We start from the raw sequence: 144179 nt of genomic DNA on the forward strand, positions 1-144179 counted from the left end.
GATTGTGGTCTCTATCGATATTGAAAAGGCTTTTGACTCGGTCGACTGGTCGTACATGCATAAAGTGCTGGAGCTGATGGGCTTCGGCCCTACGTTCCGGCTGTGGGTTAAACTACTATACTCCTCTCCTCGTACGGCCATTCGGCTGGGTCTGGCCAAATCTGAGTACTTTGGGGTGGGGCGGGGTACCCGGCAGGGTTGCCCCCTCTCTCCCTTTTTGTTTGCCCTCACGATTGAACCGGTGGCCACCGCTCTCAGGACCTCCAATGCCTTTGATGCCATTCAGGTGGGATCCATTAGGGAATGCGTGGCTCTGTATGCTGACGATATGCTGCTCTTCCTTAGGGACTCGGGTCCCTCCCTACGGGCGGTTTTACGCATCCTGGACACTTTCGGCTCCTACTCCGGGCTCCGGGTGAATTGGGGGAAATCTTCCGTCCTATCCCTTACTGGGGCGCCGGTGGCGGTCTCCCCTGCTGATCCTCCCCTATGTTGGGTGGACTCCTTCACGTACCTGGGGGTTAAAGTCACGCGGTGCCCGGGGGATTATTACTCCCTGAATCTCCTCCCGCTTGTGCCTAGGCTACAACAGCTGGTACAGGTGTGGAGGAGGCTCCCGCTCTCGTTGCTTGGGCGTATTGCCTTATTGAAGATGAAGTTTCTTCCCGTGGTATTGTATTTTTTGAGGCACTCCCCTACCTGGGTCCCTCGAGCCTTTTTTCGCAAGTTGGATGGCATCATCGGATCCTTTTTGTGGTCTCCTGGGCCCCCTAGGATAGGCCTGCGGGCCCTCCAGGAGCCCAAGGCCAGTGGTGGGCTTGCCCTTCCTGATTGGCATAAATATTACCTAGCTGGGCAGATGGTATTTGCGAGACGTTGGTTGCGGGCGGATGCGGAGGATTCGGCTACGGTTCTGGAGGCTGCACACCTGGGGTCCTATGAGAGTTTACGCCTGGCATTATTTCGAGGGGTGAGCACCGATCTGCCGTTGACCGACTCCATGAAGGCTACGATCAAGGCGTGGGGCCAGACGGTGAAGCTGGCGTGCCCTAGTTACCTTGGTTTCTCACCTTCTGCCCCCTTGTGGATGAATCCCAGACTTCCCCATTTTTACCACCTCCCGGACCCTGGGGTATGGGCTGCTGTTGGTATAAAGACGTTGGGGGACGTTACCACCGAGGGTGCACTGGTCCCCTTTGACACCTTACGTTCCCGACATGACTTACCCACGACTTATTTCTTCCGTTTCTTACAGCTGCGGCACGCTTTCCAGAGTCAGTTTGCAGATCTCCGGATCGAGCCAGTGCCGTCGGACCTGGAATTGATGTTGACTAACCCTGACCTTAGTAAAACACTGTCTACTGTCTACAAGGAACTGTTCCGCCTCACCCCTCCGGGGATTGTGCGCTGCAAGCAGCGCTGGACGGAGGATATTCCTGACTTGCAGGGGGACGACTGGGATGACCTGTGGACAGATCCCTTTAAACACCTGGTGGCGGCTAGAGATAAGTTCATCCAATTTAAATTTCTCCACAGAGTGTATTATACGCCTGCCCGCCTGGCCAGGATCTTTCCGTCGGTGTCCGCTGAGTGTTGGCGATGTTCGGCTGCCCCAGCGGATGCCCGACATGTATTTTGGGACTGTGCTCTGGTTCAGCGCTACTGGTCGGAGGTCGTCTCCTGCCTTGGAAGGGTGCTTATGACTCCGGTTCCGCTGACCCAGAGCGTCTGTCTCCTGGGCCTGGTGGAGGAGGTGGTCCCCTCGGTGGCTCATAGGACGCTGTTGATTATACTACTGTTTTATGCCAAGAAGGCCATCCTACTACACTGGAAAAAAGTGTCACCCCCTTCGATACCCTTCTGGAAGGGGCTGGTGAACGCTGTTTTACCTTTGTATAAGGCCACTTACGAGTCCCGTGGTTGTCTCCGGAAGTTCGAAAAGGTGTGGAAGGCATGGGTGGAATCCACCGAGACGGCGGGCTAATTGTGAATGGGAAGTGTCTGTATCTTATGGTTTATTTGGGCCCGCACTCTCACTGGTTCTTTTCTTTCAGTCAGGAAACCTCTGCTATTTCTGACCTGTAACTTTGTGTTCTGATCCAGTTGTCATGTATGTTTTTTTTTTTTTTTGTTGTCCTGTACCCCTGGGCCTGGGGGGGGCGGTCTGGACGGGTTATGCTGTCCCGGCCGCGCCCGGCCCCCTATGCTTTACTCGGTTCTATAGGTAAGCTGCCAGGGTTGGGAGGGTGGGAGGGGTGGGTTGGGAAGGGTTGTTGTGCCGTCCCGCCATGTTAGGGACTGGTGTTTGTCACTGTCTGTATTTTTTTTCTTGTTATAAAACAATAAAAAGAATTTTTCAAAAAAAAAAAAACATGGCACCTCATGGCAAAGAACTCTCTGAGGATCTGAAAAAAAGAATTGTTGCTCTAAATAAAGATGACCTAGGCTATAATAAGATTGGCAAGACCCTGAAACTAAGCTGCAGCATGGTGGCCAGGACCATACAGCTGTTTACCAGGACAGGTTCCACTCAGAACAGGCCTCGCCATGGTCAACCAAAGAAGTAGAGTGCACTTGCTCAGCCTCATATGCAGGGGTTGTCTTTGGGAAATAGACGTATGAGTGCTGCCAGCGTTGATGCAGAGGGTGAAGGGGTGGGGGTCCCCCTGTTGATCCTGTTGTTATTCTTTAGCTTCCTTTACCAGACCAATCTGTGCAGCAAAAGAGGACGTTAGAGGTTGAGACAGACTTTTTAACAATGACAGGGGTACTTACAATAATCAAGTTAAAACCTTTATCCCAAAAGGGAAAAATGGTTTCTGTAACTGCTCATATTGTTCTGCTAACACCACCCACTTTAGACAGCGCTGCTATCCAAGAGTGGACCGTTACCACAAAGGAACCACTCTAGAGTTGCTCGGATAGCTCAGATAGCTATTCAGAGAGCATTTAACAATCAGTGAGGAGGTGTTCTATTACCTGCTTTATCCCCTTGAACCCCACATTAGCACAGTGCAACAATGTGCATTGCATGTGTTTGGGGGGGTGCCCCGATTCAATTGAACAATAGTGTTCAGTGGACAGCACTGCCCACTAAACACGACAGCAGGGATAACTTTTGTCGCAACATGGCATATGTATTCCCTGCTCTGCTGCCTTTGCAACATAAGAAGGAGCGGTTGGGGCAGTAAAAACGTGGCTCAGCCATGTGGTTTCCCCTCCCCCACCAAAACACAAGTGTAAAGGAAGCTTAGACAGGAAGTGTGTTACAGCATTTTGTGGACTGTGGGCTGTTGAGTGTTGTCAGCCTCGCCCAGTGTCTTTTGCTAAACTACTCAATACTCCCACTCTCAGATTTCTACAACATCAAGGTCAAGGCATCAAGGCTTATCATTCTGTAGTTCAAGATAAGAACTAGGAATATGCTTTTTGAGATAATACAGGAATGCTGTCTAAGATGCAGAGTAGCTCTGAATTTCTGACAAGTTCAACTGTTTTGTTTTTTTTTTTGCACTTATCAAACAAACAGATACAACAAAATGTTTCCATTGGTTTATAAAACAGACCAGAGGAAGCAGGGTTTGCATACACTAGTTTGGCACCCCTGGCAACATGTATAGGTGCCTTTTGTAAACATTAAACATTCGATTATGATATAAATGAATAGCTAGATCAATATTTTCATTTTTGTTATTTTTAATATTATTGAAAAATGAAAGACAAACAAAATGTAAAAAAATGACCATTCGTTTTACAATAAAATTCTTGTACAGGCATACATATAAAATGCGTTTTTTTTTTCCCCCAGATTTCTCTCATAGACTTCATAAAACAAAGATTCTCGGCTGTCTGTTACAAAGTCACTGATAAAATGGTTATGTCATTATGTCATTCAATTACAGTAATACAGAGTTAAAATATATTGTACTTCTGCCATTTTATCTTAAAACCACTGCTATTCCTGCATATAGGGCGAGCTCTGCAGACATGACAGCTGAATGCGGTCCTCATGATGAAGTGATCAGACACAGTCACAGTTCATGTAAACTAGAACCTTCATGTTCGAAGAACAACCATTGTTATAAGACCTGCAAGACAGAGAAAAATGATAAGGTGCTTTGCTTTAGGAAACCAATCACTTTGAATAAGAAATACATTTAAGAAAACAAGGACAGTAAAAGCCTGTAGGTTAAGATGATCATACATTAATCAATCTGATTGTTCAAACTCCTTTAGATTTACCATCACTATGTATACATACAAAGGTTTACCTGTTTTGATTTAAATTAAATTAATTGTTTAGGTTGTCTCTGTTTACATAGCTTTGGTAAGCTTAAGGCTACATTCACACGCGTTTTTTACCGCGATTTTACCGCGATTTACAGGCGTTTTTTGTGCAGGCGTTTTTAGATTGAATAGAGACCAATGGAAAACGGCTGTAATCTGCCCAAAAAGAAGCTCATGTACTTTTTTGAGCGTTGGGCGTTTTGCTCACAGCGTCAAAACACTCAGATGTGAACAGGGGCCATTGAAATGAATAGGATTTGTCTTGTTGGGCGTTTTGAGAGCTGATCCTAGAGCAGAAAAACTCCCCAAAAACGCCCACATGTGAACGGAGCCTTCAGGAAATCGATTTATTTATTTATTGTTACTGAAGAATGTACAGCATTTGTTTAAGTGCCTGTGTGCATAGGCACATTACAATTATTGGGCTGTATGTTAGGTCCGTAAAAAAAAAAAAAAAGCTGTACTGAGCTTTTTCAAGCTGCAGTATGCAAGAGGCCTTAAGCAGGCCATAGACGATTCGAATTTCGTACGATTGATCGTTCGATAAACGAAAGCGGCACTCGTGCACATCATCGAGTGTACCATCAATGTGAGCCGAAAATCGTACGTCAAAACACTATTTTTTGTGCCTTTTAACCACATCTCTACCGGACACACTCCCTACTGTTCTGTGTTTTGTTAGGCAAAATCATACAACTCCCCCACTAATGATACGAAATTCGGCCGATTTTCGCAAAAAAACCCAACATGTTGGATATGTGAATTTTTGCTGTCGTACGAAAATCGAACGTTTTACATACCACACTAACGATACAAAAATCGTTCGATAACACTGCCATTTACGATTTTCGAACGAAATTCGAATCGTCTATGGCCTGCTTTAGTCTAGCTCAAGAGAGGCAGCCTTCCTTTTGAATGGTTGTAGCTTTTATTTCATTACCCCTAAAACATGATAAATATTGACTCTATGCAAATACACCAGCCTCTCTTGACCATGGGTTGGTGGCACCCTAGGGTTCCAACAGCGGTTTCTAGGAGTTGTTGAAACAGTGGTGACTGACCTCCTATCTAATGCTGCCTATATAGTTTTGGGGCTGATGTCACTCAGTAGAGCCAACAGCGTGGAACTAATGCAGCTTTTTTCTCATCTCTCAGATAATCACTGACAACAATGATAATGTTAGCTGTCTATAACCATTTCGCTGGTGGGGCCTTTTGTTTTGTTTTTTTTGTTAGATCACATCTTAGGCCTGAAGATTACTTAAAACCTCCAAAACATTATACATTTTCTGAAAGCAGATATCCTGAAGAATAAAATAATGACAGTTGGATGACATCTTCATTCACATGTAGAAGTGATTAAGTTGCTTTACAGCTGTCTGAATCACTTCTACTACACAGCTGGCAGACAGAAGGTAAAATGTAAACAGACTTTTGGCTGCCATAGTGGCTCGTAGTTTGTTTACATGCCAAGTGCTGCCACCAACATAATAGTTACAGTATGTCATCGAAAAGGTAACGATTGCCATTATTACAACTTCCTACCAATATAACAGCACATTCTTTCCACGGAAATCTCTCCTTCTTACAGTCAGTTCTTCCACTCTATAATCCTCTCCCTGCCTCATCTCACTAACTACCTAAGTTTAATTATTATTGCTGTGTATGCTTGTTTGTGCCTTTTTTTTTCTCAGAGATTGTCTTAACATTTTGCTAAAACCTTATGTATTAATACTGCTTGAACCTTGAAAAAGGGGTTACATATTCTGTACGTACCAATACTTACGGGACTCTTACGAGATCCCTGAATCGGAATGTTTTCGATATATACAAATTTGTCACTCTATGGAGTTTCTTACGAAACATCATGAATACCCATTATTGTCCACTGCTTTTAGGACCAGATGTCGAACCAACCCTACTACTCAGGTTCTGATCTCCTTGTTATATTCCTCTATATTGAACAATACTGGACCACAAATCCCTATGTACTGTGACAAATGGACAAAAGACCGTGGTTCCGTTCCACAGCCAGGCGACTGGCGTACAATGTGGAAGGCCCTGTTTAAATCTTCTCGTAATGTCCTGGCTCTTGAAAATTCTTTCAAAGATATGCATTGGTATTTTACCCCAGCTAGGATCACAAAATGCCTACATCATACCCGTCCAACTGCTTCCGAGGTTGCCCAGATTTGGGCGATATAAAACATATATGGTGGACCTATCCCAAGGTTCGGAGGTTATGGATTGGGGTATACACATTGGTCGATACAGTTCTCCATGTCAATTTACAGGGAGACCCATGGGAAGCACTTTTACATAAATCTATTGCAGATGTTACCCATCTTGAATACACCCTAATTACTCACATTTTTATGGAAACAAAGCAAGCTATAGCGTGGTCATGGAAAACACCACTTCTTTGCTTTGAAGAGGTTAAACGGTTCGCTCATTATCAAAGATTGACGTCAATCCTTGAGGACAAGTATGACAAATTCCAACGGACCTGGCAGCCCTAGATAGACCACTTCACACCTTCTCAAATGACCTCCATATTCTTAGAACTGTAAAGGTTCAATGTACAGCTTAAAAACCCCTGGGATGCCCGCCCCCCTCCCTTCACTATTTTCCTTCCCTTCCTCTCTCTATTTTTCTATCCTTCCTGCTTATTGCTTTTACGTGCTTCCTCCCCTCTTTGTTGAGCTCCTGTAGGCTCTGAATGAACAGAGTAGGCCGTGGCCGTCTATTTTTTTTGCGCCGGGCTCTCCTATCCCTCAATAAGCGATTGATGCCAGGAAGACCGGTGCAGCTTTCTCCGCTGGAACCTTTGCAACATAACTCATTTATCAATTTGAAGTGAGGAAAACACCCTCTAAAAGGCCTTGTTTATGGGTTCATCTTCCCTAAATCCATCTGGCCTTTTATACTCAAGGGACCTGTTGTTGGCCTCTTCCCAGGATCCTTGAGGGACAGGCTCCAACACAGCACACTAAAAACAGTGTGCCATCTCCAGCACTGAAAACACACATTTCTCCCGTCTGCCTATCCTGTTATCTCTATACCTTTTGTGATGAGTGATTAGCTCTCTTTTAATACACGGCTTTCCAGTCTATACAAGTGACTCTAGTGACACGAACAAAGCAATATCCATTAGAACCCTGAAGAAGGGTACCCTTGAAACGCTTTGGGTCTTTCTGGAACGTATGTGCTTTGTGTAGTCACTTTTTGTACATGACCTACTTTTGCTAGCCGTGATTTGTTTTAAGTTTGGTCTATTTATTGTATGCAATTGTTTGTATGCGATTTTTAATGTTTGTATAATAAAATCATTTTTTACTCTTAATCTATATAGTTTATACTGCTTTAGATGTTTAGGTTGCCTGCACATCCCACACCCTAGGGTAACTTTTTTTGTTTTTGTTTTTTTTTTTGTTTGTTACAATTTTTGGGATGATGGCCACCTACATCTAGGTACTCATGATATGGCAATTTGGTCTGTCATATCCCTCAATAATGTCACAGAATCTCTAGGACATCAGTGGTCTTATGCATGATATTGATTTGATTGCCTGGATGTTGTCCTTATGGCAAAAAATTGTGGGGGCTTCCGTGCTACAGAGTAATATGATCACTTATATCAAAGCAAAAAATGAATAAAAGCAGCCAGCATAAGTTTGTTGATTTAAAAAAAAATAAAATAAAAAGTCTGTATGCAGCGCTTCAATAGGTTAAATGCAGTCCATATTCTATGATGAATGAAAGAAGATGAGACACTGCATCAGCTTTAGTGTGAGTTTACAGCACACCACACCACACCACACCACAGTGACAATCCAATCTCCTTACCAGAAGAGGGATAAAGCAGGCATAAACAGGAATCTATGTAGCAACAGGTTTGATCAACAGGTGGACAACTCCACACTAATAACACCAAGACTGGAAAAGCTTGCCTCAATCCTCTTTTACCATACAGGATTGCAATAGGAACATCCAATACTTGGGATCACTTTGTTCACTTCCCCCATTTACAGGTACAGTGTCACCATAATAAAATGAAGCAATACATAGTGAAGCCCGTAATAAGCATGATGAATTTTATTAAAATTGTACATACAAATCATAAAAACAAGCAAAAATGAGTCAAATGCCGTGGCTCATAGCGTGCTTGTATCTCCAGGGACCCGTCAAATGTGTTTCGTCCAATAGGGCATGGTCAGAGGTGTCTGATGATACCCTATTGGACAAAATGCATTAAGTGGGTCCCTGGAGACACAAGCACGATATGAGCCACAGCATTTGACTAATTTATGCTTGTTTTTATGACCTTTTTGTATGTACAATTTTATTAAAGTTCTTTATGCTTATTACGGGATTCACTATGTATTGCTTCATAAAAAAGGGTAGCTGTGAATGGGAGAGTGAACATAGTGATCCCAAGTATTGGATATTCCTATTGGAAGAGGATTGTGGCAAGCTTTTCCAGTCTTGGTGATCGTCCACCTGTTGATGTAAGCTGTTGCCACATAGATTCCAGTTTATGCCTGCTTTATCCATTTTTTGGTAAGGAGATTGGATTGTCACTGTGGTGTGATGTGCTGTAAATTCACACTGAAGCTGGTGCAGGGTCTCATCTTCTTTCTTTGATCATAGAATATGTACTGCATTTCTCATGAACAAACAACTCTTATGTCTTATATGCTCAACTTTCTCTTACAAATTGATGTTCCGTACATCCTGCCTTATCCATGTCCTATTACAGTATAGGATTGTTGCCGCTCTCACTTTGCTTTTGGGCAGCAATATTTGTACAAAGTGCAGTGATATTTTATATTTACACTTCATTTCTGTACCACTTTTACTTCTCTTGTTATACTGAAAAATGTAAATAAAATCTCCGTAAAAGAAGGGGGTACACCCCAAGAGCTCCTGAAAATTTGGACGTTTGGTGTAAATAACAAAAGTATCATTAACATTACTCAATTGTTCTTGTCAGCAGCAGCAAAAGGGTTAAGAGTAGCATTCTTATGACAAACTACTAATGTAACAGAACATTCTTGCAATGACCACCAATGTAAGGAGGGCCTTTACTGATCACCAATGTACGGTGGTTCTTTGCTGACCACCAATATAATGGTCCCTTCTCCATTAACCACCAGATCAAGAGGGTGCTTCTCCACTGGCCACAAATAAAAAAAAAAAAATAACAAAAAAAGATTCCCATCACAACTGTAATGGCCCCTTCTCTACTAACCACCAATATAAGGGGGCCCTTCTCCACTGGCTGTCTATGAAATGGGGCCCTTCTCAGCTGACCACCAATAAAAAGGGGGCTCTTCTATCACTAACCAACAATGTAAGGGGATCCTGCTCCATTGACCACCAATGTAAAGTGGCCCTTCTCCACTGTATCAGTGTAAGGGGGGCTTTTTTCCACTGACCACCAATGTAAAAGGGCCCCTCTCAACAAGCATGAGAGAACACTACACACTTCAGTTTTTTTTTTTTTCATATACATTTCACAATTGTTACTGAAAATAATTGTTTGTATAGAGCAAAGGTTGTTAAAAATGATCAATCTTAGGATACTTGATGTATGTATGTCATATTCTTTTTAATCACTATTATATCAATGACTTACTGATCACCCTAAGCAGTAGATCTTTTTAGCATGGGTTCTCTAAGAGCTAAGCATTATTTTAGGGGTTCTGTTGGGAAAAAATGATTGATAAAAGGCAGGTCTACACAACCATTAATCTATAAATCTAAATACAGAAATATCCTGCTTCTTCTTTGGACCTATACTGTACATATAGAGAGAGCCAGATTTAACTGTCCTCATGAAAGACCCCAAAAATAATTTTCTTTGGGTGAGCAGCCTACAGGAAAGCAACCATCTAGATTTTCCTAAATCTATACAAAAATAGGATTTTTGACTGTAGATTCCTTTTCTTGAACTATGTTACAGGACTCAGGAAATGGTTAATTTGCAGAGCATTAAGATATGCTCTATCTCCTGGTTATTGGACTCTGGAAAACAGCAAAGCCTAAATTAGCCTTGCAAAACCCTTTAACTCCCAGCATTGCCTCAGTTTTACATGTGAGAATCTAAGCAGCGATTCCCTTCAATTAGCTGCAGGATGTAGCCCCTTTGTAAGCAACAGGAGGCTGCCAGCCCAGCTCCCGCTGGTAATTGTTGCCATTCACAGGTAATCGCTCATACAGTAATAACCTGTGAGTCTGCATCCAGGGTTGATCACTCGCAGGTGATTAATGCATGAGCGATTACATGACCGCGATTAGCTGCAGGAGCTAGCAGCCTCTCATTGCTTTCAACGGGGCTGTCTTCCACAGCTAATTGTTGGGAACCCCTGCTGGGGTTCTGTCATGTAATTGGTGTGGGGCCCATTCGCCAGTGTGAACCTGCTTCCTGTGATGTACTAAAAGAAAATAATTTAAATCAAAAATCCTATTTTTTTTTGTACGTCAGACACTGAATATGATGAATTCTCAGACCACTAGGATATTCCAAAGCAATCCCATGTGATGGGTGAGCAGTACAGCCAACAGGTCCAACCTATTGGTTGAGCCAGATGGACTTGTGTCTTTTTTCAACCTAACTATGTAACCAAAAAAACACCACAACATGGACCAAAAAGAGTGCTATTAGACAAGGCCCCTACAGGGCCACCTAGAGGACTTGTCAATCAAGCACATCTGTTGGAGTGAGCCTTTAAAGGAAAAGGGGAACCTTCCCCCTCAGGTCATGCACCTGAGTAATAGGTTGCTGAATTTACCTAGCAATTGTGGATCGACCGTCTCCCTTCCAGTCACCATGAGGCAACACAAACAGGGAATCAGATTGATGAATCAAGAATATGTAAACCATATGCACAACCCTAACCACATCCAAACAGTGGAAAGCAAAATCTTTAGCATGTTTAGGAGCCAGACAAAATATTGGCAACACAATATCTTAATTTAAATGTGAAGTTGGGGAGCCATCATGTAAAGGAACCATAAAAAATGGCTCCTTTACATGATAAGGCAAAAGTTAAGAAACCCTCCTAACAGAGGTAATAGCCATGAGAAAGGCAAGCTTACTGGAAAGAAGAGGGAGAGAAATGACAAAATAAGGTTCAAAGGAGCGGCCTTTGAAGGATCGAATAAACCAAAAAAGGATCCCACAGAGTCAACGGAGAACATACAGGTGGAACAATGTGAGTCACAAACTGGACAAAAGCTTTGACAAAGGAATGGAAACCCATCCCACAGAGTACTTTCTGGGGTGAAACTTCCTCCCTTCGCACCAAGCAAAGTATGCTTTCCAGGTGCAGTGGTAAACCTTGTAGGAAGATGTTTTTCCTGCCAGTGAGGGAGGCCAGAAAATCAACCCGAAAGCTTTCAGTCCTTCAGAACCTGGGCTTCAATAGCCAAAGCATTAAAGCCAGTGATCATAAACCAGGATAGAACACGGTTCCTAGAGAAAGAAAGTCTAGACAATCCAGTAGTGCCAACAAAGTCTGCTAGGAGTCTGCCTGTGTCCAAGTACCAGGCCCTCATTGGCCAATTTTGTGAGAATCACCGAGATGCACGTAAATTGGGTTGAACTGACGGCATGGAGTCACAAGGATATCCAATGCAAAGGTTCTAAGATCCTTGGTCTTAGACAAAAATCGGTCCAGTTTATGCTTGAATGTAGATGCCAGAAGATCTACATTGGGTATTCCCTACTGAATGACCAAAACAACTCCTGGTGCAGAGACCATTCTCCAGGATTCAGATGTTGATGGCTTAAGGAAGTCCGCTTGCCAATTTTTTAAACCTGTAATGTACACCATGGATAGGGCCAGAGCTTGATCTAATTCTCCCAGCCCAACCACACAGAAATGTAATGCTTTTGTAAATGGTTGTCTAGCTGAAAGATCTGGATGAAGGGCACCAAACATGCAAAACGACGCTTTGAAGATGGATTCAATTTTTATTTCTGCAGGGTCCTTAAACACCAGAACATAATCCCCAGGACTGTAAGCATTTTATACAGGTGAGTCAGTGTGGGGTCAAAAACATGGAATGTGCAATTTTTGTATAGCTTTTTGCTTCCTTCCATCGCATATTGTAGCGTGAACAATTTTTGGGGCACAAAAACCTTGCCCAGATGAGGCAAGTGCTTGTACAATTCCTTTTCAGTATGAGGGTGTAGTAGAAAGGATTTGGGCCAGAGGACACTGACAATGACAGTTCTTATGGACCACCTCACTGTGGCCTTTTGGGCTTGGGAAATGTTTAAAGATTAAGTCTTCTCCAGTGAAGTATTGTTTGCCTCAGAGGAACCCACTTTCTCAGACCTTCCTTCCTCGTCTTCCTTGTCTTCCAACCCTAAGAAGGGTGGAAGGGGGAATTCACAAAGCAGCTCCTGCAGGGACAGAGATCTGGAATGCTTACAACCCCCTGTCCTAAATCCTAATGGATATCTTCTAAGTGTTCCAACACAGTGGACAAAGCAGAAGAAAATTAATGCTTGGATATAAACCTGAGAAAGCAGCCCCTAAAGGAGTAAATGAAAAACTGGATGCTGATTGAGATCCAGAGCCAGTCTTTTGCCCCATGGAACAACTTGTAGAGGAGAAGACTGATACCAGCACTATGATGGGCTTAAGTCCCCCAAGTTTGCTCTCTTCCCGATTGAATTCCACCTGTGCTTTCAGAAGAGGTGTGCTACTTACAACCGGATACAGTGGGGAGTGTTAGCCTTTCATTGTCCTGCTACTGGGAGGTCTGAGGTTCCCAGGTGCTTCTTGTGCTTTGTGGGAATGTGTGGAACAAGGTCATTGTCTCAGATCCAAAGTGCCAAATTCCAAGATGGTGCCCACACATGCACAGTCTCACCCAGCTGATCACACATGCAAATCAGCCATGCAGGACAATGGCACCCTCTGTTTTCCACAGGCGCCCTAACCAATCACACACCTCCACTCCCTTTAGCAGCAGGTGATCCCTGGCAACCATGCCTGCTTCAACAGAGCCTGAAAGCAAGAACACAACGACGGTTCAATTATTTACAGTGTGAACGTCTCAGAGTGGCTTGGCCTTCCCTTTTTAGGTCAGGCATGATCGCAGAGTCTTCAGGGACTGAGCTGCACTGCGGCAGACCAAGGCCCTGGACTTGTATCGTAAAATATCAGCTAGCTCATGCATTGCAACTCCCTGCCAAGGGGGGTGCTTTCCGCAGGGTTCATTGTGTGTAGCAGTTTACAGGTTGTTCCTGTTCTTCTTCCATGGGTCTGCCAGGGTTTACAAGAGCACCAAGGGTTCAGTAGCTGAATGCAAATTTCCTTAAACTCTTATAGATCTAAACTGTATAACATAAGGGGAAGCTTTCTCACCAGAGACATCTAATGTCACTAGCAATGCTGGGAGTGAGAGGAATTATGAAGGGCTGAATTGTGCTTTGCTACTTGCCAGTGTCCAATCACCTGGTGGTACAATATAGCCCAATGGTCTAAGAATTAACCATTTTCTTTGTCCTGTTATTGTATAATTAAGAAAATATTTTTTTATTTCTCAGCATACATTGGTTCTCTTCCAGACATTCATCTTCAGTATCTGCATTAGTAAGTGAAACACAATAGTGTACATTTTTGGATTGTAAAATACAAACTCACCTCCTCCCTATCCCTTCCTAGCAGGGACCTCTTTCCATAAGTTCAAATGGTTAATAGGAGAGCATGCTGCATGCATCAAACTGCAGATGTGGAAGGACCAGAGGGAATAATAGCATTTCCAATTTAAGTTAATATGCTAAGTGTAGTATCTTTTATACTCATCTAAAGTACTCTATTACATTTCACTTATTTATACTGGGCTGCCGAAGGAGGTTACTGGGTTTTTAGATAAAGTTACACTTGTTCCTTAAGAAATGGCAAAAGGAACCAATAAGATTGCTGACAGAAATACTGTCAAGTACAGCATTGTATTATTTGATACATAAAAAGGTGAAAGGGGACGGTTTATCTCTTAGCATTCTTCTGAGATTCTGGTGCATTGTACTACCCATTTTCAGCCTTCAGGTGTCAGTGTCACTATTGTATTTTTTGCTAAGGGCTCCCTGCTGCTTAGAAAAGGCACTGCACTACAAATTAATTGATTGACCTCTGATTCCCAACAGTCAAAAATTAACTGTGGTGGTTTTGAGCAATCTTTACTGAAATTAAGAAATTTGCTAGGGAACAGGTACAATCTCAGTGTGCAACTCTATACTTAGTGTTTTACTTACCTGAACTGCAGCTCTATTGAGACCTTTACTGCATAACTTGCATGGCACAACTCAATCTTACTTCAAAAAAACTTCCCAGTTCTGCATTGCAAAAACACTGCACATGGGTGGCATGTAGTCATCAGACATTTAAAGGAGTGTTAGCAGGTTGTGGGGCTGTGGACAAACATTCCAATGAAGTCCATGTAGTTCAGGCCATCAATACAGGGGATGCAGTGTTGGGTTGGGAAGAATTTGAAGCTAAGCTGTGTGGTGCGAGACAAGCTAGAGCTGCTAGATAGTGAAGATAAAGCTAGCAGGACCCATTGCAAAACTGTGAAACAAAAATGCAACAGCAGAACAGTGGTTTTCATCATGGGATGTTCCCTCTTATGCTCTGATCAATACCCTTTACCTAAACCTTATTCTGTCCCTCACACTTGTAATGTACCCATGGGAATAAATATATGATGCAGTCTGTAACTAGCATTAACACAGCAGTTTTTGTTTAAATAAGTTCCCCCGTAATGTAGATTTGTTAGAGCAGTAACAACAACAGGTCTAAGCCACATGAATAAAGGCTGACCCTGTTGTAAGCAAGTATAATATGGTCTGTCTCTTTTCCCTTCTGTTTGGCAGCTTGACCTGTTACAGGAAGTTTATTACGCTCACAGTTACACTTTAACCTCCCCTACACTTGGACCCATTAACCATTAAGGTACAATGTGCCACTTTATCTCCTGCTGGTATTCAAACTCCCTAAGGCTCTAAAACCACATTTTTTATCTTATTTTATTTTTTCGGGGGTAATGGTAAGCGTAAACTTACAAAGACTCTATCCTTTATCCTCTTTCGTATACAAAATGTTTTGATTCTTCTCCTGCCCCACTTGGAAAGATGTCCCGTCACTTCCTTTCCCTGTAACGCCATCCTCAGCACAGGAAGAGAGATGAAATCTCTACAATGGGGAGACACACAACAAAAAAATGTTTGCCCTTTCCCACTACACCTACAGCAAAGCAAAAATGGTTTGGGAATAAACTGGGTTTGGTTTTAACTGAATCATCCACCCTAGCTTAACCTATAACTTATTATGTCGTTAATCCAATAACTCTTAAAAATAATAAAAGCACATAATTTTGCAAGTAAAAAAAAAAAGTGCATTACTATTTTTTACACAGGAGCCTGAAAAGTATTGCTCCCGTGATCAAAAAATCAAATGTGCAACATCAGGCTCCTGCATAGTCTCCCTCCAGCTTTTTGTCTGTACCTCCATACGGTTTTCAGTTAGAAAGGTGGAGGAAGATTCAATGGACAAATACACTGGGGTTGAGGAGGGGGCAGGTACTAGAACATGTTACACCCCTGCACTGTTTATGCTATATTTATATGCTATATTATACAATATATACTCCTAATCAAAGTGTTTATTGTCTCAACGATTGCTGGTTGTTAAGTACATGCTGAATTTTTTAAGAGATTCCTGCTTAGGGATAGTTTGTATGCAAAAAAACATATATAAGGAAAGGTTAGCCCTTCCACCATCTCATTTCTCTAGGTGCCCCAGGTCTTTCACAGTCATAGTAACACCTTGACTTAACCTCAACCTGATCTTTTCTATAATCTTAACCAATAAATTAACTTTGACTTAATCTCGCTCTCCTTAAAACAGCGTACTTACTACCCCATAGGCACTGATCGTGTTCTGTGCTGTATCTTTACACTCCCAAGGCTGAGATTTTACTTAGTAGTGATATTACTACCAAGATAAAATTGATTTTCCAGGGTGGCATCTCCAACCTATGTTTTACAAATGTTGTGTTTTTAGTGATCTACTGCTGCAGTGACATGCAGAACAAAGCTATATCAACTCTGTCCACCCAGGCACATAGGATATTATCCCGTTTGTGGTGATATGTGATATTATTTTAAAATGTGGAGCTGTTGAAATCGCTAAAATAGAACTAACAGGCATTTTACCTCCAATCCTTGCACTGGGAGAGCAACTAGTACATTGTAGACCATGTCCGATTTTTTTTTAAGATACATCGACCTCTTCCAAGACATAATGCTAAACAGCTTACATAGAATATGAGAAGCTCTTATTGCATCATAATGAAAGTTTAGTTTTTTTCCAGGTTAAGACCTGTACAGCTATGAGATGCTAAAAAGTAGTAGTCACACATGGGTCTATTTTTGCGTTGCATTCCCTAAACAGTAAGATTTTCTCACCAAAATAATTATTGTTTTCTTTAAATATTTCAAAGACATTATGTTATGTGGCCAGTTTAGATCAAATTATGCCGATTTCTACAGTATTTACGCAGTTAAAAGTTTCTAATATAGAGTTAAAGAATGGTGAAACTTGTCAGACTATTACTTAACCACAAAATGAAGGATTGTTAAACTAACTTCATAAGCAAGACCAAACAGGTCTTCAAATATCCTAATGCAATAGTTTAGTACAGCCACTGCCTGGCCTGTATCCTAGCATTGTAGGTTACACATAGATAATGTCAGAGATGATGCCAAGATTTGTCTTTAACTTTACATCTGAATGCCCTGTTCCCTGACCACAGTCTATTGTACTGAATGTTTTATTGGAAGATTAGCTACCTGACTAAATGGAACAGAATGTGGGGATTTGTACTAACAAAGAAAAACAAGTCAATAGCAAGTCTACCCACAACATCCTGACCGTAACTGAGCAAGACCTGAGACATGTGCTACTTATACAATATAGTCTACTGACTCCAGTTCTTTGCTTTGGCTTTGTCTGTGTGAAATATGTACAAAGTAAAAAGGTTTCATAAAGCGTGTAAAGATCCGGGGCGAATAAATTCAAATTGTGCATGCGATTCGAAGAAGTAGTGGCAGTCCAGACTGCATTTTTAGGGTGCATGGCAACCCAATTTTATTTAAAGGAACAGAAAGGTAAAAAAAACAGCAATTTCCCTCGCAGGGGCGTTCCACTATTACTATATTTTGTTAATTCAGCCTCCTGGCCTACTCACTTGCCACACGGCTGCTTCAGGCCTCACGCCTTGGTCTTAGGTCTGCCCTTCAGACCAACACAAGTGCCCTTCGGCTCCCTTGTAGCTTCCTTAGGATCAGCTTCTTGCTGTGCTGTCGCAGACTACATCTGCCTCCTGTAGATATGTACGCTCCAACTGCCACTTGCAGCCTCTCTCTTTCCCTCAGAGATGGCGGAAGCCCTCCTGACTCCCATACACAGACCTAGTGTCTGTAGGGTGGGGTCCTCCTGACTCCTGGGCCAGACCTCCTGTCTTCCCGGGTGCAGCTGTCTCCAACTGGGAGCCCTGAGTACTAACCCTGGGAAGAATATGAACCCAACCCACAGGTGTGCAATTAGCAGGCCTGTCTTTGCAAAAAATCAGGTGTAAATTACTAACACACAGTGAACCAGGGTTGCCTCTCTACAGTATTTTAACAGAAATAGGATGGAAGCGCACTCCTAGGTAAGTGCTAGAGTGAGTGTATATCGTTTTTGGTTTCTCTGCATTACAGGGAGACAGCTAGGCAAATTTATAAGCTTTCTGCTTAACAGAGAGCTGTGATTGTGTAGCAGAGGCTGCTCAGTGTGCTCTGGTGCTGCTCATTCTGTCTTGATGTTTCACACTGATCCAGTAGCAATGGAGTATACTGTATAGTGGGTAAAAACTTGCAGATGAGAGCATGGGATGTTAGTATAGCCCTGCCAATTAGAAGGGGATGTGCCCCAAGACATGCTGGGTGACTGTATGTATATTTGAAGAGCACATGGGCTGTGGGCCAGTCTTTCTCTACAGAGAGAGGTCCAGGAGGGGAAGAGGCTGCGGCCTCTCCCCAGCACAGGCTGCCATGCGGCCTCAGGTGGCCCTGAAACACTGAAGTTGAAACCCATGGTTCTCTTGCAAGCCGACTGAAGGAGGATGTCCACGGATCCTGTCTGGTATTAAGGAGGAAGGTGACTTGCGGCCAGGGCCTTGTGAGTACAGACCCCCCTAAAGGGATCCTAGAGACTGTTGTTGCTAAAATCCCCCTTAGTGCTAGGAGTCAGCATACTGGGTGTAAGCTAAAGGGGACACTACCTTCTACCACAAAGGGACTTGCTTAATTCTGTACAGCCTGCTGCATAGTGCAGCGACAGTCTGCTACACAGTTCTATTGAAGAAGTTGTCCTCACTTGTGAATAGTTCATTTAGAGCAGTGGTCCTCAACTCCGGTCCTCAGGGCCCACTAATGGGCCAGATTTTAAGTATTACCTTGGGGAGATGCAGACTAGAGTACCGCAATCACTGAGCAGCAAAATATATCACCTGGGATGTATTTCAGTTATCTTGCAAATCTGGCCTGTTAGTGGGCCATGTAGGCCAGGGTTGAGGACCACTGATTTAGAGTATCCTACTAAATCCCTTCTCCTATCCAAGTTCTCTAAATAAAATACAAAAAAACATCCCCTAGACTGGTTAGAGACAACGAGCGGAAGAGTGTGTGCACCTGGCTGTGTCAAAATAACCGGTAACTGGCTGTAGATTAATAATTTGGAGACCCGGGCACAATTATTTTAAGCGGCTTGTGCGAGGGTAACGCTACAATGATAATAGATTTCAGTGCAGTTACATGGTTCAAAGTGCAATTCCAACCAACATTTTTTTACTGAATAAAGTGAGGATGCTTAAGATCCTCCTCCAGGTTTTTAGTGGTCTTTGTGTCCTTTTTGTTGATATTTCCACTTACTTCCTAAACCATGATTACACAGGGAGACAGGATATCCCCAATCAGGATGCAGCCAGCAATAAAACAGTAATTTTTTAAAGTTTATTTATTGGTGTTCATTGAGGGACACATGATTTGGACAATCGGGTTATACTGTCACATACAGGAGGATTTAGACTCAAAATCTGGGCAAACAAAAAACATTACCAGTTGGTATAACCCTTCCCACTGCCATCATGTCTCAGTTTTGTAGAAAAGCAAAACTAGAAGCAAGATCATAGACTCCTGTGTCCTTCAATGAACTTTAAGAAATAGATTTTAGGGTTAATATATTTCTCATTTACTAAGAGATACAGGGTTCAGAGACAATTCTGTTGTCCAAAGGCTCAACTGAAGGGTAGGCAACAGTAACAAAAAAAAGCAAAACTTGGGGCTGCCTAAAGCTCAAAGAACAGATGAGCATCGCAGCCTATATAAATTGTAATGCTGAGCCAGCCATAGAAAAGGTTTTGTAAAGGACCTCCAAATGGGCACATCTTTCACAGAAATTGTTAGCAGTTTTTAAGATAGGATAATGCTAGGTCCACAGTAGGCTAACCCTTGTGTATTAAAAAACTGGCTCTGCTGGATGCAGGAGGGTTTCAGGCAAATTGAGAAGTGACCAGGTCACTGTAAGTGGACAGCAAAGACCAACCAAGTAAGATCCCAGGATCACTTTGGACAAGTAGTGGTAGCAGGAGGTGTTGCTAAAAGAAGAGAGCGTCATCGCTCAGTCTTTCCGCATTGGCCTTTTTTATGAAAAACAGTACAAATAGGGATAATTAAGGTAACCTCTGGAGCTTGTTTCATAAAGCCTTCTTACAAAGTGAGCCTTCAAAAACAGGGTAACACCAGAGGTTGTGCCAAGGCTCTGGATGCGGAAAGCGTTCCATGGTTAACTAACACAATACACTCAGGTCTAGAAAGCACCACGATGCAGATCCTGGTGCCCAAACAACACATTCCAGGCTAGCCCTGCAATTGCCCAGTTCAGTGAAGTCCAGGTATGCCTCCCAAGTATACTGCTAGCTGCGTATAAAGGTCAGATAAAGACCTTTAGGGAAATATTGTCTTTAAGAAAAAAGGGGAAAAAATTGCTGGAAAAAAATGGCTGGCCACCGATTTTTTTTTTTTTTTTTGCCAGTGTTTAAATACTCCTGCAGTATATCTCAATTGTCTCTCAAATATGAGTCCCTCAATGAGCGAGTAAGAAAATCTGACAGAGCTAACAATTCCCTGTTCTAATAAAAAACTGCTTCCACTTTAGGATGGTACTGCTGGACTCTATTCACACCTATTAGTTTTAGGTGTGTTGTGGGTGTGGTGCTTTGCAAAACGTGGGGCTTTCAGCAAACCATGTGTACATAGGGAGGAATGGTAATGCATGTAAGAAGGTGTCTATAACACTCAGAGCAATAACAATGCACTACATATGATAGAATAGAGCCTGCAGCTTATTATTTACCTTTTACAACCAAAGTATTCTTACCTAAAACATAGGCAGCTACTAATTTCTGATTCACACTTAAGTGGAGGTAGAGAGGCACCACAGATTCCATTTCCCCAATAGTGGGCATCATCAGTGCAGCGATGCAAACCATGCCGAGGAAGATCATCAACAAACTGGGCCCTGAGGAGGAGTTCCTGATATCTGAAACAGTAAGAATAAAACTATTCTATTGTTATGTGCAATTTTTTGTGGCTAGAGTTTAACACATTTCACTTATTTACAAAATTAAATGAAATTAAATATTATCTCTGCTGATAATAAAATTACAATTACAAGATGTGCCACAGAGTTTAATCATACTGATAGACCTGTATTAAGAGAAAGGACAGGTATGGTGGCCATAATCAGCATGCTTACACCCTGATCCTATGGGCCACTGCAATTCTTGGGTGAGAACTGGATTATTTATGGCTACTCTAGGAGGATTTAGAGTCGCCATGTCATAAGAAATGTATGGAGGCTGCCATTTCTGATCTCTTCTTTGAAAATTTCAGTTACCTGTTTGTCATGCTGATGCTTTGGATTCATTTTTTTATAACTAGGATCAAGCATAGGCATTTTGAATTCTGAAACTTTTTATGATGTTCTTTAAAAGCATGCTTGTTCTAGGTCTGTGACTGAAAAAGTATTGAAGCTAGGCAACTAGTATTTTTAACAGTTTCCCTACCGGCGCATTGTAAAATTACACCGGCAGGAATGCTTCCTCTGGGCGGACGTCATATGAAGGAGGAATTAGATGTGAAATTTATGCTCCTAGAACGCCTGAAGGTGCTTCTGGGATGTTGGGCCTCTGTATGTGGTCAGGCTGTGCAAAAGTCTCACACATGTGGTACCGCCATACTCAGGAGGAGTAGCAGAATGTATTTTGGGGTGTAATTTTTCCTAATTACATGCTATGTGTTAGAAATATCTTATAAATTAACAACTTTGTGTAAAAAAAACAAAAACAAAATAAGTTTTCATTTTCTTTCCACATTTTCCAAAAACTTGTGGAAAAAAAATTACATGTTCAAAAGACTTATTATGCCTCATAGAATATACGTTGGGGTGTTTGCTTTCCAAAATGGGGTCATTTTGTGGGTAATTACATTGTCCTGGTGCTCCAGGGCCTTCAAAAGTGTGTTAGGTCGTTTGGAAATTATATGTGTAATTTATGCTCATAGAACACCTGACGGTGCTCCTTGCATGTTGGGCCTCTGTATGTGGCCAGGCTGTGTAAAAGTCTCACACACGTGGTATTGCCATACTCAGGAGGAGTAGCAGAATGTATTTTGGGGTGTAATTTTTCCTAATTACATGCTATGTGTTAGAAATATCTTATAAATTAACAACTTTGTGTAAAAAACAAAAAAAACAAAATAAGTTTTCATTTTCTTTCCACATTTTCCAAAAACTTGTGGAAAAAAAATGACATGTTCAAAAGACTTATTATGCCTCATAGAATATACGTTGGGGTGTTTGCTTTCCAAAATGGGGTCATTTTGTGGGTAATTACATTGTCCTGGTGCTCCAGGGCCTTCAAAAGTGTGTTAGGTCGTTTGGAAATTATATGTGTAATTTATGCTCATAGAACACCTGACGGTGCTCCTTGCATGTTGGGCCTCTGTATGTGGCCAGGCTGTGTAAAAGTCTCACACACGTGGTATTGCCATACTCAGGAGGAGTAGCAGAATGTATTTTGGGGTGTAATTGCAAGTATGCATATACGGTGTGTGAGAAAGAACTTGTTATTATGACAATTTTGTGTTAAAAAAACGGAATTTTTGTAAAATCTTACCTGTAAAATTCCTTTCTCTGAGTCCTCCGACAGTCGCCGCCTCTTCATATTCGTCACATATGGGGTATTAGACTTTGCTCCGAAGGAGTAGCTAGGCAACAGAATATGTTAACAATAAAGCTTTAACATATCCCACCCTCAAGGGGTGGTCCCCTCAGTCAATACCCTCCTACTTCCTGCAACCATATCTCAGTTTTAGTGGAATAGCAGTAGAGTATACATTCAAACCCCAAAAGAGGGGCGGGGGCGGCGACTGTCGGAGGACTCAGAGAAAGGAATTTTACAGGTAAGATTTTACAAAAATTCCGTTTTCTCTTACGTCCTCCGACAGTCGCCGCCTCTTCATATTCGTCACATATGGGGACGTCCCAAAGCAGTGCAAACATGAGGGGTGGGAAACGCATCCGCGCCGAAAGGCAACGCAGTCTCCACATCAAAGAAAGGAACCTTACCAAAGGAAGGAAACCAGCTGGGCAACAGCAAAAATAAGTGCTCAACAGAAGCAACAACCCAGGAAAAGACAAAAAACCAGGGGATACAAAAAAACTATCCCAACAGCCAGGAGTCCCCAACAAGGGACCCTATGGAACAGCCGCACTAAGAACCTTGCGGCCAAAGGAAGCATCCGCCGATGCCTGAACATCTACTTTGTAGAATTTTGTGAAAGTGTGCACGGTCGACCAAGTCGCCGCCTTACACACCTGGGCTACAGAAGCCCCATGACGGCAGGCCCAAGACGTACTCAGAGATCTAGTAGAGTGCGCCTTCACAGGCACAGGGGGAACCTTCCCCTGCAAGGCATAGGCCTGTTCAATGGTCTGCCTGATCCATTTGGCGATGGTGGAGGCCGAAGCCGCCATGCCCTTCCGAGGACCCTCTGGAAGAACAAACAAGGAGTCCGTCTTACGAAAAGACTCAGTCGATTTAAGGTAAACCCTTATCGCCCGAACAACATCCAGAGAGTGCAATCTCACTTCCTTTGGATGTTTAGGCTTCGTGCACAACGAAGGTAAAACAATATCCTCGTTAAGATGGAATTCCGAAACTCGTTTCGGCAGAAAAGAAGGATTAGGTCGCAAGACCACCTTATCCAAATGAACAACCAGGTACGGAGACTTGCAGGACAAAGCCGCCAGTTCCGACACTCTGCGAGCCGAAGTGATCGCCACCAAAAAGGCGACCTTTTTTGGACAACATAGACAACGAGATCTCCCTGATCTGTTCAAAAGGAGCACGTTGTAACGCAGATAGAACGAGATTCAAGTCCCAAGGGGGCAAAGGATCCCTCCTAGGAGGAACCAGATGCCGCACACCCTGAATAAAAGTGCCAACCAAGGAGTTGGAAGCCACGGGACGTTGAAACAGAACGGCCAGCGCAGACACCTGACCCTTTATCGTAGCCAGCGCCAAACGCTGATCGACACCCGTCTGAAGGAAAGACAGCACACGGGAAACCGAGTACGTGCGGGGTGAAAACCCCCTGGACTCACACCAGGCAAAATAGGCCTTCCAAGTACGGTAATAAACCTTTCCCGAGGAAGACTTCCTCGCGTTGATCAAGGTATGAACAACCTCTGGAGAGAGACCCTTCTCCTTCAGGACCTCGGTCTCAACAGCCAGGCCGTCAAAGCCAGCGACTGTAAAGCAGGATGGTAAATCGGTCCTTGAGACAGTAGATCGTCCCGAAGAGGCAGACGCCAGGGGGCGTCGACCGCCAGATTCACGAGGTCTGCGTACCAGGACCGGCGAGGCCAGTCCGGTGCCACAAGAATCACCGTGCTGCGTTCCGAGTGTAACCTGCGAAGGAACCTGGACAGCAACTGAATCGGTGGAAACGCGTACATCAGCCTGTACTGATGCCACGGGGCCACTAACGCGTCCGACGCGTCTGCCCGAGGGTCGCGCGTCCTTGCCACGATGTAGTTGCGGCGAGACGCGAACAGGTCCACATCTGGAAGACCCCACTTCGCGCACAACATCTGGAAGACAGCCGGATGGAGAGACCATTCCCCCTGATCCAGGGTCTGGCGACTCAGATAGTCCGCCTGCCAGTTCTCCACTCCCGGAATGTGAACCGCCGTTATCGCCGGGACATGAGTCTCGGCCCAAGACAGAATGTCGGCCACTTCTCGAGCCGCTCGGGCACTCCTGGTGCCCCCTTGGTGGTTGATGTAGGCCACCGCCGTGGCATTGTCCGTCTGCACCCGAACCGGGCAGCCCTGCAGCCGGTCCGTCCAGCGATGAAGACAGAGCCTTATCGCACGCAATTCCAGAATGTTGATCGGGAGGGAAGACTCCCCCTCCGACCAGGTCCCCTGGGCGGACAGAACGCCCAGAACACCACCCCAGCCCGACAGGCTGGCATCCGTGGTGATTATCGTCCACGAGATCGGACGAAACGACTTGCCCCCGGACACCAACAGGGACTGGAGCCACCACAGAAGGTTTTCCCTGGTGCGATGACTCAACGAGATCTGAAGATCCAGAGATTGAGGTCGCCCGTCCCACTTGGACAAGATCTCCGCCTGGAGACCCCGCGTGTGAAACTGCGCGAAAGGAATCGCCTCGAAAGCCGAGACCATCAATCCCAGACATCTCATACACGTCCGCAGAGACGAGTTCGGAACGTCCCTGAGGGACCTGACTTCCTCCTGAAGAGTCCTGAGTTTGTCTTCCGGCAGGAAGACCTTCGCCTGCACCGAGTCCAGTATCATTCCCAGATAGGGAAGACGAACCGACGGACTCAGTGTCGACTTTGGAACATTTATCGTCCAAACGAACTCCTGCAGAGTTTGCATCGTGACAGACAGGTCCTTCTCCAGACCCTGACTGGTCGCAGACCGAATCAGAATGTCGTCCAGATACCCCAGGACAGAAATGCCCTGGGCCCTCAATAATGCCAGAACCGGTGCAAGCACCTTGGTGAAGACCCGCGGAGCCGAGGCGAGCCCAAAGGGCAACGCCACGAACTGGTAGTGATCCTCCGCAATGGCAAATCGAAGGTATCTCTGATGACCCTCGAATATGGGGATGTGAAGATACGCATCCTTCAAATCGATGGAGGCCATGAATTCCCCCGGAACCAGGGCAGCCACCACCGAGCGCAGGGATTCCATGCGGAACTTGCGAACCCGCACAGAGCGGTTCAGAGCTTTCAAGTCCAGAATCGGACGAACCTTGCCCTCCTTTCTGGGCACGGTGAACAGATTGGAATAAAACCCCCGAAATCTGTCCCGATGAGGCACCGGAACCACCACTCCCTGAGCCCTCAGGTCCCGCACCGCCAGGTGCAGATCCCGCAGGCGCTCTGGAGACAGTTGTAGATTTGAGGGAAAAAATCTGCTCTCCGGCCGAGAGAGAAACTCGATCTTGTAACCAGATCGAACGATTTCCAGAACCCATCTGTCCCGCACACGGGCCAACCAGGGCTGAAGAAAACCGAATAAGCGTCCCCCCACCCCAAAACTGGGTGAGGGCGCCCCTTCAGGCCGAACTGTTATGGGCCGCAGGTCCGGATTGGCCGGACTTCTGTTTCCCAGACCAGGGTTTCTTCTGAGAGCCCTGGCCTTTGAACGGTTTGCCCTTGTAGTGCGGCCGAAAGGCACGAAAGGACCCCTGAGGGGGCCGAAAATTCGCATGCTTCTTCCCAGAAGCCCCCTTAGCCTTGGGGAAATGGGGCAAGAGAGTGCTCTTACCCCCGGTGATCCCCTTAATCAACACATCCAGGGACTCCCCAAAAAGGCGAGACCCATCATAAGGCAGATTGGCTAAGGTTTTACGTGAAGATTGGTCCACCGACCAACATTTCAACCAAACCAGGCGGCGAGACAACACCGCCACGCTGTGCACACGTGCAGCCAACGGAATCAGGTCCAGGTCCGCATCACACAGATACATGACACCCTGGTGGATCTGATCCACCATGTCCAGGGTCGCCGCCGAGGCCGAATCGGCCACTAGGACGCGCCTAAGCATCTGCGTCCAACTTGCGATCGCCTGGGCCGCCATGAGAGAAGCAAATAGAGCCTTAAGCATAGAACCCGTAACAGAATAAGTATGACGGGCAAGAGACTCCAGTCTCCTATCCGTGGCATCACGGAAAACAGGGGATCCCTCTGCAGGAATCGCAGTGGCTTTGTTCAAAACCGCAATTGCATGATCCACTGGCGGAGGCACACACCACCGTTCATCAGTGGCAGGGGAGAAAGGATAACGCAGCTTGAATTTACTTGGTACCGCAAAAGGCTTGCGCAGATCGCGCCATTGATCCTTTACAGCGCGCTGAAAATCAGCATTGCAGGGAAAAACCTGCGGCGTCCTGCGTTTTCTCTGCGTCCCATAAGCCGCCAAGGCAGCGGGGGGACACACTTCGTCCTGCAAACGTAGCGTCTGCTTAATGGAAGCAATCAACTCATCCATGATTGCAAGCTCTTCAGGCGAGCCAGGGGGAGAATTATCAACCCCCTCAACCTCAGCCTCTACCTCAGACCCCACTAGATCAAGAGAGGAGCGGGACCCCGATAGGGGGGTCCCTGCCAGAACAGCCCCATCACCTTCACCCTCAGAATCGGAGGACAGAGCAACTCTGGGCCGTTTAGTAGATTGAGCAGCCACCAGCATTTGCACCTGGGCAGCAAGGCCAGCCACAATAGTGGCTAAATCCCCCCCTGGGGGGGAAACAGCGGTCCCCTGGCTTTCCACCAATACTGTGGGAAACTTGCCCTCCTGAGAATCCATTGCCCCTGTACGCCAGACAACCAAGGGTTAACTGCCCCCTTTCAGCAAGCGCGGCAAGCGCAGCCCACCGCACACACTCAGGCACAATGAGACCCCCACAGGGAATATACAGACTGAATACAGGCAATGGACAGCAGGAATAGAAGGATAAAACCTGAGGAGACCCCGCTGCTGCTGCTGCCTCGACCGGTGTTCCAGGAAAGAGGAAGTGATGCTGCCAGGGCGCTCTATGTAAGCCTATGGAGGCTACAAGAAAATGGCCGCCGTGCATGTAAACCATGCGGCCGGAGCGGGCGCCGGTAAAATGGCGTCGTTTGGCGCCGAAATCGCCGCTCCACAGTGCATAAAAACACACACAATTTCATCCCATTATATGGATACATGTTAGATCGCCGCAGCGATCGCTGTATATGCCCCAACATGCCATTAAAAACATGCCCCACAGCACACAGCTTCCCACACTGCCCAGCCTGACACACACAGTGTCATACAGCTCCCCCCCCCCCTTGCAGCCCACAGCATGCAGCCGAGAGATAGGGAGACAAGCAGTGTGATTTAAAGGCAGGTTACACAGTCCCAGACTGAGACCCCCCCCAGACAGACAGGTCCCCACATAGACACACTTACCTCATATGGCGTGGGGAACCCGCACAGGCGAACAAGCCGCTGCACATGAGGCAGGGAGAGTCGCAATTCAAGACGCACACAATGGCGGTTAAGAAACCGCACAGCGTCCGGTGAGGTAGCCACCTCACCAATCATCCCTGCACCGAACAGGGATGGGTCGTTCACCGTGCCAGGAGCGTTACCTGGCTGAACGCTCGATGGCAGACTGGGAAGCCACTGACCCACGATCTGCGATCAGGGGGATCAGCCCGAGACCCAGTCCGCATGATCCTCTTCGTCCGAAGAACTAACTAATGCTGACAAAAACAACAGCTAAGTAAAGGTAGAGAAAAAACTCAAATAAAATATTAAAAAGAAGAAAGAGTCTGGGACAAAAAGTCCCAGCACAGAGAGAGCCAGCCACTCCTGACAAGCTAGACATTAAAACTGAGATATGGTTGCAGGAAGTAGGAGGGTATTGACTGAGGGGACCACCCCTTGAGGGTGGGATATGTTAAAGCTTTATTGTTAACATATTCTGTTGCCTAGCTACTCCTTCGGAGCAAAGTCTAATACCCCATATGTGACGAATATGAAGAGGCGGCGACTGTCGGAGGACGTAAGAGAAAAATGTATTTCTTTGTTTTCCCAAGAATTGTGGGAAAAAATTACAACTTCAAAAAACTCACCATGCCTCTTACTAAATACCCTGAATGTGTACTTTCCAAAAAGGGGTCATTTGGGGGGTATTTGTATCATCCTGACATTTCAGGGCCTCAAGAAATGAGATAGGCCGTCGGTACATCAGGTGTGATTAGGTGTGATCAATTTTTAATGATTGGCACCATAGCTTGTAGACTCTATAACTTTCACACAGACTGAATAAGATCCACTAATTTGGGTTATTTTTACCAAAGATATATAGCAGTATAAATTTGGGCCCAAATTTATGAACAAAAGTTACTTATTTGCAAAATTTTATAATAGAAACTAAAACAAAATTTTTTTTTAAATTTTCGCTTTTTTCACTTATATCGCAAAAAATAAAAACCCCAGTGGTGATTAAATACCACCAAAAGAAAGCTCTATTTGTGTAAAAAAATTATAAAAAATGTGATTGGGTACAGCGTTGCATGAGTAAATATCATTGAAAGTGTGAGAGCGCTGAAAGCTAAAAATTGGTCTAGGCAGGAAGGGGGTGAAAGTGCCCTGTATTGAAGTGGTTAAAAGAGGACCAGCATTGGCAGCTCCCACATTTTTTAATTACAAAGTCACTTTTATAAGCCTTTCTGATATTGGAGAGCTTGTGCTACTTCACTTAAAACCAGTTTTAGCTTGAGCTACTTCACCTAAAACCAGAAACAATGACAGAAAAGAGCCAATTTAAAAAATAAAAACTGCAGCAAGAAGAATTGGACCCCTCATAATGAGTGCAGCAGGTGGGCCAACCCAGGAACTAAATCGTAGAGATCTCATAAATAGCATTCCCAGAAGATAACAAAATGCCAGGGCTTTAACTCTCCAGTATCTACCAAGAAGTTAAAATATTATTTTTGGGTGGACTGACCCTTTAACCACTTTACCGCTGAGTACTGGAATAGTACTGTGGCAAAGTGGCACGATCCCGTCTGACGACGTAGACCTATGTCGCCAGACTCCTCCCCTGTAGGCGGCGCTCGCGCGCCGCCGGAGGCGAGCTCCCGCTGTTTTCATTCACAGCGGGAGTCGGGCCAGGGGAGGAGCAGCGGCGATCGCCGCTGCTCTGCCCCGATCGTCGGGGATCTAGTGTGGAGATCCGCCCGCCTGTGTAAACACAAGCGGGCGGATCTCCTCAGTGACAGGGAGTGACAGATCGGAGTGTTCAGCATAGCTGGACATCCGATCTGTCCCTGTCTCACACAGTCACCTCCCCCCCCCACACGTCAGTAAGCACCAGGCATACATTAACCCCTCCCTCTCCAATAAAATTAACCCCTTCCCTGCCAGTGTCATTTTTACAGTAACAGTGCATATTTATAGCACTGATTACTGCAGTAATGTCACTGGTACCCCCAAAAGTGTCAAAAATGTCAGTCAAGGGTCCGATCTGTCCGCCGCAATGTCGCAGTCCCGCAAAAAAAAAAAATCGCAGATCGCCGCCATTACTCGTTAAAAAAAAAAACACAAAAATGACATAAATCTTTCCCTTTGTTAGTAAACGCAATAACTTTTGCGCAAACCAATCAAAATACGCTTATTGCGATTTTTTTTTACCAAACATGTGTGGCAGAAAACAAATTGGCCAAAAATTTTAAAAAAAATTGGTTTTTACATCTTTTTGGGGGGAATTTCATATAAAAATTTTTTAAAAATATTGTTATTTTTTCAAAATAAACGCTCTTTTTTTGTTTATAGCGCAAAAAGTAAAAATCGCACAGGTGATCAAATACCACCAAAAGAAAGCTCTGTTTGTGGGAAAAAAAGGACGTCAATTTCGTTTGGGTACGGCGTCGCACGACCGCGCAATTGTCAGTTAAAGTCGCACAGCGCCGAATCGCAAAAAGTGGCCCAGACGCAAGACAGCAAAATGCTCTAGTGGTAAAGTGGTTAAAAAGACATTCAGTTACACAGAGGAGTTTCTCAATACTAATGTAAAACAACCAGGAACAATGGGGTAATTTATTTATATGTGTCCTAAAACAGAAAATGGTTACCAACACGTACCGTAGTTTTCCTTTCCTGGCCAGTCCTCACGTCAGCACACCTGGGTTTGCTCCTCCTGCGAACCACCAGGACCACCCTTATCCTAGCTTATGAGAGAGCCCTCCCATTCCCTCTTGTTCTATTTTTAGCGGTGACAGGCCACTTAGGGAGGGTAGCAAGGTTGTGCTGACGTGAGGACTGGCCAGGAAAGGAAAATTACAATAAGTGTTGGTAACAATTTTCCGTTTTCCTGGCCAGCCCCACGTCAGCACACCTGGGATCTAACTTCGCTATGTAGGGCGGGATAATGCAATAAAAGAACAATCTGTTTCAATGCTTTACGAATAGACTTTATTTTGTCAAGGGTGCCGTCACTACTGCCATTCTAAATCTTGTTGTGTTGGTTATAGTTATTAAGTTATAGTGTCTGGCAAAGGTCTCGCGGGAGCTCCAGCTGGCTATTCTGCATATTTCCTCCACTGACACTTTGGCGAGTGCTGCCCATGAGGTCGCCACACCTCTAGTTGAGTGAGCATGTAATACCTGTGGAGGAGCTAGGTCCTGTTGCTTGTATGTCAGGGTAATTGTCCTGGTAATCTAAGTCGATATGAGTTTTGCTGATGCTGCCTCCCCTCTTTTAGGACCCGCTGGCAGGATAAATAGGCCATCCGAATTTCATATTTGTTGGGTACTTTGTGGCTACGTTGAGAACAAGCTGAACATATTCAGTGGCCTCGGGTCTAGCTCATCTGTCTGTTCTGGCGGCTGTGTGAAACTTGGTAGGATCGACTCCCAATTTATGTGGAACTCGGAGACTACCTTGGATATTAAGGCTGGTGAGGGCCGCAGGATAACCTTGTCTGCCAAAACAATACAAAATGGTTGTCTGCAAGATAGGGCTGCCAGTTCTGGGACCCTTCTGACTGATGTGATATCTGTAAGGAATGTTATCTTTGATGTTAGAAACCACAAGGGGCATGTCTCGGTGGGGACAAACGGAGGTTGAAGCAGGGCCCTTAGCACTATGCCCAAGTCCCAAGTTGGGAAGAGATTCCTCCTCGAAGGCCATATTCTCATTGTCGCCCTGAAGAATTGTCTTATTAAAGGATCTTCTGTCCACTTGTGATCTATGAATGCCCATAATGCAGACTTTGATTGTTTTTTAGGCCAAGCCCATTTCTAGAGCTGATTGCAAGAAGTCTAGCACACTCGATCTCTGGAGTTGACCGGGAAAAGCCCCGTTCTGTAGCAAAGATTACGAATCTCTTCCAAACTCTTGTATATGTAGTATTTGTTGAGGCTTTTCTTGCCCCCAATAGTGTGGTGATTACTTCCTTTGAGAGTCCCTGCTACCGTAATCTGGTAGATTCTAGAGCCAAGCCACTAGTAGTAGCCTCCCTGGATTCTGATGTGTCCACTGCCCCCCGTCTCAATAGGTCTTTCTTCAGGGGCAGAGCTATTGGCGGCGCTGCCGCCATCCGTTATAGCGATGGAAACCAGGGTCTTCGAGGCCAGAAGGGTAGTATGAGGATGGCATGGGTCTCCTCCTTTACAATTTTCAATAACGTCTTCAAAACTAGTGGAACCGGAGGGAAGATGTTCACTAGTGGAAATGTTCATGGAATTGAGAATGCATCTTGTGCTATCGCTTTGCCGCCCTTGAATCTCGTTACACATTTTGGCAGCTCTGCATGCTGCGATGTTGCCATTAGATCCACAGAGGGTGTCCCCCATTCTGAGAATGGTTCCAGGTAGCGTTTGTTGACCACCCATTCGCTGCTGGTGGGGAAATACCTACTCAGCTTATCCACAAGGTGGTTTTGTCTGCCTGAAATGTAGGCCACTGTCAAGGCTTTCAGACGTGTCTCAGCCCAGACAAAAATCCTGGTTGTCAATTGTATTAAATGGAGGCTTCTGGTTCTTCCCTGTTGGGCTATATAGGAGACTGCTGTCTAATGGTCCAACCTTAGTTGGACCTGGGCTCCTCAAATCAAGTCTTCGAAGGCATGTAGGGCCAGGAAGGCTACCTGCAGTTCCAGGAGATTGGGGTGTCTTGTCTCAATTGCTTGCCACATCCCCTCAATCTGCCTGCCGAGGCAGTGGGCCCCCCCACCCCAGAGACTGGCATCTGAAGTTATCGAGATCCACTCCCCGGGTTGAGGGGCATGCCTCGCGCCGGGTTGTCCTGTGAACTCCACCATACCAGGTTCTGGCGGATTCGAATTGGCAACCGAATCCTCTGATCTAGGGATGCGCCATCCCACTGGTGTAGGAACAATGTCTGAAAAGCTCTTGCATGGAACTTCACCCAAGTTACTGTGGGGGTTGCTGCCATAAACATTCCTAGGAGTGTCATGCAGTCTCTTGCTGACAGTGCAGAAGCACTCAGTATGGGTAGGAAGATTCGTCCCTCTCAAGTATCGAATATTAGGCCAAGGTACTGAGATGGTATTAATTGACTCTTTTGAGCATTCACCAGCCAACCAAAATTGGCGAGGGTCTGTAATACTTGATCGTGATGTTGCGTCACTTCTGTGATTGACTGGGCTACCACCAGAATGTCGTCCAAGTAATGGTAGATGCTTATCTTCCTTGGATGAATATTTGCGATGGTGGCTAATAGGACCTTGGAGAAGACTCTGGGAGCTGTGTTGATTCTGAAAGGCAAGCATTTCAATTGATAGCGGTCTTCTCCCAAAGTGAACCTCAGATACCTCTGGTGGTGTTTGTTGATGGGAATGTGCAGATATGCATCTGCGAGATCGAGTGATATCATCCAATCGTTTGGCTGTATCACTGATGTAATAGTATATATGGACTCCATCCTGAATCCCTGAGGGTCGATAAATAGGTTGAGTGATCTAAGGTCCAGGACTGGTCTGAGGTCTCCCGAAGCCTTGGGAACCAAAAATATTGGAGAATAAACGCCTCTTCCCCACTGTTGTGGCGGGACCGGTATGATTGCGTGTTTCTGACGCAATTCTTTTATGTATCCTATTAAATATTCTTGCTTCCTCTGGTCCTGAAGCCATCTTGTTTGGACGAATATGTTCAGTGGTTTCTCCCAAAAGACTATCTTGTAGCGCGTTTTTATCCTTGATCTCTGACTTTGTCCGTCCATACCCTCCAAAAGGCTGTCAGACTGGCCCCCACCTGGAGGGGTTGGACGGATGCACCATCAAAAAGACTTTTCGGCCTTCTTTGCTGTCTGCACTGCTCGTGAGTTTACACCCCTTAAAAAGGAGCTCTGCATTCCTCTCCATTGGCGCCTTGCTTATTCCCGACCAGGCCTATATGATCTTGCCTCCCACGCCCTTCTGAAATTGGTCTATCCTGGATGGAAGGATGGTTGTCTCTTCCTTGTTCTTTGCGGTAAGAGTCCCGTTTTGCCTCCCGTTACGTGCTTAATTGCTTCCTCTAAGGTCTTTCCAAAAAGCATCTTAATGTTAAACAGGATATTGCAAAGTGCCTTTTTCGATGCACTGTCAGCCACCCAGTGCCGCAGCCAAAGCGCTCTCTTCGCTGTTACAGAGTGCACCATAAGCCTCCCTAGCAGCTTTACAAGGTCTATGGAGGCCTCTGCAAGGAAGGCCGCTGTCAGATTGAATTCTTCCAATGCCATAACAATCCTTGCTCTCTCTCTACTCCAGAGTTTAGTGCTGTCTCCATGTTCGTGACCCATACCTTAACAGCCCTGGAGATGGAGGCCAATGCTATGGTCGGGCAGCAGGCTGCACCAGCAACTGAGTAGATTTTTTTAAGACCAGCATCCGCACGTCGATCCATTGGGTCCTTGAAGGTTGCAGAGTCCTCTAAAGGAAGAGATAACTGCCTTGCCAAAGGCTGAAGGGTTGCGTCCACCCCCGGCAGACTCTCCAAAAGACGGCATCCGCGGTCTTAAAAGGGTATAACTTAGAAAAACGATTTTGGGTATTCGTCTTCTTCTCTGGTTCCTCCCATTCTTCTTCCAATAATTTCTGTCATGAATGGAAATGCAGCTCCCTGCTTCTTCAGAGATGGGAAGTATCTTCTTACCTTTTCTGGTGGTTGGGAGTCTTGCTCCCATTCTATGACTTCGTTTACAGCCATAACATATGGTTCTATGAATTGAAAATCGAACATATGTTCCTCTAGTTCCTCTGATTCCGAACATGTCCCTGAGGAGATTTCCAGCACTGGCGGCGATCCCTTCTTGCACTCTGGGGTACTACTTGTTTTAAGCCTGCTTCTAGGCGTACTTGTACTAGCCACCAGGTGTATGCTATCAGCCACAGCTTCATGGATATAATCTTGAATTCTGTTTGCTTCTGCCTCCTTGTCTGTGGCCACGTCTTTAATGCACTCGGCACACAGGAGTTTTCCAGGAGCGGCAGGAGCCACACAGGTCCAACATAAGCCCTCCGCAGGTTGTCCTTTGGACTTCTTTGGCTCTATGACAGGAGGTTTACTGCAGCACGGCCTGCCCGGAGAATGAGGCGTATGGCTAGAGTGTGGTTCAGGTGGTTTTGAACTAGATCGTTGGCGGGTCTTTTCCGTATGCGAGTGTTTATTTTTAGGGCTCTTACTCCTTAAAAATAAACACCTTTTAAATATGGTGTACGCACTCTTTTCTCTTTCTAGTCTCTCGTAGCCCCCTCCTACCTTTCTGACGATCTTCATGCCTTCTGTGGTGGTGGCAAGCTCATACTAAAAAAGAGGAAAGTAATAAGCATATTTCCTCCGTTTCCCCTCACTGCAACTTTCCCTAACTTCTATACATATAGAGGCCATTGCGGCCTACAGTCTTATGTAGGGCGGTTGCTAGGCTATGCCTGCTGCCTGCTCCGCCCCCTCGTGACGTCAGCACCTGCCAACATAACATCCGAGGAGAGTGGCCGGCGCGTCCATAATAGCTGCAAGCAGGTGAAGGGAAATGAGCCTAGCCCTCCACAGCCTTTCCACCATACTTTTCAGCTCTTTAAGCCATCCATGCCCGTGGCCCCGGCACTCAGGGAGTCTAGGGTGTTAAGATATTTACCTCTATCATTTTGGACCTATCAATCCCAGAGATATTATTCCTTCGGTTCTTTTATGGCTTGTTTCAGGTGGCCTGGAGACCAAAAAAAAAGGAGAAGAGGGAATGGGAGGGCGCTCTCTTATAAGCTAGGATAAAGGTGGTCCTGAGGGTTTGCAGGAGGAGCAAACCCAGATGTGCTGACATGGAGCTGGAAAGTTAAATATATAAGGCAAATAACTTCACTGACCTGGCTGGCAAGGTGTCTGCTCAAAGAAGACACTATCTGCTAGATGCTCCTTGAACCTTTTTTCCTCCTCCTCTTTGTGCTGTTGCTCCTTAGCGGACGGAAGCAGCATTGCTATTACCTCTTTACGTCCCAGTGCTTTTCTCTGGCTTTGTTCGGACACCTGAAGGCGAAATTTGTCGATAACACCGAAGTGACTGGCTCGAACATCTTTGTGCCGGATAACACTAAAGCACAGAGGGAAAAATTATACACTGCATTTGGTTATGAGTATTAAGAGCATTTTCGTGGCAATCAGATTTTTTTTTGTGTTTTTTTATTAAGGATACAAAAACACAAACAAGACATAAAGACAATACAGTCCAATACAGCTCCAGGCCATATAACAAACAGTAAAACAGTTTGGCAGTTCCATAGACATTACTGTATGTCTATTAGGCCTAGAAATCGTGAGGGCCAAGATCATAAGTAAAAAAAAAAAAAAACTTGCTTTTTGGTGTTTTATCTAATCTTAGCATAAAATGGTTTTGCATAGAGCAGCCCCAATTCTCTTCTTCTTGGGTCCCCTGTAGGTGCTCCTGGCTCCCCTCCCCTCCCCTGCTGAGTCCCCCCCATAGCAAGCTGCTTGCTATGGGGCACTCATGTGGGCTTGCTCCTCAGCTGTGCTTTGTGTGTCTATTGACAAACACAGTGCCTCTCTGACCTGCCCCCACTCCCTCCTCACTAGCTGTGGTTGACTGATTCTGAACCTATAAAGATGTTGAGAGAGGGCAGTGATGCTGCTCTTGTGCACAACGCTGGATCAACATCAGGCTCAGGTAAGTATAAGGGGGGCTGGGTGGGGGAGCTGCACACAGTAGTTTTTTATTTTACATTAATGCTTTGTATGTATTAAGATAATAATGCCTTTAGAACCACTAGGTATGGTGGGCAAGTCTTCATACATCAGTATATTAGGCAGCCTTAAATTTTGTGATTTAGTTCCCCAAGTTAGGGAACACATTTTGTATGAGTTTAGCGCACCTTATCTCTACACCTTCACTATATATATTATTTTAGGTTTGCAGCTTCACCATACTATATCCTGCGCACTTTTCACATACACCATATTAGGCAGCCTATTTCCTTCTTATGTTTATGAGATGTGGAGGAACCAGTGACAGCTGTGGGGGGACCCTAAAAATCGTCACTTTCTGGAATGTCGGTTTCCCAATGAAGTTCGGGAGGCACTTTTATTGATCAGAGCAATGTTAAAATTACAGAAGCAGGCAAGATAAGTATTCTGTTTCTTCTTTTCTGGTATGTGTTTGCTCGAGAGTCTTTCATTATGTGCCAGGCTCACATTAAACAATTTGAGAATAGTACTTACATGTCAACACAACACTGTGGCTTCACTGCACCTGAAGCATCAACAACAGCGTACTTGTTTGGGGACGTACAGAGAACTGGAATAGAAAGAAGTGGTTTGATTCATTTAAAACAAATATTTGCATAAAGAAATGGCAGATTAAACAGTAAATATTTAGAAAAAAAAAAAATCACTATTTGTATTGAAAAAAAAAAAAATCGGACACATGTGAAGCACCAACAAAACAAATGACTTCCAAGTTCAATTAAAAACCTCTGACAGAGTCTGAAAAAAATGATGCCAAAAAAGTCAACATTAGCCAGTTACTGCAGGTGATACACAAGCTGATCACACTTGACCTTAATCTATAACCTGCCTTTCTTCCCATAAGAGGTTCACTCTTTTTTGCCTTAGGCTTAGAAACACAGCAACACTGAAGTAAACAATGCGTGCTTGAGTGAGCTAATCCACAGCGTTCTTCCTACTCTGACATCTTTGCATTCCATTAGGAGCATGTTCATTAGTCATGTGATGCTCATGCACGTGAGTGCAAAAATATTTACTGACTCAGTAAACAAATCTGTTCTTTCAGCCAATGAAATGTGTAAGGTGACCATACACAGCAAGATACTTGTGACAAATTTAAGCTTGTGCCCAACTTTCTAGCAAGAAGCCGATCATATAACATTTTACTTATTCTAATCTTCTGTAAAAAATGACCGTTGGAACCTGATTGCTAGAGGACCTATTTAAAGCCTAACAAACCCCAAAGGTACAATTTTTGCTAGTGTCCAGCGAAGCAAATAATCTGCTACCCACTAATACAGCAGTATTCGGTTCAACAGACCATTACGATGAGTGGAGTGTTACAGCGATGGATGTAATAACAATAACTGCTAATCCGCTGCTAATTTGTTTTTTTTAATCTAAAAAGAACTAAAAAATGGAATGTAAAAGGTATAGATATTAGATATACAAATTAGCAGTAATATAATATTTTATTGATTTGAATACATTATTTAACTAAAGGTGACATCTGCCATGGGAGTTACATTTAGTAAAATGATTAAAACCTTATCAATGCCCGTTTCTTGTCATTTGTATTCTAGCTAGAGATGAACGTTTAGCGTGACATTACACTCTGGTTTAAAACTAGTTCAAGTATGTATTCCTAAAGTGTTAGCTCACGTTTTCAGGAAAAATTAAAAGGTGAACTAACACCAGACACCTTTCCCACCCACCGGTCCCTGCTAAAAAGTTGAAATAACACTTTTAGCCTGGGTTCACAATACTGAGATGCAGGAACTAGCACAATTCTAGTAGTTCACACTGCCCTCTGCGAACCACTGTGGGTGTCAATACAAAGGTAACGACACCCCCAGATTGGTTCGCAGATCGCAGTGCAAACTGTGAATTTGGACAGGAATTGAATTGCATGAGTGAACACCCATACGATCCGATTCCAGTGCAGGAAAAAAAAAAGTTGCTGCAGCATTGTCGTGAGAATGGGATGCAAATTTACATCGCACAGACATCGCATGTGATCTGCACAGCAATACGGTGTGAATCACATTCTCTAAAGCCTAGTACACACGCAACGAATTTCCGCCGACCGGTCATCCGTCTTTTGTCCAGAGTGGTGTTTTGTTGGTTGGAATGTGCCTAGACTGCACACGAATTTTCCCGCACGACAAAATTCTACTTCAGAAGTGATGTCATGTGTTGGTTTGCTTTCTTTGTGTTCTTTCTTCTCTGAGCATGCCCAGTCTTGCTCATAAGATTTTTCCCTGTCGAAATCTGTACTGACTGCACGACAATCGGACGTGTTTTGACGGAGGAAAAAAATTTTAGAGCCTGCACACCAGATTTTTTTCGGTCGAAAAGTCGGAGTCGGTTGTCGGAAGCATCATACTAACACGCCGAAAATCGGCAGATCGGTCGTCTGACGAAAATTCCCGGCCAAATTTCAAATCATGTGTACGGGCCTTTAGTCTCCTTCAAATTCCTTTTTTTTTGTTGCTTCTGTGATCTGACTTCCTGCTAAAGGCTATGTTCGTTCTCCATGGTCCCACCATATACAGGAAGGTAGCCACCCACTCCTGCTCTCTCCCCAGATGAATTATGAATGATTCAATGTGTCGTGTGCATAGAGCACTTTGCATGACCCCAACAACTAACATGCACTGTTTGTTCCAAACAAAAGGAAGTGAGAGGTAGAAGGAGAGGTTTGAGAGCTCACAGAGGATGTTACAAGGAGTCAGAAAAACACAGTAAGAAATGATTTCATGAACAATAGATTACAGGTACGTTAAGTAGTGGATGTGTAATGATTATTTTTTAGAGAATAAATATACCATTTAGAGCCGGTTCACACTACTCCGACTTGGAACGCGACTTGTGTGCCCTCAAGTCGCCTCAAGTCTCTTGTCATTACAAATTCAATGTACATGAATGAGAGCCATCTTAATATGCACTACTGAAGTCACTCCGACTTCAGAAAAGGTTCCTGTACTACTTCAAGGCGACCGACTTGTGCACATAGACTTCAATGGGAGTCGCCTCTAAGTCGGATCCTTATCTATTTTCAAGCGACTGTGATCAGACTTTCCACGAAGAAGAAAAAGATTACCCAGGCATTCCCCACAGACAAAGTCGCCTATCTTACAAGTCTCTTACAAGTCTCTGCTAAAAAGTCGCTCCTTCATGGGGCGACTTTCTGGTAGCGGTAGTGTGAACCGGCTCTTAAGGTGCTTTTCCACTCCATGGAACCGAACGGTTCGGCTCGCTTTTGTGCTTTTTCACTGCTGGTACCGCATGGTACGGTGTTGGAACGGTTCGGTATGGTATGGTATGGCGGCGCTTTTCCACTGCATGGAACCGAACGGTACGGCTCTCAAAAACAGTACCACCTCGATTGTGGTTCCAAGAGGTACCATACCCGATACCATATTCCACAATCCTTTGCATGCAGTCACTACTAGCCACTGATTGGTCAGAGAATCGTTGTTATCCCACCCACTTAACTTTACTACCACTTTAGTGGAAAAGCAAACCATACCGTACCGTACCGAACTGTTCCAACACTGTACCATGCGGTACCAGCAGTGGAAAAGCAAACCGGGCCAAGCAGGGCCGAGTAGAGCCGAGCCGGTACTTGCAGTGGAAAAGTGCCATAAGTGTTGCTTTAAATCATCCACTGCATAAACTTTTTGGTAACAGCAAAGGACAAACGAGAAGCATTACTCAAAATAGACAACTCACCCTATGTTATGCCTACACTCCTGTCTGCCACAGCTACCACCACAATGAGCATTGGGACATGTAGTCCCAAAAGACCTTTGCAGTGATGCAACTCCTTGCCCACAGCCAAACCACAAGGAGGCTTGCAGTTCGGATCTTTAGACTCCTTTTTACCATAAGAAAAATATAAAAATAATATATAATACTAAAATGGACAACAGCTGCCCCCCCCCCCGTGTTTTTGCTAATCTGCTGTCTCTCCGTAGACTCTCTTGTCTAAATATGCGGTCTTCTCCTTTAGGAAATCATTGTACCCTCCTCTTCTTTAAACTGGGCACACTAGCATGAAGTCAAGCTGTATAAACTAATCCCATCTACTATAAAAAAAAACACACCACTCCTTTAACTAATTCCATACTGTGATGTTGAATCTTACAGTCATGATATATATGGAGGATAATGACATTTTTTGCACAGCATATCAGAGACTGCTGATCTCACTTACCTTTAAACTTTAAGGCAAACTCATAGGGGTTGTACAACGTTAACACTTGTTTGTGTGTTGACTGATCATCTGCGTAAAATATTAGTTCAGTCGGAAAGACAAACACAGGAAGGTTTCCTTCCACTAGTTCTGGCTGCCGTTTCTGCTGCTGCATTGGCACAGAATCCGTATTTCCTCCTCAGCTCCTTTTGTCTCCTGGACTTTCAAGTTTTCTTTTTTGGTGCTGGGAAGACCTCTAGTGCATCCTGTCAGTTCTGCAGGAGTAAGAGAAACATCAGGACTGCAATCTCTCTTATTTCACACAGCAGATGCCATGTCACTCTACCACTGCCAAAATGCTGGAACTCCGGTTACCACGACTAGGCTGATGAGCCATTCCAAGCAGTTTAACTGCTTCCTCGCTGTCTTCTCAGTATACTGCTTATTTCCTCTGTGATTTACCGAAAACACTCAGCTATTCTGAGTGACCACTGCCCATGAAGCTTTAAAGTGTAACTAAAGTCAAAACCTTTTTTTTCATTTTGGATGGAGTAAGAGAGGATTATGTGAAAAATTTGTAAGTGGTTCACTGCCTAGGATGTACAATATCCATTTAGTGATGTGTGGTGTGACTAGACAAATAAAAAATAAAATATAAAAAAGGACTGCTTCAGTTGTAAAGTGTACCAGTGCAAATACAACTAAGTTGTAAATAACAATCAATGGCGCTAGTCTTGTATGTATACAAATAACCACCTAAAATAACATATAAAATATCATATAAAGTGCTTAGCACGTCTTATATATCAAAAAACAAAGTGCAAAGTCCATAAATTGTTTTAAAAAATATATCAAATAAAATAATAGAAAAAAGTCCAGAATTATTTAAACGCCCATTGTGCAAGTGCTCTATAACATAAGTGACTTTGGTGCTTGATCCAATTTGTGTAAATGGTGCCCTACGTGAAATTGTACTCACCAGAATCTGTTGACCAACATCTCTGGTATGGTCAAAACCGCTTGTGAGACATGTCCCCTTTAAATCGTTGCCTATTTGTGCCGAGTCTGTCCGATACTGGAGATCCGATAATGCCACTCAGAGGGAAATGATAAGCTCTCTTCAAGTTGTTTCTGTAGAGGACAAATCAGGTGAAAACGCATAGAAACTTTGCCTGCGTCATCATGACATAAGGCGTCGAGCTGAGCCTCTTCCCAGTATGAGAGCATTACGGCGGGCCCCGCATTAAACCAGTGCTGTTGACAGCGGGTGCCAGGTTCTAACTGCCACCATTACAAGTGCGTGTAATGCTTACCTTCTTAAATAAATTTGCTTAAATGGTTTTACACTATGGCCTTCCTTATGCCTTATGTCATGATGATGCAGGCAAAGTTTCTATGCATTTTCACCTGATTTGTCCTCTACAGAAACCTCTTGAAGAGAGCTTATCATTTCCCTCTGAGTGGCATTATTGGATCTCCAGCATCGGAAACTCAGCACAAATAGTTTATGCTAGTTTATGCTAATTTAAAGAGGACATGCCCCATAAGTGGTTTTGACCATACTAGAGATGTTGGTCAACACATTCTGGTGAGTGTAATTTCATGTGGGACACCATATGTACAAATTGGATCAAGCACCAAAGTAACTTACAGAGCACTTGCACGTGCACAATGGGTGTTAAATGGGAGATTTTTTCTGATATTAATTTGATTTGATATATTAATAATAACAATTTATAGAATTTGTACTTTGTTTTTTTTATATATAAGAGCTGCTTAGCCCTTTTTGATATTTTATATATTGTATTTTAGGTGGTTATTGGTATACATACAAGACTAGCGCGGTTGATTATTTACATTTTTATATGAGAGAGTTATAACTCGTCAGTTTTTTGGGGGGGGGGTTTTGCCATCTGTGTCCCATTATGGAGATTTCTCTTCACTTCCTGTCCTATAGCCAAAACTAGAAGTGAGAGGAAATCCCTCCAACTTGAGGGAATCCCAGTGTTTCATCAGGGTCACCAGAACTAGTATCCCTTTGGAAGATTTCCCCTCTATTAGTGTTCTGATGTCAACCCACAATGTATGATTTTCTTTTACTTTCACTTTCAATGATAACCATATGCATGACAAATAGAGAGTGCAAATCTCCCTAATTGGGGGGGGGTCACAGAGAGCAATAAAAAACTGACAAGTTTCTAATCCTCCACTCCATCCAAAATGTAAAAAAAAATAAAATGTTTTGCCTTTAGTTATACTTTTGCAGTCTATTTTGGGAAATCCTCACTACATATTTGTGTGTTCCCATTCACAAAGCATACCTAAAAATAATTATTACGGTTTGGATGTTTCTTAGCAGAAGGTGTCATGGCTGACTGCAAGCATTTCTCAACACTTTTAGGGTAAGTCTGTCCCAATAGAATGGCCAAAGACAGGATGAGCTTCCTCTGTTTAACCACTTAAGCTCCAGAAGGTTTTATCCCCTTTATGACCTGGGCATTTTTTGCTATTCAGCACCGTGCCACTTCAACTGGCAATTTGCGTGGTCATGTAATACTGTATGAAATAAGTATTTAATAAAGTATATAAATTTAATAAGTATATAAAGTTTTTTTCACTAGGTGACATTTTGTTTTATTTATTTAACCTATCACACTGCACTTTTATTTGTGTTAATTACACAGAGGATATAACACTTGGTTACATATTTCATATTTGAGTTCTTAGCACCGCTTCTTATTCAAATTTTTTACTTACCAGCAGGTGGTGGTACAGAATTCTGTGACTGTAGCACATCCTCTCAAAGAGTAGAATTTTGTTAAAGAAAATTTTTCAATAAAAGTAGAATATCTCTTTACCAGTCAAGCAGAGCTCCTCATATGGAAGCACAGAAGGGTCATCACCCCTAACAGCTAGCAAATAGCAGCACCATATGCCCAAAAGACTGAAACCGGATTATAATTTAAATTATTTTTTAAAAGGGAATATATTTTTAAATTTCTGTCCCAGTAAAGTCTGGACACTTTGAAAGACCTTCTATTCAATTATTCATTGGTGAAGGAAGTGTGTAATGGCAGCCTCTATAGTTCTCTTATGGCAATTGTACTACTAAAAGAGTTATTTTTCAGCGTTAGGTATTCATTCAAGGGCAGGTTATATAGAGGAACTGGTTAAGCAGTTCTGTCACTAAAATGTATCTGTGTGATAAACATTAACTTCTGGGAGTGTCAAATTCCTGATCCCTTAATGCATACTATGGTTCCTTCTGCCAGCCCCTACATCAAAACAGGAGACAATAGTAGCAAAGGGGGTCAGTGGATCAAACCACTTAATGTAGGGGGGTAGGAGAAGAGTAACTTGCAGGATCTTAAGATTGGTGGTTCAGGTGGTTTCTCTTCGCTACTGCAGAGATCAGTGGTGCAGACAACAGGAGAAATTAGTATTAAATATCTTCTCTGTAGGGAGACCTTTATTGCACAGATTCCTTTTAGTGAGAGTCACTTAATGTTTGGGCGATAATAGGCTTGCAGCAGAAGGGGGTTACAAGTGCCTACAGTTTTAGGTTTGTTCTGGGCATTTAAATGCAACATACTGCATGCAGTACAACACAACTACTACTATGACTACTGAGACTTACAAAAGCAGATGGAAATAAACACATGAATAAGAAACAGATGTTTGTGACACTTCTACTCTTTGCCACATCTGTATTGTTCGGTCAATCTGCATGTCATGTTATGTCAGCTGTAATCTTCTGAGCTTCTGGAAAACAGCATTTTCTAAAGCAGATGCCTACATTGTTTTAGGCACATTCTGAAAATATCCTGGCAGTAAACCTAATTAAAATAATTCTGAGACAGGCTAGCAGTGAATAATTATCACCAGCAAATTACATTTAGTCAATTAATATGATATTGCATTGTTTTTCATCCATAAAGAAAAGGGAAAGAAGGGATTCCTCTAACGCCAAACCCAAGAATGCCACCCTGTATATAGAAGTATCCCCTGGGATACTAATGGCAAATTAGCAGACAAGACAGACAGCAAAATCCATTAAAACCACAGACTGTTAGATTTTTTTCCCTCTGGAAAGGAAGAGAATTTTCACCGGAGAATTGAGACCCAACAATAACTTCAGCATACCCTTGCCTGCACTGTACCCCATAGGGTACTGATGTGTACTGTGAAGTGAAAGACTTACTAAATGTTTTTTGTTTTTGTTTGTTTACTTTTAATTCACAAAGCTAATACACCAGGATAAGGGTCCATTAAGCCTGGTACACACTATGAATTTTTATTCCATTCAACCCAGCAGGTTGAACAAAAAAAACTGTCAGCTCTGGAGGAGCCTCTGTACCAAAGATCCAACCTTAGTACAGCGATCTCCCCCGCTGAGGTGTTGTGTTCCCACAGGGGGAAGACCTCCCGTCCTCGCCAGAACACTCTGGCCATTGGCTGAGAGCGATGATCGGGAGCCGGTCGGGCATACACCTGGGCCGAATGTTGGCCGGTTTTTATCAAACTGGCTGATGTCACCCGCCATTCGGTCCATGTGTACAGGGGTTAACTCTCAAAAAAGGGACAGGTTTTTTTCAGATGGGTTGAGATGTAAACTGATTAAAAAAAAATAATTTTATCAGAATTGTAAATTGAGCTTTTTGGCTTGAATACAGAGATTTTCCTCACTTTCTGTCCCAGCACCAGTCAAGTCAAATCAAATGATAGGTTCATGTCTGAGGAAATTCCCCATTCTATCTGTCCCAAGTGGCAGAAGTAAACAGAGTTACAGACATCAGATAGAAAGATAACAAAGTTCCTTACTCTTACTCCAACCAACGTAAAGAACTTCTGGCTAGGCCGGACACAAAAATTCTACATATTCCAAAGAAGTAGGTTTTCTTTAAGCTGATGCCCTTCCTAATCTTCCACCCCCCTTGGCACACTGTTCCATGTCGAGAGCCAAGGTAAAAACCCAGTACCTCTGGGTATGGAGAGTCATAAGACTTACTCCATGTGATAGTGCTGGTTCAATCAGTGCTGTCATGTGGGAAGTCCCCTTAGCCCTGTGTATGCTGCAACCCTGGTGGCTCACACCTTTCCTTCACTCCTACCAGATGGATGGAGCAGTAGAGGAGTGAAAGTTTTATGGAGAATTTTATAGACGAATTACAGGTATAGCAACTCTTATGGTTACATTGGTCCAGCTTGAACCAATGTATCCCTGCATATATCATACATGTGGGATCCCCCTGGAAACTGGAAATCACTGTAGTGACACCACTACTACAGAGATCTCCACTTGCTTCTGAGTCCTGTGCCAAACCACTGTCCTGCTGCATTGTAAACAAAGGAGGTTGCCCGCTGGGCTCAATCACCATTCAATGTATGCTTTGCATTTTCTCAATGAATGCAAAGCATTCTCTGATTGGATGAGGTGTAGAGTGTGATGTCACAGCCTGCCACTGAACATCATCCAATCAGAGAATGCTTTGTATTCACTGAGCATATACAAAGCAATCTCTGAATGGCACCCATGCTGAGCAGGTAAGCTCCTGTGTTCACAATGCAGCAGGGCTGCTGCTTGGCACAGGACCCTGTGACTAGTGGAGATCTCTGGAGTAGTGGTGTCTACTACAGTGACTTCCAGCTTTTAGGGGGATCCCAGAAAGTATGGTATATGCATAGATACATTGATCCAAGCTGGAACAATGTAACTATTTAAAATATATCCACACCTGAAATTCTTCTGTAAATTTTTATGGATAGTTCCCAAATGATAAACTGATGTACAGAGTATCTCATCCAGGAATGCCAAAAGACAGAAATAAGTTAATGTTGAATTAACACAGTACTCTTTCTTGAGATAAAAAACAGAAATGGCCCTCACTAATGGAAGTTCTGTTGTTTATAATATGGGCTTTAATACATGGCTGAAGTGTCACAGGGCACTTCATTCAGGTCCTTCTCTGCTCTGTTCAGGGATGCTGAGATGGATCTATACCACTCTTCTGATCTAAGCTACTATATTATTATACAGGATTTATATAGCGCTAACAGTTTGCGCATCGCTTTACAATGTGAGGGAAGACAATACAATTACAATACAATTCAATACAGGAGGAATTAGTGGGCCCTGCTCCTTAGAGATTACAATCTAGAAGGGAGGGTCAAGTGAAACAAAAGGCAATAACTGTGGGGGATGGGCTGATGGAGAAAATGGAGGTATAGTTGTTAGGTGTGGGTAAGATAGGTTTCTCTGAAGAGGAGGGTTTTCAGAGATCGCCTAAAAGCGAATAGACTAGGACATAATCGGACAGATAAGGGTAAGGAGTTCCATAGGATTGGAGAGGCTCTGGTAAAGTCCTGGAGGCGAGCATGGGAGGAGGTGACGAGGGAGCTGGAGAGCAGGAGGTTTTGAGAAGAATGAAGAGAGCGATTAGGTTGGTATTTTGAGACGAGGCTAGTGATGTAGCTGGGGGCTAAGCTGTGGATGGCTTTGTAAGATGTTGTTAGTATTTTGAATTTAATTTGTTGGGTAAGCGGAAGCCAGTGGAGGGCTTATAAGCACTTGGGAAATGCAGGGTGACAATTTCTGAATATGCTACGTGAGGTCCTGCTCTGTATTTCCCCAGATATGACACTGCAAGTGCAGAAGCTGTTCTGTGACATTATATATGATTGGTAAGTAAATTATCAGTGTTTTCTGATATTCTGATTTGGTTAAGTTACTAAAGTGGCAGAGCATGTTCACTTTCAAAACGCATTTTCACTTATCTTAGCAAATAGGATGAAAAAATTAAATGTTTCACTTTGAAAAGAATACCTAATCAAGTTCAAGAAGACATCTGCATCAGCACAAGTTCACCTCATTCACTAAGGCAAGCAAATGTTTTTTTTTAATGCAATGTGAGTTTTCTAATGTTCTCTTTACAATTGGAATTTTCCCTTAGCTTAGTGAAAAAGGCGAAGTTATGCTGAATTCAATCACGTTTGAGCAAAATTCCTGTGTTATTTTTATTTTCCATGCACATGATTGGGTATTCATTGTAAAAGCCATTTTTTATTTGTTTAATTTTTTACTAAATAAGTGGAATTCACCTAAAGTGATTGTAAAGTCTCGTTTTATTTTCTATAAAAATAACAAACATGTCATACATAGCTGCTCTGTGCAGTTGGTTTTGCACAGACCAGCCCAGATCCTCCTCTTCTCGTGTCCCTTGCCTGCACTCCTGGCCCCTCCCTCCTTTTGAGTGCCCCCCACAGCAACTTGTTATGGGGCACCCGAGCCAAGCCAAGCCACAGCTCAGTGTATCCATTCAGAAATAGAGCTGCGGTTCGACTCCGCCCCCTCTCTCCCCTCATTGGCTAACTGACTTTCATTGACAGCGGCAGGAGCCAATGGTGCCGCTGCTGTGTCTCAGCCAATCAGAAGGGAGAGTCCCAGACGGCCAAGGCACTTGTGAACATCGCTGGATCGAGAGGGGGCTTGGGTAAGTATGGGGGGGGGGCTTCTGCACACAGAAGGATTTTTATCTTAATATATAAAATGCATTAAGCTAAAAACCCTTCTGCCTTTACAACCACTTTAAAGTGGAGCTCCAGTCTCCCCCCAAAAAATGAAAAGTCAGCAGCTATGTACAAATACTGTAGCTGCTGACTTTTAAAATAAGAACACTTACCTGTCCAGGGATCCAGCGATGTCAGCACCCAATTTGATTCTTCAATTGGCTTCAGGTGCAGGCACCAGCATCTTCGCTAAGGGAAACCAGCAGTGAAGCCTTCAGGCTCCGCAGTCAGTTTCCTACTGCGCGTTGTGCTTTCTGAATGGTCTTGCCGTCTTCTGGGACCTGTGTGTGTTCCAAAAGGCAGTGGGGGAAGGGGGTGGGTCTGGACATACTCATAGATTCCAGTGGTGATCTTACCGTAAGTGGACAGGATACCTATTAAAACTAGGTACCTGCTCCCCCCCCAAAAAAAAAAAAAAATGCCAGAGGGGGGGGGGGGGGGGGAGTCCAAACAAATTGAGCTTCCCCTTTTGAGTGGAGCTCCACTTTAAGTGAATAGGTTCTACTCCTTTAATAACTTAGGTTCACTGTCTCAAGATAGCTATGGTCCCCACCGAAGGCCTACTTTAATGCTTGCTCAGGAAAATCTAAATCCTGTGACAGTCAGCTGCATGTTAGGACATTTCCAAGATGACTACATCATGGACATTGGCTGCATAAAGTATGGTAATCTATTGACAATCTCTGATGACCAAGATTTGCATGGCCATTGAAAAATTATTTTCGCTGCATACACAGAATACTGAAGATGATGGCATCAGACGTGTACATACATAGGGGTTGATTTGTAAAGACCTGCATTGCCAGTTGTCCATTCAAACTGCATGTACATTCATTTTGAGTGAATTGGGGAACCCCCCACGCAGTGTAAATAGACTATATCCTGTGCTGTTCAAATGTAAATAATTAATTTGAAATGAAAAATACCACATCTGGCCACTAGATATAGCCAAAAATCATAGGGATTTCCTGTAATATTTAGCTTCTCTCAGGGGTCAAATTTGTTTTAGTTTTTGTTTAAAATCAGTTAAAGGTTGTCATTAGGTGGTAGTCTATTACAACATAGCACAGTATGTATCCAAAACATTTTTGTCATCTCTATATGGGGAAATCTAGGAGATTCTCTATATAAAAATTTATTTTATATTGCCTTTATTAGGACAAATTTGATTTATCGCCCTTTGCACTTAATGTAATTTAAATGTGACAAATGCTAACAAACATAGATACACAATGTCTGCTTGAGATGTATTTATGACATGAATATGAGACAATATATATGCTGAGTGTTTTTTATGTAGTGATTGGCATCTCCCATCTCTCCTTATGAGTATAAGGAGAGAATCATAAATACCTGTTTTAAATAGACAATATGGTCTTTCTTCTATTGAAAACATAGGTAAGGTCCTTTAGTCAGAGATTTTGCAGCAGGTCATAGATTATGTGCCTTGGAATGGATGTTTGATTCAAAGATTGTAGTGCTAAACCCTTTATTGGGAGTATTAAATCAGTGACTACATAGTGTACAAATTATATGGCTCTCTTGTCACCAGCTCTTGCAACAGACTGATAAAATGCTCGCTGGATAGCTGCTCTGACCCCATCTTTGGATAATGAATGACTAGCTGTGCAGAAGCAAAATAAATAACTTCCATTAAGAAGTGGAAACACAAAGTTCTTTCAGGATGAGTCTCTATGAAGTAAACCATGTAATCGTGACAGGGAGGGCTGTCAAGTAAATTGTTCTATTCATACCACATGTCGTCCTCAGAACCTCCTTAACCGCTGTGAAACATTCAAGAGTCAAGTTCAACATTTCTGCCACCCATTTCATTATCTACACGTGACGTAATCCTTCTTTCCCACAATTCTCCATTTTACTAAATCTTACTGACCCTGCTTGTTTTTTTTTTTTTTCAGACTTAAAGTAAATGTAGATCCTAACAAAGAATGATTCTTATTTGCTGCTCTTTTGGTCTGTTAAATATGCAATTGAAATCTTTTGGCTATATCTGTTCGATAAGTGCAAAAATACCTGCCTGTGTCCTGTACACTCTATATCAACCAATAATATTAGGAATTGTATTAGGACTACAGAACACCTCCTCCTCATGTTATGGAGAAGAGGAGGGGGTATTTTCTAGTCCTAGCACACTTCCGGTCCTAGCGTTACAATGTTGCTCCTTTACAGATACAGTAGAGTGAGCTCCCAACAACCCGACACCCCCTTTACCGCTGCTCTACTCTATTCCCTCCGCTCTAGGTTCTCCTGCCACTGTGTCTTCCCCCTGCACCACCTCTGCCACTCTTATCTGCTCCACTGCTCCAATTTCCCCCTACAGGACCGATCCCCTTGTGCCCCTCCTGCAGCCCTGCCGACTTCTCCTCCTCCCTCTCCCGCCAGCTTCAGCTACTGTAGGGGAATCAAACTTTCCAAATTAGTCCCCCCCCAGCACACTGCTCGACCCCCCTCCTAGAATGCCCCCCTGCAGCACCAATTCCTTGGCAGCACTTCCCTGCAATGCTGCTGGCTGGCTTCCCCTCCTCTCCCCCCTCTGGCTGTCAGCTGCTGCTGGGGCACACGGCAGGGGATTGGTGTCAGGATGGAGAGAAGGGGGCTGGTAAACATGTCATTTTTACCAGCCCCTTCTTTCCTTATTGAACACAGTTGTTTACTGTGTTTCAGTTTGTGAATGAACAGGAAGCACAAAGGCTTTCTGTTCACTCACTTGCAGTGCAGCTTTCTATGTCCTCAGTTCCTTTCTCTGTCACAATAAAGAGACATCAGGGGTGTGGGGGTATGTTTAGATTCCTGATATCTCAACCCCCCCCCCAACAGGGCTGTAAAAATAAATAAATTAAAAATTGTGAAAATAATATAAATAAAATTAAAAAAAATAACATAGTAAAGGCCTCATTCACACAGGGCATACTACAGCATATGGTTTTTTATCTGCATAGGAATGCACAGGCGTACCCTTCATCCTTGTGCAGTCAGTCCCATTGGTGTTAAGTAGGATGCATCAGCTGCACTGACACAGCCGCTGCTCTCAATTTGACATCCGTTTGTGAGCAAATTAGTGTTCCAGAACCCACACTGAGTATGTTAGGGGGTGTGCACCCGCACGGATGCCAGATTGGGAGCAGCAGCTGTATTCCTGCATCCATTGCGTCTGCCTGCAGGGGGATGCACAGAACACCTGTGCATGCCCGTGTGGGTAAATACAACCCTACATGAACGTATGCTTTAGTACACCCCATGTGAATGCGTCGACGCCTAAGTAGAAACTTAGCAGGAATTTTGTAAGTTATGTTGTGTGTTATGTTGTGTTTGTTTGTGCTCATAGTGATTTTAGTGTATTTATAGTGAAAATTAAAATTGTAATAAACATTTGTGCAACTAAAAAAATCAGTATTTTTATTCTACAGGTTATGTGTTTTCAGAAAATGTATGGTTTGGGTGGTATTTTACAAACTCGGAAAGCTGAAAGTGAAAAATAAAAAAACAATGTAAGAACTACACAAATGGTCTGGCCACCAGAGTTTTAAAGTGGATCGTAGGGCTTGACATCAAAAGGGTTAAAGGGGAACTTCACCATTATCTTATCTAGCATTTTGGACATACCTAGTACATTCAAAATTTGAAAATGCCGAAACATGCTCATAGCTGCAGTGGCAGCTGTGAGCTTGTTTCTATTTTGTACAGTCACCTTCCAGCCTTTGTTCAAAGTGATATAGTGCTATAGAGTTGCCTGATTGCTTACGGCAATGCTCTAAGTGTTTCTGGATTCACAGCTGTCAGAATCATGACTTGACAGTTGGGCGGACAGCTGATCAGGCACAATCTGGGGTCTAATATGCCCCTGATTTCTCTAGAAAGAGTACATGTCATCTGTCCAATGCTATTATATAGGTGGTTTGTTAGCCCCCTTATGATAGAAATTAACTGTTTGCCGACCGCCCACAGTAATATTTACTGCAGCAGAGCGGCTCCCCTGCGTCCAGTCATGTAGTACTACGTCAAAAAAACAAAGAGATTTCCAGTCACAACTTACCAACCACTCAGCGACCAACCGAATTGAACTGTCTAACAGTATGCGTTAAAAACAGGGGTTTCATTGCACACATATTTGCAAATACATGCGTAAGCTGCAGGCCCCGGCAAGGCACCCTGATATCTGCAGTCCCTAACTCTACAATTTAAAGAGTCTCTACAATGAGAGCACATGAATTTAATGGGATAGATGGAGGATTAAAGGCACAGGGTCACACTGAACACCCAGCACATCGCACAATGGCGGAAAAGGTGTCAGTGCGTTGCCTGGCTCAATATAGATATCAATAATACAAAAAGTGGTCACCGCCTCATTATGTAGTACTACGTGACTGGAGTGCATGTGATCCCGGCGGCACGCGCGCGGCGCTGGAGCCGCACTCCCGCTGTGTTTAGACACAGCAGGAGGCGGGCCGCGGGAGGAGAGGCTGCAACTGCCGCCTTCCTCCCGCAATCATCCAGAAAATGGAGAGAAGACCCGCCTGCTTATGTAAACAAAGCAGGCGGATCTTCTGTGAGACAGGCAAGGACAGATAAGCAGCTTCAGCTATGCTGAAACTGCGATCTGTCTGTGCCGGTCACAGAACCCCCCCCCCCACACACACACACACACACACACACACACACACACACACACACACACACACACACACACACAGTTAGTAAGCACATAGGCATACATTAACCCCTTTGATCACCCACAGGGTTAACCCCTTCCCTGCCAATGGCATTATTACAGTAACAGTGCATATTTTTAGCACTGATTACTTTAGTAATGTCACTGGTACCCCCCAAAAGTGTAAAAAATGTCAGTAAGTAAAAATCGCAGATCGCCGCCATTACTAGTAAAAAAAAAAAAAAAAAAAAACAATAAAAATGACATAAATCTTTCCCGTAGTTAGAAGACACAATAACTTTTGCGCAAACCAATCAAAATACGCTTATTGCATTTTTTTTTTTTACCAAAAATATGTAGCAAAAAACAAATTGGCCAAAAATGTTAAAAAATTTTGATTTTTTTTTTTTTTTTTTGGGGAATGTCCTATAGCAGAATGTGAAAAATATTGTTTTTTTTTCACAATTGTCGCTTTTTTTTTGTTTATAGCGCAAAAATAAAAATCGCATAAATTTTGTTTGGGTACAGCGTTGCACGACTGCGCAATTGTCCGTTGAAGTCACCCAGTGCCGAATCGCAAAATAGGCCCTGGTCAGGAAGGGGGTAAAACCTTCCGGGGCTGAAGTGGTTAAATTATATGAAAAAAAAATTTAAATCAACTGTAGACCTGCACACACACATACGAACGCAAATGATTGCGCTGCACGTGTGGAAAATTACCGCGCCTGCCAGAGGGAGGGCAATAATTCTAGGTCCCTCATTTAAGGTTTACTCTAAACTGTGGAGCTGTAAAGCAATTTAAAGTCTCAACTATTGATAATTTTAAGTATTGTATTTTTTTGTCATTTTTGGGCACATGCAGTTTCGAGGATTGACACATTTGGTATCTATTTGCTCAACACAACCTCATATTTTAGTTAGCACAAAACAAAGGGGACTAAATTCTGATTCTGGGCTCTAAAATTCATTTTAGTGTATTTATATCTAAAAATCTAGATTTAATAAATATATGCAAATATACAACATAAAAAATTGCAACTACCATCTTTTCATTCTCTAAGACCTCTGCATTCAGAAAATATATAATGTTCTCAGGGTTTTAAGTCATTTTATAGTCAAAAATGCTGATTTTACCATGTGTGTGAAAAAAATTGCTCCAGAGGAGGAACTGGTTAAAATTACAGCAAGGGCACCATTAGAAATGTTTAGTAATGGCAATCTACAAATGGATACCTATAGATAACAGCAGGCTTTTTGTTCCTTGCATACTTCCCTGTGGCCAATTTCACTAACAGAAGATGAATCTATCTTCCCTACTTTCTGAAACTTTGGATCTGCCTCCTAGAACATGTGACAATGCACAACATCTGGTGATGTAGCCTTCCCAGGATGCACCTGTGAGGCCCTGGTTACATCAGCAGTAGAAGTGCAATATACTGGGTATTTCTCCCGCGCCAATGGATAAACCTATAAACTACAATTGACCAAATAAGTAAATAAAAAAGAAATAATAAAAAAATGTAGATGTATAAATAAATTAATGGTGAAATGCAGCTGCTATAGTAAAGTGCAAGTGACTGTGTGTAAAGTAACCTTTATAGAGGATTACCTATAGCGCTTGCTTATTTATTGAAATCCTAGGGTATAAATATAAATAATAAAAGAACAATCCTATAGTGTTAAAAATTGTTAAAAAGTTATTATTATTAAGGTGCATATAATTGTGCAAAAAAACACGTGATCAAGTGATATACAAAAAAACTTTTTCAAATGATTCACACTAAAGAATATAATATATAAATTCATAGGAATGTATAACGGAAAAAATCAAGTTCATAGATAGTGTATGAGGTATGTAAATACTCTCATAAATTCTCCATACAGTTCATGTGCAAAAGTGACTTCTTGTGGTAAAAGTTCAATTGTATTAAATAAATACAGTGCACAGTGAAAGTGCTCAGTGATGGGTTTTCCAATCCCTGGTGTCACTCCTTATTTTCCTTATTGGCTAGTAGTAAAATTTCTCACACACCAGACCTAGTGGGTCCTATATGCCTTACGGCACTAAGACCACATGAGCTTTAGTGACCCCCAGGGCCGGGATATGTTCCCTCCGAATGGATGCCTTCTCCCGTGGTAACACTCCTCCTGCTGTCCTCCTCCGGTCAAGAATGTAATATATAAAAAAAAGGGGAAGGTCCAGATAGTGCAATAACGTTTAAACAAATAATTTTTTTGCACAGAATCCAAAAAAAGCCATTTACAGGGTCCAAAATGCAGAAACAAGTTAAATAAAGATAAAAACGCCGTCACATATGCGAGCTATGGTGTGGAGAGCGGTACTTCTGGCTTGCGTTCCACCCAGCTCATGTGACGTCACGACGTGCGTTCCACCTAACGCATTTCGTCATTGGCTAGATGTCTTCAGAGTGGTCTTAGTGCCGTAAGGCATATAGGACCCACTAGGTCTGGTGAGTGAGAAATTTGACATCACCAGTGACTAAAAACAGGAAGTAGAACACCAGTAATTGTAAAACAGTAAAAGCAAAAATTATTTCTATAACTAATAAATGTAAGATGATTTCATATCAGCATGAAGAGTTGCATGCTGATGTGATTTTCTTTAGGGAAGCGGGAAAGGTCCCTTTTTAATGTTTGTTTTCTGGTCACGGCCCTTTCACACAAGCGCCTCTGTGGAATGGATTCCACTTGCTCAACAGGGGAGCGCTCCGCTGATTCCCTGCTGTGCAGAGTGGACACGGACCCAGTCCTACTCTCCTGTATGGGGAAATCAGATGGAAATGGTTCGCCTGTCCGTTTACATCCAATCTGATCCACCAGACGGAAGGAAAATAGGACCACCACCTGTCTGGATTTTTTTTTTTTTTTCATCCGAAATAAAATTTTATCGAATGAACAATTGAAAAATTGTGCCAGCAGTACAATCTCCAGCTCAGTCAAAATACAATATAACACACGGATTTACCTATCTGGATTTTACAGACAGGATAGGATCTGATAGCAGCGGATGTCAGCTGACATGTGCTGCTCCATAGAGGAGACTGCAAGGTCCGCCTGAAAAACTGACAAGCGAACCTGATTGGTAGCCCGTGCGAAAGGGCAGCCCCTGTGTGCAGTGCATAGGGGCTGGCTGAATATACTCTAATTTAATTGTAGCTGGAAGTTGTGTACAGTGCTGCTCACAGGATCCTCAGAAAAGAAGCAGTGCATGTGGGATTATCTGAAGACTATTTTTTATGCTTTTTCCCCATGCAAAAAGGAGAGAATCCGATTAGATATAAAGCTGTCTTTCTAAGAAATCAAACTGATAAACTACAATTAAGTGGTTCTAAAGGTTAAAGGTTTTTGACCCTAATGCATTGTATGCTTTGATTCTAAATTTAGAGCCTCATGATGTTCCATGTATAATTAAGTCTTGCTCTGCAGGGGAAATTGGGCACTAATTTGTATTTGCAGATTAAAACCCCCAACTTCAGGAGTTCCAAAGGCACTTCGGAAGGTAACAAATACCTGCTCTGTCTGCGTTTACTACAGTGACAGGTTTATTTTAAGACTGGAAAATATTCTTCTGCAAATGACAGCTCTGCAGTTTTAATAAAACTCATTTTCCACCAAATACCTGATTCTTTAAACTACCTGGGGACATGAATGAAAGTGGAGCAGGAGGTAAAATTAGCTTAGAAATATGACAAAGTTCCTGCCTATTCACTGTCCTGTGTTTCATTATTACAAGCTTGCATAGGAAGATATAGATATCTAAAACCAATTCTATAGTTTTTATTTTTTTAGTTCTGTAGATATATAAACAGATTTATTTGACCTGCCACATACCTGGGCAATTCAAAAATTCAGTGAAAATGGAATGTAAATGTAAAGCTTGAGCCTGCCTTTTAAGCCTCCATATTGATCCGATTACAATATAACATCTGTGAGGTCCCTCACTGGCACCACGGTCCTCTCGCTAGCTACATCTGGGTCTTTTGGAACTTTGGGAATTCATTCATCCAAGGCGTTGTGCCAAGAATGTGCCCTAGGATGGGCATGTGAAGCTCAGTGTTCAACCTAAGGGAAACTGCGAATATTGCAGAAGAGACAAAGTATGGCTCTTCTGCAATAAAAAAGCCTGCCTGTTCACATTTTTTAACACTTTAGCTCCACTTTATATTTGATGTGTAGCCATTATTTAATATGGAGGCTCATGAATTAGTAGGCAACAGGACCAGTGTGGAAGCGTCAAGATCTGCATATACATTATGTTGCATATACAGTTTCTCTGGACCTACTGATCATGCTAACAGATGATTTTCACTGAAGTTATATTCTAATTTTACAGAATTTTTCTTTATGTGCTGTTTGGCTTGCTCAGATTTGTAACAGGTTCAGCTTCAGGTAAAAAAAATCTGATAAATGTGTGTTAGTGCTATAAAAATTGTGTTTTAAAAAAAATTGTGTTTTAAATAATTGTGTTTGCAATTATGTGTGCACAGGGAAAACCATACAGTGCATCCGGAAAGTATTCACAGCGTTTCACTTTTCCAAAAATTGATTAAATTCATTATTTTCTTCAAAATTCTATAAACAATACCCCATAATTACGTGAAAGAAATTTGTTTGAAATCTTTGCAAATTTATTAAAAATAAAAACGAAAAAAAATCACATCTACATAAGTATTCACAGCCTTTGCTCAATACTTTGTTGAAGCACCTATGGCACAATGTACAGTCTTTTTGAGTTTGATGCTGGAATCCAGTCAAGTTGTAGAAACATCTCAAGGATGATCAGTGGAAACAGAATGCACTTGAGCTCAATTTGGAGTGTCATGGCAAAGGCTGTAAATACCTATATAAATGTGATTTTTTTTTTGTTTTTTATTTTTAATAAATTTGTAAAGATTTGAAAAAAACTTCTTTCAGGTTGTCATTATGGGGTATTGTTTGTAGAATTTTGAGGAAAATTATGAATTTAATCAATTTTGGAAAAAGGCTATAACATAACATAATGTGGGAACAATGAAGCGCTGTAAATACTTTCCGGATGCACTGTATTTCTTCATTACATATTCAGTAGAGTTGCGCATCTTCACTGGTCTCACGATTCGATTATCATGTCAACGTTTCCATTAGATTCCGCGATGCATCACGATTACTGCCCACAATGTGCCCATGGTTTTCATCAAAAAATCCAAGCAGTCAGAAATTGAAAAACTATATTTATTTTCATCTGCTCTTAAAAAAAAAAAAGCACTTCCCTGCATATTGCAAAGTCTGAACATCAAACATCAGTCTGTGCTAATTTAATGGAGCAATTTACTTCAGAGGCTCTCAATAAAGTGACTGTACAATCCGTGCGCAACTGCGCATGCTTGTCAGTGATGAGCAAAACCATAAATCATACAAAAAAGTTATCAATGAAGTATTTGTAAATCCATCACTAAGACATAAACCATAATTAATGAAATAATAATAAAAGATATTCTAATATATTATAGGTACAAAGGACACAAACTGCTACAACAAAACAAATGTCCCCAAACGTATGCCATTTCAATAATTATGGTTTGGTTTATGTCTTAGTGATCGTAGATTCACAAATACTTCATTACCTTTTTTCATGATTTATGGTTTTGCGCATCACTGACTCACACATGCACATTGCACACACAGTCACTTTATTGTTTAGGTCGATTATAATTTGCACATAAATTAACTGATGTAGAAGATACTGTCAGTGTGCAAGTGTGTCAGTGTTTACTACTGTGCAATTGTGCAAATTGTCTCTTAACATCTGAGCAAAGTGAGCAGTAAAAGAGTCTGCTTCTCGAACATCTTCATTATTCCCTCTGGCAGTGTAATGTGTTCTACAACCTTTGTAATTGTATTGTATTAGAAGACTAAAGCCTCGTACACACGCGTCGAAAATCGTCAGGGAATTTTCGTCCGACGACCGATCTGCCGATTTTCGGCTTGTTAGTATGATGCTTCCGACAACCGACTCCGACTTTTCGGCCGAAAAAAATCTGGTGTGCAGGCTATAAAATTTTTGTCCGCCGTCAAAACACGGCCGATTTTCGTGCAGTCAGTACAGATTTCGACAGGGAACAATCTAATGAGCAAGACTGGGCATGCTCAGAGAAGAAAGAACACAAAGAAAGCAAACCAACACATGACATCACTTCTAAAGTAGAATTTTGTCGGGCGAGAAAATTTGTGTGCAGTCTAGGCACATTCCAACCAACAAAACACCATTCTGGACAAAAGACGGATGATCGGTCGGCCGATAATCATTGCGTGTGTACTAGGCTTTAGACTAGTACCTGATCAGTGATGAGTGATGATGACAGAGTCACTGCAGATTGCAGACACCAGAGCCAAGGAGGACTGGGAGTTGGGGTACGGGATGCTCATTCGGGGGTCTCCCTCTGCCCACAGAGGCCTGTGTGGGAGGACGGAGGACAGTGTGCACTGGACACTCGCCGGAGGACGGAGGACACTCGCTGGAGGACGGTCAGGACAGACACTCGCTGGGAGAGGAGGACCAGCGCGCATGTGGGAGCCGGGGATGTCCGCTCCGACACTCAGGTCTCCCACAGCAGACTGTCCGAGAGTAGAGATGACAGTTCTCACATGCCCGATCCCGCCAGGAAGCCGACATTGCACTCCGGTAATCACAGGCAGTGAGACATTTCCCGATCTGTGCAGCTGCTGATCGGGAAATGTCTCACTGCCTGTGATTAGCGGAGTGCAGTGTCGGCTTACTAGCGGGATCAGGCACGTGGAAGCTCGAAAACGCCGGAGCTCATCTCTATCTGAGAGTCAGGGACACTTGCTCCTCGTGTCTCCTCCTGCAGCGACGCCAGGCGGTTAGGGATGACGTCAGTGGGAGGTGGGAAAAGAGGGCGCAGCCAACGACCACAGATGGATTGCAAAGCGCCATCGCTGTGAAGAGAAGGAGGGGCGGCGCTACATGACGTCATTAGCACATCGATTAAGCCGGTGGCAGTATTGATGCAGAATCGCGGGTGGCTGAATCGCGATGCATCAATGCTACGATTAAATTCAACACCCCTAATATTCAGGGTGTGCTTCCTGCTTTGAGGTGTTGCATGGTTGTTGTAATTCAAAGTTTTGCTGATCAAAAAAAGATACACACTGACACACTGTTGCTTATCCTACAAGTGATATTATCTCAGCAGTTTTACACTAAGTTTTTGACTGTGCTACCTAAAATACAGATAACCAGAAAAGCAGCATTGGAGAGCTGTACTGTGGGCCCAGGGCTGTTTCGTTACTGCCTGCCCCAAAATATGTATAGGCATTTGTGTTATGCTTCTGACATGTATTTGTGAAACATTTCTGTAGGATTTGGAATTCCTTTATTTTTTTTCTTAATGTAATTGAAGTGCACAAAGTGACACTGCGGTGCCTGATCACCATTCAACTGCCATTCCTGATCACCTTAAGATTTGCAAAGCTAAAATTCATCAGTATCCATCAGAATTGCCACTAGCTGCATCTGGTAGAAGAGGCCGGAAGGGCACCCTACATATATATCTTCCTGTATAGATAGGGTGACCTGTAAGAGCTTGTTTGGGTGGGACTGTGGATAGATGCATGGGTGGTGACAGGGAAGCAGAGAACTCCCCTTTTTAAAAACTTTTACAGATGATGGCCAGCACAATAATACTTTCAAAGATACATTTAATAAGCAAGTCATTTTTTTCATTATTATATATTTTATATTGTTTTATATGTTATATATTGTTTTATATTATTTTTGTATAGAGGCCAATCCCCTGCTGTCAGGAAGCCCAGGGCAGTAGCCCCTTTTGCTCCCTCATAAATCCGGCACTGGGAAACAACACTGCTTTTCTGCTACTTTGCTCTGTGCTGTTTGGATCCTGGCAACTATAAGAACAGTGCTGAGCAAGTAGATTACCAATGTTGCTGCTCTCTGATTCTCTGATCACCTTCTCTTTTTCTCTATGTATGGCACACAGAGTGTTGGCAATAGCAACCAGCAACAACACAACTGTTCTGTTTTGCTCATTACTGTCAGGATCCTGACAGCAACAGGATCCAGACAGTGCTAAGAAAAGCAGTCTTATGCTCCTCACCTTTCTTAGCCTCTTTCTACTTTTAACTACTTCAGCTCCGGAAGGTTTCACCCCCTTAACGACCCGGCCATTTTTTGCTTCTTGGCACTGCGTTACTTTACAGAAAAATTGCGCAGTTGTGCGACGCTGTACCCTAATACAATTGATGTCCTTTTTTTGTCAAAAATAGAGCTTTCTTTTGGTAGTATTTGATTACCTCTGCGGTTTTTAGATTTTGCGCTACAAACGAAAAAAAAAAAAGAGCGACAATTTTGAAAAAAATGCAATATTTGTTACTTTCTGCTATAAAACATTCCCAATAAAAAAAATGTATTATCAGTTTAGGCCAATTTGTATTCTGCTACAAATTTTTGGTAAAAAATAATCCCAAAAAGCGTATTTTAATTGATTTGCGCAAAAGTTATAGCGTTTACAATCTACGGGATAGATTTTTGGACTTTTTATTTATTTTTTTCGTTTTTATTAGTAATGGCCAGCGATCAGTGATTTTTAACGGCATTGCGGCGGACAGATCGGACCCCTAACTGACATTTTTGGGACCAGTGACAATAATACAGTAATCAGTGCTAAATAATATGTACTGTTACTGTATAAATGACACTGGCAGGGAAGGGGTTAATACTGGGGTTGATCAAAGGGGTTAATGTATGCCTAACAATGCTTACTCACTGTTTGGGGGAAGGGCTCTGTGACAGGCACAGAGAGATCGGGGTTTCAGCTTAGCTGAAACTCCTGATCTCTCCCTGCCTGTGTGACAGAAGACTCGCCTGCTTTGTTTACATAAGCAGGCGGGTCTTCTGTCAGTTTCTGTGACGATCACCGGAGGCCAGCGGCAATCGCTGCCACTGCTCCCGCGCGTGCCACCGAGACCGCGTGCACATTCTACGTGATTCTACGTAGGTCTACATGAATTTGCGCAGCTGAGTCGCCCTGCTGGAGTATATTTGCGTGGGGCGGTCAGCAAGCGGTTAAGCTGGCCATGCACTAGTAGAATTTACTTCCAAAACTTTTGTTTTCAGAACGTTTGTTCAATTTTTCGAATGGTTAGTGGGTTCAAATCGATGCTCATTTTTGACTGAAGTGACAAGAAAAGTACAATTCAATGTTTTTCTCAAACCTATAAATTACTAGCAGTGGTTTTTGTTTGGGAAAGTCTATTAATTTCAAAAACATCCTAAAGTGTTTTCAAACAACATTTGTAAAGTTATCGAATGTACAGATCAAAATTTTTGTAGGAATATTTGTAAGAACCTTTCCTCGGAAATCTACTAGTGTATAATAGGCTTTGTCTGTGTGCACAGGCAGTAAAGAAAAAGGTCTTGGCAGAGTAAGGCAAAGCACAACTCCTACAAGTACACAGTGGGGAGATTTAAGCCGGCCATAGATGGTGCAATTTTCTAGATTCCCCCATCAACACAGTTAGTATTGATGGGGAAAATCCCTCCTGCAGCCAGGGGGGGCTTTGGGTAGCCGTCACTGGCATGAGAACACACAGTGATTATTGCTAGCGGCTATAGACACTGGCAATAATTAATTGAAAAATCCGATTGGCTGGTTGTACCCAAGTCAATCAATCAACTTGGATACAATCAGCCTGCCCATACATGGTTCGAATCTCAGCCAGTCCTTGCCTAACTGGCCTAGGTTCAAACCGTCTATGGCCGGCTTTACAAACCACTTCAGCTCCGGAAGGTTAACCCCCATTCATGACCAGGCCATTTTTTGCGATATGGCATTGCGTTACTTTAACTGTCAATTGCGTGGTTGTGTGACACTGTACTCAAATTTGAATTTTAGTACATATTTTTGGTAAAAAAAAAAAAAATCCCAATAAGCATATATTGATTGGTTTGCCCAAAAGTCATAGTGTCTACAAACTATGATATTTTTATGGAATTTTTATTTTTTTTATTATTTTTACTAGTAATGATGGCAATTAGTGTCTTATAGCGAGACCGCGACACTGAGGCGGACAAATTACACTTTTTTGGGGACCAGTGACATCAATACAGTGATTAGTGCTAAAAATTATGCATTGTCACTGTATTGATGACACAGGCAAGGAAGAGGTTACCATCAGGGGTGATCAAAGGGTTAAATGTGTCCCAAGGGAGTGCTTGATAACTGTGGGGGATGTGCTTTAACTGTGGGAAGACAGAGATCCGTGTTCCCGCTTAGCAGAAACACAGGATCTCTATCTTCCCTGGTCACAGAATGACGATCTGCCTTGTTTACATAGGCAGTCCGCCATTCTGCCTCTCTGTCAAACGATTGCCGGGTGCCAGCGCACATGGGGTCCGCTGGACCCGCTGATTGGCTCACGCTGTGTCCAATCACAGCGGGGGTGGGTCGCTGGTAGCGGGCGTGCACACCTCAGACTCTTAAGTACAGAATGACGTAGCTATACGTGATTCTGCATACAGGAGCCGCCGCCCCACAGTAAATATATGTGAGGCAGTAGGCAAGGGACCCAAACTTGAGCACTCAGAATCTGGTGCAGCTGTGTATGGTAGCCAATCCGTTTCCAACTTCAGCTTGTTTAATTAAAGTGATTCTAAAGGCTCAAGTTTTACTTTTTAAAAATAACAAACATGTCATACTTACCTGCTCGGTGCAGTGGTTTTGCACAGAGCAGCGCAGATCCTCCTCTTCTCTGGTATTTTGCCGGCGCTCCTGGCCCTTCTCACCTGCCGAGTGCCTCCACAGCAAGCAGCTTGCTATGGGGGCACCTGAGCTTTTGCTCTGTGTGTCCATTCAAACACGGAGCCACGGCTCGGATTCACCTCCTCTCTCTCTCCTCATTGGCTCACTGACTTTGATTGACAGCAGCCGCAGCCAATTGCGCCCACTGCTGTCTCAGCCAATGAGGATGAAGAGTCCCGGACAGCCGAAGCTCTTGTGCAACATCACTTTGATCAAGTCGGGGCTCAGGTAAGTAATAGGGGGCTGAGGAGGGCTGCTGCACACAGAAGGACATTTTTTTTAAATAGGTTTTTGTGGAACACATTCATATCAATGCATTTTTGTGCCTCTGCTTTTTTGGAAAGGGTCAATGACTTTTTTAAAAGCAAAACGGTGCTTTTTTGCGTTTTGGCTCAATAGACTTCAATGGAAAAGCTGCAGAAACGCATGTACTGCGTTTTTACCACAATTTGCGTTTTCTGTTTTTAAATCTGCCCAACAACAATTTTTCAAAAAAAAAAGCATACGAAACGCAAAATGCAAATTTTGGCAAAATTGCGGTAACAAAACGTGGAAAGCACAGCAAAAAGCACTGCAGAGATGCTCAAAAGCATACGGCATAGGTGAGAATGGAGCCTCAAGGCTCATGCACATGCGTGTCATCCTTTGCTGCCCCTCTGAAAAGTGATCCACAGTGGAATGCTTTTCAAAGGAAATTTTACAGGTGGCAGGGATGCGACATATCTGCCTGATTTAACTCAGCTTTAGTTCATCTTTAACCACTTGCCGACCGCCGCAAGTACATATACTGCGGCGGTCAGCCCCTCACAGGCAGAGTGACGTACCGTTACGTCACTAGCCTGTGAGGCTCTGGGGAGCGAGCGTGCGCCGCCGGAGGCGCGCTCCTGCGTGGTCACGGACCCCCCCGCGCGTGTGACCGTCGGGGGAGAGGGAGAAAGGCAGGCGGCTTGTGTAAACAAGCTGCCTGTCATTCTCCCCTGTGTAGAAACAATGATCATACGGTTCTACTATGTAGGACTGTTGATCATTGTTCCTACAGCTCTAGCCACAGCCAATCACAGTTAGAATCACGCCCCTAGGGACACACACAGCCCCTCCCTCTCAAATAAAGTTAACCCCTTCACTGCCAGTGTAATTTTACAGTAACAGTGCATACGTATAGCACCGATTACTGTAGAAATGTCACTGGTAACCCCAAAAGTGTCAAAAATGTCAGTCAAGGGTCCGATCTGTCAGCCGCAATGTCACAGTACCGCAAAAAAAAAAAAACGCAGATCGCCGCCATTACGCGTTAAAAAAAAAAACAACAAAAATTACAAAAAACTTTCCCTTTGTTAGTAAACGCAATAACTTTTGCGCAAACCAATCAAAATACGCTTTTTGCAATTTTTTTTACCAAACATATGTAGCATAAAACAAATTGGCCGACAATGTTAAAAAATTTTTATTTTTACATTTTTTTGGGGGGAATTTCATATAAAAAAATGTGAAAAATATTGTTATTTTTGCAAAATTGACGCTCTTTTTTTGTTTATAGCGCAAAAAGTAAAAATCGCACAGGTGATCAAATACCACCAAAAGAAAGCTCTGTTTGTGGGAAAAAAAGGACGTCAAATTCATTTAGGTACAGCGCGCACGACCGCGCAATTGTCCGTTAAAGTCACGCAGTGCCGAATCGCAAAATACCCCCTGGTCTTTCAGCAGCCAAATCCTCCGGGGCTTAAGTGGTTAAAAGTCAATGGAATTCTGCTGACCCACGTTTGAAATATACATCAAAAGCAGGATAACAGCCATTAGCATGAAAGCTGTCAATTTTGAAAAGCCACAACACTTAGAACCACAGTTCCTAAAGCAAACAGAGAAGGAGTGGATCTAACCTGCTAATACCCTGTATTCCATTCCATGATTCAGCCTGTAAAATATTAGTGGAACTTAGTGTAATTATCAGCAGCATTCTGGCTATTAAAATCTCTGTCTACATGAATCATTCTGCAGATATCAGGAAGAGCTTACTTTCCTGATGGCATACAATATTCAAACAAGTCATCCCTAGTCCATAAAAAAGTGTGTTTTATGCTGGATAGCTAGCAGCAAGGCTGAATTATTAGAGGAATCATTTTTATCCTAGCCAAATTCCCAATCAGGCTTCAAACGACCATGTTATTACACCATATTTTCAAACCAAGTTATAACCATACAGAAGGGTGTATGTACACAGTAGCTATTCTGAAAAATCTTCTGGTTAAATCTACAGGGAAAGTCTCCAGGACCCCCTCCGCCCCCCCCCCCCCCCCCAAGCTCAAAGAGCTGGCCTTCACTTCTACCATTTCCTGGTAATGGGTGGAGGTCAGCAATAGTAATAAATGGGAGCTGCATGGGACCCTGGAAATCAACAATTCTATGTCTGTTTCATTGCAGACTTTAGTAATTTTCTCAGGATTGGAAACAGTCCCAGAAATATCTGTTTTCCTGCAGACTATAGTAGAGGACTAAATATTTGTCTCAGTTGGTTAAAAAAAAAAAAAAATAATAATAAAAAAAAAAAAAAAAGATTTGTGTCTGAGGATCGGAGCAGCATATATGACAACTAGCTATAGAAATAATCAGTGGTGTTGCATGTGGCAAGGCAAGTAATTTGCACCCCACTAACCGGTGGACTATATAATGTACAATCAAAGTGTATAGAGTGCAGGGGTCAGGAGTAACTAACCTACAAAACAGCATATAGCTGCAGCAATCAGGATGAACCCTCTGTTCACATTAGAGTCCCGCCTTACATCGCAGGCCCCAACATTTCCCTATAGGTCATGTTTCCAAGAGTCCCTCCTTACATCAGAGTCCACAGAGTTCTCCCTTAAATCGAATTCTCCCCTGCAATCTCTCCTTACATCCCAAGTATTTTCCCTTGCAGAGCCCCCTTAAATTAGGGTTCACAGAGCCCCCTTTACATCAGAGTCTCCAGAGTTCCACTTTACACTGTAAGGGAGAACTCTGCAGACTCTGATGTAATGGGGAAATCTGCAGACTCTGATGTTAGGGATGCTGGGGATTCTGATGTAAGGAGGAATGATGTGGACTCTGGTGTAAAAGGGAACTCTATGGTTACCAGAGCTCCACCTTGCATCAGAGTTTCCAGAGTCCCCCACAGTGCCCTCTGTGAGGACTGAGGTATGGCAGCCTGCTATGCTGACACTTGTAGTGCCCCTTGAGGGGGACTGAAGATTCCTCAGCCCCCCACAGTCTAGGGCACCACAAGTCCCAGCAGAGCAGGCTGTCATACCTCAGTCCCCACTGAGGGCACTGTAAGTCCCAGTATAGTGGGCTGCCATTCCTCACTGGAGAATGGAAGCCTGCCAAGCTGAAACTTGTAGTGCCCTCTGTAGGAGACTGAGGAATGGCAGCCTGCTATGCTGAGACTGGTAGTGCCCTCTGTAAGGGTCTGAGGAATGACAGTCTGCTTTGCTGGGACTTGTACCCTCTGTGTCCTAATATTAAAAGTCAGAAGGTACAATATTTGGAGCTGCTGACTTTAAATTTTTTGGGTGGCTGGCGGAACTAAGCTTTAACCCTCAAAAGTTGCATGAAAGTTGTACCTGAATGTTTTATATGCAACACTGGGTCCAACTTTGCAGAGGGAAAACAAGTTACATTCAAGTTGCACCCATCCAAAATTGCAACAAAGTTGCACGTCTAGTCGTACAAGTGTGAAAGGTGCCTTAAAGAAATCCTGTCATGTATTGCATAACATATAGGTTGCCATAGCTGACCTCCCTTCCTGAAAAATGATATCTGTCTGGCTGACATGCCTATACTACGGCCTAAATACATTATAAATCACTTATCTGGAACATGTATATATATATATATATATATATATATATATATATATATATTGTAGAAAAGGTGTTCTATCTTCACCATGGCAGGAGACTCCTTGGCTGTCCCAGGGCCAGGAGAGACGGGGCGGCCGGCCTGACACCCCTCCTATGTGTGGCACCCGGTTTGGACTGCCCAATCCACCCCCCCCCCCCCCTCGTTGGGAAAAAAAAATATTGACTTATAACACGCACCCATTGTCTGCACTATATTTTCAGGGGAAAAAAGTGCATGTTATACGCCGATAAATACAGTATTTATAATGAAAAATGTTTATATATATATATATATATATATATATACAAAAATGTTTTGCCTTTCATTTAAGTTTTAGGCTCCATTCACACCTGAGCATATCATTTTCAGGCGTTTTTTTTTTTTTCAGGCGGTTTTTTTTTGGGCTTTTTACAGGTGTTTTTTATGGCTTTTTTCAGGCATTTTCTGCAGGCGTTTGGAGGCAGGCATTGACATCTAACATAAACGCTTGTAATCAGCCAAGAAAGAAACTCATGTACTTTTTTGAGCTTCAGGCCTTTTGCTTCAGGAAACAAAACACTCAGGTGTGAACAGGGGTCATTGAAATGAATGGGATTTTGCTTGTTGGGCGTTTTGAGACTTCAGAGATGAGCGTTTTGTGAGCTGAAATACGCTCAGGTGTGAACAGGGCCTTAAAGTGAATGGGTTGTTTTACAAGGTGATCGTTTACAACACAGTACAGTACCTATTGGTAACCCTTATTATAGGCCTACCTGTAAGTAAAACATAAACAAATGGATTTTACTACCACTTTAACATGTTTCATTTTAAAATCACATCGCATCACATATATTTTCCACGATGCCTGTACTTTATTTTCTACCAATGCAACTGATGTGTTGTTCAGTACAAAGTTTATTTTTGGATAGAGTGTATAGGGGTTCGTCACCTGCCAGTTTTTTTTTTACTGTGTCTCTATTAGGGAAATTCACTATTTCTATTTGCCCTGGTAAACAATGTACCAGAGAGTAAAAGCAATGAAAATTTTGGGTTGTCACCAGAACAGCAATAGGGGGGAAATCTTACAATGGGGATACTAGTTCTGGTGACCCTGGTGAAAACCAGAAAACGGAAAATTTATATCAAATACTTACCGTAATTTTCCTTTCCTGATGGACTCCATGGCAGCATACGTATCGGGTTTGGCCCCGCCCCAAACCTACCCATAGGACATCACTCCCATAAATCTTTGCTCCTGTTCAGCACACGTGTTCTGTAACTATCCTCCACAGAAATCCGGGAGGGAACTCCTGCTGCCATGGAGTCCATCAGGAAAGGAAAATTACAGTAAGTATTTGATATAAATTTTCCGTTTTCCTGACAGACTCCATGGCAAAAAAGTTTAATTCACTTTGTCAACAGACAAGATTTGCAAACCAAAATTTACAGACGAGAGAGCCGCTGGCTCAACACAGTAGTGTGACAGAAAAGTATTAATAGAGGACCATGCTGCTGCTTTACAAATTACGTCAGGAGCAACGTGTCTGGAGACTGCCCAGGAGGTTGCGACGCCTCGCGTTGAATGAGCCGTAACTGCTTTTGGAGGGGTCAAGCCCTTAGCCCTAAAAGCCCACTGTATAGTTTGAACAATCCATGAGGAGATAGATCTAGTAGAAGCCCTGGAACCTTTGTTCTTCCCATAGAAGGCAACAAAAAGATATTCTGATTTCCTGAAGGAAGATGTTGCTTCCAGATATTTTTTGATGCAATTGCCGACATCCAAAGAGTGAACCGGAGAATCTTCCTCCTGTGAAAGTTGGTAACACAATTTCAACGTTCTCATGGAAAACAGAAGTCACTTTCGGTCTTGCATCCAACATAGGGATAAGAACCACTCTGTCAGGAAAGAATGTTAAGAAGGGCTCTTGTGCCCCTAGGGACCCAATTTCTGATACCCTCTTAGCCGAAGTTACAGCTACCAGGAAGACTGTAATCAGAGTAAGCTCCTTGACTGTGAGGGGCTCCGCCGTGTCTTGAATCCGATCAGACAGTAAATCCAGGACCAAGGGAAGGTTCCACTTGGGAAATCTAGGCTTTGAGGCCTAATTCTCACTGCTCCTTTAAAGAATTGTCGTATCAGGGCATGACTAGCCCAAGAGACCCCCGTAAGGGCCGAGATAGCTGACACTTGGACTCTGAGGGAACTCACTGAAAGAGGGAGATCCAGACCTGATTGCAAGAAGGACAACACATCTTGAATTTTGATGGAAGAAAGAGGATCAGGTCTTGCAGCCAACTGTGCAGAAAACCTTGACCAGATTCTTTGGTATACCCTATTTGTGTTGAATCTCTCCTGGCACTGAGTAGCGTAGAAATCGCATTCTCAGGACACCCTAGCGACTGTAATCTCCTCCTCTCAACATCCAGACCCTCAGATGTAGACGAGCCGGGTATAGATGTAGCACCGACCCCTGGGACAGCAGATCCGGTCTGATGGGTAGAGGGATTGGGTCTTGGACACTGAGAAGTGTCAGGAGGGGAAACCATGGCCTGTTGGGACAGAAGGGAATTACTGCCAGTATTTCTACAGGCTCCGACCTGAGTCTACGGAGAAATTTCAAAATTATCGGAACCGGTGGGAAAGCGTACGCCCTGTGAAACCTCCACTGGTCCAAAAGGGCATCTACCCCGAATGCCTGGGGATTCTTGAACCTCGAGTAATACTTCCGTAGCTTGTGGTTGCAGGGGGAAGCCAAGAGATCGACCTCTGGGGAGAACCCCAGTGACAGAATCCAGTTGAATACCTCCCTGTGTAGGGACCACTCGTTGTTGTCCAGGTCTACTCCGGACAGAAAGTCCGCTTGGGCATTCTGGATTCCTGGGACATAGACTGCTGACAGATCCGAGAGGTTCTTTTGTGCCCATGACATGATCGGCTCTACTTCCTTAAAAGGGACCAGCTGCGCGTTCCACCCTGTCTCCTCACATACGCTACTGCTGAGGTATTGTCCAGTCGTAGCATGACAGGTAGACCTTTTATCAGATGCGAGAATGCCCGAAGGGCTTGATATGCCGCCCGGAGTTCCAGGACGTTGGACACTATCCCTTGGGTAGGAAACCTCCACCTGCCCTGAGCCACTTCCGACTGACAGTGGGCGCCCCAGCCTAAATTGCTGGCGTCCGAAGTGATCACTACCCACTGGGCTGGCCTCAGCGAGTGGCAGTTCAATAGATGATCTTTGCACAACCACCACGGGAGACTCGCTCTCATACCTGGAGTCAGAAAGATCGGTTGATCCAGGTGCCATGCATCCCACTGCTGTAGAAATCCCTTCTGAAAAGGCCTCATCTTCCACAGAGCCCATTTTACCATGGGAACTACTGCGACCATAGTCCCGATTACCTTCAGGCATTGGCGTGCCTGAAGATGAGAAGACGAGAGGGCAGACCGAACTCTGTCCCGGACTGTATCTATCTTTTCTACCGGCAGGGATATTGTCGCCTTGGCCGTATCGAACAGAGCGCCCAGATAGACAAGGGACTGTGTTGGGGTTAAATGGCTCTTTTCTTCGTTCAGAAGCCAGCCGAAACTCTGAAGGGTGGATATGACCTGTCCCAGATGAACTACCAGTTGATCATTGTTTTGAGACAACAGGAGGAGGTCGTCCAAATAGTGATGGAGGCGAATACCTCTCGTTCTCAGCAGGGCTACCACGGCCAATAAGATTTTTGAAAAGGTCCGTGGAGATGTGGAGAGCCCGAAGGGGAGACAGATAAACTGTAGATGTGAACCTCCCACTGCGAACCGGAGATATTTTTGAAAACTTTCTGCCACAGGAACATGAAAGTAGGCATCCTTCAGGTCGATGGACACCATCCAATCGTCCGGCTGAACTGCTTGTTGTATGGACAGCAGACTCCATCTTGAACTTCTCTCTCTTTATAAACTGGTTTAAGAAAGTGAGGTCTATGACTGGTCTCCACGACCCGTGTTTCTTTTGTACCAGAAAGAGCGGAGAGTAAATTCCTTGGCCTCGCTCGGACTCTGGAACGGAGATGACAGCCCCCTGAGTATGTAACGCTCCTGCGTTTTTAGTATAGGCTGGATTTGCAGCTGCAAAATCTCCACTCAGTAGTCATGTATAGATGTGTTGAATACCAGATCCAACTCTCCAGGACTCATCACCGTGGGCCTGTCAGCTTCAACATACAGATATATACACACTCAATGAGATGTTCCTGGAGTGATAGGATGTATATGATAGTATGAAGGTGATGTGCTGAAGGGACAGGTGTGAACAGTGACAAGGATGGTAATCACTTGATAGGTTTGTATAGGAGAGTTCAAGATGGTATTTAGGAATGCAGATAGGTTAGTATCGAGTATGCTAACAGGTGATGAGGACAGCAGATGACAAATACAGGATAGACTAACCCAGTGCAAGGATAGATAGTAGTAGACAGGAGAGCTAGCAATCTATGCAGCAGTGCAGATGATAGATGGTAGTAGGCTCAAGAGCTAGAAATCTATGTAACAGTGCAGATGATAGGATAGTATGGATAGGTAGTAACAGTCCTTAATGTGCATAGGTAGATAGTGCAATAAGGTTATGGAGGGTTCCCCTGCGGGGTACTTATCACTTGTAATGTTAGTAGTTTAGAGAGGTCCAGTAGATAAGGAATGATCCGGTAGCGAGATACAGGGATCAGTAGCGAGGTTCCGGTCTGCTCCAGGTAAAGGGAATAGCTGGAGGTTCCGATCGAGAGACATGCTTGAAAGCATGTGGATAACAAGGCAGGAAAGCAGGGTGAGATAGCCATAAGTAGAAGCAGTATTTCAAGAGTGATCGGGTAGCGAGATACAAGATCAGTGAGTGAAACAAGTCCAGGTAGCGAGATACATGAGCGAGTAACATCAGGTATGGCTGCTTCAGGCACACGTGTGCTGAACAGGAGCAAAGATTTATGGGAGTGATGTCCTATGGGTAGGTTTGGGGGCGGGGCCAAACCCGATACGTATGCTGCCATGGAGTCTGTCAGGAAATTTCCTTTACCTTCCTGTTTTTGCTGTTTGGGACAGGAAGTGAAGGCAAATCTCCAAAGTGGGTCATAGATGGAAACAAATTATTTAAAACACTTTCATTTACTTAAACAGAGGAAGGTTCCAACCATTTTCTTCCCTGTCAAAACTGAAACATATTTTTGCTTGCAGTTATACTTCAAGGATTAAAAATAAATGAATGACAAACTTTAACAGCTTCTAAAAGTTTTCCTTCCTTTAGCCATGCTGCATAAAATGTTCCAGTCATTTGATACATGAAATCCGCTGCTAAATATTTTAAAATCTATATAAGATACCGTAGTATACTGTAGTATTTATGCAGGCCCATGCAAGACTACGCAGCCCACTACAGATTTGGACACACCGACACTTCACCAGAAAGGATAACATGAGATAAAATATTGGAAGGAAAAGGGACCTGTGGGCTGGGTAAAAACTTGTTCCCCATCATGGTAGAGAGTGTTGCAAAACGCATAGCATGCAGTATTTATTTTGAGCCAGGCGTCGTGCAATGCATTCTATTACATTGCACTTTGCTGCAGCCAACAGAACTGAAAAAAATGTCTCTTTGTGGCATTATAATAAAGTTCTAACAAAAAAAAAAAAAAAAAAAGAGTACAGTGCAATACTCTGTTTTGAGCTGTTCAGCGCTGTTGTCTTCACATTGCACACCAGCGGCTGTGCAATATTACACGTTACTGTTGTAAACAAGTCCTTAGTCACCGGCAGATGTTTCTATTTTCTATGTCTGACCTGTCTTTCAAGCTGTGATGTTTTTGTTAGATTGCAGTTCTGTTTTCTCAACAGACACGTATGACGGTGTATTGCACAACAGTCTCCTGGCCTGCCCTCCCCCTGCCATTTACAGGCTCAGCTCCACGTGGCTAGTCACGTGAGCATGTTTACAGAACAGGGCCGCAGTCAGGCACAGGGTTATAATGTCACAGCCTCAGCACTCACCCTCATGTTTGTCTGACAAGCCAATCACTGAGCTGACTTGGCTGCAAACCGTGCTGACGTCTGTGAAATCTTAGGCCTACAAGCAAACCTTGCAAGACGGGGCCCGCCCAGCTACAGCCAGACAAAAGGGTCTTGTCCCACGTAGAAGAAACAAAGGCACAGCAGATGCTGCCATATTTCTGTCTCTATAATCCTTTCAAAATGGCTGTACAGCTGCTCTCCTTGTGTCATACATACACCAAAGGCTGCATTGTGCTAGATAACTGCAAATGCTTGGCAAATATCCTTCTTGATCACACTAACAGCAATAGCAAAATAAGCACAGTAATCTATTACAAAGAAATGTATTATTAAATATACAATACAATTTTCATACTAAAATAAACTTAGTCTATAGCTCTACAGACATTGACAGCCTCATTATTATATCCATATGCTTCTGTGGGAAAAAAAAAAAATAGATAGATAGATAGATAGATAGATAGATAGATAGATAGATAGATAGATAGATAGATAGATAGATAGATAGATCGATAGATAGATAGAAAGTAACACTTAGGCCGCTTTCAGACAACGTGAGTTGTCATCCGTTTTTCGTCAGTTGTTATCCGTTTTTCGTCAGTTGTTATCCGTCTTTCATCCGTTGTCATCCGTTTTTACATAGAGATGCATTGATGTCCGTTTTTCATCCGTCAACGGATGGATGAAAAACGGACAAACGGACAGCGTGTGTGAAAGGGGCCTTAAAGGAATAAGTGTACTCCACGCGCCTAGTGTTTAAAATATTAATATTATAATAAAAGTTGTATAGTAGTAAAACTGATAAAAGTAAAAAGGGGGAGCAGGCAGCAGTAGTAAGAGGGTTTTGTGGAAAAAAAATAGTCCTAAAAATTAGGACTATTTTTTTTCTATTTTTATGTATATATATATATATATATATATATATATATATATATATATTTTTTTTTTTTTTTTATAAATTTATTTGAAGAGACCCTTCATACACAAAGAAATGCTCTCTGTATTCTTGCAAGCCTCCTCTCAATACTCCCAAACTAAACAGGCACCTTTTTACTGTGCTTCTATTTACCTTTTTTAAAAAAAAATTTATACTCAGCATGCTCCCCTGCCTCTGTTATCACCTAGATGAGAATGGCATTTACTTTCCTACTAAAACCTCCTGGGATATGCACATTACATATCCCAGGAGGCATCAGCGTCCACACTACAGCTGGATGAGGATGGACCCTTAGGCGTGTCATCAGGGGCCAGTGCAAGAACCTGGAAGAGACAGAGTTGGCTCCTGATGATGTGAGTAATGCCCCATACACACGTGCAGATTATCTGCAGACTTTTGTCTGCAGACTTACCTTTTCTATGTAGTGCAAGGGCCTGCCGGATTGCATACAAATTGAAAGTGTTTAGGTTTGACCTCATATTATATGGTTTTGGTAAGTCTGCAGACAAAAGTCTGCAGATAATCTGCACGTGTGTATGGGGCATTAGGAAGATTGTGGTGTGGGTATTGGTGTGCGGCACAGCAAGACAATGGTGAATTGACTGGGAATGTAGAGTATGTTTTTTTGTGTGTAACCCCAGCAAAAAAGATAAGTTGGGATCTAAGAAAAAAAAAATGTTTTCAAGCAAATTAAAAAAGTAAGTTTGTGTTACAGCCAGTGACTGTACATACTGTGTGTGTATATATATATATATATATACTGTATATACACAGTATCTGACAAAAGTGAGTACACCCCTCACATTTTTGTAAATATTTTATTATACCTTTTCATGTGACAATATTGAAGAAATTATACTTTGCTACAATGTAAAGTAGTGAGTGTACAGCTTGTATAACAGTGTAAATTTGCTGTCCCCTCCAAATAACTCAACACAGCCATTAATGTCTAAACCGCTGGCAACAAAAGTGAGTACACCTCTAAGTGAAAATGTCCAAATTGGGCCCAATTAGCCATTTTCCCTCCCCGCTGTCATGTGACTCATCAGTGTTACAAGGTCTCAGGTGTGAATGGGGAGCAGGTGTGTTAAATTTGGTGTTATCGCTCTCACTCTCTCATACTGGTCACTGAAAGTTCAACATGGCACCTCATGGCGAAGAACTCTAAAAAAAAAGAATTGTTGCTCTACATAAAGATGGCATAGGCTATAAGAAGATTGCCAAGAGCCTGAAACTGATCTGCAGCACAGTGGCCAAGACCATACAGCTGTTTACCAGGACAGGTTCCACTCAGAACAGGCCTCGCCATGGTCGACCAAAGAAGTTGAGTGCACGTGCTCAGCGCCATATCCAGAGGTTGTCTTTAAGAAATAGAAGTATGAGTGCTGCCAGCATTGCTGCAGAGGTTGAAGGGGTGGGGGGGGTCAGCCTGTCAGTGCTCAGACCATACACTGCACACTGCATCAAATTGGTCTGCATGGCTGTCGTCCCAGAAGGAAGCCTCTTCTAAAGATGATGCACAAGAAAGCCTGCAATTTGCTGAAGACAAGCAGACAATGTAAAGTAGTGAGTGTACAGCTTGTATAACAGTGTAAATTTGCTATCCCCTCAAAATACCTCAACACACAGCTATTAATGTCTAAACCGCTGGCAACAAAAGTGAGTACACCCCTAGGTCAAAATGTCCAAATTGGGCCCAAAGTGTCAATATTTTGTGTGGCCACCAAATTTTTCAGCACTGCCTTAACCTTCTTGGGCATGGAGTTCACCAGAGCTTCACAGGTTGTCACTGGAGTCCTCTTCCACTCCTCGATGGCGACATCATGGAGTTGGTGGATGCTAGAGACCTTGAGCATCTCCACCTTCTGTTTGAGGATGCCCCACAGATGCTCAATAGGGTTTAGGTCTAGAGACCTGCTTGGCCAGTCCTTCACCCTTACCCTCAGCTTCAATTGGGCCCAATATGGACATTTTCACTTAGGGGTGTACTCACTTTTGTTGCCAGCGGATTTAAATATTAATGGCTGTGTTGAGTTATTTTGAGGGGACAGCAAATTTACACTGTTATACAAGCTGTACACTCACTACTTTACATAGTAGAAAAGTGTAATTTCTTCAGTGTTGTAACATGAAAGAGATATGATAAATTATTTACAAAAATGTGAGGGGGTGAACTCACATTTGTGAGATACTGTATGTATATATATATATATATATATATATATATATATATATATAAGGATATGAATAATCTATAATATTTCTTTTTGATACACTTCACAACCAAACCTGTGAACCTACTATATGAATACAAATAAATGATGTACACCAACTGAGATAAGATTTATAAAAAAAAAAGATTGTAGAGCTGCTCATCCTACAAATCTGCATGTACCTTTGTTCTGTGTACATTGGGGACATTTAAATGTTATCAGTCTATTTTTTCTCCAGGTTGAAGGTTATTCATTCATACAAAACAGAATGAGTCAGGAAAATAGCACATTATGGCTATTAGACAGAGCTGATGATCATAATAATAATAAGTCTGTATTTCCTGTGATCATCATCTCCATCTAGTGGCCATATTGCAGTCATTTCCTTAAAGTGGTTGTAAACCCACTTTAAAGACTTTTACCTATAGGTAAGCCTATATTAAGGCTTACCTATAGGTGCTATAAATATCTTCTAAACTTGCACCATTTCGGAGATATTTACAGTGCATGCAGCCGGTGACGTCATCGGCGCATGCGCTTTGAAGGAACAGCCACCCGTGCCGTTCCTTCAGAGCCCTGTGCCGTGACCTGCGGCTCCCGCACGCATGCGCGGGAGTGATGTAATCGCGCCTCCGGCCCATCAGATGGCCGGAGGACGCAATCCAGGAAGCAGGAAGGCTGAACATGTCGGCCGTTCTGTCGCTGAGTGGATGGCACTGCGGGGGCTTTGTTTTTAGTTAAGTACTTCATAATGAGCTAGCATGCGATGCATACTAGCTCATTATGCCTTTGTCTTTACAGGTTCTTTTTTTCTAATTTTTTTTTTCAGAGGGTTTACTTCCTCTTTAATCACTCAGTTCTTTATGAATGAATACCTTTCAACCTGAAGAGAAAATAGTCTAGTAACATTCAATTTTGCCCACCATTCTTACAGAACAAATGTACATATTCTGCAATTGTTTGATAAATACATCACTAATAGTTTCCTAGGTGTTTTTCTAGTATTTAGACAATACGCTGCTTCACATTAAGGGTCCATTCACACTAGCGCGACTTGTCAGGCGACTTGGTCGCCTGACAAGTCGCGGTCAGTCGCTCGCCATTGAATAGTACAGGACCCGTTCTAATAAGAGCTCCGACTTAGAAAAAGGGTCCTGTCCTACTTTGGGGCGACCTGGAGGCGACTTGCTTTGACTTCAATTATATGAAGTCCGTGCAAGTCGCGGCGACTTCACAGGTCGCCCCACAAAATCCTGTTGCGCCAGTCTGAATGGGCTGTTAACACATACCAATGAGTTTATATGCAGTTTGCATCAGTTGGCCCAAACAGCACTCAGTAATGTGATGACCTACAACCTACTCCTTATATATTCACAAATATACATAGCCCTTTTACCTTGTGATATGCATTAATGCTGGTTACCTATGTAGTACCCAAGAATATGCTGTCAGCAGGACCTCGCTGACAACTAGCAAGGATTGATTGTGTTAGATTATGTCAATTTGTTAATTATTTGTCGCATACAGTCAATGCTTTCTTGCATACAAATTGTTGGACAGGACCCTAAAAGATCAAAATACAGTCTGCAATAGCCCATAACGACCAATCAAAAATTATCTCTCAATAATCTGAGCAGATAGTGCACTTATCTAACTCCACATCACTCTTTACATTGTCTTTCTGAATTGCTTGTTATATGTCTGTATTATTGGAGGTGGATATACAGTAGATAAACAATGTGTTTTCCTGTAATTATAGCTGTATACAACATAATAAACTACAAAAGGCACAGTGCTCCTTCTCTTAGCCTTAACAGAAACATTATTTAAAAACTGAAATGAAATATAAAGCAAGCCCCAACACAGGTAAATGTAATAAAAATGAATTAAAATCAGACTCATCCTCATTTGACTTCAGTGATCAAAATGTTGCTTCCTGTGTTACATAATATTGTTAAGCTTTTCCTTAGAGACGATTCATCCATGGGGAAATGGTCACATGTTGTTTTAAATGTATTAATATCTTACTGGCAATGATGTCATTAGCATGAATAACTGCTACATTGTTGCTAATTATTATGATTTATCCTCACGCTCTTCTATACTACATTCCTATGTTTACATATGAATCTATTATTTTTATTTTAAATGTGTTAGGCCTCATTTACACTTAAGCTGTGCATTTTAGTTCAGGCCCTTTTTTTTTGTTTTTACAGGCATTTTTGAGCACATTTCATGCTTTAGCATTTTATCAATCTTATTTTTAGCCAGGAAAAAAAAAAAACACTTGAGAAAAATGTGCACAAAAATGTACATCCTTTTGAAGTCTTTTGGGGAACAAAACACATGACTCTGCATCAAACGAAGCTCGTATATATTCTTTTGAACGAAATGCTTTCAGCTACAAGCAACACTATGCTCAGGTGTGATTGGACGTCACTGGATTCAATGGAAATCCCAGTGTCGAGTGTTTAAGTTTTTCTAGAGAAGCTTCAAACTGCACTTCAAATCACTCAGGTGTAAATGTGGCCCTAGTGTGTTTTTTTTATATCGTTACTACAAATATCAAATGCCTTTCCATGTAGGTCCACATCAAACACTGGATGCACCTCCAAAGCATTGCAGAAGACAGAATATATTCGAAAATCAATTACAATAGATGACCACAGCCTAATCCTAATGAAATCTTTATTAGGCCCCTTTCACACAGGCGGACCGTTCAGATCCGCCTGTCAGTTTTTTTTGGTGGATCTGAATGGTCCCCCCATGCATTCCTATGGGGCATCGGATGTCAGCGGAGACATGTCCGCTGACACCCGATCCGTCAAATCTGGACGGATGTAAACCCTATTTTCCATCCGTCCAGCGGATCGGATCGGATGAGAACGGACCGACGGTCTGTTCCCATCCGATTTCCCCCATAGAGATGCATGGGGAACTGACAGCTGTGTCTCCGCACACAGCACGGAGACACAGCTGTCCTCCTGCTGCTCAGCGGGGATCGGCGGCTCGATCCCCCGCTGAGAAAAACGGACTCCGTCCAACGGAAGGAGTGTGTGAAAGGAGCCTTAATGTAGCTTCATACATTCGCACAGCTGGGGCACAACAAGAGCAGTGAGACTTTAAAAATGTATTACACTAGAAAGTGCCTAAAGCGGAGCTCCACCCAAAAGGGGAAACTCTGCTTGTTCACACCAACCCCCCCATTTCCACATTTGAAACTGTTTGGAAGGGAGGGGGTGGGGGGGGACAGGTACCTGGTTTTGACAGATACCCGCTCCTACTTCCAGGTAAGATCGCCAATCTACGACATTTCCGACCCGCTCCTCCTTCCCCTTGCTGCCTTATAGGACACACACAGGTCCCAGAAGACGCCAGGACCATTCAGAAAGCGATGTGATTAGCGCATGCTCAGTAGGAAACTGGCTGTGAAGCCTGAAGGCTTCACTGCCGGTTTCTTTTACTTAAAATGGTGGCGCCTACACCTGAAACTGATCCTTGGACAGGTAAGTGTCCTTATATTAAAAGTCAGCAGCTACAGTATTTGTAGCTGCTGACTTTTACTTTTTTTTTTTTTTTTTTTTTTTTACAGACTGGAGCTCCTCTTTAATAAGAAAGTCACTCTAAAATTAAGCGATTTCTAGCGTGAAAAGCATTAAAGTCGTATTTACAAAGTCACTCTGTAAATAAGCACTTTCTAGCATAAAGCGCATTAGAAGTCTTACTCCTCTTGTTTGCCAGTTGTGTGGATTTGCAAAGCTACATGAATAAAGAAATTGATTTTACTGGATTGCAGTCATCCATTATATCTGTATATTCTTATTATTGTTACTACCATGACCTGAGTACCTTATTTTGTTCCCTTTCATATACAACATGCGCTTTGGAATGACAAAAAATATCCTTATGATGGCCATAATTTACAGTCATTAATGACAGTTCTAGTGATGATTTCTCCAAAATATTTTAAAGGCTTAAATGTATTACTTACAATTTATGCACGCCGCTGCATTTTTTAATTTTGTGCTACACCTTTATACTTTATACTCTTTTTACAAAGAGATTTTGAATCCCTTCTGAAAATGCATTTGCTGAAGGCCGTACCAAGAATGGTGCAAGCAGGACTTTTAAAAAAACAAATTAACAGTGCCGATGTGATCTTTTTCCTATAGGACCATAGAATATAGAAGGCAACCTTTTCTGTAAAATACCATAACATCAGTCTGAGATTTGATCCATCTATGGCCAGCTTAAGGGTTTGTTTACACTTGCAGCCAAGGAGTGGTAAAAATTGGTGATTGAGACACAGTTTAACTGCCCCCACCCCCAATAGCCCTCCTTAAGCTGCAAAAATTATACCTCCGAACATGTTCAGTGGTACAGTACTACCACCGAACGTGACCCATTTATATTAATGGTGTTGCATTCAAACCGCATGCAATGAATGCAGTCCTGATCAGCTTGATGGCCCCTTGTCAAATCTTTACAATTTGGTACCAATGCCATACATCTCTGTAATGGAAGTCTGATTCTCTAAACAAATGGTATAGGAGTCTTCCCCTGAGCACCTCGGTCTTCCACTGATTGCCCTATATCTTCTACTGAGTGCCCCATGTCTCACCGAGTGCCCCGTGTCTTCCCTCAGGTCTTTCACTGAGTGCCCCATATTTTCTACTGAGTGCCCCGTGTCTTCTACCAAGTGGCCCATGTCTTCTACTGAGTGGCTCATGTCTTCCCCTGAGCACCTCAGGTCTTCCACTGAGTGCCCCATATCTTCTACTGAGTGTCATGTCTCTTCCACCGAGTGTCCCATGTCTTCTACTGAGTGCCTCATGCCCAATGCCCCAGGCCCCTTTCACACTGATATATCGATTAGGTCAGTCTGTTAGTTTTTCAGGCAGACCCGATTGGACCACCCATCGCTCTCTAGAGCTGGAGCTAAAAACAGACGGATGGGAATCCGTTCCTCATCCATCCAGTGGGTCGGATTGGATGACAGTCGGATGGAAACGGACAAGTCCGTTTCCATCCAAATGCCCCATAGAGAAAAGCAGGCTGTGTCCGTGTTCAGTGACAGATCCCTCGCTAAGTAGGCAGATACCCTTGGTGGAGTCTGCCCCTTCTGCAAGGGGCCTTATGTCTTATACTGGGTGGCGTGGGTCTCCTTTGAGATTTTGAAAATTATACATTCCATGCATATTAAAGTTTTGGAACCTTGTATTATAGCTTTTGGACCAATTCATTTTTGTTCACTTAGTCTTAGATTTGATCCAAAGTGGTCATCATGATATCCTACCATCCTCCCCTGGACTATTAGGAATCTGCAAAGGCCCCATTCAAGGGCTGTGTGTGTTTTTAGCAAATAGGATCATCACACTTGTGACCCCACTTGGACCATGTCTACCTTGTTGTACTGTAGTGTTATTGTAGTGAACGGGGCCCATATAATCCCTATAGGTGAGATCTGTCTATTCCTGGGCTCTGCCAGCATTGTGGCTCGGTGTACGATCAATGCTGGGTGTTGGTAGGACAATGCTCGCTGTAGGTAGGACAATGCTGGATGTAAGTAGGACAATGCTGGCTTTAGGTAGGGAAATGCTGGGTGTAGGTAGGACAACGCTGGATATAGGTAGGACAACGCTGGATGTAGGTAGGACAATGCTGGATGTAGGTAGAACAACGCTGGGTGTAGGTTGGACAACGCTGGGTGTAGGTAGGACAACGCTGAATTTAGGTGGGACAACGCTGGGTGTAGGTAAGACAATGCTGGGTGTAGGTAAGACAAAGCTGGGTGTAGGTAAGACAAAGCTGGGTGTAGGTAGGACAACGCTGGGTGTAGGTAAGACTACGCTGGGTGTAGGTAGGACAATGCTTGGTGTAGGTAGGACAACGCTGGGTGTAGGTAAGACAACGCTGGGTGTAGGTAGGACAATGCTTGGTGTAGGTAGGACAATGCTGGGTGTAGGTAGGACAACGCTGGGTGTAGGTAAGACTACGCTGGGTGTAGGTAGGACAACGCTGGGTGTAGGTAGGACAACGCTGGGTGTAGGTAAGACAACGCTGGGTGTAGGTAGGACAATGCTTGGTGTAGGTAGGACAATGCTGGGTGTAGGTAGGACAATGCTGGGTGTAGGTAGGACAATGCTGGGTGACTGTGCCTGTCCTCTATACACGTGTGATCAGCTGGTGGAGGATGGCTGGACACACACTGATAATCTGACGCTGTGCAGTGTCAGGACACCATGTCAGTCAGTACGGTTCACACACACACTGTGTACTCTGCTCGGTATTCGGGTCAGTGGCGGTGATCGTGCTCCCCTCCCCTGGGCTCCTGTGTCGTCCTTCTCCCTCCTCCCCCCGGTCCCTCCATGTACCTTCTCTCCGCCGCCTCTCCGTCCCTTTGTCAGCTGCCTCTGGCCGCAGTGCCGCCCCGGAGCCACAGCGCTGACGTCACAGCTCCTGCTGCGGATGCTGAGCTTCTGCTGCCGCCTCTGTCAGCGGTGCACACAGCTTACTTACCCGACCTCATCGTACAGATCAGAGGAACGGGGATGTGAGGCCTCCGCTTCACCGGATTACAGAGAAGGCCCGGGGACATGGAGGCCCTGGAATCCGCAATGTCTTCCCTGCCAGAGACAAACATACTCCGTACCCCTCTATCTATCCCCAGACATCCCAACCTGCAAAAACTCATTTCAGGGAGGTTGCAAAGTCATTTCAGGGAGGTGAGCCCCCCCCCCCCCCCACGCACGCCTGCGCCGCACCCCCCTTTCCAATTTAACACTACCAGAGAATAATGAAACTAAATGTAATCAGTATACCTGGTCACTGATGCTGGTACTGGTCACTGATGCTGGTACTGTTCACTGGTGTTGGTACTGTACTGGTCTGGTAACTGGTGTGGGTACTGGTCACTGGTGCTGGTACTGCTCCACTGGTGCTGGTACCGGTCACTGGTGCTGGTACTGGCGCTCGTACTGGTCTCTGGTACTGGCCTAGTCACTGATGCTGATATTGGCCTGGTTACTGGCGCTGGTACTGGCCTGGTCACTGGTGCTGGTACTGGCCTGGTCACTGGTGCTGGTTACTGGCGCTGGTACTGGCCTGGTCACTGGTGCTGGTACTGGCCTGGTCACTGGTGCTGGTCACTGGTGCTGGTACTGGCCTGGTCACTGGTGCTGGTACTGGCCTGGTCACTGGTGCTGGCCTGGTCACTGGTGCTGGTCACTGGTGCTGGTCACTGGTGCTGGTACTGGCCTGGTCACTGTAGCTGGTACTGGCCTGGTCACTGGTGCTGGTACTGGTGCTGGTCACTGGTGCTGGTGCTGGTCACTGGTACTGGTCACTGGTACTGGTCACTGGTGCTGGTCACTGGTGCTGGTCACTGGTGCTGGTACTGGCCTGGTCACTGGTACTGGTGCTGGTACTGGTCACTGGTGCTGGTACTGGCCTGGTCACTGGTGCTGGTACTGGCCTGGTCACTGGTGCTGGTCACTGGTGCTGGTACTGGCCTGGTCACTGGTGCTGGTACTGGCCTGGTCACTGGTGCTGGTACTGGTGCTGGTCACTGGTGCTGGTACTGGCCTGGTCACTGGTGCTGGTACTGGCCTGGTCACTGGTGCTGGTCACTGGTGCTGGTACTGGCCTGGTCACTGGTGCTGGTACTGGCCTGGTCACTGGTGCTGGTCACTGGTGCTGGTCACTGGTGCTGGTACTGGCCTGGTCACTGGTGCTGGTACTGGCGCTGGTCACTGGTGCTGGTACTGGCCTGGTCACTGGTGCTGGTACTGGTGCTGGTACTGGCCTGGTCACTGGTGCTGGTACTGGTGCTGGTACTGGTCACTGGTGCTGGTACTGGCCTGGTCACTGGTGCTGGTGCTGGTACTGGCCTGGTCACTGGTGCTGGTACTGGTGCTGGTACTGGCCTGGTCACTGGTGCTGGTCACTGGTGCTGGTACTGGCCTGGTCACTGGTGCTGGTACTGGCCTGGTCACTGGTGCTGGTCACTGGTGCTGGTACTGGCCTGGTCACTGGTGCTGGTACTGGCCTGGTCACTGGTGCTGGTACTGGCCTGGTCACTGGTGCTGGTCACTGGTGCTGGTCACTGGTGCTGGTACTGGCCTGGTCACTGGTGCTGGTACTGGCCTGGTCACTGGTGCTGGTCACTGGTGCTGGTCACTTGCTGGTACTGGCACAGAGTGGGGTGTCACAGTGTCACAGTCCCGCGCGCGCCAAAATGCCTCCTGGAGTAGAATGTGGCTGTAGTAGAGAGCAAAGCCGCTTCTTGCTCTTTGCAGCTCCTCCCACAGGCGGAGTGCATGACTCATATCACTCCGCCTGTGAGCCGGATCTACTTCGGCTCCGACGTGATGTCTGTGCAGCCTCAGCTTGCTGACAGCTGTCACACTCCTGCCTGCATCGATCGATGAGTCATCTCATCTGACTCACTCACACACAGAGCCGGGATATTGCTCTGAGCTCGCGGGTGTCCGTGAGCTCAGGGCGGATAGCGGGAGTCTCCCGCGACTTGCGGGAGACTTGAGATGTCTGTATCCCCCTGACCACCTTTATATCCTATACCTCCTCACCTGCCCGCACAAACCACCCACACAACTTTTCATCGTCAGGACAGCAGTGGCATCTCTTCCCCTTCCCTATAGGCCAGCCTTCCTCCACCATCGTTCCATGAAACTCCAAAGGGTTCCTCTAGACAGAGGATGAAGGGGTTCCATGGAATTCTAGACGGTTCCTCTACACAGGATGAGGGGGTCCCATAGAATTCTAGAGAGTTCCTCCAGAAGATGAGGGGTTCAATGGAACTCAAGAGGGTTCCTCTACACAGGATGAGGGGGTTCCCTGGAACTCTAGAGAGTTCCTCAAGAGCAGTGGCGGCTGGTGCTCAAATTTTTTTTTTTGGGGGGGGGGGGGGGGGGCGCAAACAATAAAATGTAATAGGCATTGCTTTGCGGCAAAAAACGCTGTAAAAAATTGCGTGAATTTGAGGTCGCAAAAGTGTGAAAGGGGCCTTCAGTAATTAAAGTATAGTGTGCCCCCTTTCAATGCAGAGAGACCAGCGTGTCCCCTTTCAATGCAGAGAAACCAGCGTGCCTCCTTTCAATGCAGAGAGACCAGCGTGCCCCCTTTCATTGCAGAGTGACCAGCGTGCCCCCTTTCAATGTAGAGAGACCAGCGTGCCCCCTTTCAATGCACAGTGACCAGCGTGCCTCCTTTCAATGCACAGTGACCAGCGTGCCCCCTTTCAATGCACAGTGACCAGCGTGCCTTCTTTAAATGCACAGTGACCAGCGTGCCCCCTTTCAATGCACAGTGACCAGCGTGCCCCCTTTCAATGCACAGTGACCAGCGTGCTCCCTTTCAATGCACAGTGACCAGCGTGCCCCCTTCAAAACACTGACCAGCATGCCCCCTTCAATGCAGAGACCAGCATACATGCCCCCTTCAATGCAGAGACCAGCGTACATGCCCCCTTCAATGCAGTGACCAGCGTACATGCCCCTTCAATGCAGTGACCAGCGTACATGCAGAGACCAGCGTACATGCCCCCTTCAATGCAGTGACCAGCGTACATGCCCCCTTCAATGCAGTGACCAGCATACATGCCCCCTTCAATACAGTGACCAGCGTTCCCCCTTTCAATGCACAGTGACCAGCGTGCCCCCTTCAAAACATTGACCAGCGTGCCCCCTTCAATGCAGAGACCAGCATACATGACCCCTTCAATGCAGAGACCAGCGTACATGCCCCCTTCAATGCAGTGACCAGCGTACATGCCCCCTTCAATGCAGAGACCAGTGTACATGCCCCCTTCAATGCAGTGACCAGTGTACATGCCCCCTTCAATGCAGTGACCAGTGTACATGCCCCCTTCAATGCAGTGACCAGTGTACATGCCCCCTTCAATGCAGAGACCAGCGTACATGCCCCCTTCAATGCAGTGACCAGTGTACATGCCCCCTTCAATGCAGTGACCAGCATACATGCCCCCTTCAATGCAAAGACCAGCGTACATGCCCCCTTCAATGCATTGACCAGCGTACATGCCCCTTTCAATGCATTGACCAGCGTACATGCCCCCTTCAATGCAATGACCAGCATACATGCCCCATTCAATGCAGTGACCAGCGTACATGCCCCCTTCAATGCAGTGACCAGCATACATGCCCCCTTCAATGCAGTGACCAGCATACATGCCCCCTTCAATGCAGAGACCAGCGTACATGCCCCCTTCAATGCAGAGACCAGTGTACATGCCCTCTTCAATGCAGAGACCAGCATACATGCCCCCTTCAATGCAGTAACAAACGGTCAAGAGGGAAAAGAACCGCTCAAGTGAGGGGATAGTTCCAAACACATCCAACCCAGGTGCAGGCACGGATCCGCAGTCCTGATAGCAGCAAATGGAAGAGCACAAAAAGCCGCACAACTGGTTGAAGATGCAAAAAGTTAAAATCCAAATTTATTTTGCAGCCAAAAAGATAAAATCATCCAAGATGAAACCAAAACAGTCGGAGACATGGGGGGGGAAAAGGGGAGCACGGCGGTTGACGCGTTTCACGGAGTCTTCCGCTTAGTCGTAACCAATGGTTACGACTAAGCGGAAGACTCCGTGAAACGCGTCAACCGCCGTGCTCCCCTTTTCCCCCCCCATGTCTCCGACTGTTTTGGTTTCATCTTGGATGATTTTATCTTTTTGCCTGCAAAATAAATTTGGATTTTAACTTTTTGCATCTTCAACCAGTTGTGCGGCTTTTTGTGCTCTTCCATTTGCCCCTTCAATGCAGTGACCAGCATACATGCCCCCTTCAATGTAGTGACCAGCGTACATGCCCCCTTCAATGCAGTGACCAGGGTACATGCCCCCTTCAATGCAGAGACCAGCGTACATGCCCCCTTCAATGCAGTGACCAGCATACATGCCCCCTTCAATGCAGTGACCAGCGTACATGCCCCCTTCAATGCAGTGACCAGCGTACGTGTCACCTTTAATGCAGAGACCAGTGTGCGTGCCCCCTTCAATGCAGTGACCAGCGTAAATGCCCCCTTCAATGCAGAGACCAGCGTAAATGCCCCCTTCAATCCAGTGCACTTACCTGGATCATCAGCGGCAGCGGCGGCGTGGCTTCTCAGTCCCCCAGGAGCGTCTCCTCGGGTCCTCCCGCTCCCGCCTCCTCCTCGGCCAATGGCATGGGGTTTGCCTTGCGGCCAATCAGGATTCAGGTATTAGACCCGCTCCCTTATTGGCCGGGAGGAAGATCCGTGTGGGGATCTGCGCTCTGGGTCCACCCCTTGCATCGCTCTATTAGAGCTTCTGGCTCTAATCAGGTGATGCAAAAAAAAAAGCCCCATTTAGGGGGGGGGGGGCGCCTCTGTGCCCCAAACACACCGGCCGCCACTGCTCAAGAGGATGATTGGTTTCCATGGAACTGCAGAGGGTTCCTCCACAGGATGATGAGGTTCCATGGAACTCCAGAGGGTTCCTCCAGAAGACGAGGGGCTTCCATGGAACTCAAGGGGGGTCCCCCAGCAGATTGGGGGGTTCCATGGGGCTAAAGAAGGTTCCTGCAGAGGATGAGCTGGTTCCATAGAACCCAAGAGGGTTCCTTCAGAGGAAGAGGGGGTTCCATGGAACTCCACAGGGTTCCTCCAGAGGATGAGGGGGTTCCATGGAACTCCAGAGGGTTCCTCCACAAGATGAGGGGGTTCCATGGAAATCCAGAGGGTTCCTTCAGGGGATGAGGGGGTTTAACCTTCTTAGCGGTATTCCCGAGCGTGGCTGGGGGTTAAATTTCAGAGCCAAAAGCGGTAACCCCGAGCCACACTCGGGGTACCGCCAGAAGCATCGCTGGATCCTGTAAGAGAGATTTCTTACCTTGTCACCGGGATCCAGCGATGTGTCTCGGCGGTGTCTAGTGGCGGTTCTTCCTCCCGATCGTCTCTGTGCCCCAGCTTCCGTCTCCTGCGACGTGACGTTCGCAGGAGGGTGGAACCGGCGGCAAATTCAAATGTAAAAACACACCAAACACACTGATACCATTCAAAATAAAAAAAAATCACATTAGTTTGCCCCCTAGTGCCCTTTCCTGCAGTTTTACTGTACTTTTTATGTAAATATATATATATATATATATATATATATATATATATATATATATATATACTGTATATACAGTATATATATACATATACAGTATATATATATATATATATATATATATATATATATATATATATATACGTAATTCTTGTGAATGAGCAGCCCAAACCAACTGTATACAATATATATATATATACGTATATATATATATACGTATATATATATATATATGTATATGTATACATACATATATATATATATATATAATATATATAATAAATGTATACAGTTGGTTTAGGCTGCTCATTCACAAGAATTACATGCAAAATAATGGTACCGCTTTCAGCACCTAAAATCCAAAAGAATCATACCGCCAGGGAGGTTAATGGAACACCAGAGGGTTCCTCCAAAGGATTAGGGGCTTGCTTGGAACACCAGAAGTTTTTTTCTGAGGCTAAAGGGCTTACTTGGAACTCAAGAGGGTTCCTCCAGAGGATGAGGGGCTTCCATTGAACTCAAGTCTGTTCCCCCAGAGGATTAGGGGGTTCCATGTGGCTCAAGAGGGTTCCTGCAGAGGATGAGCTGGTTCCATAGAACTCAAGAGGGTTCCTCCAGAGGATGAGGGGGTTCCTTGGAACTCCAGAGGATTCCTTCACGGGATGAGAGGGTTCCATGGAACTCCACAGGGTTCCTCCATAGGATGAAGGTGTCCATTTAACTCCACAGGGTTCCTCTAGAGGATGAGGGGGTTCCATGGAACCCTAGAGAGTTCCTCCAGAGCATGAGGGGTTCCATGGAACTCTAGAGAGTTCCTCCAGAGGATGAGGGGTTCAATGGAACACTAGAGAGTTCCTACAGAGGATGAGGGGGTTCAATGGAGCTCAAGAGGGTTCCTCTAGAGGATGAGGGGGTTCCATGGAACTTTAGAGGGTTCCTCCACATGATTAGGGGGTTCCATGGAACTCCAGAGGGTTCCTCCAAAGGATGAGGGGCTTCCTGGGACCTCTAGGAGTTTTTTTCCAGAGGATAAAGGGCTTCCATGGAACTCAAGAGGTTCCTCCAGAGTATGAGGGGCTTCCATGGAACTCAAGGGGGTTACCCCAGAGGATTAGGGGGTTACACGGGGCTCAAGAGGGTTCCTGCAGAGGATGAGCTGGTTCCATAGAACTCAAGAGGGTTCCTCCAGAGGATGAGGGGGTCCATTTTACTCCAGAGGATGGGGAGCTTCCATGGAACTTAAAGGGGTTCCTCCAGAGGATTAGGGGGGTTCCATGGGGCTCAAGAGGGTTCCTGCAGAGGATTTAAAACCAATGCTTTTGTACCTGCGCACCCTGGATTAATTAAACAGTCACTGTGAAAATGTATTAGTGCAAAGTGAACACAAAATGATATGATAACAAAGTAAATCAAAATTAATATAACATTATAAAATTAAAAGTAAAGTGAAGCAGCTGGTTTGAAAGCCATGACAGGCCAAAATAGGTGAAAAATTAATATTGCTATTGAAATAAACCGCGCTTCCAAACATTAATTTGTATATGTGCAAATGATGTATAAGTGTATAAATTGTCCATCAACACCAAAGTGCTCCAAAAATGGTGACATAATCATGAATACTCACTCCAACTCCTCCAAGGAACCGTGAACAGTGATAGGTGATCTTCCACCACCAGTATATGAAATGCCTGCTCACCAGAAGTAGAATTTTAAACACATGTCCAACCAATGAGGTCTCCCTCACACCAATAGATACTCTCCACTAGTAGCACTATTCCAGTTGAACCCCAAGATTTTTGCCATTAAGTATAAAGAAGAACAAATGGCCCTTCATAGTGTGTGTAGTATTCCACCATTTAATTGCGCATAATAATTAAAAACACTTAAATACATAGAAACTGATCGTACAGCAGGGACGCCATTCCGCGTTCCACCTGCCTTCCAAAGTAGAGGAAATGATGTGTCACGTTGCATTACCCTACGCGCGTTTCGTCAGAGCGTCCAACGTGATCAGGGGTCTCTGTTGGAATACTACACTATGGAGGGCCCCTTGTTCTTCTTCATGTTTAATGGCAAAAATCTCGAGTTCAACTGGAATAGTGCTACTAGTGGAGAGTATCTTTTGGTGTGAGGGAGACCTCATTGGTTGGACATGTGTTTAAAATTCTACTTCTGGTGAGCAGGCATTTAATTTACTGTGGTGGAAGATCATCTATGACTGTTCACAGTTCCTTGGAGGAGTTGGGGTGTTCACGATTTTGTCACCATTTTGGAGTACTTTGGTGTGGATGGACAATTTATACACTTATACATCATTAGCACATATAAAAATTAGTGTTTGAGAGCGCGGTTTATTTTAATAACAATATTTATTTTTCTCCTGCAGAGGATGAGCTGGTTCCATAGAACTCAAGATGGTTCTTCCAGAGGATGAGGGGGTTCCATGGAACTCCACAGGGTTCCTCCAAAGGATGAGGGGGTTCCCATGGAACTCCAGAGGGTTCCTCCAGAGGATGAGGGGGCCCATTTAACTCCAGAGGATGAGGGGGTTCCATTGAACTCAAGAGGGTTCCTCCAGAGGATGAGGGGGTTCCATGGAACTCCAGAGGATGAGGGGGTTCCAAGGAACTCCAGAGGATGAGGGGTTCCATGGAAACTCCAGAGTGTTTCTTCACAGAATGAGGGGGTTCCATGGAACTCTAGAGAGTTCCTCCAGAGGAGTTCTCCTCTACACAGGATGAGGGGGTTCCATGGAACTCCGGAGGGTTCTTCCAAGGGATAAGGGGCTTCCACGGAACCCAAGGAGGTTCTTACAGAGGATGAGGGTCTTCCATGGAACTGAAGTGGGTTCCTCCAGGGAATGAGGGGCTTCCATGGATCTCAAGGGGGTACCACCAGAGGATTAAGGGGTTCCATGGGGCTCAAGAGGGTTCCTGCAGAGGATGAGCTAGTTCCATTGAACTCAAGAGGGTTCCTTAAGAGGATGAAGGGGTTCCATTGAGCTCCAAAAGGATCCTCGAGAGGTTGAGGGGGTTCCCATGGAACTCTAGAGGATTCCTCCAGAAGATGAGGGGGTCCATTGAACTCCAGAGGGTTCCTTCAGAGAATGAGGGTGTTCCATGGAAATCCATAGGATAAGGGTGTTCCATGGAAACTCCAGAGTATTCCTTCACAGAATGAAGGGGTTCCATGGAATTCCAGAGGATTCCTCAAGAGGACAAGGGGGTTCCTTGTAATTCAAAGGGTTCCTTCATAGGATGATGGGTTCCATGGAACTTCAAAGGGTTCCTGCCGAGGATGAGGGGATTCAATGGAACTCAAGAGGGTTCCTCTAGGATGAGGGGTTCCATGGAACACCAAAAGGTTCCTCCAGTGGACGAGGGCCTTCAATGGAACACAAGAGGGTTCCTCCAGAAGATGAGGGGTTCCATTGAACTCAAGAGAATTCCTCTAGAGAATAAGGGGGTTTCATGGAACCCAAGAAGATTCCTCCAGAGGATAAGAGGGTTCCTTCAGAGGATGAGGGGATTCTATGGAACTCAAGAGGGTTCCTCCAGAGGGAGAGGGGGCTCCATGGAACGCTAAGGAGTTCCTCCAGAGGATGGAGGAGTTTCATGGAACTCCAGATGGTTCCTCCAGAGGATGAGAGGGTTCCTCCAGAGGATGAGGGGTGTCAGGGAAGTCGTATGCATAGTCATGCAAAAAGACCTGCATGAAGATGTGCACTTGCTAAAAAGAACTCTCGAGTAACAACTAGAGGTTCTGTGAACCTCTAGTGCACGTATGCGCATAAGAATTCTCAAGTGAGAGAATTCCACACTGCATCCTTCTGTACTACACATTTCTAATTCCACACTGCTTCATTCTGTACTCTGTATTGTACATTCCCTATTCCACACCGCCTCATTCTGTAACCTGTACTGTACATTCCCTTTGGAATTGTAGGCCACTCTCCCGCATAATCTCACTTAACTTAACTAGAATAATAACACTGACCCCAGTTTTGGCAAAGAAAAGGCCGTGGCACTCTTTATTGGTTTAAATAAATAAATTAAATCATAACAATTACTTGAATAGTTGAATCATAACAATTACTTGCTTGTAAAAACACTCAAACTGAAATAACTTATAATTGCTCAGTTATAAAACAACTCGAGCAACAATAAACATAAAATACCATACGAAATACAATGTCCCCACCAGCCGGGCTTGAGCAACAAGCCCTACCCCACCACCGCGGCCATTTCAATGCTACACTGCAGCCCTAGATTAAAAATATCAATCCCCACATCCAAAAGGTGAATGCCATCCTGGCGATAGAGCCCCTGGATGCCACCCTCCAGATCCACATGCCTATAGGACAAGCCGCCAATAGACGGCATTAACTTTTCCATTGCCCTATTTACCCTTTTCCTCATCTTCTCCATGACTTTCCTCTGCGATGAGGAAAGCCAAGGAAGCCGAGGAACTATTTCAGAAAATACCACCGCTGTCCCTGGAGACGAGAGGGAAAATAAATGCAAATCTCTCTTAATCTTAAATAGTAAGTCCAAAGTTTTAATATTACCAAGGTCATTACCCCCAGCGTGAATAACCACGATGGACGGAGGAGGCCAAACTTGGAACAATCTAGACAAATGAAAGTACAGCTGGTGCCACTGCAATCCTCTAATTCCTTTCCAAAATAAATTAAACTCCGGAGGTAGTGCTAAATTCGTACTGTAAATACGTTGTGAAGCTCTTTTCCTCGCCCAAAAAATGAATGAGTGGCCCAAGATCCAGACTGTTCGCTGAAAACCTGAAGGATTAAAAAAAACAAGTTAGGCCTTACATACACTTTAAAACATTTTGATTTCCACCTTCTTATGCTTTGTATTACCCTGTCCGGAAATCCCCTTCTAGCTGCCTCTGATGCTGCCTCTATCCTGAATGAATGTGAGGAAAACCTAAAAATTTTTAAGCCCAGCCGCTCTAAGCATTTCCGTAAAACAAAATCGAATTGATATTTTGTGAGTGGAGTGGAATCCATGTGGACCAAAAAGCGCCCACCACCAACCGGTCTTACTTCCAAAAATTGATTGACCATGCCCAACGGGCAAACACCCTGATTATGCTGAGCCTTAATAGTAATTCCCACACCTCTCCCCAGAGTGTCCGACTTTCAGCAACGTAACCAAATCTGGACATCTTCCCTGCCTACCACTACCTGATCATATAAAAGGCCTCCCTCAGTCTTCTTTGACAAAGGTAGCAGCTCAGAGATGCGGAGCGCCCCAAAAAAGGTCAATACAAAAGCCGTTCTGAACAACAGTGCTTCATAGTCAGAATTACACACTAATGAGGTCATACCGCAGATATCCCCCAATAACTCAATAGAAATAGGTCTCCTGTCATCTGTTACCGCCACCTCCCTCCTATAACCTTTCAATGCTTGCTGTACCGAAAAATAGGTCGTACAAGCCGGAAAACCTTTCAGTTGGCAGAAAAAAGAGATGCCCGCCAGTGTCTTACGTAAATAACTATAAGACAGTTTCCGCTGCATCAAAGAACCCATAAACTCCAGAACCAGACATTCCTCCGGTCGACCCTCCATCTTGCCCTTTGCCTCCATGAAAGCCAACCAACTCCTCCAGGCATCAGAATAACTCGCCCATGTTCTCGGGGCCACTCATCCCTCGATTGACCTCTCGACTAAATCCCAACAACTGTCCAAACTCGGCTCGGAATCTTGGTACCTTCTTTGCCCGCCTCCGGCAGCAGCTGGCGAAAACGGTCCATCTGAAACCGAGATAGAGCATCGGCCAGATTATTCAAGACACCTGGTGTGTGTTTCGCCTTAAGCCATTCATTGAGCTTTAAACACAAAAGGACAATCCTCCTTAGCACTCTAATCACAAAAATGGACTTGGATGAGAGGCAGTTCACCGTGAACAAGACCCCTTTGTTGTCAGTTTTCACCAGAATCCTTCTATTCGCGAAACATTCACCCCACAGTTCCAACGCCACTATGATCGGGAACAGCTCCAACAAAACCACGTTTTTTGTCAGCTTTCCACTTTTCCATGACTCCGGCCATCCTGCACAACACCAATGCGTCTGCCATATGGCCCCAAAGCCTCTAGAGCCCGCCGCATCTGTAAACAAACGAAAGTCAGGGGCAAAAATGAAATCCTCCTGAAAAAATGAATGACCATTATATACCACGAGAAAGTCCGCCCAAACAGCCAAATCCTCCCGAAGGTCACTAGTCAATCTGATGTGGGAAAAGGGGGCCTTCAAGCCCTAAGTAGACAAGTAAAGGCGCCTTGAAAACACCCTACCCATGGGCATAATTCTGCATGTGAACGCTAACAAACCCAAGAAAGACTGCATCTCCTTCAATAGGACCTTCCTCCTCGACAGAAAAAACTGCACCAGAGATTTCAGCTTTGCCACCTTATCCTCCGGTAAACAGAACTCCATACGATCCGTATCAATGTGAATGCCCAAAAAAATTATTTTTGTAGTAGGCAAGCAAGTTTTTCCCTCCGCCAGAGGAACCCCAAAATCTTCCGCCACTTCCCTAAAGATTTGCAACAAACTAAGACAATCCACAGAATCTGGTGGGCCCACGAACAAAAAATCGTCCAGGTAATGCAGAACTCCCACACTACCCGACTTAGCCGCTACCACCCAGTGCAAAAAAGAAGAGAATGCCTCAAAGTAGGCACATGACACAGAACATCCCATAGGGAGGCTTTTGTCAAAGAAGTACATACCTTCCAGCTTAAAGCCCAAAGAATTCAATGCCACAGGTGATATCGGCAAAAGACAAAACGCGGACTTTATGTCCGCCTTCGCTAACAATGCCCCCTGGCCAAACAGCCTTATCTTAGCAATGGCTTCTTCAAACGTGGCATATGACACTGAAGACAAATCTCCATCAATGTCGTCATTCAGTGAGCTTCCTTTCGGGTAAGAGAGGTGGTGTATGACACGGAATTCATTTGGCTCTTTTTTGGGGACCACTCCAAGCGGAGAAACACGAAAACTATCAAAAGGTGGATGCTCAAAAGGACCTGCCACCCTACCCAGCTCGATTTCCTTAAAAATCTTGTCCCTAACTACCTGTGGGAAGTTTTCCACCAATTTCAGATTGCCAACCTCTGTACATCCTTTCCCTACAAATGAGGGCAAAGGGAAACCCTTCTCAAAACCTTCAATGAGAAAACTGGCCCTCTCCCTGTTTGGGTATCTGTCCAACCACGGAAGCATTCTTTCCAGCCTCACAGGCGTGCAGGCTTTTTGGAAAAATATCCTTTGGAACTTGCCCCGACCCTACCGTAGCATTTTTCCTAAAGCACTTACTCACTGGATGTGGGCCAGAGCAAAATGAACATTCATGCTTATAACGGCAAGCCGCATTCCAACGACATTGACTTTCGTTGAATGCAAAACAACAACCTTTGCGATAAGCTGCATTCTGAGTGTTCACCACCGGCTGCCTAGCAGGATTCTGCCTCTGCGGGGACATCAAGTTCAGCCAAAGGCAGACATCCTTCATACCCCATCTTAAAGAGGGGTGGACTGACAGCTTCTGACGAAAAGATTTGTCGTAATAGTACCCCAAAGCTCTTGTAAGCTTCCAAGATATGATCGAGGTGCTGAAATAGGCCCCCACACCTCTCAGGATGCTTCTCAGCCATCACCCCCGTGAATATACAAAACACCTGCAGCCAGTTATGGAATGACCTAGGGGCCCCCCTGTGCCGCTCCTCATCCTGTTTGTCGTCTCTTTTATCAGTCCTAACCGACAGCTCCTTATGAGCAGGTAACAGTGATAACAAGTCGACAAACTCGCCCTTCCATATTTTTTCCTTAACCCCAATACTCAAGTGGTAGCCCAGAGGTGACATCTCACATGGCATCGCGCTCTTCATACACACCTCCGGCACACCGCTACCTCCCAGCAATGGTGCATGCGCGGACAAAACATTATCTTCCTAAGATAAACTTTGATTAATATTACTATGAGCGAAATTATCATCATAAGGAATGGAGACAGTAGATACTGCAGGTGAGAAATTAAGTTCACAGCTTGGCTGCTGCTGAACAGACACAACAGGCTTAACAGGCACAGGAGAAACAGCAGGGGAGACACGAGAAAAAGATTGTACCAAAGAAGATAAAGAGTTAATTAATATAGACAGATTCTGTACATTGCACAACTCACCAGCTGCTGGGGGGAGAACAGGCTGCTGCTCAGCTTCCTCCAGCAGCACACTGGCAGCTGCTCCTGTTGTCTCATGCTGCGCTGTAGCCACTCCCACAGCAGGTGTTCTTGAAACTACAGGGATAATTCTCTGTGGAGATGGCAGACGCCCTCTCTCCCTCTCTGGGTCCGCCTGGCAGTTTTCAGCCCGCCCTCCGCCGCCCCTTCTTGGAGACAGGGAGGCTCGTCTTCTTCTTTTAGATGCTTGGCGCATGCGCGCCTGGGACGTCTTCACCGCCATGACACCGCATGGCGGCTCTCCTGCAGGTACACACGCCGGCTTCTCAGGCGTCTTCTCTCTCTCTGGGGGCCGGTTCCTCCGCGCTCGCGTCTCCCGCCCTGGGCTAACCACCAGCCTCGCTGCAGGCGCTTCTGCCTGTGAAGGAGCAGGGTGAACTTCAACCGCAACTTGCTCTGCAATTCCAGACATAGAGAGACAATGCCGCAGCCAGGCTTCTCCCCCCGCACTCTCTGCCTTCTCAATCAGCTGCTTCAACAAGGTCTCCATGACAGCAGGTAAGAAAAAACCTCCTGGACTACTTCTGCTGAACTTTCTTCTTTGTGCTTTTCGGTGCAAAAGGAAGCACCCCAGCCCAAACCAAGCTTATAAAGCCTCTGCCCCAGCTTGCTAGAACCTTCCCTGCACACCGATTGGCCGATACCTGCTGTATGCTCAGGTAAAATTAACCTCTTACTAGCCTAAACCTCTAAACCTATACCCCTATGCTTACCTGACAGAACTGCTACACACAAGTGGCCACATAATGTGCCCCCTTTTATATTCCACTATACCACACTGCCTTATTCTGTACTCTGTACTGTACATTCCCTATTCCACATCATTCTGTACCCTGTACTGTACACTCTCTTTTCCACAGCACCTCATTCTGTGCTCTGTACTGTATATTCCCTATTCCACAACGCATCATTCTGTACCCTGTACTGTACACTCCCTATTCCACAACACCTCATTCTGTGCTCTGTACTGTACATTTCCTATTCCACACCACATCATTATGTATCCTGTACTATACACTCCCTGTTCCATACCACCTCATTCTGTGCTCTGTACTGTACATTTCCTATTCCACACCACATCATTATGTATCCTGTACTATACACTCCCTGTTCCATACCACCTCATTCTGTGCTCTGTACTGTACATTTCCTATTCCACATTCTTTAGTGCACATTTTCTATTCCACACCATCTCATTCTGTACTCTGTACTGTACATTCCCTATTCCACACCACATCATTCTGTATCCTGTACTGTATGTACATTTTTTTTATTAAAAATCTTACAAACATAAACATAATTACAACATATTTACATACTATATATACAAAATAAATACAATTATATATGAACAAACAAAAATAGCTTACTTCAGCATAGAAAACAAACTGGCTTTTTTTTCCTGAAAAAAAACATACGCAGAACTAAGGCTCGGTTCACACTTATGCGATGCGGGAAGGCTGCAAATTCGCAGCCTGTTCCCGCATCGCAAACGCACCCTTGGCAGTTCACACTTCCATATGCGATACGCTGGGGGTGTCAATGTACTGTTAACGACACCCCCAGTTTGATCGCATATCGCAGTGCGATCTTACAGTTCGCACAGGATCGGATCGCACAAGTGTGAACCACTGTGCGATCCGATCCTGATGCGGCTCAAAAAAAGGGTCATGTGCGACTTTACTGCGGGTGCAGTGCGAATTTAGCCATACAACGTGTATGGCTGAATTCGCACCGCACACCCGATCGCATGTAATGAAGGAGCAGTGCGCTCCGATATTATATGCGATCGCCGCAGCCGCACATATGTGAACTCGGCACTAAATATATATATACAGTACATAACATATGTTATTATTATTATTATTATTTTAATGCATCACCACAAAACCCTAACCACAACCTAAACCCACCCTCAAAAAACATATGGGGTGTTGGCGCTTTAAGGATGTATGGACAGATGTACCAAAGCAGAGCAAACTGAAACGAACTGGGGACATAACATGTACAAAAGGGCAATTAATAGTCCATATCAGGGGGGGCTGGTGCTCCATGGGCCGGGGGGGGGGGGCATACCCCCCCCGGACCACACCAGGCCGCCGCACACCTTACCCCCCCCACCCCAGACTACAGAGAAACAGGACAAGACCCCCCCCCTCACTCATCCTGCCTGGATGCAGCAGCGGGCGGTGGTGGCTTTGGCTTCTTCCCCCTGTCTTCTGTGTCTCCTCCCTCCTACTCCATGCCCAATGGCATGGCTTCTCCTTTCGGCCAAACGGGAAATGGGTCTCAATTTTCATTCGCTATTGTCACACAACTGGGTGGGCTCGGGCGCACTGCTCTGCACCCCGAGCCCACCCTTTTTTTTAGCCTGTGAGAGCCTCTGGCTCTAATCACATGGTTAAAAAAAAAAAGCCCCATTGAACTCCATGCGTCCCTCCATGGGCCGGGGGGGGGCATACCCCCCCCGGACCACACCAGGCCGCCGCACACCTTACCCACCCACCCCAGACTACAGAGAAACAGGACAAGACCCCCCCCTCACTCATCCTGCCTGGATGCAGCAGCGGGCGGTGGTGGCTTTGGCTTCTTCCCCCTGTCTTCTGTGTCTCCTCCCTCCTACTCCATGCCCAATGGCATGGCTTCTCCTTTCGGCCAAACGGGAAATGGGTCTCAATTTTCATTCGCTATTGTCACACAACTGGGTGGGCTCGGGCGCACTGCTCTGCACCCCGAGCCCACCCTTTTTTTTAGCCTGTGAGAGCCTCTGGCTCTAATCCCATGGTTAAAAAAAAAAAAGCCCCATTGAACTCCATGCGTCCCGCATGTAGATTAGGGGGCCAGATGCATGGATGGGGGGGGGGGCGGCGCCCCTGTGCCCCATATACACCACTGGTCCATATACATTCATGGAAGATGGGGGGCGTAGAAAAGGACTGTTTTAAAGTCCATCCGTGGGATGGACTGTGGGATGGATCACTTGACACTTGATAAAGGAGTGCCCACACCCGGCAGGGTGTCCGCGCATGCTTCGAAACGCGTAGTGAGTCCCTTCCGCCCTTCTCCTTCTCCTGACGTCAGACAATAGACGCTTCCTCCTCGCGGCCTTCGCCTCCTGCCCACCCGGAGGACATCAGAAAGCCGGCACCTCTCTGTCTCCATGGACATCCTGGGCCCTGCAGATGAATGCAAGTGAACCACGGAGCCACTAACATCCGGATACACGCTTCTTTGTATACTTCAATGTAGGGCTGGGCGATAAATCGATTTAATCAATTTATCGATTTTTTAGTTAGAAACTGTTTTTTTTTGGAAACTCAAGTTTTTTTGTACAATACTTTTTTCTCCCTTGCAGCCGAACTCCCCACCGCTGCGCCTGGATATGACGTCAGCTGCGGGGCGGGCGGTGCGTCTGTACAGGCCGGGGCTGCGGCGCGCTGTGATAGGTAAAGTCTACCCGGCCTGGATGTGACGTCAGCTGCCGGGAGAGGAAGCGGGCGGTGCGTCTGTACAGGCGCACCGCCCGCCCCGCAGCTGACGTCACATCTGGGCGCGGCGGTGGGGAGTGCGGTGGCTGCACAAAAACGAGCCCAAACACAGACTTGCCAGGCATAGCCTATATGAGAAGAAAAAGACTTCTAGTAAAGAAAGGAAAAACAGAATGAAGAAAGTCAGGGGCACAGCCAAAGCAAGCGTGGGTGCTGGTAAAAAGAAGGACTAAAGGATCCCAAGATGAATTATCAGAAGATTGTACTTTATTCCAGGATCTTGTAATTATAATTATAAAAATTGAAAAATAAAAAAAATAAAAATTTAAGAAAAAAGTATTGTACAAAAAACTTGTTTAAAAAAAAAATGTTTTTCAAATTAAACTAAACGTTACTGGGGAGTTTGGTTCCTGTGCGGCGGGCTAGGAGCTGGCTGGAGCCCAGGCCCAGGCCCAGGGTGTGTGTAGTTACGCGGGGCCCGGGGGTGGCTGCACAAGGCAGAAAAAACTATTGTAGAAAAAACTAAAATTTTTGAAAAAAAAAATAGTTTCAAAGTCAAACTAAAAAAGGTGGCCGGTTACTGTGGACTCGTTCTCTGGACTGTACCTATCACAGCGCAGCCCCTGTACAGACGCACCGCCCGCAGCTGACGTCACAACATCCAGGCGCGGGGGTGGTCCGTCAGTCAGACACACATATACAGCGCTTCTCCTTCCTCAGTCCTACCTCAACACAGTGAGCTCTCCTCCCTCCCCGCTCAGCGCGACGCCCCCGCGTCTTCTTTTATTGTCTAATGTCTAGTAGTCTATTGTTTTGGGATTCTACGCATTTTAACTCTTGAGGAGTTAAAATAGCAATAAAGTTGCACTTTTGACACTATATCTGATGTCTGAAGTCATTTTTTAAGTGCATTGGAAAAAAAAATGAAAATCGGATCGAAACTCAAATGTTTCTTTAAAAATCGAAGATTTTTTTTTTAGGCAAAATCGCCCAGCCCTACTTCGATGTGAGTTACTACTATTTTAACCGTGTTTATTAAATACTATTTGCACTGAGAGGCACTCTCCTTCCCTTCTTGTAAACACACCCTCAGGCTTAGAAAGGAATAAACATTTAACCCATGCATGCAGCCTTTTTTCCAAAATCTGATCTTATAAAAAATCTAGGGGGCGTGAAATAACAGAAAAAGAAAAGCTGCATACCCAGAGACAGCGACAGACAGCAGTTACCGGGACATGACATTCCTCCACGCCTTTGTCCAGGTTGCCGGCCGCCACCTGTCCCTCTCAAGACCCCAAATCTTCCCAACCTCACCCAGAATGTTGTGCACCACCACTTCGACAGGAAGGACTTTCTTCCGTGTAGAAACCTGACACCGTGCATTCCTCGTGACTACTAAACTAACTAGAAAAAGTGTCTCAAAATGAAAATCTCGATGCATCTCAAAAGACCCGTACGACTACTCCACATAACTCAAGTGGGAAAGGAATGGCAAACCCAGAGCCCCACCCAACTGCTTATAGACTTTTATATTGAAGGGTCACTGAAGCAAGAAATGGTACATCGTCTCCTCCACACCGCCACATTCCACTCTTAGACAATCACGGTTCTCAAGGTTGCCTTTTACATAGAGTCTGCCATGGAATGAGAGCCAGGCCAAACCCTGAAACTTTGAAGGGATTCTCTCTAGATTAACCAACTACAGACCCTCCCTCATAACAAGAAGCGGGCAATCCCTCAAGGCCAGTGGTTCGCTAAAGGCAGATTCAACAACCCTTCAACCCAACAGGGCTTTCCTAGGAAGAGACTTAATTTTCTCCTCCGTCACTTGCCACTGCCAAAGCATGTTCGGGCACGGGGCAACGTAAGCCAGGAGCTTACTACGCCGGACCCTCAGGCCTGTACTGTACTGTACTGCCTGTACTGTATGTAGCACCCTCTAATGTGCTACTAGTGTCAGTACTTAAAAAGGTATGTTTTAACTCATGCTTAAACCTGTGGGTCTTTAATTGGGTCATAGGTTTACTTTAGATCAGGGCTGGATGACTACTACAGACAACTCTCTGGTGCCTCCCTTTGGTTCTGGAAAGTTAAAGAACATTCTGGAAACTGGAGGGTGGAGGCTGGGAGGGTTGTTCTGCATACTTAGGGGAGTTTAGCCAATCCCCAGGCAGTGGGTATGGCATGGAGTTCAGCCAACCCTTAAATATGAATGAGTCATGCTGACAGAGGAGTTGGCTGGGAGATGGAGTGCTGAGGGGACTGTCGGTGGCCCTTGAGGGGAACCCCCCTAGTGTAACGCTCCTTGCGTTTCTTATAAGGTGTGGATTTTCAGCTGCAGAAGTAGTTCCACGTCAGTAGTCATGTAGGAGATATGCTGAGATACCAATCCCAACCTCAATGACTCATCATGTATGGAAGGTCTTATTTCAGCCAGTAAATACACACAGTAATTAAGCTGGTTCCTAGTGTGACTTTATATACATGTAGTAAGACAATGATAAAGGTCTTAGGGATAGGTTTGAGTGGAAGTGGTAGGTGACAGACACTTGAGGTGAGACAGTGCAGATGGATGCAGGAAGGGTTAGCGATCATGTATGATAACAGATGACAGAGTAGCAGGTGCATACAGGAGAGATCAACCCAGTGCAGGAAATAGTAGCAGTAGCCTCAAGAGCTAGCAATCTAGTTATGCAGATGTAAAAGACAGTCCTTGCTATGCAGAGCTAAATAGTGTAAGCCTAGTACAAGTCTATAGAGATTTCCCCTGTGGGGTACTTAGCACAAATAGCGATAGCCGAAGGATCGCTCAGGAGATGCGGATGATCCAGTAGCAGGATGCAGGGATCAGCGCAGCGAGGTTCGTCAGCGAGGAGAGCTTGCAAGCATGGAAGCTTCAAGCAAGATTAGTATCCAGGTACTGGTGTTTGAACGAACACATGTGAGTGAGAACCGACGCCCTAAATAGCCATCTAGTCCGGCGCTGGGTGATGACAGCTTCAGCCTTAAAGGGAAACACACCTATATGTGTTTCTTCTGTCTAGGTAGATGGAAATCACCCGGAATAAATGTGATAGGAGGCACTGAGAGTGCCAGAACCTTACATTACCCCCCCCCCCCCGTAAGGCCGGCTCCGGAAGGCCTCTAAGGCTGGTTGTCGATATAAGAATCGGAAAAAACTGGGTGCCGATACGAGAATCGGATAACACTGGTTGCCGATACGAGAATCGGATAAGACTGGTTGCCGATACAAGAATCGGATGAGACTGGTTGCCGATGCGAGAATCGGATGAGACTGGTTGCCGATATGAAAATCGGGAAGAAAAAAAAAAAATGGTTGCCGATATGAGAATCGGATCAGGTTGGTAACCGATGAGAATCGGATCACTTGTTGCCGATATGAGAATCGGATCAGGTTGGTAACCGATCTGAGAATCGGATCACTTGTTGCCGATATGAAAATCGGATCACTTGTTTGCCGATATGAAAATCGGATCAGGTTGGTAACCGATCTGAGAATCGGATAGGACTTGTTGTTAGGGTGTCTGCTACATGGACCCCTCACTAGAATCGGACGCATAACCATCCGAAGTAATCCTAGTAGTCCTAGCAACCAATGCTTCTTCAAACATCCTCAGATCCTTCCTACATACCACCGTGCCATTAGAAGCACGTACGCAGTCAGGTGCAAGAATCTCTGTATTTTCATCGGAAGCCAGAAATGTGCTTGCAAAAATAGGAGTATCCTCAGGAGGTGGTACAGGAGGGTTTTTTGAACGTGGTATAAAGTTCACTGGAGTTGAAGGAATATCTATTCCAATATTTGTTAATTTCTGGGTGTCCTTCACTGATATAGAACGGGTACAGGGCTGGCAACAGCCTTGATAATTTCCAGGCTGTTTTTCAGGGAAGACCCTTCGGATTCGCCTGGCCTCCATTGGGAGAGCCTTAGGCCTATGGGGTCTGGTTGGGCAGAATGTAATGAAATGTCCCCCTTCTCCACAATAAAAACAAAGGCCACAGATTCTCCTGTGATCTCTTTTTTCTTGTGAGGACAACCTAGCATGTATGGCACCAATCTCCATAGGCTCCTCATCCATCTCTGTAGGATCAGGGTCCAAATGGGATGTGTCAGAGTGACAAGGTCGACTGTTTGAGGCAGGCTCGGACCATGACCAGGCAGGATCACCATATCTACTAGGTCTCCTTTTTTCCTTAGGTAGCCGGGGTCTGTGGTTACCTGGAGCGGGTTTAGGAGTGGGGTCAATAGCTGAATTCTGAGAAGAACTGGATAATGGCATTTCCATTTTTTCAGACTTCCTTTCTCGTAGTCTTCTATCTATGGTGATACTGAGTTGTATCAATGTATCCAGGGTTTTTGGCATCTCTGCTCGGGCGAGCTCGTCCTTGACGGCTTCTGATAGGCCAAGCCTAAATTGGGTTTTCAGAGATGCATCATTCCATCCTGAATCAAGGGTCCATCTCTTGAATTCTGCGACAAAGTCTTCTACAGGCCTTTTTCCTTGTTTCAAGGATCTTAACTGAAGATCGGCAGTACTCTGCCTATTGGGGTCATCATATAGGCTAGTGAGCTCTGCCAGGAACAAGGCATAGGAGTTGAGAAGCTGGTCGTTTTTTTCAAAAAGAGAATCTGCCCAGGCTCGAGGATCGTTTGATAGGTAAGAAATAATAGTACAAACCTTAATGTGATCAGTAAGGTAGGTACGAGGTTTTAGCAAAAAAAGTAACTCACATGCGTTTTTAAATTCGCGAAATCTTTTGCGATCGCCTGTAAATACCAAAGGGGGATTTATCTTGGGTTCAGGAGACTGTGCAGAGGTAAGTTGTGTCAGTCTAATTACCTGCTGCGACAGAGCCTGATTGTCGTTTTTCAATTCAGCAAGTGCGTGTATTAACACAGATACTTGCTGTTTTAATTGTGTCACCTGAGTGGCTACTTCTGCTGAATCAATTTTTTGGGTTCGTTCAATCTGTAAAGCTCCTTGCGTTTCTTATAAGGTGTGGATTTTCAGCTGCAGAAGTAGTTCCACGTCAGTAGTCATGTAGGAGATATGCTGAGATACCAATCCCAACCTCAATGACTCATCATGTATGGAAGGTCTTATTTCAGCCAGTAAATACACACAGTAATTAAGCTGGTTCCTAGTGTGACTTTATATACATGTGGTAAGACAATGATAAAGGTCTTAGGGATAGGTTTGAGTGGAAGTGGTAGGTGACAGACACTTGAGGTGAGACAGTGCAGATGGATGCAGGAAGGGTTAGCGATCATGTATGATAACAGATGACAGAGTAGCAGGTGCATACAGGAGAGATCAACCCAGTGCAGGAAATAGTAGCAGTAGCCTCAAGAGCTAGCAATCTAGTTATGCAGATGTAAAAGACAGTCCTTGCTATGCAGAGCTAAATAGTGTAAGCCTAGTACAAGTCTATAGAGATTTCCCCTGTGGGGTACTTAGCGCTAATAGCGATAGCCGAAGGATCGCTCAGGAGATGCGGATGATCCAGTAGCAGGATGCAGGGATCAGCGCAGCGAGGTTCGTCAGCGAGGAGAGCTTGCAAGCATGGAAGCTTCAAGCAAGATTAGTATCCAGGTACTGGTGTTTGAACGAACACATGTGAGTGAGAACCGACGCCCTAAATAGCCATCTAGTCCGGCGCTGGGTGATGACAGCTTCAGCCTTAAAGGGAAACACACCTATATGTGTTTCTTCTGTCTAGGTAGATGGAAATCACCCGGAATAAATGTGATAGGAGGCACTGAGAGTGCCAGAACCTTACACCTAGTCTGGAGGGAGGAGAACTCTGCCTCAGGTTCGAGCTTGGGTGCTGGCCTGGGAGAAACCTGACAACAGGAGCAGTTTGGAGGGAGTCTTCCCTGAGAGGCAGCAGGAGCAAGGAGGACAGTGTGAGTACTACAGCACAGGGGGGGGACTCACAGTAGAAGGGGAGAGACTGCCACATGTAGCAGGTCTCTCTGTAAGATGGTGTTGTGCTTAAATCTGCCCTGGGAGATCCCTCGAGAATCAGTTGGGTAGACTGGTAAAGAGTCAGTCAGGTAGACTTTTGAAGAAGCAGCAAGGTGGGCTGGTGGAAAAGCAACCAGGTGGGCTGGCATTTCCTGCAGTAGTAGAGCTGGAAACAGTGTCTACAAGGGAGTTGGAGATACTCCAGGATGCAGTTTACAACACCTTGTGCTACTTCCTAAAGGGACTGAGAGTTCCTAGCCTTGAAGGGGCTCTTTCTTTTCTAACACAGACTGTTAGTTGCCAAGAGAGAAATCAATCAGAGATCTATAAAGAAAAGGAGAGGAATCTAAGTTGTCCCTGATTTTGTTGCTATCAAGTTGGACATCCCATAATTCCCAATCCCCATCCAATTTACTACCCGCCAATAACACAATTAAAAAAAAAAAAAAAAACAACACATCAAAGACTGTTCCTTGTTGCTGGATGTAAGCTGGAAATGCTATTTCCCTGGCTGTGTAGGAGTGTGGAACCCAGTCATCTGCAACCCCTACGGGGTAGTACACTCCCTATTCTATACCACCGCTTTCTGTGTTCTGTACTGTGCATTCCCTATTTCACTCCACCTCGTTCTGTACCCTGTACTCTGTACTGTACATTCCCTATTCCACACCGCATCATTCTGTATTCTGTAGTGCACATTCTCTATTCCACACCACCTCATTCTGTACTCTGCATTGTACATTCCCTGTTCCACACCACATCATTTTGTACTCTGTAATGTACATTCACTATTCCACACTGTATCATTCTGTACCCTATATTGTACATTCTCTGTTCTACACCACCTCATTCTGTACTCTGTACTGTACATTCCCTATTCCATACCACGTCATCCTGTATTCTGTACTGCACATTCTCTATTCCACATTGCCTCATTCTGTAGTCTGTACTGTTCATTTCCTTTTCCACACTGCTCATTCTGTACTCTGTACTGTTCATTCCCTGTTCCACACTGCCTCATTCTGTACTCTGTAATGTACATTCCCTATTCCACGCTGCATCATTCTGTACTCTGTAATGTACATTTCCTATTCCACGCTGCATCATTCTGTACTCTGTAATGTACATTCCCTATTCCACGCTGCATCATTTTGTACTATGTACTGCACATTCTCTATTCCACAGTGCCTCATTCTGTACTCTGTAATGTACATTCCCTATTCCACAGTGTCTCATTCTGTACTCTGTAATGTACATTCCCTATTCCACGCCGCATCATTCTGTACTCTGTAATGTACATTCCCTTTTCCATGCCGCATCATTCTGTACTCTGTAATGTACATTCCCTATTCCACGCCGCATTATTCTGTACTCTGTAATGTACATTCCCTTTTCCATGCCGCATCATTCTGTACTCTGTAATGTACATTCCCTATTCCACGCCGCATCATTCTGTACTCTGTAATGTACATTCCCTTTTCCATGCCGCATCATTCTGTACTCTGTAATGTACATTCCCTTTTCCATGCCGCATCATTCTGTACTCTGTAATGTACATTCCCTTTTCCATGCCGCATCATTCTGTACTCTGTAATGTACATTCCCTATTCCACGCCGCATCATTCTGTACTCTGTAATGTACATTCCCTATTTCACGCCGCATCATTCTGTACTCTGTACTGCACATTCTCTATTCCACAGTGCCTCTTTCTGTACTCTGTATTGTACAATCTCTATTACACACTGCTTCACTGTCTACTGTACTGCATATGTTGTTTTCCATATCACATCATTCTGTAGGCTGTGCTAGACAGATTCTCTTGTCAATGAAAAGATCACTTTACTGCTGCAGATCGAGAGATTACTTTTAGCTCAGGTGCATTAGGGTGCTATACAATACCGTATAGCACTAACATACCATGTGTACTACCTGTTGCGGTAACACACGGTGGTAAGCGAGGCCCTTATTATTTATTCACATTACCAGAACTCTCATTGCATTGTACAGAACATTAAACTGTCAGTGTATTTTCTGTTATATGAGATCTCATTGCACTGTACACATCATTCATCTGTCACCAGAAATATCATTGCAGTGTAAAGATCATAAATCTGTCACTAGAGATACCACTTCATTTTACAGTTCAATCATGTGTTAATGGAGAGCTTACTGCACTAAACAGATCATATACAGTATCAGTTACCAAAAAAAAAACACAGCACTGTATAGTTCATTCCTCTGTCTACTGGAGAACTCACTGCACTGTACAGATTGTGTATCTTTTTAGAGATCATTGTGCTGTGTAGATCATTCATCTGCTCCAGAAAGCTCACCACACGTACATTTCATTCATCTATCACCAGAGAGCCTATTTAATTGTACAGTTCATTACTCTGTCACCAAAGAGCTGAAGGCACAGTACCAGTCATTCATCTGTCACTGCAAAGCACTATGTATCCAAATAAATTCCCACTGCAGAGCTCAGTGCACTATAAATCTCAGTAAACTGTCACTGCAGAGCTCAGTGCACTATATATCTCAATCATATGTCACTGCAGAGCTCAATGCATTATATATCTCCGTCATCTGTTGCTGAAATGCTTGGTGCATGGTACAGTTCTTTCAACTGTCACTGACGAGTTGATTTAATAGTATAGGTTATTCATCTGTCACTATAGAGCTAAGTGCACTTTTTAGTTCATTCATCTATTACCAGATAACACACTCGACTGTACAATGCATTTGACATTAGATAAATTGGCTTGACAGTGTGGTGTACTTTTAATTTATCTATAAGCATCGAGCTTAGTGCACTGTTTTGTTCATTCATATGTTACCAGAGATCTCAGTGTATTTTCCTGCCGATTTGTGACTAGATTACTGCTTGTGCTGTCCTGTTCATTTATCTATCACCAGGCAGCATGAGCCTAATACACACTTTATTAGTGTTATTTAGTAACACAAGTGATATTAGTACAGCGATCTCCCCCGCTGAGCTATTGTGTTCAGACAGGGGTGTCGCCCACTCCCTTTCCCCCGTCACGACACACTAATCAATACTGGCAGCCATTGGCTGCCAGCGCTGATTGGATGCTGGTTTTCCAGCATGGCTATTTTACAGAAGCCAATTGTAAGATCCAGCTTCTGTCGGACAGGGAGCTGTACACACAGGCTGGAAGTTGGCGAATTCCTGCCGAACCTGCTAATTTCAGTCCCCTGTGCACCCGGCATCAGTGCTGTATTTTGGCCTAGGCCAACAAGGCCCAGGCCTAGGGCAGCACTTTGCAGGGGGGCAGCAAAATAGCGGCTTCCGTCTCCATCTGAGACTCTATTGGCGCCTGGTTGCTAGAGCTGCCTGGCGTCTAGCAACCAGTGGCATCACGGACATGACTCCCTGGCCCTGCTCATATTTCAAAGTGGAGTAGGATTTAACTTCCTCCTCTTCCCTTCCGCTCCTAGAGCTCCCCCCACCCCCTCTCACTCCTCCACTCCCTTCTTCCTTTCTCTCCCATCCCCCTCTCTCTCTCACCACCCCCCTGTCTTTCTCTCCCACCCCCTCTCTTTCCCTTACCCTCTCTCTCTCCTGCTCTCCCTCTCTTTCTCTCACACCCTCTCTCTCACCCACCCTCTCTCTCTCACTCACTCCCCTCCCTCTTTCTCACCCCCACCATCTCTCTCTCTCTCTCATCCCCCCTCTATATAACATATTTGTTATTTTTATAAAAAAATTAAAAATAGAGACAATCACTTTAAAAGAGAAGTATGGGGTTTCCTTTTTTCCCCATTTGTACTTACCTAGGTGGATGCAGCATCGGCCTGATGCTGCATCTGTCTCCTGTTGCCTCTACACTGAGAACCAAGCACTCAATAATCGCTGATCGCTCGGTTCTGACAGCTCCTTGAGCAGAGAGCTGCTGACTGTAGTCAGCAGCTCTCTGCTCTGCCCTCTCCTCACTCATTGGAGCGCTGAGCTGTGGAGGGGCAGGAAAGGCCGGCTCAGGGTCTTAGTAGCTTGCTGAGAGGCTGAGCTGGGTGTCGGTCCAGGCACTTGGAGGAACCCGACTCCATGGTTGTGATGACACGGTGCCTGGACCGACATCTGTGACGTCAGCAGAGAGCGGACTTCAGCCCGCTCTCTGCTGAAAATGGGTCACAGGAGTGCAGAACGAACAGCACTCCTGTGATTCATAAGAGATGTACAACTTCAACAAGGGATGAATTTTAGAGATGTTACGGAGGAAGTTATGGAGGTGAAGTCTACAAATTTTTGACAACAATTGGATTTGGGGCTGAAAGGACAGGCTCAGAGTCTAGGATTATACTTAGTACTTCGGTATGAGGAGAGGGATTGATGGTTGCATTATTCACCTTGATGAAAAAGTCATGGAGAGGGGCACATGCAGGGGGAAATATTATCAGCTCGGTTTTAGAGAGAAACTTCGCCCACTGAGACTGCTATAAGCCCTGGTGCGCTATTGGCCAGGTTTCCTCCACTGTCCAAAAAGAGCCCTCATTGGATACAGTGGGGAGACTCCCCAAACTCAACAGACCACACCTGGAAACATAAGACAGCCTAACTGTGTGATCAGGCCCCCCTGATAAGCAGACAGGGCCAATGTATACTTTTCCTAGCACCTACCTAGGAGGGTGCTACAAATAGTTTGTGGCCTGATTCTGCATTTAGTTAGAGGAGCAAGTGCATCCAGTGAAGATGGGAGTGGACTGTTGTAGACAGAGGTGGCCAGGTCAGGACAGGAATCAGAATCTTGAAGCCAGGTATCAGTCTTAGCAAGTGTGTTAAAGCACTGGGAGATAAAAAGTGATCACATAATCCCTGTTTTCAGCTGTATAAGAGGCTTAGAGAGGTGGGTGTGGAGAAGTAGCAGTACACTGATCTTTCCTGTGAATGGCTCTGCAGGGGGGCATGTCAGCACAAGTCTTTGCCATTGAAGGACAGGCAGGCTGTACTCCTAGCACAGCCAGAAAACTGACCACGCTGGGAAAGATGTGCTTCTATGCCTAGCCTGGTCATTTTGAAATAGGAAAGCAGGGGGACTGGCAGGATCACCAGGTATTTCACACAAAGGAAGCAAAACAAAGAGAACAGGGTACTTTTTATCACAAGTACATAGTACAACAGGCACATATCCGGAATTTGAAATATAACATATTCTTTAAATAAGTTTAGCAAGCTTTGATGAGCAGTATGATGGCATATCATCTCATAAATCACAACATAGTAAATTGGAGAAATATGACCTGTAATTGGATGCTGCAGGTTACAGCTTCACTGTAATAGCCTTAGTACATGGCCTACATTGGGATATACTGTAATGGAAGACCACTGTCTGTAAAAATGGGAATGATACAACTAATGTCCAATTCAGCTGTCATAAATGGATTTCAACTTTCCATTTTAATTTTTTTTTTTTTTAATAATCTTTATTTAGCAAATTTGTAAAATTACAAAAACACACAGTGCAAAAAGAGGAACCAAACTAAGTTCTAAACAGTACAGCAAAAAAGAAAGAGGCATCACCAACACAGATGTAGATTAATGAACATAGACATAAATTGGAGAGACATTTCTGTTGGTATGAAGAGGGTGCCATTCGGCCAGACAAAGGTTAAACCTCATAATCATATGTCCGTCTCATCTACCCGGCATGCCCCCCGAAGGAGTACTCTCCAGGAGGCCAGGCAGAATGGAGACCAGAGTCAAGTGTACACAAACATCTACATCATAAATCATGTTAGAATAAAACAAGAAAAGGCCTCAGTAGTGTAGCGGGGTTAAACATGCCTAAAGACACTGTTTGATATGTGGGAAGGAACTAGGCTCCCTCTAGTGGTAGCTGCATGGAATTTCCCGGGCTGTGACTTCCTTTTCACAAGATGAAGAAACTACATCTCCCAGGCTGCTTTGCAAGATCCAGGGTGCACGGCTGCACCGCACGGCACTATGGGGGAAGTTATTTAAAGGAAGAGAGAAGCGCGCGAAGGGGGCGCCTTTCTGCGCTGGACTCTGAGGAACCAGTGAGCGAGAGTGAAGGACTGATGCTGGATATTGGGCAAAAGCCTCTTAGCCTGGAGGGACGACGTGGAACCGTCCCATCTTAAGCACGAGGCACATTCCTGGAGGTCATACTGCTGTTTGCAGAGACCGGAAGTCATCCGCCAGAAGGACCTCGTGCGGCTGGCATATAGCCACAGGACTGAGACCGCAGTGGAAGCGCGCGAAGGAGAAAACTTCTGTTGGTGAGAGGGCACATGCCCAATAACTGACTTTATCTGCCGAAGAGATAGTTTTATCTACAGATAGCGGTAGCGCAACAGGAGGTGATAAAACCCCGGGGTTTATCAGCATACTTTCTCAGGAGACTCATAGACAAACAGTAAGGTCTGTAAAGGAGTCGCCAGAGGTTTATCTCTCTCGCAGAAGTTATTGCTCAGTTACGCAGACACCCCACGGTGACAACTAACAGCTCGTTGTTTCTCTCTCTCTTGATCTTTATTCCTAATCTGGATTACAAATGAGCTCGCTTCAATAACCTTGCTAGCGAAGATCAACAAGAAAGAAGAGAACCCTGGGGGGGGGGGACTCAGATAGGCCTACCTACCTGGTACTGTGTCTAGCCTTAATGCAGGAGGAGTGTGGGGGTATTCTTTTACCTTTTTAAAGCTGTTTTAAATACCCTTTTATGGACTTGTATTGTATTGTATTGTATTGTATCTCCCCTATTCAATTTGATATATAGTAAACTAAGTTTGGTTAATTACAATCCTGTGCATTGTTCCATTGTGTCACCCAGAAGGACTACCATTCAAGAAGGTAACAAGGTATTGTTGCATAGTGAAGTATTGTATTCCAATCTGTGTATCCATTTGATAGTCCAGTCCTATTCTGGGTCAGTTGTGCCTGAGGAGGGATCGAGCCAATTTGATTGGGTTGTTAGGCAGGGTGTAGACCCAATAATATAATCAGCAGCTCCTGCGGGGGTGGTGCTACACGTGGGGGCTCGTCCGGGATTTCTACAGTCCTGCAACACAACCCTCTCAGCCATAGAATCCCCTCCCACGCAGAAATGGATCCTGTCGCTGCTGCTGAGTGGTGCAAGGAAGAGAATGTCATAGTGGAAAATGGCCTGGTGGTTGAAATCAAGGGAGAAGCCTGGACTGAAGAAAAGCTCCTCCCTGTTTTGAGGGCACTATCCACAGACAGGAAATTCCGGGTGATTGACATGAAAACTGACACCACTGTCCCACACACGTATGCACTGTGTGAGTGGAGGAAGGGGGTCCCTGATTATTTCAACGGAAACAGTGTAAAAACTACTGACCAAACAGAACTTTTCCTGATACATCCAGGAGTTCCTATTGCGGGTCCCTCATCCACCACCCCTGGGGTATCCAGCCAAGAAAAAGGTGTCCAAGAAGGGCATCCTGAGTCATCACCTTTGTCGACTTTTAGCTCAGAACTGTGTGCTGTTCTTGGGGAGATTGTGGCAAAATGTAGTAGGGACTCCTCGAGCTATCTGATGACTGGATATAGGAAGCTCCGGACATTCTCTGGGAAACAGCCTGTGCCTTCAGCAGAAGATGGGTTCGAAGAGTGGTTAGATACCGCCACTCAGGCTTTGGAGGAATGGGAGGTACCAGAACAGCACAAGAAGCAGAGAATCACAGAGAGTTTAAGGGGACCTGCATTAGAGGCTGTACGTAATCTAAAGCTTAGCAAGAAGAACTGCACTGCACAGGATTATTTGGACATTCTGCAAGATGTGTTTGGTCGGACGGAGAACGCGGCTGAACTTCTCTACCAGTTGGACCACTGTTATCAAGAAGAGGGGGAGAAGTTGTCCGAATTCATTAAACGTCTGGATAGGATTATCCACCAGATTCTGTTAAAGAAAGGAATAGACCCCCGGAAAATAGATGAGACTCGTGCACGACAGGTTCTGAAAGGGGCTCAACCTTTAGATCCCATTGCCATACTGTTACGAACTCGTCGAGATGGCGGCATTCTAGAATACCCCAACCTGATTCGAATGGTCAGAGAGGAAGAGGTCATGTTGGACAACAAGAAGAAAAGTCGGCAGTTTGACTCAACTGCCCGGGTTGGAGTGATAAGTGTGGAAGAGGGTGACTCTCAAGTTGAACTCCTAAAGACCCAAGTGTCTCAGTTGATAGAAATGGTGTCCATCCTGACTGGTCAGGTATCCACTCTACCCAAGGGGAGTATATCGGAGAGGCCAGATGAACCTGTTAGTCTCAGCACAGATCCAGAGCCACGGCCTGCAAGATTGTTAACTTGTTTCAACTGCGGGGGAGTTGGGCATGTTAGAAGGGTATGTCCCAGCTCAGGAAAGGTTGCCACGAAACCTCGCGAGCCAGCGGGAAACTTCAGAGGACACCGGTGAAGGAGTCAACCGGGTGTCCGCCAGTTTTAAGGGACTCCAGGAGTGGTGCAGGATCAGGGAAACCGAGTCAGGGGGTCAGGCCCAAATACAACATCCCCAGTTCTAGACTCCGGGTTACTGAGGGAAGGAAAATCAATGCACACCGGGTTCAGCGGGGGCCCAGATCAAGGAAGAAAAAGGAGAAGAGGGCCAGGGTACAGAGGGCTGAATCAGACAACAAGGCTACATCAAGAGAATTCCCAACTAACTTGGTCGGGCCCTCCCCAGTGGTCTCGGTTCAGGTAGAAGGAATTTACGCAAGAGCCCTCCTTGACACAGGGGCCCAGGTGACTCTTTTGTATAGAGACTTCTATGATAAATATCTTACCCATCTACCTTTGCAGAAGTTGGAAGATCTGGAGATATGGGGTATTGGGACCCAAAGTTTTCCCTATGACGGGTATCTGCCAATCAAGTTGACCTTTGATCCATCAGTGGCTGGTGAAGCGGAAACCTTCGACACCTTAGCGGTGGTCTGTCCTCGTCCACCAGGGGCCAACAAAAGCTCTCTCATCGTAGGAACAAACACTGACCTGGTAAGGCGCCTTCTGATACAACTGGTCCAGGGACAAGATGCTCAGGCGCCAAGGATCCATCCCATGCTACGGCAGGCCTACCAACGATTAGTGTTGGAGCTAGAGACCCCCGCAGAAGGAGTTGGACGACTCTGGAAGCTGGACAGATCGGAAAAGGTCTTACAGCCAGGAGAGGTGGCCTGTTTTAAGGCTTCTGTTAAACTCACATGGCAACAGCCGGGTCCTTTCATTATCTTTGAATCAGGTCAAAAGGAGAGACAGAGAGGGATAGAAGTGATCCCTGAGGTGATCCCTTTGAAGGTGTTACAGGAAAACCGTGGAAGGGTTTTAGTGAGTGTCAGAAACACCTCTATTACACCGGTGAAGGTACCGGCCAGAGTGCTCCTGGGCCAAGTCAACCCGGCTACCCCAGTTGCCCCCATTGATTTCAAAGAAAAGGAACAGGGTGAAGCGGTTATAGAGGAGCTCTGCTCTGGAAACGCTGCCCTCCCGCCGGAATGGGTGAAGAGGGCCAAGGCACAACTTGCTCGATGGAGGGAAATATTCTCTAAGGACGAGTTTGACGTGGGATGTGCCAGGAGCGCCACTCATAAGATCCGCCTGAGTGAGGACAAGCCTTTCAGGGAGAGAGTCCGGCGAGTCCCCTTAGGTGACTTAGAAGATCTACGTCAACAGCTGGCAGAGCTCAAAAAGATCGGGATTATCCGAGAATCCAGGAGCCCGTATGCTTCCCCGATAGTGGTAGTCCGGAAGAAAAATGGATCTTTGAGGCTTTGTATCGACTACCGAACGCTGAACAGAAGAACCATCCCAGACCAGTATACCACTCCTCGAATCGAAGATGCCCTACAGAGTCTGTCAGGGGCGAAGTGGTTCAGTGTGATGGACTTAAAGAGTGGGTATTATCAGATCCCCATGCACCCTGAAGATCGGGAGAAAACAGCCTTCATCACCCCTGTGGGGTTCTTTGAGTTCAATCGCATGCCTCAGGGGTTGTCCGGGGCCCCTGCTACCTTCCAAAGGCTGATGGAGAGGACCGTTGGAGATATGAATTTGATAGAGGTACTGGTATACTTGGATGATGTTATCGTGTTTGGCAGAACTTTGGAAGAACATGAGGAGAGGTTGGAAAAGGTCTTGAAGAGGCTACATGAAGAAGGTCTGAAACTTTCTCCTGAGAAGTGCCAATTCTATCAGTCCTCGGTCCATTACCTGGGCCATATCGTGTCTGAAGAAGGGGTGGCCACTGACCCGGACAAGCTGGATGCTGTTGCTTCCTGGCCGAGACCCACAAATGTGACCGAACTCCGGTCATTCTTGGGCTTTTGCTCCTATTACAGGAGGTTTGTGGAGGGGTTCGCCCAGATTGCCCGACCCCTTAAATGAGCTCCTGAAGAATGAAGAAGATGATGTCCCTGAGTTGGTAAAGCCGGCGAAGTCCACCATGGGCCCCCGGAAGGCTAAGGAATCCATCCAGGATCAGTGGACCCCGGAATGCGAAGGGGCCTTTGTCCAGCTGAAGGAAACCCTAACCACTGCCCCTGTGTTGGCCTATGCGGACCCCACAAAACCATATGAACTGCATGTTGATGCCAGCCGAGATGGGCTGGGGGGGGTACTTTATCAGGAGCATGAGGGTCATCTGCGACCTGTTGCCTATGTGAGCAGAAGCCTACTGCCTGCTGAAAGGAATTATCCTACTCACAAACTTGAATTCTTGGCCTTGAAGTGGGCAGTGGTTGACAAATTGAAAGACTACCTGTACGGAGCTGAATTCATTGTCAAGACAGATAATAATCCCCTCACCTATCTGTTGACTACGGCCAAGCTGGATGCAACAGGACATCGATGGTTGGCTGCCCTCTCTAGCTTCAATTTTAGCCTGAAGTATCGGCCAGGAATCGGAAATAGGGATGCAGATGCCCTATCCAGAAGGTTGCATGTTCCACAGGAACCTGCGGAAGAATGGACTCATTTGGCTCCAGAAGGGGTGCGTGCCCTATATCAGGGAACTGAATTTCGATCCCGAGGAGGGTCAAGAGCAGAAGAGATTGGGGTTTCGGCTATCGGAGTACCCAAATGCTACTGCCAGGTGACCCAGGTTGAAGGGGAGGGTTTGCCCCGGCTGTCCAAAAGGGACTTGCGGAAGGAGCAGTTGGAAGACCCTTTGGGAAAACTTCTCTTGGAAGCCTTGGAGATCCAGAGCCCTGAGTTGCTTCTAACTGACTCCCCTCAGGGGGCCCGTCTGTTACATAGAGAGTGGACCCGGTTACAGATCAGAGAAGGAGTGGCCTACCGGAGAGGTCCATCTGAAGATCAGGAGGAGAAGTGGCAACTGTTCTTACCAGCTAAATACAGAGAGGGAGTTCTGGCCACTCTTCATGATAATCATGGCCATCTGGGGCCCGAAAGAACCTTTCAGCTTGTCAGGGACAGGTTCTACTGGCCTTGTATGAGGGCCGAAGTTGAAGGATACTGTCATTCTTGTGTCCGGTGTATACAGAGGAAGACTCTGCCACGTCAAGCAGCCCCAATGGGCCATCTACAAAGTCAGGGACCCATGGAGCTGGTGTGCATTGATTTCCTTTGCTTAGAGCCTGATCTGAGTGGCCAGGGGAATGTCCTTGTGGTAACAGACCATTTTACCAGATATGCTCAAGCATTCCCAACAAGGGATCAGAAGGCCTCAACGGTAGCCAAAGTTCTTGTAGAGAAGTTCTTTGTACATTATGGGTTACCACAACGCCTCCATTCTGATCAGGGAAGGGACTTTGAAAGCAGACTGATCAAGAGACTGTTAGATATGTTAGGCATTCAAAAGACTAGAACCACTCCCTACCATCCACAGGGGGATGCCCAGCCTGAACGATTTAACAGGACTCTTTTGGATATGTTGGGGACTTTGAGCTCAGAGAAGAAACAGCATTGGGGCAAGCACGTAGCTGCCATTGTGCATGCCTACAACAGCACTGTCAGTGATGCTACTGGATATTCCCCTTATCGGCTGATGTTTGGAAGGGAGGCTCGGTTGCCAGTGGATTTGGCCTTTGGCATTTCGCCTGATCATACCTCTTCAGCATCGCATAGAGGATATGTGGACCGACTGCGGAAGAGTCTGAAAGCGGCCTATGACAAGGCTCAGGCCACATCTGATCAACGTGGACTGCGGAATAAAAAAAATTTCGACCTAAAAGTTCGGATCCATGACCTGCAACCAGGGGACAGGGTTTTGTTGAGAAACTTGGGTGTCCCGGGAAAACACAAGTTGGCAGACCGCTGGAAGTCCCAACCTTATGTTATCTGCAAGCAACTGCCAAACCTTCCTGTGTACTAAATTCGGCCTGAAGGAAGTGTGGGTCCATTGAAGGCTTGGCATCGGAACCATTTGCTGCCTCTCTCTGAAGCGGTTCGTATGCCCCCTGTGGAAGACTTGTCAGAGGCCCCTTCGACTTCTCGCCGGTCCAGACCAGTTACCAGATCTCAGACGACGCTCCCAGATGAGGGAGAGGGAAGTTCTCCATCTGAAGATTTGGAAGATGAAGAGGAGGTAAACGACTGGTTGTGGTCATCTCAGTTGCCAGAACCCACACCTGCCTCCCTGTCTTCATCTGACTTGGCTGATAGAGGAGCCCTTCGGGCAGAAGCCCCTGAATTCATACCCTTTCATATGCTTCCAGAAGAAGCAGCTGAGGATGAAGATCCTGAGGAGGAGGTTGCACCCTTCTCTGAAGAAGAACTGACCTCTCTTGAACCATCAGGTTCCTCTGTGTTGGAACATGAGGAGGTGGACATTGAAGAATCCTCAGAAGTGCCTGATCCTAGTACCTCTGAGAGCATGCCTCCACGGGAACAGAGGGAAAGGAGAGTCATTCACCCACCTAAGAGACTGACCTATGATCAATTGGGTGAATGTTCGGAAGAAGCTGTTTTTACCTCCAAAAGATCTCCTGACCAGCCTAGTTCCTCCACTGTAGATTTGGTGGGGGACAACCCTAGCTCACCCCCAGGCACAACTGTACAAGCCACCCAAGTTTTGGGGGGTCTGTGAGAGATCATGAGAACAAAGTATTGAAGTAGAAGACGTTTGCATTTAAGTTTGTACATAAGGATATTGGGTTTGGCCATTATAATAAGCACAGTTTTTGATGTTCACAATTTGGTTTACTTTGTGAGTTAATGTTTGCGCACATTTTGTTGCTCTGACCTCACTATATGTTTTTTCTCTTTCTCACCTTTTGATGTTTTTTTTTTCAACACAAACTTTAAGATGTAAGTGTTTAAGAAATTTCAAATGCACATGTGCTGTTTAAAGGAGCACTATATAAAAAAGCACTAGAAATCAGCACTATATTAACACTGTAGAAATCACTTATTTGCTTATTAATTGCACTTTATCGTTTTACTGTTGCACTGCTATCAGAATACAAAATTGGATATATTCAGATTGACTTATTTCAGCAAAATGTTAATGTTTTTGTTGTATAATGCCAACCTATGCACTAGGGTACATACTGTTGACCTCTTTGGGGACCAAAGTTTCTCAAGTGGGGGGAGTGTGTAGCGGGGTTAAACATGCCTAAAGACACTGTTTGATATGTGGGAAGGAACTAGGCTCCCTCTAGTGGTAGCTGCATGGAATTTCCCGGGCTGTGACTTCCTTTTCACAAGATGAAGAAACTACATCTCCCAGGCTGCTTTGCAAGATCCAGGGTGCACGGCTGCACCGCACGGCACTATGGGGGAAGTTATTTAAAGGAAGAGAGAAGCGCGCGAAGGGGGCGCCTTTCTGCGCTGGACTCTGAGGAACCAGTGAGCGAGAGTGAAGGACTGATGCTGGATATTGGGCAAAAGCCTCTTAGCCTGGAGGGACGACGTGGAACCGTCCCATCTTAAGCACGAGGCACATTCCTGGAGGTCATACTGCTGTTTGCAGAGACCGGAAGTCATCCGCCAGAAGGACCTCGCGCGGCTGGCATATAGCCACAGGACTGAGACCGCAGTGGAAGCGCGCGAAGGAGAAAACTTCTGTTGGTGAGAGGGCACATGCCCAATAACTGACTTTATCTGCCGAAGAGATAGTTTTATCTACAGATAGCGGTAGCGCAACAGGAGGTGATAAAACCCCGGGGTTTATCAGCATACTTTCTCAGGAGACTCATAGACAAACAGTAAGGTCTGTAAAGGAGTCGCCAGAGGTTTATCTCTCTCGCAGAAGTTATTGCTCAGTTACGCAGACACCCCACGGTGACAACTAACAGCTCGTTGTTTCTCTCTCTCTTGATCTTTATTCCTAATCTGGATTACAAATGAGCTCGCTTCAATAACCTTGCTAGCGAAGATCAACAAGAAAGAAGAGAACCCTGGGGGGGGGACTCAGATAGGCCTACCTACCTGGTACTGTGTCTAGCCTTAATGCAGGAGGAGTGTGGGGGTATTCTTTTACCTTTTTAAAGCTGTTTTAAATACCCTTTTATGGACTTGTATTGTATTGTATCTCCCCTATTCAATTTGATATATAGTAAACTAAGTTTGGTTAATTACAATCCTGTGCGTTGTTCCATTGTGTCACCCAGAAGGACTACCATTCAAGAAGGTAACAAGGTATTGTTGCATAGTGAAGTATTGTATTCCAATCTGTGTATCCATTTGATAGTCCAGTCCTATTCTGGGTCAGTTGTGCCTGAGGAGGGATCGAGCCAATTTGATTGGGTTGTTAGGCAGGGTGTAGACCCAATAATATAATCAGCAGCTCCTGCGGGGGTGGTGCTACAGTAGGAAGAGGGAAAGAAAAAGTGGGAAGGTGAGATGGACAGCTCCCAACGGAGCTAGTAAGAGAAAGAGAGAAGGATGGGAAGGAGAAGGGGGGAGAGAACAGACAAAGGAAAAACCTGGAGTAAACAGGGGTAATAAGGAGAAGGCACCCCATCAGAGAGACACACTACCCAAGATTGGTCACATGTCCCCAATGCAAGACCCGTAAGCTAATTATCCGGAATCTCTTTAGAGTAATACATCCATCCAGTCCGAGTATCTTTAAAGCGGTCCTGCTTACCCTGAGAGGTCAGAACCCACCGTTCTGCCTCCATCACCATTTCCATTTTAAATTTTAATATGAATTTGTACATTTGTAAAATAGTGTCAATGGTCTTTATTGTAAAGCAATTCATTAGACGATTATCACTGTTTATTATAAAAAGTGCAACTTTGTTTTATAGAAGTTACAGGAGATCTAATCTTTAGTGTTAAGTCTACATTAAAATCATCTCCCGCGGACTCTGTAGTGTTTGTGCACAATGTTCAATAAAGTTGTTTGATATAAAAAAAAAAGATAATCTCCCGCAAAACCTTTTCTTGGGGTCAGCACCAGGCAAAACTTTTTGTGTTTTAGTTAGAATGTTGAAGGCATCTTGTCTCGGTCAGTGTGTTAAAGCTCTTTGTGTCTCCATTTGGGGAATTTCTATTTACTCCCTGTTTGTTTGACAAGTGTTAGAAAAAAGAGGGGGTTAAAGCAGAACTCTAAGAAAAACAAAAATCTTCCCTTGCAGAGGGGATGCCCCTGCATTGCAAGGGTTAAATGCTTGTTTATGTCTAGGGTACTGGAGAAAGCATTTTTTCTTATCTGATCCCTGCTCTCTCCCTCTAGACTGTAAGACCAGTGCCCACAGCCTTCAATGGAGATAAGGAAATAGGGAGAAGTAGACCCTTTGTTTAATTTTATTGCTGTCTGTGCCAATGTTCTGGATACCCCCCTCACTCTTTCCATTGTAAACAAAACTGAAAAATATTTTTTAACTGGAGTTCCATTTTATTAGTTAGTCAGACTGAAAGGAGGCAGCTTAGAGACTGTATATAAATGTGGTTGTAGCACGCTGCCACCTATTGATTAGGAAATTACAGGGTGCAGCTGCTGAAATCACCAAACGTGTTCCCACATCCACAATAAATCAATATTAAAATGTGTGATTGTGCTATCTCTAAATCAGCATAAAAATAATAACTAGAAAGTTAAGGAAATCTACAAGATTAGGCAGAAAGAGGCCAAGCAGGTTATAAGAACTTCTAAAGCGCAGGCAGAAGAAAAACTAGCTCAGTCTATGAAAAAGGGGGATAAGACATTCTTCAGATATATAAATGAAAAAAGTAAATTAAAACAAGGAATAACTAAATTAAAAACAAAGGACGAAAGGTATGTAGAAGAGAATAAAGGGCTAGCCGACTGCCTTAATGAATACTTCTGTTCAGTTTTTACAGAAGAAAAAGAAGGAGAAGGACCTCCACTTGAAAGGATGACTAATGAATCGTTTGATGCATGTGTCTTTACAGAGGAAGACGTTCTAAGATTGCTGTCTAAAGTGAAGACAAATAAGTCACAGGGTCCTGATGAGATACACCCAAAATTATTAAAAGAGCTTAGTGGTGAGCTGGCAAAACCATTAACAGATTTATTTAACCAATCATTAGTAACAGGAGTCGTCCCGGAAGATTGGAAATTGGCAAATGTCGTGCCCATTCACAAGAAAGGTAGTAGGGAGGAATCGAGCAACTATAGACCAGTGAGTCTGACATCAATAGTAGGCAAATTAATGGAAACCCTATTAAAGGATAGGATTGTGGAACATCTTAAATCCCATGGATTGCAAGACGAAAAACAACATGGGTTTACTTCAGGGAGATCATGTCAAACAAATCTTATAGATTTTTTTGACTGGGTGACTAAAATAATAGAGGTGGAGGTGCAGTAGACATTGCATATCTAGATTTTAGTAAGGCTTTTGACACTGTCCCACATAGAAGACTTCTCAATAAACTGCAGTCATTGAGCATGGACTCCCATATTGTTGAGTGGATTAGGCAGTGGCTGAGTGACAGACAACAGAGGGTTGTAGTCAATGGAAAACATTCAGAACAAGGTCATGTTACCAGTGGGGTACCTCAGGGATCTGTACTGGGACCAATTTTGTTTAATATCTTCATAAGCGATATTGCAAAAGGCTTCGATGGTAAGGTTTGTCTTTTTGCTGATGACACAAAGATATGTAACAGGGTTGATGTTCCTGGAGGGAAACGCCAAATGGAAAAGGACTTAGGAAAACTAGAAGAATGGTCAGAACTCTGGCAACTGAAATTTAATGTGGAAAAGTGCAAGATAATGCACCTGGGGCGTAAAAACCCAAGGGCAGAATATAGAATATTTGACACAGTCCTGACCTCGGTATCTGAGGAAAGGGATTTAGGAGTAATTATTTCAGAAGACTTAAAGGTGGGAAGACAATGTAATAGAGCAGTACGAAATGCCAGCAGAATGCTTGGATGTATAGGGAGAGGTATAAGCAGTAGAAAGAGAGAAGTGCTTATGCCGCTGTACAGAACACTGGTGAGACCTCACTTGGAGTATTGTGCGCAGTACTGGAGGCCATATCTCCAGAAGGATATAGATACTCTAGAGAGAGTTCAGAGAAGAGCTACTAAACTAGTACATGGATTGCAGGAAAAAAACTTACCAGGAAAGGTTAAAGGACCTTAACATGTATAGCTTGGAAGAAAGAAGAGACAGAGGGGATATGATAGAAACTTTTAAATACATAAAGGGAATCAACTCGGAAAAGGAGGAGAGCATATTTAAAAGAAGAAAAACTACCACAAGAGGACACAGTTTTAAATTAGAGGGGCAAAGGTTTAAAAGTAATATGAGGAAGTATTACTTTACTGAGAGAGTAGTGGATGCATGGAATAACCTTCCTGCAGAAGTGGTAGCTGCAAATACAGTGAAGGAGTTTAAGCATGCATGGGATAGGCATAAGGCTATCCTTCATATAAGATAGGGCCAGGGACTATTCATAGGATTCAGATTTATTGGGCAGACTAGATGGGCCAAATGGTTCTTATCTGCCGACACATTCTATGTTTCTATGTAAAGTGACAAAAAAATGACTAAATAGGTAAGTGTTTCCCATATATAAAGTGCCAGTGCAAATTAAATCCATAAACAAACATATAATGCAAAAAAGGCCAGCGCAATAAATAATAAAGGTGAAGTTCAAGCTCACCTCCTTTATAGACCCCTAAGGGTCAACAAAGCATAAACGCTGGTCAATCTGATGAGGCAAACTCTGGTGTTCAGGTTCCTTTAAGAATGATGTAATTCCCTCTCCAAGATGGCTTCACACAGCTCACACATAGGTCATAGGCAACAAATAGAAAAAACAGCTTCCAATAGTGCAGTACCTGGGTTATTAGGATCAACACATCACACAGCACCCACTTCATAAAATGCACTCACATTTATTAGGTAAAAAACAAGCATATAAAAAAATCCAGCTTCTCGCGTGATCCAGTGAAAACTCCCTCCACAAGGCTCAACCTCTACGCGTTACACCACCAACGCACGTGGCTTCATCTGGAGGGAAACCGAGCGGCAGTGGCGGGGTATAATTATAGAATAAGACATTAGTAATGGCTGTGTATCCACTCCCAGTTCACGCATGCGCGGCTTTCCATGCAATTGCGCATGAGCGCAAAAATTTGCGATTGCGTAATTGCCATTATTTTTGGTTTGAATGGATGGATTGGATATATGAATTTAATTTGCACTGGTACTTTATATATATGAAACACCTATTTAGTCATTTTTCTTGTCACCTTTTAGTTATTATTTTTAAGTTGATTTAGCGGCAGCGCAATCACGCATTTTAATGTAGGCTAGAGACTGTAAAATTTCAAATCTCAAAGCTGCAAAATGCAAGTCCTGTAGAATGTCATGTAACCTAAAACAAGCATAATGGGTCAAGTGATCTGCGCATTGTGGCTGCCAAGATCAACAAAGTCTTTATTCTCTTTCATTGAAGAATCAATATCAGCACCTTATTGCAGACTGCTGCAGCTTCAGGACACCTAACCAGGGCTAGAGTGCTGCAAGACCTGATGTTTGCAGCTCAGAGATAAGTGCATGATAATTGTATGGTCCCTAGTACTACTAGTATTTCCTCCAGGCTGCATTATCTAATAAAGCAGACCTAACCTAACAGTTTAGCAATTTTGAGTGAGGTGGAGTCACATCCTCCACTACATTTTTATTGCTGTTTGAAAACATGTGAAATGTGAAAATAAAAACCTGTGCTTAGAGTGCCAAAAAATTAATATTTTTTTTTTAAAAAAAGTGATCTCCGACAGCAGCGCTCACTGGTATTTAAATGCAATTAGGCCAAAACATATAAAATAAAAAAACAGTTGCGCTGTCTCTTTAACATAATAACAAATAAAGTGGCAATAGAAATAAATACCACGAAAGGTATAAAGGGCATATTAAAGTGCATACAAGATGAAAGTGCAGGTGAAAAATATCAAACGTTGGCAAACAAAGTACGGTAATACTAAACATAGAGTAAAAATAAAGCGTAATGAAAAAGTGTTCATCAAATAAGCATATCATCATAAGCTGTATGTGTCTTCAGTGTCACAACTTCTGTGCCTGAGCACTGAGTACAAATTTTGATGGTACACTTATTTGATGGAACCTTTTCATTACGTCCTATTTTTACACAATTGAAGCACTATATGTTTATTATTACTTTGACTGCAAATTTTTGATATTTTCCACCTGCAGTTAGATCTTGTATGCGCTTTAATATGCCCTTTTTATACCTTCAATGGTATTTATTCGTACTGACATATTATTACTTATTGTGTTAAAGGGGCAGCACAACACATTTTTTAATTTATTAGCATGGTCATGACAGGCAAAATTTGGCTGATAAACCATGTTACCATTGTCACCAGTTATACTTTCTTTCTATGCCAAGTAGAGTGTTGCACACATGCTCTATTCTCTGTTTCCCATGCCATTGAGGAGGCAACTTCTAGCTGCTGCCTCGGCTTGTGAGAGCCACGTGTTACTCCGATCCATGGTTCAGTCTTACTGCTTGCCTTTAGTGACTTGGTCACCTCTGCCCAACTGGTCCATGGTTGCTTCCGAGGAGCTGGAATTGTGAATACTTTGCCTCTTATCTTGAGTTATATGGCCTAGCCATCTTGCAGTGCAACATGTTTAATTCTAGACACAGGCGAGCCAGTCCTGTTGTACCGGGTGACTCTGGCTCACACTCCACTAATGGTTTTGGTGCTGCCTGCAGCGCGTCTGCTAAGGTGATTGACACTGGCAACCTGTAATTTTGCCATCTGCTAGAGTCTATACCTTCTTCAGAGTCTTAGCTAGCTACTTCTGGTGTTTTCCTCAACTCTAGCCAAAGAGGACCTCACTGCAGTCACGCAGGGTTTTTGGTGCCAAGTAGTACTTATGTTTGCTGACTTTTACTGCAGAGACCTTAAGCACACTTCAGCTCCTTCTCTTCAGAATCTTTATCTGCAGATCTTCTTGCAGCCTTAGCGATGTCTAAAGCCTAGTACACAGACATGACCTGAATGTCGGGGCAACATCGGCCTGTTCAATGAAAACTGTGACCACTACAGTTAATACAGCATTAAGGATAATGATCCCAATGGAACCTAAACAATGTGTGATAGAAATACTTGATTCCATCACTCAAGATAGGTTTTTGAGGGAGGCAGCAGCAAGGGCCCTATTTCAGGCCCGTATACTTATACTTAGGCACTGGATTTCACCTGAACATATAAGATGTGGCTTGAGCAGATGGGCAACACTCTGCGCATGGAAAAGTGTATATACCAATATAGAGGCTCCCCATCTAAATTCCTTAAATTCCTTGGCTCCGACGGATATGGTACTAGAGAGACTAATACTTTAGGCCTTGTGCCTATTATTTGTACCCACAATTTAGTGATGAAGATACACTTTTTAAAGAATCCTCCTCCTTCCTGAGTGGCTGTGATGAAAAATGAGAGATACTGTTGAGTACAATGCTATCTATGCCTGATCACGTGCCTATCTATGCCTGATTATGTATAATACTTACTTAAAGCAGAGTACCGGGCAGAAATTTTTTTTTTACCTAAAAATACCCCTGGGACAGTCAGGGCTAATGCATTTAAGCAATGATAGCCTCTGAACTGTCCCCTGTTTCACTTACCTATAAGAAGAAGTACTTACCTTGAAAATGTCTTGTCCAGCTCTGCCATCTCAAGTGTGGGCAGCTGAAGCTGGAGCGTCCCTCCTCATGTCCTCCTTGGTGATGTTGGAGTCCCAGAATGCCCTGCTTGTCACTTCCGGGGCAGGTGCGTCATCCCTGAACAGCTTCTGGGCATGCCGTGCCCGAATGGTGTGTCTGCACCGGAAGTAACGAGTGACTCCGGTGCAGGCGCATTGACTCCTGGGATCGATGACGCTCATCATCCAGGAGTTAATGCAAAGGAGGAAGTGACGTTGGGGGCCGCGGCCGCAGAGGGAGGAAGTGGAAGGAAGGTAAGTTAATTTTCTGAAAAAATAAGGTAAGTGAAGCAAAAAGAAATTAATAACTATCCAATTCTTTGTCAGGTTATTTTATGCTAACAGAAAATGCAAAGTTGAAAAATAGGCCGGAACTCCGCTTTAATGGAGCTTTTTCGTTTAGCTTCTAGTTCTTATTTTATGTATCACTATGAACTTGACTAATATTTGTAACTGTGTGTGACTTCCCAATAAAAATTCTACTTGATTTAAAAAAAAAAAAAAAGAAGTGGTTAACAATATAAAATAAATAGTAGGGCTGGAGTGATACATATTTGACTTTTGGGTGGATCGCTAAAGACTTTACACATGAGTTTTCATCTCGTTGAATTCATCTTGTTTATTATTTTTAAAGTTCTTTTATGTAAACTCTAGCTTTACGGTAGTGCCCCTTTAACATTGCATTCCATATCCTGAACAAACAAATTGTTCTCAACAAACCCTGTACTTTGGCAAGTACAGAATCTGATGTCCATGAAAGACACGTAAATGTTTATAAGAGTTATCAACCCTTCCTTTCTGACCTGAGAATAGAGCATATGTGTTGTTGAGGGCCTCTGCTCCTGACTAGCAGGGATATTTGCAATGTAAAATACCACTCACCATCGCCAACCATAGTATCTTCTTCCTAGGCACAGCTTTTTCCTGTTTCCTGAAATGAACACACTTACGTATATGAACATAGTCTTCTCTATAACCTGTAAAGAAAAGATCTGCACACAAACTCAAAATTTAGAATTCTTCTCCATGTCCTTTCCCTGTTCCTTTATAAGACAACATTGTTCTGGTAGCCTTTATTTTGTTGTTTCGATATTATGGTCTTTGTATATCTTTTATGACCACATGCCCATTGAGCGCTATTGTTATTATGTTACATTCTGCAATCTTTTCAATAAAAATATTGAACAAGAAAATTTAGAAATCTTCTGTATCCTTAACAATCTAACTATATTCAATGAAAAATAAAATATTACGCTGTACGATAAACAAACTGCTTGGTGAGCATATGAATAACAAATAAAATACCAAGCTTATTTTAAGCTGAACCATAGGAACATATAACTATAGGAAGAACTATGGGTAGAATACACCAAATAGGTCAGAAATGCATTTTATAAAAAAAAACACTGGTGTATGTACTTGAATTTATCACAATATACACTGATCAGCAATAACATCATGACCACCCACCATAACCTGTTGAGGCATGAATTCTGCTGGATCTTTGAATACTTGTTGTTGTATCTGGCACAAAGCTCTCAGTAGCAGATCCTTTAAGTTCTGTAAGTTGTGAGGTGGGGCCTCCATGGATCGAATTAATTTTTTCAGCACATCCCACAGATGCTCAATTGGATTGAGATCTGAAGAATTTGGAAGCCAGGTCAACACCTCAAACTCAATGTTGTGTTTTTCAAACCATTCTTCAATTTATCAGACCAGGCCACCTTCTTCTATCGTTCAGTAGTCCAGTTTTGATGCTTACATGCCTATTGTAGGCATTTTTGGCTGTGGACATAGGTTACCATGTGAACCATGACCAGTTTGCGGCTAAGTAGCCCCATGCTCAACAAACACTGTGTGTTTTGTTACCTTTTAATTGCTAACCACTATTTATTTTTTCCAGCAATCTGACGTCCCTTCACCCCCGCCACCTAGGGTTGCCACCTCATCCCTTTAAAACAGAACATATGTTAATTACACAGCTTCTGAGGCTAATTTAGATTTCAATAGATTTTTTATTTGGTTTAAGTGCAAGTTAAACATACATAAGAAAACAATGGAAGAGCATCTGTCATGAAATACAACAGCATAGTGCTAGAAGGAGATCAAGGGACCCAGCCCCCGAGGGAACACATAACAAAAGCGCTTCCCGCTAAGCAACATATAGCCAACTATGTCCCATACCGAGGCGGTCCGAGTCTGGCCCAGGCCCGCCCCCCCCCCCCCGTGCCCCAAAAAGGGGGGGGAGCAACTGCCCAGGCCCCAACCCACCGCCACACGACCGGCCCTGGGACATCAAAGCGACCTCAGGGATGCGCCAAATGCAAGATATAACAATGAATAACAATTAGGCCGCAGTAAGTGGTGCTGACAAGTTTAGAAAGGTCCCCAGAGGACCATGTCTGTCGGGTGACAGAGAAACAAATAAAAAGAGGGGTATAGAAAGAAATAGGAAAGGAAGGAAAAGAAGGCAGAAAGAAGCGGAAAAGGGGAAGGAAGGGAGGAGATGGGGTCCAGGATCAGTAGGGGGGATTGGTGTCCAGATCCGCCGCAGGGGGGCAGAGCAGTAGCGGTAGGCTACTCATGCAGAAATTATCAAGGGAATATCTACAAGTCACCGAGGTCCCGCCACCAGTGTTGCCAACCCCCCGGAGTGAAATTTACTGGCAGAACGTCCAAAATTTACGGACGGCACCAATTTTTTACTGGCACTGCAAAAATGTACATAAAATAGCCGTTTTCAGTGCTAAACTGTGCAAATATGAATAATTAAACTATAAACATGTAGATAGTGCTATTAGCAATGAGTTTAAGTTAAACAAAAGTCAGTGCCCACTTATATTATTGTATTCTCTCCCCCTTACATCAGTGACCCCCCCCCCCCATCAGACTGGTCTGGCGGCGCTGTCACTGACCTCCCCTCAGGTGCACTGTGCAGGGCTCAGTCAGACGGCTCTGGTCTCCACTCCGCAGGCCGGGGCCCCACACATCTAACTTCTCCCGTGACCCCCATCCCGGCGGCGCTCTCACTCTTGACTCCTCTCCAGACTCGACTGCAGACACGATAAAAGAAAAGAGATGGTTAGAGACTGCGGGCATTGAACAGGAGGTGGTCAGAGACTGCGGACATTGAACAGGAGGTGGTCAGAGACTGCGGGCATTGAACAGGAGGTGGTCAGAGACTGCGGACATTGAACAGGAGGTGGTCAGAGACTGCGGACATTGAACAGGAGGTGGTCAGAGACTGCGGACATTGAACAGGAGGTGGTCAGAGACTGCGGACATTGAACAGGAGGTGGTCAGAGACTGCGGACATTGAACAGGAGGTGGTCAAAGACTGCGAACATGATACAGGAGGTGGTCAGAGACTGCGGACATGGAAGTGCCCTCCTCACCCCTCACAGTAGTTTTTTCCTATGTCCCCCTTCATATTAGCACATCAGTGTCCCTTTCACCTCTCCATAGCCATATCAGTGACAATACTGCAGAGTGAAGCTGTGACACTGCCTGTGGAGAGGTGAAGGGGGCACAGGAGCAGGACACTGATGTCCTCTGCCCCCTGACTCATCTCTCTACTCCAGTCTGCTCTGCTAGCTGTCGGAGGCTCGGAGCCCCACTCACCAGTCCTCTTCTCTTCTGTGTGCTTCTGCGGGTGGTTGGCTGCCTCTGCTGTCAGTCTGTTGCTCTGTCCACTCCACCATCTGTCCAGACTCCAGCCAGCTGCATCTTCTAGTATCCACACAGGGCCAGGGCCAGGCACAGGCACAGTTCTTCAGACTCCACTCCACTCCACCACACCACACTGTCCCTAGCCGGCGCCTGGCGGCCGGTGTAGTTGAAAAAATCGGCAGTACATCGCCCGGCGGGAAAACTTAAATGACGGTGGGGGCGGAGGCAGGCCGTGGTCACGATCATCTGACACAGCTCCGTCCATTGGGCATGTGTCAGGTGCAGAGACTGAGTCAGGGGAGGCTGTGATTGGCCGAGACGCGTCACGCGCAGCGCTTGGTGTGCGAGAGAGGGAGGGGGGAAGCTGGGGCTGACGTCACACGGTCTCTGCGAGAGAAGAGAAGAGAACTCGGCTCGCTTCGGGGATCTCCGAGTCCGGAACAGCGCGCCGCGCACGCGCAGTTCTAACCTTGCCGCCGTAGATTTACTGGCACTTTTCTCCTGCTACGGGCATTTACGGGCAGGAGAAAAGTGCCTTGATTTTACGGGCTGTCCGTAAATCTACGGGCGGTTGGCAACACTGCCCGCCACTGAGGCTAATTTAAAGTTTAATTGCCCCCTTAATCAGCCACAGAGCCTGTGTAAATAATATGTGTTTGGTTTTAAAGGGGTGGGATGGCAACCCTAAGGTCAGCTGCTGCAACTCTCTCTCGGGTTCTCCCATTCCATCCCAGACCCGAGAGACCAGCAGCGTGTCCACTGGCTGGCCAGATAGCCAAGCAAAGCCAGGATCAGCTTTGATTGACTGTCCGTAATAGTAAATTGAAAGTGATGATATGACATCACTTCCGATTTACTCTGAAACAATCAGCGCCATTTAAAAAAAAATCACAGATCTTGGTGTTTTGAATGCTTTTAGGTGAAGGGACGGATTTGGGATCTTGTTGACCCCAGATCTCTCCACAAAGAGTACCTGTCATGTGCCTATTGCTGTCACAAGGATGTTTACATTCCGTGTAACAGCAAAAAAAGTGATAAAAAAAAATGTAAAGCAACAGTATAAAAATATAAATTAAATAAACTGATAATTTAAAAAAAAAGTAAAGTGTACCCGTCCTCCGGTGCTCGTGTGCAAAGGCGAATGCACGCGTCAGTCCAGCATGCACACAAACATCAATCGCCCCATACATGTGTGGTATCACCGCAATTGTTGGATCATGGGCAGTAATTCTAGCACCAGACCTGCTCTGTAAATGTAAAGTGGTAACCTGTGAAGGCTTTTAAAGCGCTACCTATGAATAGTAAAATTTATATCATGTGTCACCATTGCACAGGCATGCGTAATTTAAAGCATGACATGTTTGGTATCTATTTCCTTGGTGTAACATCATCATATATTTTACAAAAAAATTGGGTTATGTATTGTGTTTTTTTGCATTAAAAAAATTGTGTTTGAAAAACCACTGCGCAAACACGGGTAGTGACATAAAAAAATTGCAAAACCCACCAATGTATTCTCTAGGGCCTCTGCTTTAAAAATATATATATATATATATATATATATATAATGTTTGGGGGTTCTAAGTAAGATTCTAGCAAAAAATACTGATTGCTACATGTAAACAAAAAGTGCCACAAAGGCCCAGACTGAAGGTGCTTAAGGACCTAGGTGCACTGTCTGGCAAAGGTGCCTAGATCATAGAACTATCTGAACAGAATTACATAATACTTTTGTCTGGGAAATCAATTAACATATTTCAACAATACTGTATATTCAGCTTTAAAGTAAGCCCTGCCATGGCACAAAAAAACTTTTTGATAATCTACCACATAAAATGGGACTGAGCAATAGGTTTGATCTCACTGCCCAAAAAACACACACCAAACTATTTTTGAGGAATACAGTAGGAAAAAGCATAACCCATAAATTTATGGTGAGGAAGGAAAACATTAACAATAAAAAGACCTCCACCGAACCAGTATTGAACAGTAGAACACTAAAACGGGGTAGGGCCTCCTTTTGCTCTCAAAGCAGCCATCCCACAAACATTCCTTTGAGATTCTGATCCATGTTGATATGATTTCACAATGTGCATGGCTTGTTGAGGGGGCACTTGAAAAAAGAAGAAGCAGACAGCTCCAGCGGGGGGACTACAGAAGAGGAGGTAAGGGACCGCTTTGAGCAATACCATTGCACAAAGCAGGTAAGTATAATATCTGTACCTAGGTGTTTTGCTTAGAATGGAGAGTGAGAGAAATACCAGCTGCAGCAGCTCTCTGCAAATATCACTAGGATTGGTGAGCTGCTGCTAGAGAGAAAGAGACTAAGCCCTTTAGGAACTGACCATACAGCCATCCACTAGCCTTATTTCTGCCCCTAGGATTGACTAGGACTATTCTCATGTGCACCAGTGGTACAATAGGGCTCCAACGCTTGCCGTATGAATCGTTAGGACTAAAGACTACCCCTTTACAGCTGCTGCTCTACCTTTACCTATTGTTTATGCTAAGAAGTACCTCTCAGGGAAATTGCACCATATCCCAGCCATTCTCCCATAGTGTACTAGAGTCTAGACTAAATATAGTATTATTATTCACATTGCATTTAATGCTTATATGCACTGTTTATTGCTGGCTTTGCTGATTTGTATGTTGATTCCAGTCTAGTGGTAACAGAACTCTAGTCTAAGTTACTTTGGCATAGTGATTATACTGTCTAGCAGACTGTGCCTGGTATGCTCATTTATGCTCAAACCACCATGTATTCATACCCATACCAACACATTGAGTTGAATTCACCACTAAACAGTCTTGTGTCTATTTCCTGATATTAATTCACAGTCGATTTAACCACTTCAACTCCAGAAGATCTACCCCCCTTCATGACCAGGCCATTTTTTGCGATACGGCACTGCGTTATTTTAACCGACAATGGCTCAGTCGTGCCACGCTGTACCCAAAAAAAAATGTATGTTCTTTTTTTCCCCACAAATAGAGCTTTCTTTTGGTGGTTTTTGATCACCTCTGTGTTTTTTATTTTTTTCACTATAAACATAAAAATACACATATTTTGAAAAAAAAAAAAAAAAAAACAATGATTTTTACTTTCTGCTCTAAAATGTATTCAATAATAATGTAAAAAATCATATTTTTTCATTGATTCAGGCCAATATGTATTCTGCTACATTTTTTGGTAAAAAAAAAAATGGATTTTTGTAAAATCTTACCGTAAAATCCTTTTCTCTTAAGCTCATTGACAGACGTAGTCCTCGTTGATTCAACACAACTCGGGTTATGCTGCCCTCTACAGGAGTAGGACTAGACAGGAAAGAAAACATTCTGGCCACACCTTAGGGGCAGTCCCAGAGGGTATATCCTCTCTCTCTCTGCTACAGCAAATCAGTTATGTCACAAAGCAGTGTTTAGAGAATTTAACCCAACCCAACTTAAAACAGAGGGGCGGGTACTACGTCTGTCAATGAGCTTAAGAGAAAAGGATTTTAAGGTAAGATTTTACAAAAATCCATTTTTCTCTGTCGCTCATTGACAGACGTAGTCCTCGTTGATTCAACACAACTCGGGACGTCCCAAAGCAGTACCACAAATGAGGGGTGGGAAAATGGAAATCAAATCCAATCTAGAAGGCCCAACCGGTGCCAACTAGAAGTTTTCAATGCTCATCAATCAAAGATGAGACTCAACAGAAAATTCCAACAGAAAAAAACCCGGTCTCCTCAAATTGCGGCCTGCAAAACCTTGCGGCCAAATGAGGCATCCGCCGATGCCATCACATCAATCTTATAAAATTTTGTAAAGGTATGTACCAACGACCAGGTGGCCGTCTCCGTGATCACAAAAAGTGAATCCGTCTTACGGAACGATTGCCACATAATCAGCTATTTAAATAACTGCTGCATGAATGAGTGGGTGTACAGGTGTTCCTCATAAATTGCTAGTAGTAGTGTAGTATGTGGCACATTATTTAGGCCCCATTCACACCTGTGCAACACAACACATTCAACATGGTCAGTCCTCATTTTCAGATAGAGCAGGTAATACTTATGACATCAAACAGTTTATAACCTGCTCTTCTGAATATGTTATTTACCTACTCAAATGCCCTTGAAAGCTCCTGAATGTGGGGCACACTATACGTACTTTACGTACACATGTGGGTGAACATCGCCGCCTCATACAGAAGGGTTGCCCGAAACAGTGTTTTAGTCACTTTCAGATCCATCACGCTAAGGATATTCGGAGTTTAAGAGTGGCAGCAATAGAGTTCATACCCACAGGTTCTCTAACCACCAATGAGAGGTTCTCCCAGCTATGCAAATTGGAAACTTTCTGGATTTATAAGCTTGCCTCTTTAACCCCCAATGGGTTAAATGAGGAGTTGGAAGTGCACAGTATTCTTTAGCTTCCATTCTTTTTTTGGTTCTTTTGTTTTGGTTTTTGGGATGCATTTGGCCCTTTGTGCCATTGCATATATCCTTAAATTATTTGGTATATCCTTCTCCCCCTTCCCATGCTTTCTTCCCTTTATTTTAGGTTTCGATTTTTTATATTTAGTTTAATTTATTTTTATTACATTTTTTTATTTTATATATTTTTCAAAGTATATTTTGTCCGAGTGAGCTTTTATAAGTTTGTTTATATAAGTATTGTCTTAGTTGGTGCTTTCTACCAGTAGGTTTTATCTAAACTATCCAGGACTGTGCAGCAGAAGCCTACATGTGAAAAGATTGTGGCTCCCTTAACAAATTTGTACACGTCCCGAGGCCAGCCCCTAATTAAATCCCATCCGCTGTCCAAATCACGTGACTTGACAAAGAGCCACGCCCGAAACGTGTCGTCAGGACGACAGTGACCTCCCCCTGCATCTCTCCTCTCCACCTGTTTCCATCTGTAGCCCAAGCCTCATTTCAACATCACGCCCAGTTTGTTTCACTGTTGCTCATTCTCCAGCCTGGCTTGATCGTGGTATCTTCTCCCCCCCCCCCCCCCCCCCCCCTCAACACATCGGGGCCCCTAACTGCTGGAACACACCACGGCAGCCCATACCGCAAGACCGTCCTGGATGGTTGAGCCTGTGGGTTCATTTCTAGTAAACTTTTTATTGTTTACCATTCACGCTGGAGCCATCAACACTGACTAAATGACTATATAGTTATATTGCCAATCACCATAGACATTAGTGGGTTCATTCAGTGCTTTTTTTGTGGTTATATTTGGTTTGACTGTCTGCTTCTCAGCACCGCTCCTGGTGCTTTTTTCCACTCAGCAGCTTTATGGCCCCCTGCCCAATTTTGGGCTTTTATATGGAAAGAGCGATAGTCCCAGTCGCTTAGCGCCAGACTTTTTTGATTTTGCTCAAGCTTGACAAATGAGACTGGAAGAAGTGCAGTTTATTCTCACTTTCCATACTGATAAGACAGCATGTGCTCCATAAGTGCCCTTTTCTTTGCATACCCACAATAGGCTGCTATTGGACAAAAGAGAGAGCAGACCCCTCCCTCTAGCAGCTATTATGGATCCTGCTGTATATTCTGTTGTCCAACCAAAGATTGCAGTGTCTCTCAAGTTATTTAGGGGGCTCCCAAAGCCCCCAACATAAAAACATTGCTCTCACATCAGGTGCCCCTCTTACCGCCCCCCTGCGCCACTGGTCCCAGTCCTTCTCTTAGCTGAGACTTTTCTTTTTAAAGGTTACAATGGCTGACACTTTCCATTTAAAATGTTCACGCAAGGCTGAAATATAAGTTTTGAATGGACTTATCCTTTAAAATATCCTTAGCTGACACATGTCTACTTGGAATTTTTATGAGATTTAAAGCGGAGTTCCGGGCACAAAAACGAACTTTTTTTTTTGTGCCCATCCGCTTGGTCTCCCTCACCTGAAAAGGAATTGGATAGTTATGCATTTTTTTTTTCCACTCACCTTGTAATTGGAGATTGAATATACTCACCTATTCTCTACTTCCTCCCTCGGTGCCGCGGCTCTGACGTCACTTCCTGTCTTGCGATGATTCCTGGGAGCTGAACGTCATCGCTCCCAGGAATCAATGCGACGGCACCGGCCCCGCTCGTCACTTCCGGGGCGACGCCGCATTCCCCACTAAACAGCTTCTGGGCATGCCCAGAAGCTGTGGAGGAATGCGGCGCCGCCCCAGAAGTGACGAGAGGGGCCGGTGCAGGCGCATTCTGGCACAAGAAGACGTGGAAGAGGACACAGAAGAGGATCGTGCTGGCTTCAGCTGCCCACAACAGAGATGGCAACGCTGGAGAAGAAATTTTAAAAGTGAGTATTTCTTCTTGTAGGTAAGTGCGAACCGGGACAGATCAGAGGCTAGCCATTGTGGAATGTACTAGCTCTGACTGTCCCGGGGGTATGTTTGTTGAAAAATGGTTTCTGTGCCCGGAACTCCACTTTAAGTGCACTGACAGCTGCTAGAATCAGCTAGATGGAGTTCAACAAAAGGAAATGTGGAAATTTTGAAATGTCTGAGATATTTGTAATTCTAATTTTAATAGCATATTCTCTAAACTTTTCCGCAATCTCTGCATCATAATAAGCATGTGCAATCGCTGAGGACTATGACTGCTACTTTATGAAACAACAGCTCAAACTAACAGAGTGAAAACTTACATGGAAGCCTTTATATTTCTAGAAAGGATTAGGAAAGGGCATCGCTGTAATTCTGTTGATTATTTTTTCTCATAAATCTTAGATACTTCATAATATTTCTACCATGGTATTCTTTTTTTTTTTTTTAAATATAATTTTGCTATATATCTTTATTAAAATGAAGCTGCTGTATCAGTTTAGCATGCAATATAGTAGATGAGAGACTTACGTAGCACTGGGGAGCAGAAAATACATTTAAGACTACTTGTATATCAAGACATTGCTTGTATATCAAGTCAAAATTTATTTGAAAATTTTGCTTGTCTTGCAAAGCGCTCTTAACCACTTGCCGACCGCCGCACGACTATCTACGTCGGCGGTCAGCCCCTCACAGGCAAACTAACGTAGGGCTACGTTGCTTGCTTGTGAGGGTCTAGGGAGCGAGCGCGCGCCGCCGGAGGCGCGCTCCCGCGTGGTCACGGACCCCCCCGCGCGTGTGACCAGCGGACCCGATGTCCGCCGGCCACTCGGCGATCGGCGGGGGAGAGGGAGAATGTCAGGCAGCTTGTGTAAACAAGCCACCTGTCATTCTCCTCGCTGTAAAGACACTGATCACATGGATCTACTATGTAGATCCGTTGATCAGTGTCCTTACAGCTCAAGCCACAGCCAATCACAGTAGAAAGCACGCCCCTAGGGACACACACAGCCCCTCCCTCCCAAATAAAGTTAACCCCTTCACTACCAGTGTATTTTTACAGTAACAGTGCATATATATAGCACTGATTACTGTAGAAATGTCACTGGTAACCCCAAAAGTGTCAAAAATGTCAGTCAAGGGTCCGATCTGTCCGCCGCAATGTCGCAGTACCGCAAAAAAAATTGCAGATCGCCGCCATTACGCGTTAAAAAAAAAAAACAACAAAAATGACAAAAATCTTTCCCTTTGTTAGTAAACGCGATAACTTTTGCGCAAACCAATCAAAATACGCTTTTTGCGATTTTTTTTACCAAACATAGGTAGCATAAAACAAATTGGCCGAAAATGTTAAAAAATTTTGATTTTTACATTTTTTTGGGGGGAATTTCATATAAAAAATGTGAAAAATATTGCTATTTTTGCAAAATTGACGCTCTTTTTTTGTTTATAGCGCGTGATCAAAAAATCGCACAGGTGATCAAATACCACCAAAAGAAAGCTCTGTTTGTGGGAAAAAAAGGACGCCAAATTCGTTTAGGTACAGCGTCGCACGACCGCGCAATTGTCCGTTAAAATCACGCAGTGCCGAATCGCAAAATACCCCCTGGTCGGAATGGGGGTAAAATCTTCCGGGGCTTAAGTGGTTAAACCAAGTTACTCTCAAACCAAGGTTTTACTGTATATATAAAAATATATATAATATTTATATATAAGCTCCATATATATATATTACTGGAGGGGGAGGGACGCTGGGACTTGTAGTTCTCCATACTTCAAGGGAGATGCTGGGACTTGCAGTTCTCCATTATATATATATAAGCTCCATATATATATATATATATATATATTACTGGAGGGGGAGGGACGCTGGGACTTGTAGTTCTCCATACTTCAAGGGAGATGCTGGGACTTGCAGTTCTCCATTATATATATGTAAGCTCCAAATGTCTGGCGCAACATCTTGCCGGAAAATCCAACTCTCGTGCATAGTGTACAGTTGAAACTATCGGCAGTACACCGGCCCCCCTCTAACCGCCAAACCTAACCAAGTGCCGTAGATGAGAAGATACCCTCCGGCCGGCCAGGGGGGGACATAACACGGCGGCATTCGGGGCAGCTCAGGCTGGCGCTTCTGCCTAGCATGCGCTGAAAATGCCTATTTTACTTTTCCTCATAGACACGTCCGCCTCTATGAACCAGCGGACGTATCTGGGGACCACCTATTTGGATATTGCCAAAGGCGCGGTTGAGATATTTATGAAGGTAACGAACGGGACTTGTGTGTGAGTCTCGGAGGACGGTGATCTATAGAGGGGAGGGGGGATGGATGGGGGTTTATTGGCTTGTTGTGTGATATTCACTCCCCCCTCCCTTGTTGTGTTTGTGTCCCCGCAGCTGCGTGCCCGGGATCCGGCTAGTAGGGGCGACAGGTACATGCTGGTTACATATGACGAGCCTCCATACTGCATCAAGGTAAACGCATCATTCCCCCTCCTCCCCCTGTGACACCCGACTCCGTGGCGGTACGTAACACCAGGCCCTCGCTCTTCCAGGAACTGCCCTTCAAGGGACACGCCGCACAGCGCAGACCAGTGACGGGCGGGGTGGGGGGGTGTCGAGGTGAAATTCGGCGGGAGGCGCCCGGTGGCGGCCACTGAAGACATCTTGCTTTTGTATTGAGTTCTGAGGCTGCTCGAGATGGAGGCGGGGAAGAGAGCGCTGGAGGGTAAAGGTGACGTCAGCGGTTACCACCGACTGATTGGTCAGAGGGAGGTCAGGGTACACCTCTTCCTGTTTAGCACGAGCTGCGCAGTGATTGGTAAAATAAGGATCAATAATGGGCAGAGCAGCGGCGCTGAGCGTTCCCCTAGTCTACTGCTATTCTGGGGGGCGGGGTTGTGCTAAAGGGGGCGGGGAATAGGAAGTACAGGCTCCGGTGTAACGTTAAAAAACCATACCCCGTGAAGAAACCATACCCTCGTCACTTCCGGTCTGAAACAGCTGAGCAGCGCAGTAGTGCGCATGCTCAGAGCCCCGGATACGTGATTGAAGAAGAAAGAATTTGAGAAGTGCGCATGCTCGGTGGGCATGAAAGTATCACGGCACTGTTTCTAATGTTATACTTGCGGCGGGTACATTAAAACACTTCGGGTGCAACATAAATCATGTCCTCTCCCATCGCTGTAACTTCCCTCCTCTCCGGTAATAAATATAAAAGCGGCGGCGGGTGTATGAGACGTAAATGTGACGGCGATCGCGGCTCAGTGATCCGCTTTTATATTTATTACCGGAGATGAGGGATGTTACAGCGATAGGAGAGGAGATGATTTATGTTGCACCCGAAGTGTTTTAATGTACCCGCCGCAAGTTTAACTACCGTGAGAAATCCATACCCTCCGTAGCGGAACCGGAAGTGACGAGGGTATGGTTTTCTCATGGGTATGGTTTTTTCACGGAACACCGGTGTAACGTTAAAAAGCCATACCCCGTGAAGTAACCATACCATCGTCACTTCCTGTGGGAAACAGCTGAGCATGCTCAGAGCCCCGGATACCTAATTGACAATCAAAGAATGTGACAAGTGCGCATGCTCGGAGGGCATGAAATACTCACGGCACTGTGTGTAATTTAATGCTTGCGGCGGGTACATTAAAACAGTTCGGCTGCAACATCAATCATCTCCTCTCCTATCGCTGTCACTTCCCTCATCTCCCCTAATAAATATAAAAGCGGCGGCGGGTGTATGAGATGTAAATAACGGCGATCGCAGCTCCGTGATCCGCTTTTATATTTATTACCGGAGATCAGGGAAGTGACAGGGGAAGGAGCGGAGATGATGTATGTTGCAGAGGAGCTGTTTTAAGCGAACCGCCGCAAATGTAACTACCGTGAGAAATCCATACCCTCCGTAGGTGCACCGGAAGTGACGAGGGTATGGTTTTCTCACGGGTATGGTTTTTTCACGGAACACCGGTCGTTAGCCTGCGGCCTGTAAAAGAGAGAGTGGAATGCTGAGTGTGTCACTTGTAGGGTCCATCTATTTATTCAGGATGTGCTGTCATCTCCTATAGGAGGAGATCTCCTCTGCAGATTGTATAACACAAGGCAGCAAAATTATCAACTTTACTGGCCCTGGCCTATGCTCAGTAATGGGGTGCTGCCCCGTTACTTAGACACTCTGCCACTGGTTCTCATTTTTACATTTGAAGTCATATTTTTGAAGCTAAATAAAAAAAAAAAATATTACATAATTGAGCATAGAAATTAACCAAAAATGCAGCTACCACATTTAATGGTTGGTTAGCTGCCTTATGTTATGTTTTTGGTTTACTAATGCTTTAATATCTGTGCGCCCCCTCACTTTGTCACAGCTCCCTGCAAATTGCTGGTACTTACAGATCTGCTTGCACAGAGCTTTGCAAAATTGAAGTGCAAGGCAGCTCTCCTGTGTCAGATCACATACTAGATACGTGATCCAGGACTTCCAGGTAGAGGGGCATGCACACCGCTCTGCCTACCCGGCTGTGCTGTGAATAGACACAACAAATGACAGCCAATGGATGACTGCCGGGAATTCACACAGGACAGAGCACCGCATATGTAAACAAGGCAGAGTCCTGTCAGCAGGGAAGTAATGGGTTTGGGGCAGTAGGCAGGATTTCTTAACCTTATCTTAAAATATTAAATAAGACACCTTCAGACTTTAACTTTGGAATTAAAGAGGCCGCGGCCGTTTATTATTTCACACATAAAGATCGATAAATCTTTTTAAACTTGAATAAAACAGCAGTATAGAAAAACAACCCGGTCCCAACGACCCAGGTTGCCATTAACAAATAAATATATCAAAACATCCAAACACAAATATAAAATAACGTCCCCCTTCGCTGTGACCGAAGGTGACCCTAAAATAACAAACTGACCGCGACAAACAAAAACAGGGGGGGGGGGTGGGGGGGGGAACCGCTGGGCTGACTTCTTCCTTCTCCTGTTGACTGGCGACGTGACGATTCATCTGTGAGGAGGCCCCTTAAATAGGACCTCTTGAACTCTTCTGACCAATCGGATTCAACTCTTCTAGGCGGGAAAAACCCGGCTCAAACTGGTAAGGGGCTTATTCTCCCTGGATACTGGGTAAACTAACTATCCCCTATAGCCAATCAGCTTTCTTCTCATCTGACAGGCTCTAAGCTGCCTAAACACTAACTCAGCCTATTCCTTACTCTAAGCTATCCTCACCTGCCACTTCCCCATAAATAAAAGAGGCCATTCGTCCCCTTTTCTTTTTATGGGGCAGTAGGCAGGATTTCTTAACCTTATCTTAAAATATTAAATAAGACACCTTCAGACTTTAACTTTGGAATTAAAGAGGCCGCGGCCGTTTATTATTTCACACATAAAGATCGATAAATCTTTTTAAACTTGAATAAAACAGCAGTATAGAAAAACAACCCGGTCCCAACGACCCAGGTTGCCATTAACAAATAAATATATCAAAACATCCAACAGGCAGGCGGCTCACACCCGCCTGGCACACCCCCAACACGCGGCCTCTTCAATACTAGTACTCAGGTTGGCATTAAAAGTATCAAGGCCAATATCTGATAAGTGGGTGTCATCAAACCTGTACAGCCCACTAGTACCACCCTCCAACTCCCTATGCCTGAAAGATAAAATCCCGACGACGCGCAGCAGCTTTTCCAGAGCCCTGTTGACGCGCTTACGAATTTTTTCAAATGGTCTCAAGTAACAGTGCTTGAACCAGGCAAGTCTCGGGATGACCTCCGAAAAAACCACTGTCATAAAAGGAAACGACAACTTTAACAATTGTAGGTCATCCCGGATTGCAAAAATCAGATCCAAAGTCCTAGCTCTACCTACATCATTCCCCCCAAGGTGTACTACCAGTATATCCGGGGGGGGAAGAAACTGCAGAAGTCTAAAAATTTCGGGACGAAATTCCGACCACAGCATTCCTCTCTTGCTAAACCACTGAATCCTATAAAAATTGGGATCTAAGCCAAGGTTTTCACCGTAGGAACGTCTTCTGGCTCGTGCACGAGCCCAGTGCACGAAAGAGTGTCCGATGATCCATATGGTCAGGCATCGTCCTGAAAATTTTAACAAACAGTGTCAGGGCGGATATAAGATTGAAAAACATCCGACT

At 44.6% G+C, this 144179-nt stretch overlaps 3 protein-coding genes and 1 pseudogene across 6 annotated transcripts in view; 1 reads left to right on the top strand and 3 right to left on the bottom strand.

Annotated features, from left to right (window-relative positions):
• Window positions 1-3805: 3805 nt before the first annotated feature.
• MOSPD1 (motile sperm domain containing 1) lies at window positions 3806-83543 on the bottom strand. Of its 2 annotated transcripts, XM_082262548.1 has the most exons (7): window positions 83414-83532; window positions 65872-65906; window positions 40943-41196; window positions 37219-37294; window positions 35853-36076; window positions 20787-20948; window positions 3806-4088 (listed from the first exon to the last, which is right to left on the bottom strand). In XM_082262548.1, exons 3-7 carry the CDS (start codon window positions 41094-41096, stop codon window positions 4057-4059), a joined length of 648 nt encoding a protein of 215 aa, XP_082118674.1. In that variant the 5' UTR covers window positions 41097-41196; window positions 65872-65906; window positions 83414-83532; the 3' UTR covers window positions 3806-4056. The 2 variants fall into 2 exon arrangements, with proteins under 2 accessions (XP_082118674.1, XP_082118675.1); XM_082262549.1 differs by lacking the exon at window positions 65872-65906 and having other exon boundaries at window positions 83414-83543.
• LOC309559813 lies at window positions 33788-35268 on the bottom strand (annotated as a pseudogene). The gene has a single exon. The product of its transcript is annotated as an uncharacterized misc_RNA (transcript).
• Window positions 83544-93374: 9831 nt separating the features above from the next.
• On the bottom strand, window positions 93375-135924 carry LOC309560532 (uncharacterized protein; the record flags this gene model as incomplete). The annotated part of the gene is made up of 5 exons (XM_082264162.1): window positions 93375-93949; window positions 94802-94929; window positions 106869-107077; window positions 128898-128992; window positions 135852-135924. The coding sequence occupies 5 exons, from the start codon at window positions 135922-135924 to the stop codon at window positions 93375-93377; spliced, it is 1080 nt and encodes a 359-aa protein (XP_082120288.1).
• A 4179-nt stretch (window positions 135925-140103) lies between these two features.
• LOC309560003 (integrator complex subunit 6-like) overlaps window positions 140104-144179 on the top strand; it is a 227018-nt gene continuing 222942 nt past the window's right edge. For both annotated transcript variants that reach the window (XM_082263487.1, XM_082263488.1), the window contains exons 1-2: window positions 140104-140275; window positions 140408-140485. In XM_082263487.1, the coding sequence (XP_082119613.1) occupies window positions 140165-140275; window positions 140408-140485 (189 nt within the window). In that variant the 5' untranslated portion in view covers window positions 140104-140164. The remainder of the gene's footprint in view (window positions 140276-140407; window positions 140486-144179) is intronic.

Source organism: Pelophylax lessonae (assembly GCF_965119305.1).
Source record: "Pelophylax lessonae genome assembly, chromosome: 7".
NCBI classification, from domain to species: Eukaryota; Metazoa; Chordata; class Amphibia; order Anura; family Ranidae; genus Pelophylax; species Pelophylax lessonae.

What these genes read in the sequence shown, in the direction of transcription:
- MOSPD1 (XM_082262549.1), bottom strand. Translation starts at nt 41,096, where the DNA reads ATGCAGCAGCAGAAACGGCAGCCAGAACTAGTGGAAGGAAACCTTCCT. An exon ending in GTTTGCCTTAAAGTTTAAAG is followed by an intron (nt 37,295 to 40,942) that starts GTAAGTGAGATC and finishes TTTCTATTCCAG; the next exon opens with TTCTCTGTACGTCCCCAAAC. An exon ending in GCAGACACCTTGCCAGCCAG is followed by an intron (nt 20,949 to 35,852) that starts GTCAGTGAAGTT and finishes TTACTGTTTCAG; the next exon opens with ATATCAGGAACTCCTCCTCA.